The sequence below is a fragment of the Mauremys mutica genome, chromosome 8 (assembly GCF_020497125.1).
Source record: "Mauremys mutica isolate MM-2020 ecotype Southern chromosome 8, ASM2049712v1, whole genome shotgun sequence".
Classification (NCBI taxonomy): Eukaryota; Metazoa; Chordata; order Testudines; family Geoemydidae; genus Mauremys; species Mauremys mutica.
The window spans coordinates 36,059,175-36,203,353 of record NC_059079.1 but is presented as its reverse complement, the minus strand read 5'-3'; the positions used below and the strand labels follow the sequence as shown (position 1 = coordinate 36,203,353).

The following is a 144,179-nucleotide window of genomic DNA, read 5'->3' as shown; positions in this document are numbered from 1 at the left end:
CATTTGGCTGAGAGAACCCAGGGAGAGAAGGCAAGAACGAGCCCCTTGTCCAGTGCTTAGAGATTGGTGCTTGGTAGACAATTGTAGAAGACAATCTAGCACTGCCAGTCGGGATGTCAGAACTGTGTCTTATTCACTCTACAATTTGTTTTAGTTGAATTTGATTTATACGAGCATTGTATTAGTCTGAATTTTAATGCATAAAATATGGAGAGGAGGAAATGGATTTGTTTACCAATTCATTTATGTATTCTACATTATGAGTTTAATTTGTGCATGATTTCTAATGGACAATCACTGTATATTCCCTTGAACATCTGCACTCAGTTGTGGACATTCTTGCCTAACTTAACAGGCCAGCTCCCCCCTTGTGACTGATGTAAGGAGGCAATTGGGAGCACTGGGAAAAAGAGAGGACTGAGAGATCCAGTACCTGGATGAGTGTGTTCCTGTGAGAGAGTCTGTGGTTCACGGAGCTCAGCATATACAACGTATCCCCTATTCCATTAGATAGCACTAGCTTTGGTAAAGCTTGGGCACTTGGATCAGGATGGCATTGACCACGTGTCTAGTGTGACAGTTCAGTGGCAAGAGGATCATGTGTCATCCATTGGTTACCCTCAGCTCCTAAGAGTCAATGGACCAGTTAGAATACAGAATACATAAAGGCTACATCTACACTTGGAGCTGGGAGTGTGAGTTCCAGCTTATGTAGATGTACCCATGGTACCTAGTGTGCTAAAAATATCAGTGTAGCCAAGGTAGCATGGATGGTGGCTCAGGCTAGCCACCCAAGTATTTACCTGCCCAGGCCTCCAGGGTACCTACTCAGGCAACTAGACCAAGCTGCTCCCCATGCTACACTGATATTTTTAGCATACTAGATTGAGCAGAGCGGGCTCGGGTACGTCTACATGAGCTGGGAATCACACCCCTTGCTCCAGCTGTAGAGGTAGCCATGGTAAGAATGGCCAGTGAAAGGACTAGGTTGTGACTTTAATCAAGAAGAGGAAACAAAGGATTTTTGGCAAGAGTGAACAGTGAATTACAAAGAGCAAATACTCAAAGTAACAGTCATGACAGACACTTTGTGAGAAATCCCTGGGTTGAAATCTATCTGCAGAAACATTCTTGCAAAAATTCTGAAGACTGAACACATTTAGTCTTTTCTCAGAACTTGTTCACAGAAAAAGCGTTACATTTGCAGCATAAATTGTGAGCTACAAAAAGTTCATTCCGTTCCATTAAGCAGTATCTTTCCCCACACTGAAAACTATTAGCTCTCGCCTTTAAGGTGCTGAGCACTTCTTAAAGTCAATAGGAGTTGAAGGTCTCAGAACTTTTCAGAAGCACTAAGCCACTGGCAGGAAAGGGGGCAATATGCTTGTATCTGAAAATGTAACCTTATTATTTCTCTAGCTAGTAACCTACAAAAAACACAGATCCAGGTGGAATGTCTTGATTAGTAGGATAGTCTGAAACAGCTGCAGTGTATAAGTATTATGACTGGACCATTTCTACTTGGCAACTACATTAATGATGATGTTGTTACTGGCATCACACAGAACTTGTATATTCATATCCCATGGTGTTTTCTGTTTAAGTAAAACCTCATTGTTGGAAGAGCCTGTAAGAGCCACATTACTATAGTCAGTGGTGCTAAGTGCATTAGGGAAAGCAGCCAACAAAAAGAAATCTTCCTTTGCTTTGTCTTGCTGATGGAAAGTGACTAGAAACTCATGATTTCAATACACATATACAATTCTGGGAGACGTATAGGTGGAGAGCATGCATTTAGGACCAGAGCAGTGGAACCATACTTATTTATTCCAGCTGAGGGTTTGTCCCAAAACCTTGGGGAAAAAGCTTATTTAAATGAGTTTGGGATGACTCACAGAATTAATGAGAGACAGAACAAAGAAAAACCACAGTACAATTAGGATATGCACTGTAATCTTAAATAAGTGAAAGTGTTTGTTCCATTTCCCCCTGTGCTGTGATAAGTGCAATATAGCACTTCTTCAATGATGGATGTTCCAAAGAGTAAGAGTATTTTCACATAGATTTTCCTTTCAGTTGCAGAGGCCATTGCTGTCTTAATGAAAGGAAAATGAGCTGTAAAACCCTGTTTAATTAGTTAAAATAAGAGTGTTGACAAGAAGGTTTGTGTATTTAAAGAAAACCATGAACGATATGCCATTGTGCAGGCAAAAAATATTACATAGTGTAAGAAATTCTGATAGTAACCATGAGCAATTACTCGGCTGTTTAAGTATACATGCATATATTTCCCATTACACTACTCCTTGATTCAATATTATACACTATTTCCTTTCATCTGCATGAAATGCTGTGAATTAGTAACTAGGCCTCTGGCCTTGCAATGAGCTTAGCATGGAAGACTGCTATGTTCTCACAGAGCCTCATTGACTTTGATGGGGCTCCATGCTGACGCAGGGGCCTTCCCATGAACCAGTTACAGGATCACGGTCTTACTGTACATCTCATAAAACAGTTTTTCCTAATTTCCATTTCAAATTCCCCCTTTATTGATTTCCAATGTAAATAGTCCTTTTCCTTCTTTTTTATTGTTTAAATATTTGTATAGTTATCATAACCTTTGACCCCACATGCCAATAAACTGAATAAATTCAGTTTCCATAATCATTCCTTGTAAGTGATATTTTCAAGCCCCTGTAATGTTTTGAATGCTGTTCTGTGAAACATTTTGCTTTCCTTCATATTGTTCTACCAGAAGGTATTGATGGCTTGTCCATAAGGGGTCATTGATGCATTAGCACCCAGGCCCTCATTAAGGAGTTTGTGTAGGTTGAAGAAATCTCCTTTGTCTGGCAGATAAAGCTCTGAGGTTTCTTTGTATTGCAAAAACAGTTGCACAAAAAGAGAGTTGATACCCAGGTTCATCTTTGAAGGCCATGAGACCCCTGAAGAGGAGCTTTGAGCTAGAGGGGATTTTTCCAGCTTAGAAGCTGAGGATGGAAGCAAAAACTATTTGTTAAGATTGGTGATACAGAGATTGATGAGAGAGGGGCCCATGGCAGCTGCACTTTGGGACAAAGGAATGGTGTCTTGCCTGAGGTTTCTGCAAGAGACACTTGGATGTGGTTGCAGCAAAGAATCCTGTGGCACCTTATAGACTAACAGACTTTTGCAGCATGAGCTTTCGTGGGTGAATACCCACTTCGTCGGATGCCTATTCACCCACGAAAGCTCATGCTGCAAAACGTCTGTTAGTCTATAAGGTGCCACAGGATTCTTTGCTGCTTTTACAGATCCAGACTAACACGGCTACCCCTCTGATACTTGGATGTGGTTGGCTACCACTTCTGTTCAAGGAAACAGGACATGTGTACATTACATAAACAATTTGCACTAAGAAAATACCCTGACTCTGTGTGTCCATTTCTGATCCAAACAGGAAACTGACCTGCAAGTTCCCAAAATCTGCTTCTCTTCAGCAAAGGGACAAAAAATATTGTACTTACCAGCATGTATCAGCATTCCAGTTGTAATCTTAACTAAACAGCTGAGAAAAGCATGGACATTTCTTGCAATGGAATCATACTATGAACTCAGTCAGATGATTTACCATTATCCCCAAATCTCTCTCTCTCTCAACTATTTTCTAAATAGTGCTCCCCTAATCTGTAGCTGTTGCCAATTATTCTCTCTTGAATGTACTACCTTGCCCAGCTTCACATTAAACCTCATTTCAGTTTTGTTCAATGTCTCTGAAGCTACCATATCCCCTCCGTGTTTTTAATAAATCATGTTTATTTACTAGTTTTTGGCATTTGTAAATCTGATCAATATCAAATTAACCTTCCCTTCAAGGTCACTCAGGAATGTGCTGAACAATACTATCCCCTGAACTAAGCCCTTAAGAGCCCTACTTAACACAGTCTCACAATTTAATGTACCACCACTGACAATCCTCTTTCCTTTTCAATGATTCATCACTTCTTCTGATAATTCAGACAATACATTCTTCAATACCTCAGTAAGTTTTCTGTGTGTTGACAGAAAAGAAAATCCTACCACATCCAAAATCCATCCATCTGCTTGTTGTGAGAAATGGGCTCAGGTAGTTGTGAAAAAAAACAAACAACAACATGGTCTTATTTTGTTCTCTCTCTAACAAACCCCAACCCAGCACAGCCTCTAGGATTACAAAAGCAGCAAAGAATCCTGTGGCACCTTATAGACTAACAGACGTTTTGCAGCATGAGCTTTCGTGGGTGAATACCCACTTCGTCGGATGCAAGAGTTTTATGCTTTCCACCTCCCCCCCTTTCCATTTGCCACATTATCAAGTAAAACAACAAATCTCTCTGTCTTGTAAATACTTATTGTCTTGCGTCTAGAGTATTTTAGGACAATAAAATAAAAACCACGCCAACCGCCAGTGCAACATTACAAATCTACATGCGGCATCATATCAATTAGCCAGTGTATCGTACAGCATATGCAGGTAGCCAGCCCCAAACATTGCTCACATGCAAGGAGAGCAGGCCACAGCTGGCCCACAACATCCTCTAGTACCTTCCCACACATCTCTTCAGGCTATGCATCCAACTCTCCCCGCTTGCCTTCCTGCCAGGCCCACACTGCTTCAAGCATCCTCCCTCCCTTTTACCTACGTCTCCCTTACTCTCAGCCCACACCACCTGGAATCCTCTGTCCCAGAGTCTGTGCTGGAAGGCAGCCCCCCACCAGCTCAACCTTTTGTGGCAGTTTACAGGTATGGCCCACCTTGTCCCCATCTATAGAGTCTTCTGGCTGGGGATAGAGAGAAAGGGGCACCTTAAAGCACAGCCTGCTGTCCACTCCCTACTGCAGCCATTTAGCTGCAGGGCCTAGAAGCCTAAGTTGCTGCAGGACTTCTACCTTGTGCCCAAGAGCATGCAGTGACATGGAGCGTGTGTAGGGTCACTTATGTGGGAGTGTCTGTGAATGACAAGAAAGCGACACTGGTTGTGAGTGTGCTCTGTGGGGAGAGCAGAAGAAAGCAGCAGAGGGTGGAGGATGGAATAAGCAGCTGGTGGGAGAATTTAAGGATGATTTGATGGAAGTGGCAGTGGGTGGTAACACTGTGAAGGGGTCAACTCATTGCTTGCTGCCTCCTTGTGGCCAGGCCTGGCGTGGCAGCTCTCTCTGTACTGGCTGCTCCACCTCTGTAGTAATCTGCCTCTACCTCTGACTTGGTCCTCTGGCAAGGTCACTTCCAGGCCTCACCTCTTCCAGGGTAGTGCATTCACAAAAAGGCGGAAAAATTAACACAAACAGAGTTAGTATGAAAGAGGGGGGAAATGTCTCCTTCTCAGGGTGTACCAGGATCAGGCCCTCCCTTCCCTCAGGCAGGCACCTTCAGGCAGGCACCTTCAGGCAGTTGTTGGAGAAACTTCTGCCTTCCCTTGGCCCTTTCCTCAGGAGTTGAGGGTTAATGGTCTGTTCTCCTCTCGGGTCTGCCCCCAAGTGAGCTGTTCTGCTCCTTTTTAACTCCCCCTCCAGTCTGTGGCTCTCTTGCAGGTGTGGTGGGACTGAACACAGAGCTGCTCTTTAACCCCTTGTTGTCCAGTGTGAGGTTCGTAAATGCTATCACACAGCCATTACTTTCAGTCGGGAGTTGGGGTGTCTGTTTCAGAGCAGAAAAGTAGGAAAGGTTGTGAGGGAAGGAGAGCAACATTGGTGGCAAGAAGTGGGGTGTCTCAGGGAGGAAAGGGAAGCTGCAACTCATGGGAGCAGATGGGTTCTCTCTTGTGAACGCAGGCAGTAGGTGGAGTTGGGGTGGAGAATAAAAACACATATCAATTAGTTTGAAATGGAAAGGGAACAACTATGGGTAGGGGCTTCTAGGAGTCTCTTGGCAGAGGATGAAGGAAGAGGCAGTAGTTCGAGAGAGGGGTTGGGAAGTTATTCTTGGTTTCAAAGTATACCTATTCCATTTTAAGGACATCTTTATTTGATGCCTCAGCCCTGTAGCCAATAAAAAAGCATGAGATTGGATAAAGGATAGTTTTCAATAATCATGCAAGAGATCATATAACTGTCAAACAAATGTACAGTTCTGTACCATGAATAAAATACTTAGGTGAAATGCTTTAAAAATAAGCTCTGTGCTGTATTTATATGTAGATTTTCTTTATTCTCTTGAAGTGCAGATAATCACCTTACTTGGGGGTGGGGGCTGAAAGGGTCAGCGAAGCAGAGGTGTCTCAGGAGGGAACCAGTATTAGATGAAGTGAAGCAAAGGAAGGTTTCTCATGGATGAGAAGAGGCAAGGCCAGGGCAGGAGCCAGACACAATGAAGAAATAGATGAAAATGGGTTTCCTCCCTCTCCCTCAGCTCAGAGTTTGGAATCTGGGATGGATCCATAGCTGTAAAAGATCACTCTGTATCCTGCCCCTTTCATTTTGGCTGTTCAGATAACTGAGGATGGAACAGGCCCTGTGTATGTCAAAATGTTACTGTTATTATCTCTAAAATGTTGTGTCATAACAATCAGTGATAGATACAGGAAAACGCCACCTAATTCAGCATGCCTGCCCTTACCTCACACACCTTAATTCTTGTCTCCTGCTTTTCCACCAGTCTTTACAATTGCCCTTTGGCTTCTGTTCTCCGCACACTAATCAAGGTGTCTCTAGAAATCATTTGTTCTATTAGTTCCAATTGCTTTCCCTGGTAACTTATTCTAAGTTTATTACCCTTTGCATAAAATAGATCTGCCTGAGTTCAGTTCTTGATCTCCAGCCCCCCTTTAATTTATTTAGTGAATTTCCACTCTACTTCTTCAGATTCAAGATGTTTGTGTGCTTGAATTCCAGTGCGAATAGAATGCAGGGTGTTGGTCTTGGGTCAGTGGTTGAACTGGTAGCACATAAAGGGCTATGATTATATGGCATAATGGTCTTATTCTGTTTGTCACCTTTATTCTCACTTCTGCGGTACATGGAGATATTTTCAATTCCTTTTCTATTTTCATTGATTCTGTGAGAATTTCCATCAATGTAATTCCCTTAATTTGCTCATTTTAAGGAGCTAACTTTGTGGAAAGAGAATATTTTATTTTGCCAAGGCAAATGTGCTCTATTTTTTCTTTTGCTAAATAGCTTACAGCTTATGTTAATATGGATCCCAAATAGGGCAGATATTCTAAAGGCTGGTCTACAGTACAAAGTTAAGTTGATGCGAGTCAGCTTGCATTAACCTAGATGTGCATGTGACTACATCAAAATTTGTCTCCCGCCAACATAAGTGCCCCCATTAGAGTGATGCAATAACACCAACTCCAGGAGCGACACCACAGTCACCGTTTACCTACTTAGGTCAATGCAGTGCAAGCATAGACACTGAATGACTGCGTCAACACTAACAGTCCTTCAGCAGCTGTCCCTCAATGCTCCGTCTCTGTGGTCAGTCCAGTCACAATTTTGAACTTCACTGCCCAAGGCTCAGAGACCTCCTATCCTCCTCCCTTTAAAACACCCTGCATGTTTTGAAATACCTTTTCCTGATTGCCATGCTAGCTCCAAGCACAGGTTTAGATGCACTCCTGCCTGAAGCAAGCAAGATATCTTTGATATACTAGACCTGTGGAGAGAAGAGGCTGTGCAAGAACAACTATGGAAAAGCCATAGAAATATTGACATCTATTTGCAGATTGAGTAGAGGATGCTGAAAGAGTGGCATGACAGGGCTGAGCAGAAGTGCCACATGAAAGCAAAAGAACTTCAGCAGGGATATCAGAAGGTGAGGGAGGGCACCAAGAAATCTGGAGCTGTCCTGAAGACCTGCTGCTTTTACAACAAACTGTCAGTGGCCCTACTAACACCCCACGGACAACTGTGTACATTTTGCAGGAGACTGAGGCAGAGACCACGAATGTGAACAGCAAGGAAGAGGAGAGGGAGACACAGGGGGGAACTCGAACTCGAACCACCAGGAGCAGTTTGAAACTTCACCAGAACGAAGCCAGTTCCTCCAGGTAAGTGCAGATGAGCTGCTGAGGAAGGAGAAGGGAGCTTGGGTAAGTGCATAAATGCATTTTTCCTTATAATCATTTTTTTGTTTTCATTGCCTGAAATCTCATGTCCTTCCCCTTCTCCAACCCCCACAATTCTTCCCCATTTCAAAGTAGTACCTATCCCAGGAAGCGGCGTGGGCTGAGGGACATGCTGGCCTGCAGCCCCCATTGGCCTGGAGCAGCAAAACACGGCCAGCAGGAGCCACGATCAGCCGAACCTGTGGATGCAGCAGGTAAACAAACCGGCCCAGCCTGCCAGGGGCTTTCCCTGAACAAGCGGCAGCCCTAGTTTGAGAACCACTGCATTAGCGCTTGCATAACCATGGGAAATTATATCTTTCTGTTAATTTACTCAGTAGCAAGGTGGACTGACACCAGAATAGGGCTATTCATGCTGTCTATTGCCCCATCACAGTTCAGAAACCCCATTGCTGCAAATCCATCCACTATTTCCTGTACCTTACACAGAGTCACAGTCCACTGTAGTGGGAGATGCTTAATGGACTCATACACTTGGATGACAATAGACCCCATTGTGGTTTTTCCCAGCTCCAAACTGATTACCCACTGATCAAGAGCAACCTGGTATTGTTAGTTTCCAGAGCATGATTGCCACTTGCTTCTCCATTGTCAATGCAGCTTTCATTCTGGTGTCCCTGTACTGGAGATCTGGGATGAGCTCAGTACACAGTTCCAGGGATGCAGCCCTTCACATCCAAAGGGTCTACAGCCACTGCTCATCATCCCAAACCTGCATTACGATATGACCCCACCAATTAGTGTACATTTCTTGGGCCCAGAAGTGGAGCTGCTTCATGAACAACTGCAGCAACCTGACATTTCCCGCCGCCACCCACTGTCTCCAACAGCATCTGGTTATTGTGTTTGAAGATCTATGCATCTTCTTCATAGCCATCCTGATTGTACAAGCATTTGTTCATGTTCTGCAAATACAGGAGAATCTTGTTCTGTACAAGCAATGTTAATGAGAATCGTGTGAGCTGCACAAGGTCCATGCTTATGCCAGAGCGATGGCAGAGACCGAAAAGCAGCACACAGGACTGTGACATTTTCAAAAAGATGTGAAAATTATGGGATGTGGAAAGCATTATTGGATGGAGAAAGAGAGAGGGTGGCAATTTGACCCCTAGGTCCCAGAAATCTCTAGGCTAATTGCTGATATCCCAAGAAACATGGAGCTGACAGCCGTGCAAGATATACTGGGACACCTACTCACAGTGCATCACATATTATATTGACAAAAGCACTTGTAGTGAGTATGTGCAGTGTCAATACAAGTACTCAAGTCTGTGCCTGCCTGGACCATATGCAGAAGTCAGCAGCTGTATGCCAATGTAATTTGCATTGATCAAACTTTGTAGTATAGACATGGCATGATTAGGAATACAATACACACCAGCCAGGTACTTAAGAAAGTGACTTCCCTATACCACCTCAGAGCACTGGTCCGCCCCATCCAGTATTGAATTGATCATATTGATAAAGCAATACATAGAGATAGCATTATACCTTGTAAGCATAATAAAGTTGAAATTAGATGAGTTCAATGTAATGAGAGACTTGGCATGCTGCTGATGAAGGCAGAGTATTAACTGAAATGAGTGGTAGCATTGGGGAATCATGAGATTTAATCATGATTAACTAAATTGAAATTAGTTGTGTTGTATTAGACTAGTTAGCTATTCTGCTCGTTAAATAAATAAATAATAATTGGAGATATACCAATCTCCTAGAACTGGAAGGGACCTTGAAATGTCATTGAGTCCAGCCCCCTGCCTTCACTAGCAGGACCAATTTTTGCCCCAGATCCCTAAGTGGCCCCCTCAAGGATTGAACTCACAACCCTGGGTGTAGCAGGCCAATGCTCAAACCACTGAGCTATCTATCCCCCCCCTCATTCTAGGCCTCCTTGAATTTATTCATAAATAAGGCCTAATGTTAGTAGGATGATGAAAGCTCAGGTGTAAGTTGGTGAGAGCAGTTGAATAGCTCATGGTAGGGTTAGTAGTAGTGCAATTTCTAGATCAAATAAAAGAAATAGGATTGCTACTGAGGAAGAATTGATTGAGAATGGTAGGCAGGAGGATTCCTGATGTGTCAAAGGAAGTAATAAACCCTCCTGAATACCTTTGGCCAACCATGCATCTGAGAAAAATATTCCTTCCTGACCACTGCAGGTGACTGGCTGCAGCCCTTATACATGATATTTGATAACAGTTATTGTCTTAATGCAGAGCTGCAAGTGTTCTGAGCATGCTAAGGGAACTTCAGGCAATCCTGTTTACCCCACGGCCCATGAAGGAAAGAGCTGAAGTGGGGATTCATAGATTGAAAGGACTACCAAGACCATCTAGTTCTAGTCCAAAACTGGATTAAAGCGTATCTTTAAGAAAGGTATCTCATCTTGTTTTAAAGACTCCACACAATGCTAAATCCACCACCTCCCTAGCAAGCTGTTCCAATGTTTAAATTACCCTCACTTCTAGGAAATTATGTCTTATTTCAAGTTCAAATTTGTCATGCTCAGTAGAGCTTGTTAGAAGCTAGCTGCTAAAACTCTCTGAAAATTCCATTGCACTGAGCATGCTCCTCTAAATAGAACTCTGACTATATGGCCAGGTGCACAGAGCATGCTTCCAGACCCCAAATAAGCCTCAGTTATGGTAGGCACAGAGCTCTAAACAGAGACTGCAGCAGCACCAGGAGCTGCAACCCCACCTTCCTGACTTGAGGAAGATGCATTTGTTGGGAGTCAAGAGGAAACTAGGAGTTCTAGTCTGTGCACTTCATAGCCCTTACTATTGAGCAATATGCCATACCTTTGCCTTAGGAGACAAGCAAGTATTATTCACCCATTTTACAGAGGTCACAGACATTGCTCAAAGTCATTTCTGGCAAGGTTGGGGGAAGAATCCAAATCTCTAATATGGGAAGTCTCATTCCCTTCATTACACTTCCTTTCAGACTGAATGTGACAAATCTAAAGCACTTGTTTGTGCTCTCTATTAGGCCACATTCCACTCCACTTCCCTCCCACTGAGCCAGAAACAGAAACCCAGATTTCTGTGCAGATAGGATTCCAAATATCCCTCTGTTCTCTAGTAAAAAGTTGTATAAACCACTGGCAAAATATATACCATGTTCTTATTTAGTGGCTGGTCCATAGAGGATAACAGCTTACTATTGTTACCAGTTACTCCTTTATCTCAAGTGGTAGAGTTCTGTGCTGTGAATTCATCCTGCTGATGACTCATGCAAATGATGAAATATGCTTCTACATTATGGAATGTCTATCTGTTTCTATTTTGCTTTTTAAAAGATGTAGGAAGTAAAATAGAAAAAGCTAAGTTAAAAAAAAAGTTAAGATTGCAAAGACAAGCACTCATAAGTTGAGTAATGCCAGAAGGAGGCAACCTTAATTTGTTCCCCTTGTGTACATCAATGATGATGCAGTCTTTAATTACAATTTTTATGTATTTGTTCAGAAGACAATATTGCATTGGCACTACCTACTTCTATTGCTGGGAGAAGAGCACTGTCTTGCCTAAAATGGCACTCTCCTAATGGAATTCTCCAATATCAAGAGTAGAGGCAGAAATGGGGAATCCACACACAACTGTGAATAACATTTGGAAAATCATGTGTAATCTCTGTGTTATATGGGCAATACACCAAACAGTGTATTCATGTTTGTTTCTTCTTTGTGTTTACCACATTTGCTTTTACTAAATGTAGCAGTTGAGGTTATATTAAAATTTGTATTATAATACCACTATCACATGTTCATAACCTCAGTTCTCCTTTTGGGTTGAATACAACAGCAATTCATGTTCACATGGATGTTCATAAGATCTGTCAACACATACCATGTGGTAAACTGATCTACAGATTAGGCCTAGTCTACACAGTTTTATACCCTATGCTGGTTAGGGTAGAATTTTCTTTTAACCAAAAAAGTTTTTTCAGTATATCCCTTAGTGAGCATGCAGTTATATCAGTATATATATATATGTCTTACAATGGAATAGCTTATTTTACTTTCTGTAGAGGAATAGATATCAGTATAAAGCATCTTTTATACTGTATAACTGCATCAGCATGAGCAGGGTTGTACTTGTAGTAGTATAGTTAAAGTGATACAACTTTTGTGTATAGACAAGTCATCAAATAAACTAATAAGGGGAAAGGACATCAGCTTACAGAGTGGGGTCATTAAATGTTGGATTTATTAGAAATTGAATGCTTGCATTTTGCCTAAGGAAGATAATACTCACTTTCAAGAAACAGGCAGTTATTATGAATTAAAGACACTAAAAATCCAATTATGTAACTAATAACTTGACAAACATTAAGTATATTGCTTCTGACTTCTATTTAGCAATTTGTATAATCGCAGCAGTTTTAGTAGTACCATGCCCATAGAATGGTCATTTTTCAGCATCACTGTACTGATGATAACATACTTGTGATAATAAAACATGGTTATCAAAAAGTACTATATTCAAGGAGGCAGCAGTGTTAGAAATGGCAATCTGCTTTAATAGCAATCCATTATTCTGTTCTCTGCCCCACCCCATGGGTAAATTATGGAGAGAGCTAAAACACTGTTCTAGCTGTAGATATTCCTAATATTTTGATGTATCTTACTGATTTTTCAGGGGGAACCTGAAATTTTCATTGTTGAAAAATTGTAAATGGGGTTAACTTCTGGACAGCTCCGTTAGGCCCTTGCATGTAGGATATTTACCCTTAAGACCATAATCAAATTTGAGACAAAACTGAGATTCAAAATCTTCCAACTTCATGATTATTCCCTTTGTCTCATTGCTTGAAATAATTGTAAAGTCAAGGTTTTGAGGTTGAAAGTTAGCAACTCTTGAGGGCATTTTGATGTTGCAGTGCTTCACAATATAAAGTCCAGGATTAAAAATCCCAAACTGAAGGAAATCAATGAAACTGACACATCATACAAAGCAAGTCATTAACAATATAAACAAAGTAGCAAATCCAAAGAATTAGTACCTATAAAACAAAAAAAATGTTGAGCAACTGGCATTCTGTTATCTGCTGGGAGGTTGGGACAAATAATGTAAAAATGCCATGAGTGCAGGGGATTGGATGAGATGACCTCTCGAGGTCCCTTCCAGTCCTATGATTCTATGCTTATAATAGATTTTATAGATATACATAAATATGTTCAGATTGTGTTAAAAACATGATAGCTTAAATCTCAGAAATGATATTTGAGGCAATTACTAATCAGCAAAAGATTCTAATAAATCAATCAACATAAAGTTTGTTCTTCATCAGCTAAATTCATGGTATCTTAAGTTATTTGCATTTTTAAATGGCTCACCTGGCTTAGCAATGATATTCAGATAATTTCCATAATGTCGCCTGACAAAGGCAACTTATAAATTGCTTATTCAATTTTTGATTTTTAACAGACATAAGGGGGATAAAAAAAAGTTAAGTTAGCTGAAGTTAGGTAGAAAATTCTATGGCCCTAATACTGCTGCCTTCCCACACAATGGTTGGAGAGTTTTACCTTCCAAACCAAGAGCCGTCTCAGGATCTACAGGGAGAGCTCTCAGACGCGAGGGCATCCACAGAGAGTTGGAGTATTTGTGCGGGAATTCAGTGTCTAGACACTACTTCCTCAGCTCCCCTTCTTTGGAAACTGCTCAACACCACCACCTTGATCAACTTTTTGTCTTCCTGCTAGAGTGGTTTTGACATGGCTCTGCAGGTCTCTGTGTAAGATGATGCTGGCAGCGACTCAGCATTCAGTAATAAAGAGATGATACAGCCTACATAATAATCTGGCAAACTTCCTAAGAATATCAAGGGCTCCCACATCCCTAGGAAGCTCATTAGGGTATCAATGAACTTTGCAAAGCACAAATCATTCAGTCTCAGAACAACAGGGAAGATAAAATATTTTTAAACATTGTAATAACCATAAAAATTAGCAGAGGGACTAAGGAACAGGTGTAAGATCTAGACCTACTTTTAAACTTTTTTTTTTAATTTTACTGACAACGGGTAAAAGCATCTAAGTAACCTAATCACCTAAAGCCCATTAAAAAAAAACTAAAGGCACCTAGGAGCCAAAGTCACATTAAAAGTCAATGGGATTTAAGCTCCTAAATCACTTATGAAAATGGCACTTAGCTCTTGAGTCACTTAGGAGCTTTTGAGAATTTTACCTTAGACTTCCAGCTGAGAGTATCTTTAACAACTGTTTTCTTTGTCCCAGATCTTTAGAAATTGCTAATCCAGATAATTTCCAATTTGATCAAAAAATTGTAGAGAGGAATCAGTCATATTACTAACTGAAACAGCTTTGTTTACAAGAATCTTGGGGTACACAACTGGCACTCCTAGGCACTATCATGATATTAATAATAATAATGGTAATAAATAAATGCATTAATAAAATAAAATAATAATAATAATAAACAGTTTAATCTGTATGGGATAGTTACCTATTTGTATTTCTGCTTCTCCAGACCTCATTTGAATATATTCTCGCTCCTTAGGCTTGGTCTACACTGCAGCTTAAGTCAATGTAAGTTATGTCACTCAGGGGTGTGAAAAAATACTCCCACGAGCGACGTAGCTAACATCAACCTAACAGTGTCTATGTCGCGCTACGTCTTACCTTCCAGCTCTTGTGGAGATGGAGTACTGAAGTCCACGGGAGAGGACGCTCCCATCGACTCATCACATCTTCACCAGACCTGCTAAATCGATGCCGCTGCATTGATCACAGCTGCACCAATTTAGCGTGCAGTATAGACAAGCCCTAAGACTCAGCTGCCTAGTACAAAACAGGCCAAAACTTTCTCAGCTGCCACAGACATTTGACCCTTCGAGAGACAGGTCTTCATTATGAGACCAATTGCCAGTCCCTCAGGACCTTATAGAACTCTCTGTTTCAATTCCTTGATGAGAAGGAAGCAGATCTCTGCAAATTCAAAATATAATAAACACAAACAATATATTTATATGGCAGGATGAAGCCATCAAGAAAAAGAAAAAGCACTGGAATATTATTGCCATCCCCCAACTCCGATTAAGAATCCAGTGAAATATCATCTCCTGAGATGGAGAATTACAGGTAAGTAATTATCTCTCTTCTAAAGATCCCATGGGCTGACTGAATTCCTACTTTTGAATAGTAGTCAAATAGTCCTGAAAATGAGAGCAATGTAAGGTGTGTACTGAAAACTAGTTTTGTAAAAAGAAATATATTCTACTGTGTTAGCAGAAATTCAAGCCTTAGAGCAGATGGCAGACTTGACTATAGCAGATATAAAAGCTAAAGGCTAAGGACCAGTTTAAGAGCATTCTCCCCAAGAACATCTAGTTCAGAGGAGGAAAATCCTTCAGGAGGGCAAAAGCCTCTATCTCACATAGATGTAAATGTCTACCCAATTTGACAAATGGAACGTAGGTTCCAATATGAAAATAATTCTCAGTTACTAAATGGGAATGGTGTCAAGAAGGGAATAGCTATAGACCATTTCTTTCAAGTACCACTAAAACATTTGCAGACAAACATCAATATTGTTCTGATTCTGTTGCAAATTAAATGAACTATCAACTATCAGTAAATACCTCCAGTCTTTCTGACAATACTAGTGGGTTATTGTGATACAACTCTTACTGCAAAATCTAAGAAAACAAATCCTCAAATCTTTATAATTCCTGATGGACAGATGTATACTGAGGACTTGCTCAGGGACAGTTATATTACCATAAAATGTGAAAACTAGGTTTCATCCATAGGGCTACACAGAAGGTCCATTACACTCTATCTTTCACTGCAGTTAAGGATAGCATATGCTTGAATTCTCAGAGTTAGATAATACTAATGCAGTAACAGCTTGACAACACTAGCACATTCATATTCAAAGATGAGTCAGGAGTTGAGTTACCCAAGACCAGAAAAGCTCACCTAACATAACCCTCACGTTACCTACGTGACTAAACTCCAAAGGATGTGAAGATGTCTACAGTTCTAAGTGACAGGAGAATTTGAAAGTCATCACTTTCTAGTAATTTCAGCTTGGAAATATGATGCTGGGAGAAACAGCTCATACTTTTTGAAAGCAAGAGAATAGTTTTTTCTCACTGTCTCAGTAGGCTACTAAGCAATAGTGGAAGGTAGCCCATGGGAATCTGCACATCTTCTGTGAGAACAAAGACATAAGCTAAGGACTTCACCTCTGAACATATTTCAGTCATATCTAGAATAGAAGACACGAGACAAGAACATAGAAACAGAATCTCATGATTCATAGAAGATGCCAAAGTGAATGATTTAGATATGAAACTTTTTAAGCACTGAGACCACGAAAACACAGCATGATAAAAGGTGATTCTGATGGCAAAACATTGAGGCTCACATTAACATGCTGAGTACACTAGGGATTGTCAATGCTTGAAGAAAATGATGAGGCCAATGACCCTCATGAGCTGCAGTGGCTATGAATCCCTCCCTGCCTCAAAATAGGACAGCTCACAGATTATTTCATTCATGCAGCTATAAGCATTGAAGGAAACTGGGATTGTGAGAAGCCAAACCAGAGCACTGGAAAACTATAAGGGAAAAGATCAAATCAAACGATACAGAAACACTGTCCAAACTGAAACCAAAATCTGTAGTGGGGAGTGGATGCTGGAACTGGCCTAACTGGATGCAGCTCTGATGGGGAGCAGGTCCTTAGCTCAATGTGGTCAGAAAGGAACTGAAACAATGTTCTAGAGGGCAAGGAGAAACTGGCAGTTGGTCTTAGAATTAGGTTGATCCATCTGAGCCTTTTGTTTTTATTGTTTCTCCTGAAATATCACATACATTTTCTTTTTTAAAAACTTCCAGGAATTAAAAAAAATGTTTTTTAGAAGAGTTATAACAGATGCAGAACTTTTGCAATGATGTACATAGTACTTTGAGCTAAGAAGCTGGTCTGCTTCCAAGCCAACTAGAAGAATTTGGAGAGTATTTGCATCAAATCATATCCTTCCTTATGGAAATATGCATTGGAGCACATTTCTCTGCTTTGTCTGTCTTTGGTAGGGAGAAATAGCTATTGCCAACTTGCTATTATAACAGAAGAGATCCTGGAGACTTTTTAAACAACAGTAAACACAACTTGTTGTTGAGAACTGTACACACAGGTGTTGCTGGATTGTCTGCTTGGCTCCAAGTGCCATAGCAACGTGCTTCTGCTAAGGCTCACTACATAATGATTCCCTTCATACAACACTACTGGTAACTTTGGTTTCCACTCCCAGGTTCCTACTATCATTACATAGGGCATCTAAACTGGGAAGACTAAGAGATTCTGGAAAACAGTCCAGACACTTTCAACGGGGGGGGGGAGAGCAAAGCAGCTGTCTTCTCTCCCCCCGAGGCATGGGCGGCAGGTTATATATTTGTGTGGGGCCCGGGCCCCAGCAATATTCAGGGCTGGGCGCCCTGCTCCAGCAATAGTTGGAGCTGGGTCTCTTCCCGCCCCCCCGGTCCTGCCTGGATTGGCCCCGGCCACCGTAGGTCTCCCCCTGCCGCCGCGACCCTGCCTGGAGCAGGTCCCAGCCCCCGCCTGCCACCCCCCCCTCCGTGTGTTCCCCCCCCCTCCGCCGCGTTGTGTTGCGTCCCTGCCTGACAGAACACAGCGCGCCTCTCCCCTGCCTGCTGCCCGGAGGGCTCCCAGCAGATTTGCTGTCTGCTGCCGCAGGGTCCTAGTGCCTGCCCTTCACCACTACTGGCAAGGCAGGCTGCCCTTACCCTGAGCCTCTCCAACCCCAAACCCTCAGCCCCAGCCAGAGCCCTCATTCCCCCCGCACCCTAATCCTCAGCCCCAGCCCTGAGCACCCCCACATCATGAACCCCTCATCCCCCTGCACCCTAATCCTCAGCCTCAGCCCTGAGCACCCCCACATCATGATGAGCACCTCCACAGCATGAACCCCTCATCCCCTGCACCCTAATCTTCAGCCCCAGCCCTGAGCGCCCCCACATCATGAACCCCTCATCCCCAGCCCCACAGCCCTCACCCCACACTCCAAACCTCTGCCCTAGCCCTGAGCCCCCTCCTGCATCATGAACCCCTCATCCACAGCCCTCACCCCACAGCCCAACCCTCTTCCCTAGCCCTGAGCCCCCCCACATCATGAACCCCTCATCCCCAGCCCCACAGCCCTCACCCCACAGCCCAACCCTCTTCCCTAGCCCTGAGCCCCCCCGCATCATGAACCCCTCATCCACAGCCCTCACCCCACAGCCCACCCCTCTTCCCGAGCGCAGAGCCCCCCTGCATCATGAACCCCTCATCCACAGCCCTCACCCCACAGCCCAACCCTCTTCCCTAGCCCTGAGCCCCCTCCTGCATCATGTACCCCTCATCCTCAGCCCCACAGTCCTCACCCTGCACTCCCTCCTATCCCCAAACTCCCTCCCACTTCCCACACACCCCTTCCCAACCCCAAACTCCATCCCAAAGCCTGCACCCTTCACCTCCTCCTGCACACCCACCCCCTGCCCAGAGCCTGCACCCAGCACCCTTCCTGCACCCTAATCCCCAGCCCAGGATCTGCACCCCAGACCTCCCCCGCCGAGCCCCCTCCCAGAGCCTTAGGCAGGTGGGGGCGGAGTTGGGGGGGCGGAGTTGGGGGCGGGTTCTGGGCCCCACCAAAATTTTTTACAAACTTGCCACCCATGCCCCGAGGACAATGATGGTACATGAAGAAAGCTCAGCTAACAAGGCAAGAAACCTACACAGAAGCAATGGTATACAGCTGAAGGACATTTTTCAAGCATCTTTGTAGAAACAATGCCAAAACTAGTGTACAGTGATCAAGAACAATTCCTACCACCAGGTTCTTTGCATGTATTTAAATGTTTATACAAGATGTATGATTGACATTTATAAAATTTCTAAATATTAACCTAAATATAACAAGTATTCCCTGGATTTTTGAATGGGCCAGTTTAAAACATACTGGTTCTCCTTCAACATATAGTGGGCACTTCAATTTTAATGCTATTTCTGTGTGTGTAGTTTCCTAGGTTTTTAAAAAAAAACAAACTGAAAAAACAAATTCCATAATGTGACAACTCCTAGGTGGATGATGCTGATGGCATCCATCAAGATGTAATGGAAGTGCTTCTCCCTCAGCTTCTTTGTCCTGGTCTTGAAACCATGACAAATGGAGCATCCATCTCTAACATGTTCCTCCTCCAAACACTTGAGAAAGTGCATGATGGTCACTGACAGGCATAAACTTTGGTCAGGCTGCAGAAAGCCTAAAACTTGGGGATCTTGGCACAGGCTCCCCTGATACCAGGCAGGGCCTGTGGCCCTCCTGACTGGAAAAAATGACATAACTAAAATTTGAAATAAAATGAAAAATAAATAAAATTCAGATTTTTAAGAGACAAAAGGAGTACCACTAGGTATAACTGAGTCGATACATAAGAGGGACATTGGATATTTGCAATTCTTTGCGTTCTAAGATGATACCCAGTCTAATTTTAATACTTATTGATATATCTAGGGAATCCATAGTTATTCCTGATCAATTCAAAGTTGTTAAGGATAATAGCAAGTCTAGTACAGAAAAACAACTAACCAACCAAACTGGATTTGAAGTGGAAATGTTCAACCATGCATTATAGTCTCTTGTATAAGCTAATGTTGTACCATTTTTTTAAAAGGTAAACAGACTCATGGTAATCCAGGTAATTATAGGAAAGTTAGCACGACACTGATCCTGGGCAAGATAATCAAGCAGTTGATACAGGACTTGATTAATAAAGAATTAGAGGAGAATAATGTCATTAATTGAAATCAACTTGTGTTTATGGAAAATTGATCCCATCAAATTAACTGGATATCTTTTTTGGATGAGATTACAAGTTTGACGTATAAAAGTAATAGTATTGATACCAACAGAACTCCACTGGCCATCACTACCAGTCCTCAGCTAAAACCTCTCCAACGCATCATCAGTGATCTACAACCCATCCTGGACAACGATCACTCACTTTCACAGGCCTTGGGAGGCAGGACAGTCCTCACCCACAGACAACCCACCAACCTTAAGCATATTCTCACCAGCAACCACACACTGCACCATAGTAAGTCTAACTCAGGAACTAATCCATGCAACAAACCTCGATGCCAACTCTGCCCACATATCTACACCAGCGACACCATCACAGGACCTAACCAGATCAGCCACATCATCACCGGTTCATTCACCTGCACCTCCACCAATGTAATATACACCATCATGTGCCAGCAATGCCCCTCTGCTATGTACATCGGCCAAACTGGACAGTCCCTACGTAAAAGGATAAATGGACACAAGTCAGATATTAGGAATGGCAATATACAAAAACCTGTAGGAGAACACTTCAATCTCCCTGGACACACAATAGCAGATTTAAAGGTAGCCATCCTACAGCAAAAAAAACTTCAGGACCAGACTTCAAAGAGAAACTGCTGAGCTTCAGTTCATTTGCAAATTTGATACCATCAGCTCAGGATTAAACAAAGACTGTGAATGGCTAGCCAACTACAAAAGCAGTTTCTCCTCCCTTGGTGTTCACACCTCAACTGCTAGAAGAGGGCCTCATCCTCCCTGATTGAACTAATCTCGTTATCTCCAGACCGATTCTTGCCTGCATATTTATACCTGCCTCTGAAATTTCCACTACATGCATCTGACGAAGTGAGTATTCACCCATGAAAGCTCATGCTCCAATATGTCTGTTAGTCTATAAGGTGCCACAGGACTCTGTCTCTCTTAGTATTGATCTAATATTCTTAGGCTTCTGTAAGGTGTTTGATTTGGTAATGCATGTCATTTTAATAAAAAATAGAATATAAAATTAACATGGCACACATTAAATGGGTTAAAAACTGGCTGATAGGTCTCAAAATATAATTGTAAATGAGGAATCATTATCAAGCAGATGTGTTGCTAGAGGGGTACTGAAGGGATTGATTCTTGTCCCTATGCTATAATATTTTTATCTTTAATGACCTGGAAGAATACATAAAACCATAATTGATAAAGTTTGCAGAGGATACAAAATTGGAAGAGTGGTAAATAATTAAGGAGACAGGTCACTAAATCTGGCTGGCTTGGTCAACTGGATGCAGCAAACAATGTGTGTTTTAATATGGCTAAATGTAAATATGTATCCCTAGCAACAAATAACGTAGGCCATATTTACAGCATAAGGGACTCTGTCCTGGGAAGCAGTGACGCTGAAAAATATTTGGGAGTCATTAGTGGATCATCAGCTGAACATGAGCTCCCAGTGTGATGCTGTGGACTTAAAAAAAAGATGCTAATATGGTCCTGAGATGCATAAACAGGAGATCTTGATTAGCAGTACAGTGGTTAATTTACCTCTGTATTTGGCATTTGTGCAACCACTGCTGGAATCTTGGGTTCAATTCTGGTGCCCACAATTCAAGAAGGATGTTGATAAACTGGAGAGGGTTCAGAGAAGAGCCCCAGGTATCTTAACAAAGAGGTTAAAGGGTGACTTGATCTCAGTTTATAAGTACCTATATGGGGAATAAATAGTTAACAATGGGCTTTGCAATCTAGCAGAGAAAAGGATAACACAATCCAATGGCCACAAATTGAAGCTAGACAAATTCAGACTGGAAACAAGGCATACATTTTTAATGGTGAGGGTAATTAATGGATTCTCCATCCCTGACCATTTTTAAATCAAGATTGGATTTTTTTTCCTAAAAAGACATATTCTAGAAATTATTTTGGGGAAGTTTTATGGCCTTTATGGTTTTATGGACAGGTCGTCAGAGTCAGACTAAATGATCATGATGGTCCCTTCTGGCCCTGGAATTTATAAACCATCTTGAGTGAACCTGTCCTTCTTGAAAGGTTTAGATTTCAATGCAATTAAAGTGTCAGTGCCCTCCCATAATATTTGGGCTGCCTTCTTGGATGTTTATGATTAACAAGTGCATGACAGATTCAATTATAGCCTTGCGAGCTCCTGTTGTAACTTCTAAAACTTGACATCTCTTTGATCTTGCTATGCGGTTAAATTCTGAGATCTCTCTCTCTCTATATATATATATATGGACATTCTTTAGAGTGTAGTCATATTTGTGCTACGTATTTACAATCCCTCATTTTGCATTTAAGGTTTCCCAATTTCTTGTTCTGCTACTGGTGTTTTAATATTACTGGTTTTATTTAAGTATTACATTGGTACTGGCAAAACCAAAACTGCTAATTTTATTTTTCAAAACCCTCTGTACGCTAATTCAGCCATTTGACATAAGTCATATCATGAGCAGATGGTGAAAAGAAAAAAATTGAGTTTTCATGATATTTCTTAGAGGGAGATGGATGGATAGATGGTTTCTGCTCAGTGCAAAATTTGCTGACTAAAAAGTCTATTAAAAAAAACATAAGGAAATATTCAAATAGCATCAACTCTATTGAAGGAGGAAACAGACTGGAATGCCTGGGCTGGGATGGAGGGACTTGAAGAAAAAAAAAATCAAGAAATTCTCCCATTTCCATCTACAGCAACCTAGCCAGAAGGAATTTTCAATAGTCAGACCAAACTTCAGAATTTAGGGTGGCTACTTGACGGAAAGATAGCAAAGTAAAAATTATTTGCTGGTAATACTTTTTGTTGTGAGATTTCTCTCCTATTTATATAAACCCTAGTCAGTCCTTTCTTTCCCCTCCAATTGAAGAGCTTCCAGGGATACATGCAGAGAGAAAGTTGAGAATAAAGCAAGAAGAGAATAGGCTATTCAGAAGAGAATGGTTTTGCTCTGTGCAGGATGAGTACAGGGGTCAGTGTTGAATGTGGTACTGCAGATTCAGCAGTCTGTTGTGATGACTCTGGTTTTCTCTGCTTGGTACCAGAAAGAGGGAGCAGTGCCAAGAAATAGATATGGAGCTGTGCTCCTTTCCCCCCACAAATAGCAGAGGTAACTGACTGCTCCAAAGGTATCTGAGGTTGCCTTTGAACTCCTAGATGATGAATGAGCTGTCTGACTTCTGAAACCCTGAAGTGATGTCTCTTGTGGATGGAGAATTCAAAGAGCGAGGGTTTGAAGAAGTAGGAATCACTTCCCTTGGGAGAACTTCTGAGGGGGAAATGTAAGATTCAGACTTCTTCATCAGAAACCACTTTAAGTGCACCTCTCCGGCCTTTTGGAAATGATTTACACATTTTGCAGTGCTATGACCTTCTTCTAAACAAAAGAGACAATATGTCCATCATTCAAAAGAATTGCTGCACTGCAAGATGGATCGGTTATAAAATTTGGATTTTTAGTTTAGTCCTGGTACCAGGACTAAGCCTACCTCTAACTATGTGTGTGTGCAGACACTAGCCCATGCACTAAGTTAATTAAAACGTAACAGATAAATTAAAAATAAAGTACTGTAACTACAGCAACTATGTAACACGTAGAGCTTCAGTAACTAAGAGGACACTGAGGTTGCTCCAACTTATTGCCACAGACAATAAGAAGGAACTGAGTGGCAGTTGGGGTTACTCCAACTATATGCCCTGCGGAGAGGGGGGGGGTGCCAGAGAGGGATAGCTCAGTGGTTTGAGCATTGGCCTGCTAAACCCAGGGTTGTGAGTTCAATCCTTGAGGAGGCCACTTAGGAATCTGGGGCAAAAATCGGTCCTGCTAGTGAAGGCAGGGGGCTGGACTCGATGACCTTTCAAGGTCCCTTCCAGTTCTAGGAGATTGGTATAGCTCCAATTATTACCTTATGGAGGATTCCAATGAACACTGCTGATTAAAAGATTCCTTTGAATGCACACCAAGTGTGGAATCCACATGTACAGATAGTCAAAGAAAAATGGCAGCTGCAGAGGATGAGACACTCCAAGTCAGGATTCCTTGTGTGCATGGAAAGGTGCCCACCTTAAGGCATGGATCAATAGTGGAGTTCAGGTCCATTTCCTGCCACCTTCCTCTAAATTAGACTCTGTGGCCTCAAAGAGCACACTGGGAGGGGGACAGAGGAGCTCAGAAGGAAGCCTCTCAAAGCCTGAGGGACCACAGTGGCTAATATCTCATTGATGGAGACTTTAAGCTGCCCTGAGTGAATAAGGTAGAGGGACAACAGAGAACTTCTCAAGGGATAGGAAGCCAACATAATCAGAAGCCATGGTTTACAATCTATCGTTAGAAAGTTTTTCCTTACATCTAACCCAAACCTCTTTTGCTGAAGATTAAGCCTCTTACTTCTTGTTCTATATTCAGTGGACATGGAGAACAATTGATCACTATCCTCTTTATAACAGCCCTTTACATATTTGAAGACTATCAGGTTCCCCAGCCCCCCTCAATCTTCTTTTCTCAAGACTAAACATGACCAGTTTAAGCTTTCCTCACAGGTCACATTTTCTAAACATTTTATCATTTTTGTAGCACTCATCTGGACATTCTCCAATTTGTTCACTTCTTTCCTAAAGTGTGGCTACCAGAACTGGACACAGTACTCATGCTGAGGGTTCACCAGTGACAAGCAGAGCAGAATATTATCCTTTTATGCAACTACATCATATTGTTGTCTCATGTTCAGTTTTTGATCCACTATAATCCTCCGATCCTTTTCAGCAATACTACTGCCTAATCAGCTATTCCCCATTTTGTAGTTTTCCATTTGATTTTTCCTTCCTAAGTGTAATACTTTGCACTTATCTTTATCTCATCTTATTGATTTCAGACCAATCCTCTGATTTAAGTGGTTTTGAATTCTAATACTGTCCTTGAAAGTGTTTGCAACCCCTCCCTGATTGGTGTCATCCACAATTATTATAAGCACATTCTCCAGTCCATTATCCAAGTTGTTAATGAAAATATTTAATAGTACAGGACCCAGGACGGAGCATTGTGGAATACCATTTGATATATCTCCTTATTTGGTAACAGGAACTAGAGCCCAAGTACAGCTTTCTAAATGAAAACAGAGGACAGTTTGGGAATAAAATTTTTCAGGAAATTTGGTGACAGAAAGGCCATGGATGAAGAACTAGTGATGGCATATTAGCTGGCAGGCATCTTATGAGCTGTACAAGTAAGAAACTACCACTGCATCTACTGAGTTAACCATTTGTGGAAAGTTAAGAGATATAACAGTTGACATTCTTATTTCCCTACATAAATTTTGCTCTAGCTAAGACAGTCCCCTCCACATTTAAGAACCCTAACAATGTGGGTGGTAACTAGGGACAGAAAATTCCTCTGCCTGCAAGACTTGGCATGCCTTACCAGTAAGCCTCTGCTCTCAGCACCTGATGCTTGGTTGTCTGTCATAGTGATAGAATGCGCCTACTAGATTCTCCATGTATTGCCTTTCAAATCTTGGATGAAGTGGTTAATTGTATGCTAAACCACTCCAGTTTCTAGAGAGTGGAGTTCCCTCTCTGCTAGTGATCAGTTTCTTGGCTATCCAAAAATTACTTGAGGGCTAGAACAACTATGATACTCTGGACTTACTGAGAGAGAGAGTGTGGGGTAAATACATTTTTTTAAAAGTGAAAACAAATATAATTGAGTAATCCACCACTTCTCGGACTAATTTCTGCCCATTAACTGGCTGGCTTTGAAATCAAAGGCATACTTTTGTTCATGGAAACAAGAGTCAATGTGAAGTTCAGCACCTCTGTGAACTTGTACATCCATGATTGCTGACTGTTAATTTCACCAGGATTGTTGATTATGTCCTCATTATCTGGGCTATATCAGATCTGCTTATGAATCTTTGGGTGATGCAGAAGTGAGTCAGCAATCACCATGTCACTGGCAGTGGCAAATTCCAGCAGTTGGCTGTCCATTCCTGTTCTTCTGCCCAATACCAAACTTCCTGAACATACTCGCCCAGGTGTCATTATCCTTTCCAATCTGTACATTAAACGTGCTCAGGATTAGGACATCTTTTTGGAGTTTCATTAAAGACTGATTGTAGTTGCTGGTAAAAATTATCTGTATCCACATCATTGGCTTTGTTTTTGGTGGGACCATACACTGCAATAATGGTAAGATGCCCACAGCTGGTACAGAATCTTACACTGATAAGTTTCTCATTAACACCAGCCAGCCCTGCAATGCCCATTGGACATTGGGTCAAAGTACAACAGCTACCCCTTGCTGAAGCAATCTGGATGGCCTGAGAACAAAAAAAAATATATAGTCCTCAACTTTCTTCTCATCACTTCCTGGCTAGTCCCACTTTATGTAAAGCATAGATCTCAATATTCAGGCTTTTCATCTGCTTGACAAGGATTGCTTTAGCTATTTCAGACAACATTCAAATATTCCAGACACCAATTTTACATTTGCCACCAATACACAGGATAGAAGAATGGCCTTTTCAGCTACAAGAACAATTGACCAGATTGTCTCAGATGGTGACTTCAGTGTAAACATCCTCATGATGTGAAGAGGTTATTCACCTTGTACAGTATCTTCGAGATGTGTGGCCCTATGGATGCTCCACTATAGGTGTGGCAGTGCTCCCTGTGCCTGGGATCAGAGATCTTCATCAGCAGTGTCTGTTGGGCTGCACTTGTGCACCTCCCCCTTCTCGCAGAACATACATATAGTGCTGTGCAGTATGACCACCCCCCAATTCCTTCTCTACCACCTTTTGTCTGGGATAGAATCTGCAGCAGAGCTCACTTCTCCTTTTCCCTCAGTAGATAGTGACGTACCTGTCAGTTTTAGTGTAGCTAGTACTACTACTACTTTTTCCTCTATAAAAAAGCCCCAACTTTTTTTGCTTTTGCTTTACACCTTTATAGTTATTCTATAGATCACTCGTAGAAAAACATATCGATCCTGGAGGGCAAAAGTGCACCTCCCACTTTGAAGAAAGCCAAAATTAGTATGATTCAATGAAAAACTTTTATTACACCCAAGGTGGCAGTTGTCTTTCTGTTCTGAACTGCTTACGGGCATTGAAGCATTAGAGTCTGATATCTCACTCCCTCTGTCATCTGATGTGGAAAGGTGTTGTTTCAAGTTACCACTGCTGCCAGCTCAGTACTGGAGCATCAATGCTTCAAACATCATCCATGGAACACTGAGGAGATGCTCACAACGGTCAGAGCTAAGAAAAAAGCAAGGCTACAATTTAAGTCTTCAAGGACGTGTTTGTTGAGATCAAAAGCAAAGGCTGACCGGGTTTGACTTCAGAATGTCATCAAGTCATTGTGTAAGCAAGATTACGAATCCTGGTGGTCAAATCAGGCCACCAGTTTAGAATGACTGCTACCAAACACGGTCTCCTTAGCCTCTCTTCAGCTTGGCAGTCTTTAAGGGGAAGGTGGGACCAGCTTGTTTCATAAAGAATCCGGATGGCAATGTCAGCCAAAGTTTGCTAGATCAGTTGCATTAATGAGATCATATCAAGACACTCCTCAACTGTCCACCTCATGAAGTCTCTCTTCCACTTGAAGTATGCCATGAAGTTCCAGTAGAGGCATCTTCCTTCATCCAAGAAGAGATCTGAATCAGAGTCCATAAGCTGAAGTCTAGAAAGGCACCAGAGTTTTCTAACATTACCCCAGAGTTGATGAAAACAAGTGAGTTTTGTTCCATTGCAGCATAGGCTCTTCCAGACCATTTGGCATACTAATATCATCCCTCATTACTGGAAGAAAGGGGTTACTCTGCATCTGTTGAAAAAGGTGATAAAGGCTAGATGTAGCAACTATAGAGGGTATTACACCATTGTCAGTCTCAGAGAAAAAGTCTTCACTTCTGTATTAATGTCTCAAATCAATAATGCCAGGATACTCAGTGTGGCTTTAGACATGGTTGTTTCACTGTCGAGCAGATCTTTACTTTGAGACAACTTTTTGAGAAGATGGCTAAATTTAATAAGCCATGCACAGTGCTTTTTATAAGATTTTGTCAGCCTTTTGATTCAGTATATCAAGTTTGTGGGATCTGATGAGCTGTCTCAGCATCTCTGGGAAGATAATGGCATTGATAAAAAAGCTCCATAATGTGGTATAGCGGTATCTGTAGGGGACTGGCTCTGGCGCCCTCTGGAGTGGCGCCCATATGGCACGGTACAAGGGGTGCTGCTGGTTCTCCCCACCCTCAGTTCTTTCTTGCCAGAAACTCCAACTGTGGGGAAGAAGGGCAAGTCATGGAATGGACATGAGCAACACATCTCAAAGAACACCAGTTACGAAACAGGTAGCTGTCTTTTTTTCTTCGGGTGCTTGCTCATGTCCATTAAATTGTAGGTGACTCTCAAGCAGTGCTACCGAAGGCGGGTAGGAGTTCATGGACGTGTCAATTGCAACACAACTCTGCTGAATCCAGCATCATCTCTGGCCTGCTGGGTGATGGCATAATGCATTGTGAACATGTGTACTGATGATGTGGTGGCCCTGCAGATGTCCTGGATGAGGACGTATGCTAGGAAGGCTGTCAAGGACACCTGTGCTCTGGTTGAGTGAGCCTTTAGTATAGGTGGTGGCTCGATCTGCACCATCTCATAATAGGTCCAGATACACAAGACGATCCAGCTAGAAATCCTCTGCCAGGATACCAATATCCTGTGCGTGGTTGTGATAAAGAGTTGGGTTGACTTGCGGAAGGCCTTTGTATGCTCCAGGTAGAAGGCATGGGTGTGCCAGACATCCAAGGTGTGCAGCCGCCTCTCCTCTGCAATTGAGTGTGGCTTTGGACAGAGAATCAGGAGAAAGATATCCTGGTTAACGTGGAAGTGAGGCACCACGTTGGGCAGAAACGCCGGGTGGGGTCGCAACTGGATCTGATCCTTGTAGAAAACTGTGTAAGGGGGCTCCAAAGTGAGGGCCTTAATATCAGAGACTCACCTTGCCAAGGTAATAGCTACAAGGAAAGCTACCTTCCATGACAGATGTGAAAGGGAGCAGGAGGCCAGTGGCTCAAAGGGAGGTCCCATGAGCCTTGAGAGAATGAGGTTGAGGTTCCATTGCAGAATCGGGTCCCAGACCGAAAAGCTACTCTAGTCTGTTCTGGAACCGGATGGACAGCTGTGAGAACACCGATTTGCCCTGGACCTGCTGGTGGAAAGCTGATATTGCTGCTAAGTGCACCCTGATGGAGGAAAGCGCGAGGCCTTGTTGCTTAAGGTGGAACACGTAATTGAGAATGAACTGCACAGATGACCATGTCGGGAAGATGTCATGCTCCTCTGCCCAGCAAGAGAACCACTTCCACTTTACCAGGTAAGTCATTCTGGTGGAAGGCTTTCTGCTTTCCAAGAGGACCTGCTGTACCTGGCTGGAGCAGGCCCTTTCCTCCGGGTTCAGCCACTCAGCAACCAAGCCATGAGGTGGAGAGAGGGAAGGTTCGGGTGCAGGAGCCGTCCGTGGTCTTGCGAGAGGAGATCCAGACAGCTGGGCAGTGGCCATGGGGCACCACAGCCAGGCTCATGAGCATGCCGAGGCGATCATGATGACCCTTACTTGTCTCTTGACTTTTGCTAGGACTCTGCTGATCAGAGGAATTGGTGGGAATACATACATCAGATCCCCCTTCCACAATAGAAGGAAGGCATTGGAGAGGGAGTCCCTGCCTAAGCCCTGGAGAGGGCAGAAGTGCTGGCACTTCCTGTTCTGCCTGGTGGCAAACAGGTCTGCTCGCGGAGCCCCCCACCTTCGGAAGAGCATCTCAACGGGATATGGATTTCTGCTTGGTACTGGAATCCAAAGAGGAAGGATCACATATGGGAGACCAGGACAGTGCCGATCCCAGCTCTGTCTGAGGGTGATGACTCCACATGCCAAGCTCCCGGAGACCAACGGTGCTTGGTGGATCTGCAACGGTGGTCCAGCGATCGATGCCTCACACTTCTTGAATGGTGCCAGTCCATCAAGCGGGAGCAGGAGCGAGTTGGCCATCGAGGTGAGGAGCACGGACCTGATCGCGGCGACCCATACTTGTGCTCTGGCGGCGAGGCTCTCGGGACCGTTGGCTTGTGTCCCTAGAGCTGTGCCACACACTCGGGGAGTGGCTAGGCTGGCCCTGATATTGAGGCTGCAGGGACGGGCGCATCTCCATAGGCCTGCGCTAAGTCACCAGTGCTCTGCGTGTTGAACCCAGTGAGCGGTGCCCTTAGTCCGGAGACTGGTGAGGGCTCCTTTGGGCTGGCCTCTCTATGTCCAAGGGCTGGCAGCTCCACGCAGGCGACTGCTGGTGGGACTCCCTGAGGAGGAAAGCAGTGCTACATAGATGGCGACTGCTGGAAAGGTTCCATGGCAGGTTTGTCCTTAGAACAGGGCACCGCCGTGGCTGGCACTGATAACAGTAAGATGTCCTGCGCTGCCTGCGGGGCCTTGGGTGTCGATGGCCCGCATCACTGTCCAGGGTGGCAGGTGCGTCTCGGGATGGGCTAACCTACTTGACCTGAGCTGGGGCCTGACTCCCACACAAAGGTGAAGAGCCGCCCTTTGTGGGTCCTTGATCCCCGCTGGCCCTCTTCTTCACTTTACGGGATGTTGGCGATCGTCCCCTCCCAGCCTTTCTTTGCCTCCTGGCTGGTGTCGGGGAAAGGGATTGGCTATAGTCCAAAGATGGCACTGGTGGAGCGCTTCATACCAATGCCGCGGTACTAGGAGCAGAGTCGGACTTGGATGGCTCCAGTGCCGGTGCTAGTGCCGACTCTGTAAGGAGCACCCGAGATGTATGTCTCACTCCTCCTTTGTCCGAGGCTTGAACCTCTTGCAGATCTGATACTTGTCACTGATATGGGTCTCGCCCAGGCACCTCAGACAGCTACTATGAGGATTGCTGATGGGCATCATTTTTTTGCAGCAATCACAGGGTTTGAAGACTGGGGATTGGGGCATGCCTCGTCTCTAGGTTGAGTCCCGTCCAGAACTAACTTTAACTAACTACCTACACTAAGAGAAACTACTAACAACTTTTAACTATTTACAGAAAAAAGTTCATTTCAATGGATTAAGAACGAGAAGGATTGCCAAAGGAAGAGATGTTCCACCACTGTCACTGGCCGTAAGACGGATCTGAGGGTGGGAGAAGCCACTCCAGAGGGTGCCAGAGCCGGTCCTTTACAGATACCACTGAGGGAAAAACTTCTGGCACCAGTTCATGTGGTGAGCACACAAACCTACAATGGAATGGATATGAGAGCAAGCACTCAAAAAAGAACTAGAATATTCTAAGCCGAACACAGGAACTACCAGCCCATCTACACTGCTTCAGTCTTGGTATGGACATTTTATAAATATGGAAAACTAATTCTGAAGCCTATGGGCTTCAGCCAAGGAAAGCTGCTACACACCCAGTAATCACAAGGGCACTAAAAGGTTTGGTGGCTTGACTAAACTGCCAGTGATGGATATAAACTGAATATACAATCAGTGCACCTTCAACATCTTGCCAGAGATCAGCCTGAGTGGTGGTCAATTTGTAAGGTCACGTCCCTTAGTGATTTGTCATGATGATGGTCAGAACTGGTTATCTAAGTAGTCCTGATTGAGCAAGTGAGCCAGAAAATTCTTTGAATCCTTCTAGGCACAAAAAAACCCATCTCCTCTTTCCTCCAGAGTACCATCTTCCAGGTCACCTCTTTAATTGCATTAGCTGGATTGCCTCTTTTAAAATGCTTAACTTCAAAAATGATTTGAATGATCATTGCCACTTCTCCATCAGGCCATATCCATTGAAGAAGAAAACCTTCTGCTTTAGAGCTGATAATAGTCTTAAGGTCAAAAGGTGAAATAAGCACTACTACAAATCTGAAACCACAAAAGGGAGAGGGGAACTGCCCTTCTTAGCACAGGAAAAAACACTCTTGGCAGGAAGAGTTGGGCACCCAGAGACCAGCAGTCTATCCAAATGTTCAGAATCATCTAGGGATGAAGCCATAATAGTCTCTATGTGATAGACAAAAAGGGATAAATAAACTCTCACATAGGGTTTAGGAAGGCTGTTTCATCTCAACATGTACGTGAAGCTATTGAGTGCGCTAGAGTGAAAATTTGGTCCGCAGCAGAATAAGTATGCTGATGAAACACAGCTCTGTCTCATTTTCATTAAAGTCATATGGCTCAATGCCCTTTTTCCCAGTACCTGGACAAGAATAAAGAGAGGTATGCTGGGTTGGGCGAAAGCCCTGAAGGGCAAGACAAAATTAATGGGAGGATAGGGTTCTGTTATTGAGACAATTCACTGCTCTATTATCCAGGAGATTCACCATTTGGGCCTGGATATGTAGCAGCTGTTGAAACTGATGACCAAGAGTACCTTTTTCAAATGGCTGGTTATACATTTGTGACCAGATCTGTACTTTAGCGTGGGATTTGTGACTTTTAGATCCCCATTATTTAAAGAAATTTGTATCTATATGGTTCATTCAGAATAAGAATGAGAAGAACTTTTTCTTTATTTCTTAAACTAGTGTTGGTTTGCAATGTAATATTGCAATGTCTATAGCCAAACAGTTAAATCTTAAGGTTAAGATTTTTAATCTTAAAAAATTATATAGCAGCATAAATTTACATGGCAATTTACAAAACAAGGGAGATCAGTCACTTCCCCTGAAGAGCTAAGGTATGTGTTAGTAGTATACATTTTAAAATCAGAGTAAATACCGTCACTTAAGAATGCTGAAAATCTTTATTTAAAGTGAGTAAGTTTGCCACAATTTTGGGTTGTCCGGATTTTTTTTTTTAAGTTCATACATAAATTCATAGTATTTTCACTACTGGACAAATAAGAAACCTCTTTTGGACCCATCTTTCCACGTCCAATGTTGTTTAGCAAATTAATCTAGGTTCCTCGCCAAATGATGGAGAAATCAACTAATCTACACAGAAAAGTTCTTGAGCTATATGAAATGACTTTTGCATAAAGGAAACATACTACAGCTATTTTAAAGCAGATATTCCAAAGCCAAGATCTCTGTATTTTAAAATATCAAAAATGCCTACGGAACTGGAAAGTTCTAATAAGGTAGCTTATGTGGGTACCACATTATTTGTATGCTGTCTAAAAAGTTATTCAAACCTCTTTATATGTTAAGAATAATTTACATTTGAAAAATATGAATGTTGATTTTTCAAATTATCAACATTTTATATAATTTAGATAATAATGTAAGAAAGATAATGTCAGCTCAGTCTTCCAGCAGTTCTTCCAGCAATTAGGACATTTAATCTATGCATTATCTAAACAAATATCTTTACTTTTCACTCTTTACAGTAAGGCAGTTTTATTTGTTGTTTTTTGCATAATGCAGTAAAGAGTTGTTTTGATGATTATCTTCCCAATTACAGAAATATTAACCATAATATATTTCTATAATTAATAATCTTGCAATTGTCTATGACATCTATTATTAGAGAATTCAAGCTAGTCAAGAACTGAACAGTGATTTTCTTCATTGAGTTTATAGACAACACCTTTATGGCAGTTATAAGACCATCATTTTTTAAATTTAAATGTATATAAACAGAGCCTCATAATGAGTGTTAATGGGTTTATAACAAATAGAATTCAGTATACATTGTTTTCTGCTTGAGTTTTTGTAACAGAACCTAACAACCTGAGCAAATAATTATAGCTACCTATTCTTAGAATAATAGGTTTGGCAACGTTCAATTAAACAAATAAAAACACCCCTAAATTTGTAAACATCTCACCAGATGCACATATTGTAAAGTTACTTCTTCATTATATACACAACTTTCACTGTACAGCTATCTGATACAGATGGTTCAAAGTATAAATAGTTCAGCAAGAGCTGAATACTAGGAATGGTAGCTTTCAATTCATATTTCTCCTCAGATACACATTTTAACATGCATTCATAAGACAAATTTAGTCAAAATCTCATTATTTATTAGTTCTGGATGCTGTCAAACTAATTCATTAAAATTCTGCTTTTAAAAATTCAGGGGATATCATGCTGTTAAAAGTGAAGGACTTTTAGTCTACAACAGGCATGTAATTTAGACTTTGTAATATACAAAGCTTTAAATTGCTTCACAAAGCTTCAGACAGAGTTGAAATGATTTTATTTGTAGTTCAGTCTGGGTGATGATTGCAATACCTGAAGCATAACTTCAGAGCCATACTTAGGGCGTGTTCCTGACCAAGCAGATTTCAATGCAATTCATTTTTATTTAGTACGGTGGAGACTAATGCAAGACCTCTAGGTTATGTGGTAACCTTTAAATATTTGACAGACAGTTATTGATTATACAGCCATCCTAAAGAACAGACACCAGGTCACAAAGTAATCTGACATCAATAAACCTACAGTAGCTGTATTGAAGAAGTGACAAAAAATGTTTTGAACCTTGATAAATTTTACCAATACAGATCTCAGTTATTTTTAACCTAGAGAAATTAACATTTATTATGTGGAGAAAAATCAATTTAAAAGAAATGTGTAGAAACTAACTTGCCAAAAGAATTTTCTTGAATGTTTTTCAGAACAGGTGAAAAAAAAATCAGCATCTATAATATGGTCCATTGTTCTAATATTTGTTTTAACAACATGGTCACTTTGGGGGTTTTTTTGTTTTGTTTTTTAACTCATCAGAATATTTTATGATTAGTAGAAAATCTTTAACAGACACAAAAGATGGAAGATGAAATTGCAGCAAGACAGCATGGCAAACCTGAGAGATCTATTAGTGCATAAATCTACTTAAAAACAGAAAAGAGAGAGGAAAAAGAGCACTAACAAACCACAACAAAAGTTGTCCTTAAAGTATTAGGTTATAACAGGGTGGGAAATGTGTAATATACATGTACTCCTCCAAAGCAGTTACTGTCTTTCTAAATATAAGGAGCTGATGTATTTTCACAGCATCAGATTTACTTATGGTATAAAGCCATACATTTGTAAAATTATTACTATGATTATTCTTTTCCCACCCTGGCAGAGAATAAACATGAATCAGAAGCACAGTGGGAGTGGAAAACAAAGAAGAGAAGAGAGAAAAGGCAGCAGAGAAAGACAGAAAAGGTGAATACAGAGCTACAGAAGTGTTTATTGAGCATGCTACAGAGGTAAGCAGAGTACACACAAAATGAAATTAAACGACTGTCAAACCTCCCAACTTTGTTAGAAAATTAATTTTTAATTGTGCCGCTTTCAAACTATACTGAATTTTACATTTCTAAAGATGTAAAAACTTAACTAATAGAAAATATACATGACCTTTTTCTACATAGATAACAGAATCTATGAATCTTGAAACTAAGTACATCAATTTCAAAAAGTATTGGTCATTTAAACAGAATCAGATTAAACAGTTCAGATTGACAGAAGAACTGTTTTCAAAATAATTTGATCTGTAGATTCTGAGCCATGTTTATAGTAAAGTCAGATCGATTTCTAAATACAAAATATTTTGAAGAGATTTATTAAAACTGAATATTACAATGCAAGGTAAATTAAGACTAAAGGCACATAAACTTTGGTCCCACCTGGTTGTCAGTTTTAAAAAACTGCCACAAAATTAACCTTCCTGCAAGTGTTCACAGTACACTTTCTTCATCTTTGAAAAATACATGCACCAGTTCCTGAACTAGCTAGACCAGTCTGCACATGCTCAGAAATCCACAACCATATTCCAAATCTTAATTACAAACTAAAGATGGCAATATATATTTAAATGCACATAAGTCATGTCAACTTCAAAAACATCTACGAAAAATATTCAACCACAAACAAGACATTACTTAGTGCTGACATTTATATGATACGTCCCACAAGAGTGTGTACAAAAAGGTTAAGATTCTACCCACAATGCTTTCCATATAGGGCTCAAAAACACAGAAATCACTTTTTTCTCCTTTAAGAAATTAATATTCTGTACCTTGTTAATTTTCTCTAATGCCTACATTCATAACTGAATCTAGACCAGAATCATGAAATACAGAAGGCCATTTACAAAAAAAAGTTAAAGTAGCAGAAATAAAATATGCTGTGTTTTAATCTTTCAAAGTAATGTATCTTATCTGATTAAAAAGAAAGGTACGTGACAACCCAATAAGTAATAAAATAATTCCAAGCAGGAGAAACAAAAACCTTAACCTTTTTACACACCCCTGCCTAAATATATTTTAATTCTCATATAACACTGTGCCCCAGCCAACCAAATTCATTTTACTAGCAAATGCAATTCTAGCAACACTAGTTTTCCTTTTTAAGGCACGTATGTCAACTAACTTGAAAAAAATGTGGGCTTAACTTGAAACCCTTTGAAAACAAAATGTTTCCCTAAACAACAGATGAAAAAACAACAGTTAATATCACTGCTTTTATTTTCTTATGAATGTTTCTTTTTTAAAAAAACAACCAAGGAATGATAACAGCATGAAAGACAGAAGTCAAACTCTGGTCCCCACTCTCCTGAACAGTCAATAGGTGACAACACTGAACAATGCGATACGCCTTCATTTTTTATCTCCCATTTTAAATTGTTGATTTGGAGAAAGAAACTCTCAGATGGTGATTTTCTCCAAGATTGTAATTATGCAGATCAATCAAAGCCTGAATAGCTTCTTCCACTGTTGACATCTGAAGAAGTGCCATCTTGTGATCTCTTCTGAAACAAAACAACAACATTAGGAACTCAACCAATTCTAAATAAGGGCCTAAAAACCGTTCTTCCCTCTCCAGAAGAGTAGTTTTTCAAGACGTTCTGTTAAAACATATGAAGTCAATCTTTTGTTTAAAACATAAGGATTCAAGGAAAACTTGCTTACTGAAAAAATTTAAATGCTTTCACAGTGCCTCCAGTGTTAGCAAACAGTGTGCGCAGATCATCTTCTGCCACTGATGGTCTAGAAAAATGAAAAACAAAAAAAAATAAGAATTAATTATTAGTGGATCTAGTATTTTATGGCTTGTGAATCCCGCTGGCATATTGTCATACAATACTTACGGAATATTGGACAAATGAAGTGTTGCAGATGGAGGGAATATATTCTGAAAATTTTTTGAGCCAGGTTTCTTGAAGCGATGCAAGGGTGAATTACCAAAATCTTTAGTGAGCCCTTGGTCATCAAGTCCCTCTCGAGGTAGCTGTACTGTTTGATGCTTGGAAAGGGTAACTCGAATAATCTTCCCATACATTTTTTGTCCATTAAGATGACTCATGGCTGAAAAAGACAAGTTTATTAAATTCAATACTACATTTCAAAACCCTGCAAGGATGACATATACTTTCTCATTAAATCACTGATTTCAGCCAGCATTGCGAAAAATAATTCCATTTCAAAGTTAGTTTGTAAATTTTTCAAAACTGCACTGCTATGTTTAGCCATGTATTCAGTAAAACAAACATGCAAACACAACCCTATTTTATTCTGTTATTTGAATGGTCCAAATAATTTATTCCAGGTGAAAAAGCACACCATGACACTAACCAACATATACACCACTACCTAGTATTATGATCAAACTTCTTTTTTTCTGATTTAACTGTGGTATTTTTGTGTGTGTGCTATTGTGCTGATATGGCCAGTGTAGTAGCAAACTGATGTCCATAGGGTTAAATTAGAATTTGGAGCTAATGTTTAGTTCAAAAAATAAACTAACACCTCTTTCTCCTCCAACACCACTATTATTCTGTTCACATAAAGCAGCACATACACATACGCTTTTTAGAATACAAAATGAGTTGATTAATAAGTTTTCATGTCTCATGGACAGTCTGGGATCTGAGAAAAACTAGAATAAGAGTAGACTGACAAATATGAACATGTTCATTTGAATTTCCAAAACATGATTTCAAATACTTAAATTTACAGATTTAAATGAGGCATAAAGGAATCTAATCTTACCCAGCTGTGACTGGTTCCCATCTGCCATCTGTATAAGAGCACTGTCTTTCTTATTGTATAAAATCTTCACACGCTGCACATCCCCATAAACACCTTTTTTGGAGTCAGAAAGGTAATCCAAAAGAAAAATTAATTTTAAGTCTAATCAACTAAACAGCACATCTTGACATATCAATGAAACATTCAGACATCAACAAGATCACCCACTCAAACTCAACATTCACACAAATGAATAAAGAAGATCAAGATTTTGAATAGTGAATTTTGAAAAGAATAAATTTTTGATAAACCCTCAAAAGCTATGTGAATGATATTAAATTAAAGACCATGCAAAATATATTAGCATGCATTAAAAGAAAATCTTGTGTCTATGGAGAGTTTTTAAACAGCAAAAGAAAAATAGCAAAAGATTTACTATTCAACTTTAAGCCAAAAGTGCTAGCTACAAATAAGAATTAAGGTGAAACAAAAATTAAATCAATAATAAAAGTATAGTGCTAACAATAACATACCGAAGAGGGTAAACAGACTTTGGGGCGTAACCATCTTTAGAAGGAGAGAAGAGCAAGCAGCGTAAGACAAGAAGAGAGAAGAGTCGAGGAAGAGCGGAGATGAACAGATCATCCATAACGAAGGGTGGTTCCCGCAGAATGGTGAGGTGGTCATGGATCATGGTTCAAGGCGGTTAATTGGGGCAAGTTGGTCCGAGGAACACATTTTGTTCAAGCACAGAAGCATGAACATAGGGAATGAAGACAGGGAACGTAGACAAGGATAAGGAAAATAAAGGATAAGACAGGGGAGGGCATGGGAATTTGAGGAAAGACAAGGAAAGGGAAGGTGAACACAAAAGGAGAAGGATGAAATGGGGAAGGGAAACAGCAATGCAGAAGAAAAAAAGGAAGTGGGGAACAAAAAAAAATAAAATATAGGTCAGTACATAGGAAATGCAGGAATTTGGTCAGAAAATGGTTGGTTTATGTACTGTACAAGAAAAAAAACTGAGTAAAATGTAGTCACCCAAGACAAATATGGGTAAAGTACATCCATATCAAAGAATAAATTACAGCATTTCATCTCAACATGAAAAAAAAAGCATGCAATAGAAATTTTAAACTTTGAACTTTAAGTGCATAAGCATGGCTGGGTATGAAATGCAGGCAAAAATCTTTCAAAATGGCACTCTGATCCAAACATTTTAACATGCAAGACTGTGGATGAGAAAATAGTAACAAATGATAAATAAGCTTAATGAATCATATTAACAGAGGCCAGTTAAAAATGAAACAAGTATTCCAACTAGACAAACTGATACATCAAACTTCCCACATTTCATACCAGCTTTCACATCAATTAAAAAAAATTGTACAAGACAGTAAATATGCAAACTAAATAAAACCCCTTAGATTTTAGAGTTAGCAAGAAAGATAACAGTATTAAGGTGAAAAATGTTTTTGGAGACAAATGAATAATAACTGCAAAGAAAAAATTACTAAGAGAGACTGGAAGAGTGCCTCGTCAAGATCTTTGGGAGAACCTTCAAAGAAAAACGTGTTAGAGCAGTTCACATAAATTAAGATTTTAAAAATGCAGTGACATGTAAGCATGAAATGAAGCAGCAAATAATTAGAAAAGAAAAAACACAATTCTACTTTACATAAAATATAATCTACAAATTAGAATACATTTGCTGTTTTTGTGAAAATATTTAAATTACAAATTGAAAGCCAAACATGCAGTATTTACCATATTTTTCTTAGGAAAAATAGGTAGCCAAATATCAAAGGCTATTTTAAGTTGTTAGCTACCTAGGAAAACAAAACTATAATAGAAAAAAATATAAAGTTTATAGTTTCAAAATTAATTTAGACATACAAAAAACAAGAAAAATACTTTGATCTTAAAGTAGGCAAGTGAAAATAGAGGCAAGTGCAAAAAAAAGAAAAACATTTACAAATGAAGTGTGATTAAAAAATAAAGGAAAAAAAAAGAGTTAATAGTTTCACTGACCTCTTCATTTAAATTGCTAACCAGGAGGACTGTATTGCCACCAGCTGAGACTCCAGGCATACCCACTCGGCCAGCAGCAGCAGCGGCTGCAGCAGCAGCGGCATTCGGAATAGCCAAAGGACTCAGCGCTCCTGGAACAGCTGCAACAGGAAGCCCTAATTTTAAAATAAAGCATATTTTACGAAATACAAACAAGTCGTTTAAAAATATCTAAATTATAAGTTCAAATACTGTATTGTTTACACTACAAAAAAATTCGTTCCACGATTCGTATTTTCCAATGCTTAGTGAAATGGATCTGTAATAAATATAAGGAGAAAAACCAAGGTTCTCGCTATTTTCTTGCTTCAAAGCACTTTATATGCTACTTCACTTCTCTAAAGACCATTTTGTTTTCAATCAAATGTAGTTCTTATGAAGCACACATATTGCTCTTTTTTTCTTAGATTATAGCAAAAATCCTCCCTAATAATATCTACAGGTTTAGAAAAAGTTCAGAAAAGAGCAAAAATGATTAGGGTATGTAATCACTTTCATATGAGGAGAGATTAATAAGACTGGGACTTTTCAGCTTGGAAAAGAGACGACTAAAGGGAGATATGATTGAGGTCTATAAAATCATGAGTGATGTTGAGAAAGTGGATAAGGAAAAGTTATTTACTTATTCCCATAATACAAGAACTAGGGGTCACCAAATGAAATTAATAGGCAGCAGGTTTAAAACAAACAAAGGAAGTATTTCTTCACACAACGCACAGCCAACCTGTGAAACTCTTTGCCAGAGGATGTTGTGAAGGCCAAGACTGTAATAGAGTTCAAAAAAACCTAGATAAATTCATGGAGGATAGGTCCATCAATAGTTATTAGGCAGGATGGGCAGGGATGGTGTCCCTAGCCTCTGCTTGCCAGAAGCTGGGAATAAGCGACAGGGAATGGATCACTTGATGATTACCTGTTCTGTTCATTCCCTCTGAGGCACCTGGCATTGGCCACTGTTGGAAGACAGGATACTGGGCTAGATGGACCTTAATTAATCTTGTTGCTGGAATATACCAGTCAAGTCAGTGAAACTAAATATTAATGCAAGTTATCTTCACCATTATATTTCCTTTATATTACCCTTTGGTATTAGTTACTTTCTTCACTTCAACTTGATGCTTTAGGCTAGGTTACAACCTTGCAGAGCAAGGCAAATTGAGTAGCCTACATATTACCCATAGCAATAGGCTCCATAGGGGTAATCCTCCCTAGTCTGTCTGCCTCCTAATAAAGTTAATTCAGGAACTCAGCTGCCATTGGCCACCTGCACTTCAGCTCCTCCCCTCCAAAAAGGCTAAGGCATTGTGCACAGATAGTATTAATTTATGATGGGTTTTCCCAGTAGAATCCCTCGGGTACTTAGTGAGCATACTACCCCCCTAGGATACACTCCTTCCCCACCATCCTGTGAAATTGTGCCCCTGTGCTATGCCTGCACTACCTTTTATAGGTAAATTAGACATATTTGTAAAAGTACATTTTATTTAGTCTCCAACAAATAAAATGATAAGACTAGCACAAAAATCTTAATTGTTCAAATTATTTATTACTTTATTCTATTGTATGCTATTTTCCACTACTGCACTAGGCCTTGCAGATTTCACTCTGTGGTCTTCTGATGCCTGGATGATGATGATAAATGAATATTTAACTCAGGACCATGTAACCTTGACCAGTTGGGCCCACTAACCCATCTAACTAGAAATCTTTAGTTTGCAGATGAGAATTGAGTTTTCTCCCTTCTTTCTCTCAGGAGTTAATTTTGTTTAAAAATAAAAATAAGGGAAAGGCAGAAGAATTCTCCAGTCTCAGATAGTGAGTAAATACTGAGAAGCTAATTGTGACCGTACTCGTCAATAATAAAATAAAATATTCCCAACACTACTAAAAATAGTTATTGCAGCAGGAAGAACAATGGAGAGGTGTAAAATAAGTGTGGTTACAAAGTTTCTTTCACATAAAGTAAGTAAAATTTCTGTGCTTCACCTCATTAATCATGTTTCTTTTACCGGGGGAATTTATGAGAGCTAAATAATTAACACATTGAGATTTTATTGTGCTGGACAAAAGGACTAGCTAAGTATGTAATATTAATTTATTGTGACCGAGTGGGATAGCCAGTAACTGTTATGTAGTAATGGTAAAACAAAACAACGACAAAAACAATGTTAGGGATAGACATTAATTCTGAAAATATTTTATGGCATTACATAAATCAAATTTATATTCTCCTTTCAAAAACATGTTCAGTTCTGGTCATTCCATGTCAAAAACAGATACAGAATGGCTGAAAGAAGGGCAATTAAAATTAATGATGTGAAAGGATTTTCAAAATAGAAGAGTTTTAAAAGATATTAGTTTGTAGCAGTGTTTCCTAAACTTGGGACGCCGCTTGTGTAGTGAAAGCCCCTGGCGGGCTGCTGGGCCGGTTTGTGTCCCTGCCGCGTCCGCAGGTCAAGCCGATTGTGGCTCCCACTGGCCGCGGTTCACTGCTCCAGGCCAATGGGAGCTGCTGGAAGCAGCGCGGGCCGAGGGATGTGCTGGCCGTGGCTTCCTGCAGCCCCTATTGGCCTGGAGCAGCGAACCACAGCCAGTGGGAGCCGTGATCAGCTGAACCAGTGGACACGGCAGGTAAACAAACCGGCCCAGCACGCCAGGGCCTTTCCCTACACAAGCGGCGTCCCAAGTTTGGGAAACACTGGTCTATAGTGTCATAACACAGGTATAAAAAATAATGAATGCTACTGAGGTTAACTAGGCAATCCTATTTAGTCCCCCTTGTAACTCAAGAAAAAGGGGAAGGAGGCATCTAATAAAATTAAAGGGCAACACATTTAAAGACAATAAGAATGCTTTATTTTTTAGCACAATGCATAGAGTTTAGTGGTATTCAACAAGGGATTAGACATTTTTATGGATAACAAGAACATCCAGTTATATTAGAGAGGCTAAATATGTGTACATGGACAATCACGCTTCAGGATATAAGCCAATCACTAACTATCTGGGGTTTAGGAAAAACCTCCCCCCCCCAACACAATATTGTAAAATTGTCCATAATGAGGGTTGTCTATCATCTTCTATTGAAATATAGTACTGGTTGCTGTCAGAGAAAGTATACAGGATTAGATAGACCACTGGTAGTTCTGCATGGCAATTCCTATATTCCTCAAAATCTACTTTTCACTTTTTTTTCCCCACAGTTGATGGCCATGCAAATTTATACTGCTATATACAAATGTACCAATAAATAAGAGAAAAGTAAGTTAGATGTAAAAATGATGTGCCAAAGTTTTCCAAAAGTCATAATTTAAGTTGTGCCCTGAATGTTTCAAATAGTAAAGGGCAGAGAGGCATTCAGCAATTAACTGATTTCCCCTTAACTAGCTATGTTCTGCTGTTGTATCACAGAAGAAATGCACAGATATTAGGCACTGTATTAGAGCAACACAACCAGCCAATAAAGAGGCTGAGATAAGTGAAAAAATGAAAATATATCCAAAATATTGAACACTATTCAATACCTCCAATTTTTCACATATCCCATGGAAGAAGATAAGATGAACCCCCCATCCCTCAAAGCTACAAACCAGAAAGAACATAACTTTCATAAAAGTTTGTAGAGCAGACAGAAAAAAACATTGCTTGCAAGATGAGAAAATGTCTTCTGGAAGTCACATTGAATCCCATAATGCTGTCCCCTCAAAAACAGTATCAAAACTGTATTTTAAAGAAAAAAAGTACTCACAGCCAATTTTTAAATAAATATTATTTCAGAAAAAAGTTTAAATACAATAAAATGTTATTTTTAATGTTAAAAAGACTGATTGTTAAGATCAGTTGTATAAATTGGATGAAGTGTCAGGAGAGACCATTTGTTCATCAAAAACTAAGTACGGTAATTCCTCTAGTATAATCTGGGGCCAGTGATAGATGCATGAGTTAAATTTCTCAAAGCAGCTTTCACCTGTGTTTGTTATTTAATGTTTTACAAGGAAGAAATGACTAATTTGGTCTTTTCTGCAAGTTACACATGTTTTTACACTATCTTGGTCTCCTCTGAGACATTCCCTCTCCAATCCCTTACTTCATAATTGGCAAACGACAACAGATGCACATCAATGTTTAGAGAACAAAATACATTTATCCTATTGTGCAATTTAAATGTGCATTCTATTGTACAACTAATTCAAGACCGAAGTAATTTGGTCATAAAATTTGATATTTGTAATGTAGTTCCAAGGGCTGGAGGGGGTGACAGGGAGGAGAACTATGGGCTTCAAATATGTAATTTGTTTCTAAATGTTTTTACCTCTCCCTGTATTGTGAGAGCCAGAATATTTTTGTGACAGCCATAAAAATGATACATTTACTCTCCTTGCTAACTATATAGTAGTAGTTGATTTAAGTATACTTTTGAAGTATATTAGTATTTCAGATTTTTTGTGATGTAAATAAGAGGAAATAGAGCAATGTATAAAACTTGTTCCCTAGGAAACATATTTTGAAAGAATTTAATTCAGACAAAACAAAATGCAGAAATAGATGTTTATATTGTACATACCCATTTTTCATGTCTGTTTTCGGTAAGCTCAAAAAGTATAGTTAAAGGTCACATATGCATACATTAGCTGCATAGTAAAAATTCAGTAAAGATGCACAAGACAAAGGGGCATAATACTATGTGCCCACTGCACAACTTTTTCCATGTGAAGTGGTAGAAGCCTAGCACAGTTTAAATGTAGGCCATTTTTACCTATGAAAATGCCATGACACTAAAGAATCACTGGAGGAGCGAGAAACAGTAGCTTTGTACCATTAGAAAGCAGAGCTTCCCAATGAGACTTAACACTTACTATTTCAGGACCTTTGAGGACCAGAAGTAACATTTTTAAGCATGGAAAAGCTATTTCAAGCCATTTTTAGAGGTTTTTTAATGGCTCCCTCTGAGCCCTCTACAGCTAGAAACGTAGTAACTGATATTTTACAGGTAAAGGGATAAAAAATAGTCCCAATAATATTTTTTAAAACAGTCCTAAAATATTATTTTTGTATCCCCTGTGCAGACTACACAACGGCTTTCTTCTGAGATGAACTGCATAACTCACCTTATAGATTTGTCATTTGCACAAGGCAACCATTCCTAATTTATGTTGGAAACTCTTTAACACATACCAAAACATATTCCCATACACCCTATATACCCATGTATGCAATTTATAACATATATAATAATATGTAGTTGCATTTATCTTGTCTGGTTTTGTATCTCCTACTACTGCATATCAATCGCTTCATGTCAAAATGCTGTGTTGTGTTATCAATTTGTTGCTGAGGTAATAATTAAAATATCAGTACCTTCAATGGAAGAATAAACAGAAGCAAATTGAAACTACCAATATTCATCTATATGTCCTTACTAATTAAAATTCCTCACCACTACTTAAGGGCCTTTCCCCCTCTTTGAAAAGATATATAACCATGATTCTAATTAGAAATGATGTTTGTGTATTTCCACAAAGCTTTAACCAACCTTAAATATACAGGTTTAATCCTGACTGGGGCTTCTGTGTATTACTACTATATTAAAAATAACAGAAGACTGCATTTTTATAATGTTCTTAACAATTAGCATAGTAAAGCAGAATACAAAGGCACAGCTTACCAGGACCTGAAGTGGAAGTTCTCCAAAGGCTGTATCCTCTAAAGCAGCGTTTCTCAAATGTGTCCACTGGGGCCACATGCGGCCACCAGGGCTTTTCTTGCAGCCACAGCCTCCTGGGCTGTGATGGAATGGGGGACAAAATAGCAGCCCCTCCTCCTCCCTCTTGCTCCAGAATGCACCGCCTTGGTGTTGATTGCTGGGGCCGCCAGTAGGGGTTGGGCCCTGCTCCACCCTCTGAAGACTGCTGGGGCACAACACTGGAGGAGCAGGCAGCAAGTGAATTCCCCACCTTCCCAGGGGTTGCATGGCTCAGGCATTGGCTTCAGCCCTGGGGCAGCGGGACAGCAGGCTCTGGCTGCAGGGCTTCAGGCTCCATCCACCAGCTGCCGAGCTCTGGGTGCAGGGCTACAGGCTCCAGCCCCCTGCTACCTCTCCTGCCCCACATCAATCCTCCTTCATTGCCCCTGGCCCCCCTGCTTCCCCTGACCCCCATTCCAGGGCTTAATTTCTCCCCAGCCTTGACAGGGCTAAGTAAGGCTGCTGTGAAAAGTGATACTTGTATGTTTGTTAATATCGCTTTTCACAACAGACTTACTAGCTAGCAATAAATAAATTACACTGATTTGGACATGTATATGTGCATATTTGTTTTTCCTAAAGCATTTTAGGAAAAATTGTCTGAGCAGCCATCAGCAAGAGTTGGTGGCTGCACTCTGAGGCCATCACAAAAATTTGTCCTGAGAACCTCTGCTCTAAAGATTCACATTCTTAAGTCTTGTGTCTTCACACATGCACCTTCAAGAGCTGACTAGCAAAGCTTATATTATAAAGTTTAGAACCCCTCAGATGGAAACAATTAAAGCATGTGTCTCAGGGGACATGCATAGCACATCATAGCCTCTCAATGATTAATTCTTTTTTCAATTTAAAAAGATCTAGGTTTCTGGGGAATAAAATGGAATTACAACTCAAACAGGGAGTAGGATAAATGAATCAATCTATAGGAGGACATTCCAAATAAAAGCAAGCAAGTTTTTTCTAAAAAGGTGACTATCTTTTAATGATCTCTATAAACGAAGAATGAAATGCTTGAAATTTGTACCTATTAATGATTTAGACCAATCGATAAAAGGAACACCTTATTTTTGCTTTTACTGGGTAAAACTGGCACAAGAATCATAGAATATCAGGGTTGGAAGGGACCTCAGGTCATCTAGTCCAGTGCTTCTCAAACTATCTGATGTGGCGGACCGGCAATTTTTTTTCCAATGTGCCAGGGACTGCTAATCTACGACCGATAATTACACAAAAAATGCCCTCTTTCAAAATGGTTACTATCTACTATTATTCTCAATGGAGTGAGGCGAACAGTTCCCTCTTTCAAAATGGCCACCAACTCCTATTGGGAACAATGTAAATGAAGCCAAACTGCCTTTGTGGAATACGATGGCACCCTATCCAGCCCCTTCTTTGTGGAATTATCTGCAGAACATTATTTTTTAGTTCTTGTTGAAGTACCCAAGTTATGCAGAATGACAGCAAAAATGAAAATTATTTTCAATAACTACTCTCTGCACCATATTGACTTGACAGGAAGGTTAGGAAGGGGAACTCAGGGTGGATGTGAACAGAGAAATGTGAAGGACAATAGTGAGGAGGAAGTGGTGTGTGACTAAGGAAGGGAAATATAGGTGTTAGGGGACAATGGTTGGAATAAAGTTGGAATAAAGTGAAGGTTTATAATATACATCTTCAAATCATTAGAAATATCACATTGTAACATTCTCTTTGGGATTCTTGTTTAGTGTTCATACCTGAACATTTTAATTAAATAAAAAGGAAATTCCCAAATCAGAACTATGCTAAACTGGAGTGAAGGTTGAGCGTACATATCAGTAATTTAATGGTTGAAAACACATTACTGGGATGTTCAGATTATCCCCCAAACAAGCATTACAAACCCAGGATATTTACAGTTAAGGTTACCCTAAAAAGAAACCCCAAAAAGTTGAAGTATGAAAATCAGTTAGGGAACTCTGCCCTTTAGTGATACTAATAACAAAATATATAATGTCTTTAAAAATAGGTTTAACTAACCTGAGACCACAAACACTATTATGCATTAGTTATAACAGTATGGTTATTGCACAGCATCATTACAGGGTGGAGTTAAGGTTGTTTGGATGCCTTTACAGTGTGTCTGAATTTCTTTTAATTTTAACCTTAACTGAATATCCAGAGTTTGTAATACTTATATGGTGGATAATTATAACATCACTATAATACTTTACTATATATCACGGGTAGGCAATCTATGGCATGTGTGCCGAAGGCGGCACGCAAGCTGATTTTCAGTGGCACTCACACTGCCCGGGTCCTGGCCACCGGTCTGGGGAGGGGGGGCCTCTGCATTTTAATTTAATTTTAAATGAAGCTTCTTAAACATTTTTAAAACCTTATTTATTTTACATACAACAATAGTTTAGTTATATATTACAGACCTTCTAAAAATGTTAAAATGTATTACTGGCACACGGAACCTTAAATTAGAGTGAATAAATGAAGACTCGGCACACCACTCCTGAAAGGCTGCCGACCCCTGATATATGCCAGAAGTCTTAACTCCAGTTTGTATCTTGGCATATAGATTACACTGATATTAACTGCTTACATATCAGAACACAGCTAGTGATCTTCCCTATATAGAGGATTTTCCCTATGTGTTTTTTCTTCATATTATGCCACTCCAAAGGAACAACTATTGCTTTTGACAATTCACCTGAAAGCACTCCTTTCTGTCCATTAATGAGTTTTCCTTCTTTCAAAAGATAAAAGGCTCATTAAAAAGACATCCAATTTACAATCTCAAGGATTTCTGATCACCTTGTTATTTCACAGCAGAGAATGCAGTATATGAATGAATAATCATCTGTCAGGGCCAGGATTATCTTTTTGGATGTCAGGTTTTAACTGATTATATAGCACAGAGACCTCATCAGTTAGAAGGTTCAGAGAAATTACACATCCACGGAAAAAAAGTGATCCTTGTTCTGTAGCTATTTACAGCTGGCTATTCTGAATTATCAGGTAAAAATATTTTGATAAAAACCATGATCAATTTGTAGAATGATACACTGGTAATTAATCAACAGAACAGTATACATGATATGGAGCAAATCTTAACATATTTCAACACAGTGACCCTGCATTCATGAATTTGGTCAATAGCTGTATTTAATCTTTCTAGTTTACGGATAACACATTTTGGGGGAGGAGGGTTGTTTTTGTTTTTTGCTGTTAGAGGTGCAATCTTATCAGCTCTTTTTGCTAAAGTATACCTTGGCCCAGCACATCAATGTTTTTTTAAGTGTACATATATGTTGCATGGTGAGCAGTATTTGTAAACTGTAACATTTTTATCAGAGAGCTTAGAATCATTAAACAAATTAAAACCTTATAACATAGAGAAGAAACTCTGTTTATATTAGGCTAAAAAACATAAAAGTAGGGCTAGGCTTGTGGTTAACATACTAGACTAGGACTCAGAAGTTCTGGGTTCAGGTCCCAGACTTTCCACGGACTTCCTTAGTGACCTTCTGCAAACTCAATAACTCTGTTTCAGTTTCCTATGGGTTTGGTCTGCCTTGTATACTTATAGATTTACCTGTTTGGGACAAGGATTATGTCTTAATATGTATTTGTACTATACCTAGCACAGTGGATACTCAATCTCAGTCCTCTAGGCATTAGTGTAATGCAAATAATATAAAACGCATTCCCAAATAAAAAACAGCTTGTCAATGTCCTAGTAAAACCACATGTAAAGTGATATAATGGTTTTCCACTTATATAGTTTTAGATTCTCTACTCCTAGACTTTAATGCTAGTCAGACTGCTAAAACTATATTTAATTCTTGAAGACGTGTCTATTAGGACTCAACCCTTATATTCAACATGTGGTTACGAATTACAACTGCTCTTGTAAAATCAGTAAAGGACAGTTACCTGTTCCGTAACTGGCATTCTTCGAGATGTGTTGCTCCTGTCTATTCCACAGTAGTGAAAGCCTTTTTATACCAGGTGTCCTGATTAGCCTTAATTAATTCTAGTAACTTCCCAATTGGCTACAGGTGTCCTAATTAGCCTGCCTGCCTTAATTAGTTCTAGAAAGTTCCTGAGTGTTCTGGAATAGTCACTGTTATCTTACCCAGCGAAAAGGGACCTGTTTAACCTGGAGCTAGTGTATCTACCTTTGACCACTCTGTTGTAGCCATCTGGCCTGACCCTGTCACAATACTTATATTGTAAGCTCCTCAGGTGGGGACCTTGTATTTGTATATTCTATAAAGCACCTTGCTTATTTGTAATAGGGCTATTGATTAATCAGTTAACTCATGCGATTAACTAAAAAAAAATCACATTAAAAATAATTAATCACAATTAATTGCAGTTTTAATCACACTGTTAAACAGTAGAATACCCATTGAAATGTATTTAAGTATTTTTGGATGTTTTTCTACCTTTTAAAATATTTTGATTTCAATTACAACACAGAATACAAAGTGTACAGTGCTCACTTTACATTATTTTTATTATAAATATTTGCACTGTAAAAATGATAAACAAAAAAATAGTATTTTTCAATTCACCTCATACAAGTACTGTAGTGCAATCTCTTTATCGTGAAAGTGCAGCTTACAAATGTAGATTTTTTTTTGTTACATAACTGAACTCAAAAACAAAAAAAAAATGTAAAACTTTAAGGCCTACAAGTCCACTCAGTCCTACTTCTTGTTCAGCCAATCGCTAAGATAAACAAGTTTGTTTACATTTACAGGAGATAATGCTGTCCACGAAAGCTTATGCTCCAATACTTCTGTTAGTTTATAAGGTGCCACAGGACTCTCTGTCGCTTTTTACATCAATGCCTTATTCAGTGCACAGAATGGACGGTGCTAACAAAGAGTAGTTTCAATATTTTGTTTTCTCCTCATTGTTCATTGTGTGCCCGCATGCCTTCTTTACTGCACACTAATTAAACCCTGCTTTAAAGACAGAATTATCAATTTCCTCATGGGCTTTTCTATGGAGCTCAGTACTACAGTGTCTGAGCGCTTCACATTCATTTTCATTACAGACTGTGAAATGAGGGGTTATTATCCCCATATTACCTAGGGGGAACTGAAGCATAGAGAAATTAAAAATGTTCACTAATTTTGGGTGCTCAATTTGAGACTCCTTGAACCGGATTTTTTCAGAGAATTTAGCATTCTATATCACTTTATATTTTTCAAAGTACAGCTCCCAATGACTTTAATTGCAGGTGTTAGTGCTCAGAACCTATACAAATCAACTTGCCCAGCATCACCTAGGAACTCTGTGGCAGCGGAAGGATATAAACCAATTCTCAAGGCAGCATTCAACTGCTTTAACCATAAGACCCATTCATCCTCTTTGGTCCTGCAATCCCCTCTCTCATTCATTACACACCTTCCAACTTCTGCAATAAATATGGCAATCTCTTTTATTACACAACCCTGATTCTTCCCCAGAGCAGGTCCATCCTGTACACAGAATAAGACAGAAGCCCTGTGGAAAAATGGTATGTGATCATGTAAAGACTATCATATGCATGTTCACAAGAGGGCCAAATTAAGGTTGCACAGATAACCTTAATTCTGCATTTACTAACCTCTGACTTGACTTTGCAACCCTAGTAATGTTCTTTTAGCAGAGTTTTGCATGTGTGTAATTTGCTAGTTTTTAAAATGTACAAACTGAAGATACAGAAATTTGATCACATGACATCCAAACGGGTTATCAGCAGAGTTGGGCAGACCTTTGCCTCTTGAGCAAAAAGAGTAATTTATAGCAGTAGTAGGCTGTCCTTCTCTATATGATATGTGGATTAACATTAGAGGAGAGCGAGAGACACACTCTACTAGTGACAGGTTTCAGAGTAGCAGCCGTGTTAGTCTGTATCCGCAAAAAGAACAGGAGTACTTGTGGCACCTTAGAGACTCATAAATTTATTTCAGGATAAGCTTTCGTGGGCTACAACTCACTTCTTCGGCTGCATAGTGGTTACTAGTGGTTAATCACAGATATTTGCTAACAGCAAAGGAATGGTGAGATTCAGCAGTCTGAGGTTCCATTAGAGGTTCTGGAACAGACTGTGCACTAGTGAGTACAGTCTTCTGCCCATTCCCTGAAGTGAGAATCCTTCTGCTCAATCCTCCCTAATCTGGCCTTGTCCTAGTCCTGTCTCTTCCTTACCCCAGTTCCCCATCCCAGTCCCATTCTCCTCACGTAACCAGTCCGTCTCCACTCATCAAGCTTCCCATTCTAGCCCAGTGGTTCTCAACCTATTTGCCACTACACAGCCCACAATGTGTTATATGGCCGCATCCAATACTACCTACTATATGGTCCTGTGGATGTCATATGGCTGCAGCTGTGTGCTGATTGGGACACAAGTGGTGCACAGGCTGCAGGCTGAGAACCACTGTCCTACCCCGAGTCTTGTTGCCCAGCAAGTCCTTGTGTTATCCTTCCAGTCTGTCTTGGTCCCAGTGTCCCCACACAGCCACTCCCACTTCTCCCACTTCAACCCTCAGCTCTTTGTTCTCAGTCTCCTTCCCCAGTCATTCCAAGCTCCCTGCCTCTCCTCATCCAATCTCTCTCCTCTCGCTCCCCCATTCACATTCTCCACCCCCACTGGTTCCCAGTCCCAATCTCCCTACAACGGCTCTTGTCAAAATTCAGTCTTCTGCACTCTCGCCCGCAGGTTCCTCGTTCCAGTCTATGTTCCTCTCACCCCTCACAGGTCCAGATCTTTTCTCTACTGCATCTGAATCAGGCAGCTTCTCACTTCACACTGCCAGGACCCACGAAGGGAGACACTGACAGCACAGAAGGGACAGGCTTCCTACCTTCTGCTCAGGGGTCCAGACAAGGACCTGACATGGTTTGCAGCAGTCCAGAGCTGCAATTGCAGTGGAAGTCCTGCTCAGCCCCAGGCTGGAGAAAGCCCAGGGTAGGAACACTCAAAAAAATGTTAACTGCTTAAATCTAAGAAGTCTCTGAACATGTGCGAACTGTGATTTTTTTAAGGCTCACGACTTGGCCAAATTTGGGCGGATTTTCACTGTGATGGCAAAAGGCACATCCCTGACACAAAGATCATCCCCTGTCAAATTTCAAGTCCCTGCTCTGAAGTGGGGGTGTGGAGCACTAAAAACTTTCTCAAAGGAAAGGTCACCAGCATTTTTTAACAAGGGGAAAACAAATGTATTTTCCCCATGCCTTGTTCTCAGAAATGGCTGAGCCATTTTGGCTGAATATTAAAAAAAAACCATTCAATATTAGGCAGATATCTGGCATGGAAATTATCAGCCCAAATCACTGAAGTTTGGCTAAGTTATGTACAACTGACAACAGGGTCAGAGCAACTAAAATCAGAAGTGTTGGGCAACCTCAGTAATAGGCGGTGCTGTCAGCTCTGCCTATAATCAAACACTTCAGAAAGCTATTTACTGAGTGTCAAAACAGAATGCAGCACTTTACATGAATGGCTGATCCTTCCTTCTAGCTTCCCAACTCCAAAGGAAACAAACAATAAGTGGGTAAGAAAATAAACACAACACCGTTCATTGGGTCTTGTAAAAAAAATCTCTAAATCCAACCTGAACTTTGCTGACAAAATGAACCCTAAAACTTCAAAATATAAAAGGACATCCAGAACAGGAACTGGTTAAAGCTTACTAGTTTATATAATCATGAAATTTACAGGGTCGATACCAAATTAAAATGATAAAACAAAAACAAGATATAGTGTATTAAAATTTCTTCTCTCTCAAAGCATAAGTACAGTAAGTACTGAATGCACTGCCTCTACCAACAACAAGAAGACTGTTAGATGCCATGAATGTTTATCTATATACTGCTCAGGGAATCTCAGTTGATTCTTCTGATGGGTTCTAATATCTTATCAGCTCTTGAACTTGCATAACAGAGCGCTAGAGATAAGAGTGCTGATCTATATAAAGGAAAAAAATTAGTAATTATGCAAAATAAAATGCTCAGATGGAATTTCTTTGTATACATGGTCTCCTTTTTGTCATCTGTTCTTTTATTTCTTTGGTATTTTTTTTTTTATAGAAAAAGCAAAGCATCTTTCTTAGCTGAAGAAAATGGACACTGCATATAGGAAAGCAAGCCAAGATGTCATGACCTGCATACAATGCCAATAAGGACACAGATCCTGTTCCTGCTGAAGTCAATAGAGAAGCTTACTTGATTTTAACAAGACCAATATCAAGTCCCAAAGATTTCGCCATGAGGTGGCCAGATGAAAGGAAGATACTTTAGGTCACCAACGGTGGAGGAAGTTGACTGACACCAGAACAAAAGGAAGGATGGGTTGGGGAAACTTAAAAAATGTAAGTAACTAAGCAAAAACTTTTGATAATGTCTATATTCTGTCCTATTCTTGTTTCTCTCTCATCTATTTATACAGTAAGCTTGCAGGGGCAGAAACTGTCTGTCTTACTACAATTGCACACCACAACTGAAAACAACCCTAACATATATCTTTGGGCTCTACCATAATATAAACAATTAAATAATTAGTGTGATTAATAATAAAAAAGACTGCATTTGATTAATTGGAAATGGGGAGGGAAGTGTTTTGAAAATTCATAATCATACCTAGAAGTGAAGTCTCCTTTGCAAATGCTGCAGCAATAGCTGGGTCCAATGCTGGTTGCCCATCACCAGATGGAAGATCAGGTCGAGTATAGTCCCTACTTTTATCATTGTTGTACTTCACATTTAAATTCACCAGTTTGGAAAAATCAATCCGTAGGGTACAGCAAGCATTATAAATATTTTGACCATCTAATGCCTGAAAGAGGAAAATTTGATTTAATAATATACAATATAGCTTGGTCACAACTGCTAAAGTCTGATAAAAGTGAGCACACTTTTGTCCATTTAAACTAAAATTATTTAGTTTAAAAACCAATAAAGATTAAACGTATTATGTAGCTCATAAAGGTCATTCCTGGAAGCTTTTGAAATTCCCTTACCTAGAAAAATTTTGCATATCAAAATACCTGGAGATTTATAGTAGCATTTTAGTGCAGTAAAACTTGGGACCTAGTTTGTCAGATCTACTGAATCAACCTGTTTTCCACACTGCTTGGTATTTAACTCAGGTTTAATGCAGATATACTGTAAAGTTGCCAAAAGTTAAAACCACAATAAAGCATTCTTTTTAAAGAGGCATTAGAGAGAGACAGAAGACTAAATAGAAGGCATCAAAATAATATGTAAAAAGAGGTTATGTCGAGGATCACAGTATTTGCAGTGTTCTAGTAGAATGTTTTTTGTTCTACTGTTAAACAAGAGCTGCATCAATATTTAAAAGACAGATAAAAAAGAGATCTATTTTAAGACAATTTTTTAAAACAAACAATTCCTTACTGTGGTTCGAGATGTGATGCAGCAGTATTCCATTTAGGTGTGTGCGTGCCCACCACACCAGAGCTGGAGAATTTTGCCTAGCAGTACTCATTGGTGCTCGCGCCTTGTGGCCACAATGCCTCCCCTGGCTATATGAGATGGTGTTGCTTCGACCCCCCTCCGTTCCTTTGCACAGAAATCCAGAGACTAGACTCCAATGCAGAGGGGACGTAGGATGGGTCGTGGAATGCACGTCTGCATCATATCTTTAACAATTTCTTCTTTTGAGTACATGCAGCCATGTATTCCATTTAGGTGACTCACAAGCAGTACCCAAAAGTGATTGTTAGATGTAAGAGTGTATTCAGGCCAATTTACTTTCTATTAGGATAGATCAAAGTAATTGTTGAATGTATAGTATGTATTCAAATGTTTAAACTTCATAGAAACTAGTGGAAAGTTACTTGTATTGTTTTCACTTATCTATACCTGTCATAATGTAATAGTAAACATTTACATGGTAAATACTCTTGCAACTAAATTACACATCAAAGAAATCTTGTGAAATGCTAATGAAGGACTTAAGGGCTTTAACAGAAAAAGTTAATTTCAAGCAAGTGGCCATTGTGTATATCAGAAATCTTCAATCTGTGCGGTGTGCCCCCTAGGGGGTGCGGAGTAAAGTTAGGGGAAGGGGCAGAGCTGGGGCCCGGACCAGCCCCCACAGCTCCACTCCTGGCCCTGCGCCAGGGGTCCCAGCCACCAGCCCCGCTGCAGGCCTTGGCCGCCAGCGTCAGCCTTGGCCCCCTTATCCGTCTGCACTCCCAGCTCTGTGGGAGGGTGGGGAAGGGGCACAAGATAAAACGTTTGGGGACCACTGATATATGTGGTTGGAGGTAAAAATCTAAGTGCGTTCCTCAACCACTGTCAAAGGAAAGGCGCACATGGGTAGAGCGACTGTCAGCTTGTCTTCTGTGAGAAGATATAAATATGAATTCAAAGAAAGGCTCCTGTATCTCTAGACTGTTTGGATTCTAACACGGCAGAAAAACTGAACGAGAAAACGGAGCTCCCCAGAGTTATTCTGGGTAGCCCTGAAAGACTTTTGGGAAACTGGTGTCTATTACATCACTGCCACCATTTGGAGTTACAAACTGCACCTGTTATATTTTACCTGCCCTAGCCTCTCAATAACTCACTCTTTTTTCTTAGCTAATAAACCTATAGGCAGTTTACTACAGAATTGACTGTGACCATTGTGTTTGGTGAAAGGTCTGGAGTACCATTGATCTAGGGTGAGTAACTGGTCTCTTGGGACTGGGAGAAACTTGATGTGGCGTGATTTTAGGTTTAAATAACCTTTAATCACAAAGTTCAATTCGTCTGGTTGGCAAGATAGGCTGGAGAGGGTAACAGGACTTGTCTGTGACTCCATGGTAACACTGGTATAGTGAGCTAGGAGCTCATATTTGTTACTGGCTTGGTGTAATCTAATTATAGTACAACCAGTTTGGGGTGTCTGCCCTCGTTTTCTGACAGCTAGCCCTGAGATAGTAATTCGCAGTGGTGAGCCACTTCAGACAATGTGACAGGTATAGTTCATAAATTGGTATATGAATGACCATATAGCAGCCCTGCAAATGTCCAATATTGAGACAGCACTGAAGAATGCTATTGACTTTGCTTGTGCTCTCATCAAATGAGCTTGCACCCTCTGAGGAGGCATAGCCAAAGCTTTTTCATAGGCAGTCTTGATATGGGATGTTATCCATTTAGAGAGTGTCTGTGAAGAGACCATTTGCCCCTTCATATGATCTGCACATGACACAAACAGGTGAGGAGAATCAAGAAATGGTTTAGTCCTGTCCAGATAGAAGGCTAGACATCATCTGACATCTAATGTATTGAGATGAATGCAGCTTTGGGAAGAACACAGGTAAAATATACTGACTGGTTCAAATGAAACTGAGAAACCACTTTAGACAAAAATTTCAGGTGTGATAGTAAATCACTTTGTCCATAGAGAATTGTGTATAAGGAGGTCATCAGAGCCCGCAACCCTCCTTATGGATGTTATCACTACCAGGAACCAAGTCTTCTGACACAAAAGCAGAAACAGACAAGATGCCAAGGGGTCAAATGGAAGCCTCATTAAAGCTGCTAGGACCGTGCTAAGATTCCACAGGAAGCAACTCTATGAGTAGGTCTATACTCACCGTCCGGGTCGACGCGGTGAGTTCGACTTCTCGGAGTTCGGACGCGATAGTTCGAACTCCCCGCGCGCTCCGGTCGACTCCGGAACTCCACCACCGCGAACGGCGGTGGCGGAGTCGACCTTGGAGCCACGGAGTTCGACCCCGCCGCGTCTGGACGGGTAAGTCAGTCGAACTAGGGTACTTCGAGTTCAGCTACGCTATTCGCGTAGCTGAACTTGCATACCCTAGTTCGACCCCCCCTCCCTTAGTGTAGACCAGGCCTCAGACTGGAGGATGGAGACAAAGTCCTTTTAAGAATCTTGCTACCCTGGCATTGGAAAAGACTGATCTTCAATGAATAGGAGGATGAAATGCTGATATCACTGCCAGATATACTCTCAATAAGCTAAGCACAAGGCCCAACAGCTGAAGGTGCAGCAAGTACTCCAGCTGGCTTCTATTCAGGTCATCTTGAACTCCACAGGCCAGCGAACACAATGAAAACTGCTTTCATTTTGCCCAACAGGCCATTCTGGTAGAGGGTTTTCTATTGCTGAGTAGGACTTGTTAAACAGCCACCAAACACCACATTTCCTCCTCATTTAGTCATGACGCAATCACATCATGAGATTCGGGAAGCTGAGCATGGGATATAAGAGGCAACCATGATTCTGTGTGAGTAGGTCAGGATGGAGAGAAAGGGATATGAGAGGCTGAACTGACAGAGTGACAAGGTCAGAGAACCAGCACTGCCTCAGCAACACCGGGGTAATGAGAATGAGCGTGGCCCAATTCAACCTCAGCTTGAGCATGACCTGTGGGATGATCAGAATTGGGGGAAAAGCTTACAGGAGAGCCAACTGCCACCTGAGATGGAAAGCATAGGATAAGGATCCCAGACTAAGGTACCCTCAAGATTAGAATAAGTCAATCGCCAGAATGCTCAAAGCTGAGATGACGACATAGAGGACACTTGTCTTCAAAGACCATTCATGACTCAGGAAAAAATTCCTGCTGAGATGGTCCGTAAGATGATTCTAGGTAAGTGCAGAATTACCACAATCTGATTGCCTCCTGGCACAGCATCCTGGAGTGTGCGCCCCCTTGCTTGTTCACTTATACATTGTGGTGGTACTGTCTGTAAGTATGGGAACCACTGAGCCCAATATGGTCCAGAAAAGCATGACATTGTAGATGGCCTGAAGTGCCAGCACACTGATATGCAGTGAGGCCTGCATCTCTGACCTTGACTTTTCAGCAGCCCCATATGTGCTCCACAGCCCATAAGGGAGGCATCGGTGACAACAGACCTGGTTGGTAATGGCCGGACAAAGGGAACACCCTGACAAACATCCTCCGGAAGTGTCCATCACTACGATATGACCAAGACCAGTGGAAGAAGATGGACCAATCTGTCCAAGTGAAGAGTTGGACAGTAAACTGTCCTGAGACACATTTGAAGGGGATAAAGATGCAACCTTGCAAACTGGACCACCTGTGTGCAAACAGAGCTTCAGGCACATCTGGATTCTTGTGAAAGGCTGAGACTGCAGACTGAGTCAAAGGTGGTGAATTGCCTGAAAACTGTCAGTTGACAAAAATGCTCTCAAACTCGTAGAGTCTATAAGAGCAACAATTAACTCAATTTTCTGAATGGGAACCAAAGTTGACTTTCCGATGTTTAGGATGAGACCCAGATGTTTGAGCAAGTGCATGTAGTGTTGACATGGAAAAGGACTTCCTCTCTGGACACTGCCCCTTAGTAAACAGTCATCCAGGAATGGGAAGTTGTGGATTCCTTCCTTCCTGAGGTATGCCATCACCATGACCATGCATTTGGTAAAAACCCAACAGGCTGAAGGGAAGCACCACATACTGGAATTGGTGCTCCGCTATGACAAATCAAAGGAATGTTCTGTGGCTTGGCAAAATTGCCACATGAAAATAGGCATCCTGAAGGTCCAGAGTAGCCAACCAGTCGTTCCGAGACAACGGGGGAGGCTATGTCACATATCTGATAAATCTGTTGAGGCCATGAAGGTCAAGAATCTTAGCCCTCCCTTGAATTTGGGCACCAGAAAGCACCAGAAATAGAAGTTCTGACCCTGGTGTTCCGGCGGAATCCCCTCCACTACTCCCAAAGCCAGCAGAGAGCAATCCTGCTCGAGGAGCAGCATCTCATGAGAGGTGTCCCTGAAGAGGGATGGGGAAGGAGGGAGGAGGAGGATGCAAAGGAACTGGATGGCATAGCCCCACTTGACAATGCTTGGAATCCAGATGTCAATGGTGATCGAGACCCAAGCACTGTGAAAGCAAGCCAGTCTGTTCCCAAATGGAGCAGGAAGGGAGAAGGGAGCCATGACTGGAACACAGCTCTGGTCCAAGGAGTCAAAATGAGTACATGGAGGGCTCTTGGGAAAAGTATGTCGACTGGCCAAACCAGAATGCCTCCTCCTCTGGGACCTATGCCCCTTTCTGGGGTAGTCCTGCTGTCTCAGGGAGGGAAAGACTGCCCAGATGTGGGCTACAGATGCTGCTGCTGCTGATCACTACAGTGACATCTCTGCACTGCCAGCATATACACCCCCAAGGACTGTAGGGTAGCCATAGAGTCCTTGAAGGAGTGCAGAGTCTCGTCTGTTTGGAAAAAAGGACTCAGCCGTTGAAGGGCAAATCCTCTATGGCCTGTTGCACATGGGGAGCAATACCCAGATTCCACAGACAGGAAGCCCTTCTCATGGTCTCCGCTGAGGCCATCACTCTGCGAAGCAACATGGACTGCAACAAAGTCTTAGCCACCAACCAGTCTTTGGTGATAAATGCTTGAAATTCCTCCCTCAGGGCTCCAGGGGATACATCGGGTCCATACATTTAGAGTCCTTATCCTTGGGAGTTGACTTACATCTGCTCTGTTGGGCTCTGTCGTTCACAGCGGTTACAACCAGGAAATCTGGGGCTGGATGTAAGTAAAAACCCTCAAATTGCTGCACTGGAATGAAGTAGCATTTCTCCGTGTGCTTCGCAATAAGCAGTACTGAAGCTGGATTGCTTCAGAGAACTTAGCAGGCTCTCAGAGGTCATTGTTAATAGGGAGGGGGACTAATTGGGGCAGACAGCTGCAGGATATCCAACAATTTATGGGTATTCTCCTGCAGGAACTCTGCTTGAATACCCAGAGAAGCAGCCATGAACTGCAAAAGATCCTGGTATGCCTTGTAATACTCAAATACCAAAGGAGCGGAAGAGCCAGGCACAATGGAATCATCCGGGGATGAAGATAAAATGGTTAACTGTGACAGATGCTACTCCAGGACTGATGGGACAACGCTGGATGCTCTTCAAGGGAAAGGTTCACTGGTGCCTGGGCCTGTGGCAGATTAACTGTCACTAACACAGACCTGGCCAGTGATTTCACCTTAGAGCAAGATGTAGAGTGGAACCTCTGCGATCGAGAAGCAGGGGTCAGAACCAGGGTCAACAGTACAGGATTTCCATCCTTCTTGAATGGTACCAGGGAGTGGTTGACAGGTCCTGCACTTTCCTGCATGCCAGGATTCACACTGTACCGGGCTGCATCTCTTCTGGAAAGACAAGACCCCACTCAACCTGGAGCAACCTTAATCAGTCTCATGTGACCTTTTCCTCGCCACACTCAATGGGGAGGGACTCCTCCAGCTCTTTGGAAAGGTACCAGCTCCAGAGCAGGAAGTGATAAAACTCTCAGAACCTGAGGGAAACCTCTGATCTAACACAGGCACTGGTTCCGATGCAAGCTGCACTGCCTGTCTAAAGCAGCACCTGCTCGAACAAAGTTCACCTGAGTCCATCTTGTGAATGATCTGAAAATCGAACACCGATCCTTGACGTGGGCTTCGCCTAAGCACAGCAAGTACTGTACATGGGGATTGTTGTTGGGAATTGCCCCCTCACATGATGGACAGTGTTTAAACCCTGGCGAAGGCATCACCAAAGAAATGCCGTATGTACTCAATCATAAGCTGGTTTGTTTATAAGCCGAACCTCCCGAAGATGGATAAGTAAAAATGGAATTTTTTTTATGACCCATTCATAAGCCCATATAATTCAGGGGTCGGCAAACTTTGGCTCCTGGGCCATCAGGATAAGCCTCTGTCAGGCCCAGCCGGTTTGTTTACCTCAAGTGTCCGCAGGCACGGAGGTAAATCTAAGTAAACAAAGTGTCACCCGGCCCATCAGCAGCTTGCCCTGACGGGCTGGGACAGCAACTGGTGGGAAAATTTGGGGGGGAGGGGGAGTAAGCCCTGTGACCACCCCCCGTAATGACCCCACCCCTAGTCTGGGACCCCCACATTCTCCCCATCCCATTCCTTCCCACCTTAGCTGGGGCAGGCCAGGGGAGGATGTCTCTGGCCTGGTTGGAGCTGTTCTGGCAGGCTGGGCAGCACGGCCAGGCTGGGCCAGGCCAGGAGGCGTGGCCACAGCCTAAGCCAGCCCGGAGCTGCAGCTGCTTCAGACGCTCAGGGGGAGAGCAGCGTGGCCAGAAGCGGAGAGACTCTGGCTCCGCCTCTTCCCTTCTGGCTGTGCTGCCTCTCCTTGCTCCTTCTATTGGGGAGGAGAGGGGCTGTGTCCCACCTCTCCCTCTCTATACCCGTTCACAAGCCGACCCCCTTCTCTGATGCTTCCCTTTTTTACTAAAAAAATCCGGCTTATGAACAAGTATATACGGTACTTAAACTAAAGCTAACTAAAACTAACACTATACCAAGGGTACTAATTAACTGTATACTACTAGAGAGGTCACTAAGAAATAGAGAGGTTGTGAAGTTAGGAACTACACAGAGCTACAACTCCGGCCATGAGCAGTAAGAAGGAACTGAGGGGGGTTGGGGTGGTGCCGCCTCATACAGCCAGAGGAGGAGCTATGGTCACAAGACACGAGCGCCGCTCCTCTACCGGTACAGCGAGGCAAAATTCTCCAGCTCAGACGTGCTGGGGGTGCACACATCTAAGTGGAATACATGGCCGTATCAACTCAAAGAATTATGTATTTTTCTAATTCCAAATGGAGTTGATGCATGTATCAGGCCCTTTTAGGTTTCTAAAACACTGTACATCTACATATGTGGAATAAATTGCCTAGGGAGGTTGTGGAATCTCCATCTCTGGAGATATGTAAGAGGAGGTTAGATAAATGTCTATCAGGGATGGTCTAGACAGTATCTGGTCCTGCCATGAGGGCAGGGGACTGGACTCGATGACCTCTCGAGGTCCCTTCCAGTCCTAGAGTCTATGAATCTATGAATTTTCAAATTTTATTTGTGTTTAAAGAAAGGCACATCAGTGTTATTTTTCATTGAATGTCAGTGGCTCTTAATAAGAACTATTTTTCTGTACTTCCCAGCAACAAATCTCATGACTAAATAAGCTCTAATTAAAGAGCTTAATACAGGTGAGTAATAGTGGAGGTTTTCACAGCTGATTAAGTTTTATTATTTGTTTGGAAAAAATTGTGCTCATATTAAACCAATATATGATTAATAAGTGATTCTATTAAATACAAATGATAGAATCAGACTTTGAGGATAGCAGGACAGTGGCGTAGCCAGGTTTTCAGGGTAGGGGGTGCAAAAACATAAAAAAGGCACCCCACCCTTGGCTCCCCCCCTCTGGCCATGGCCCTAGACCGGACCCCCCCCTCCCCCCACCTTCCCTCCTGTGCTTCTGCGCCGGCCTGCCCCTGCGCCGGCATGCTCCTGCGGCCATGCAGCGGGCAGCGCGACCGGCAGGCGCGGCTTCCGAGCCGGCCTGCTGCCCCGTAGCTCCTCCGGCTGTGCAGCAGGCCACGCGGCCGGCAGGCGCCGCTTCCGCGCTGGGCTGCCTGAGCAGAAGCAGCTGCTTCCACTGAATCCCACCAGCTACGCTACTGCAGCAGGGACCTTTATGAACGTCTAGTCCGACCTCCTACACAACGCAGGCTAAAGAATCTCACCCACCCACTCCTGTAACAAACCCCTAACCTATGTCTGAGTTATTGAAGTCCTCAAATCATGGTTTAAAGACCTCAAGGTGCAGAGAATCCTCCAGCAAATGACCCGTGCCCCACGCTGCAAAGGAAGGCGAAAAACCTTCAGGGCCTCTGCCAATCTGCTCTGGAGGAAAATTTCTTCCTGACCCCAAATATGGCTATCAGCTAAACCCTGAGCATGTGGGTAAGACTCACCAGCCAGACACGCAGGAAAGAATTCTCTGTAGTAACTCAGATCCCACCCCATCTAACATCCCATCACAGGCCACTGGGCATATTTACCACTAATAGTCAAAGATCAATTAATTGCCAAAATTAGGCTACCCCATCCTACCATACCCTCCATAAACTTATCAAGCTTAGTTTTGAAGCCAGATATGTCTTTTTCCTCCACCGCTCCCCTTGGAAGGCTGTTCCAGAACTACACTCCTCTGATGGTTAGAATACTTCCTCTAATTTCAAGTCTAAACTTCCTGATGGCCAGTTTATATCCATTTGTTCTTGTGTCCACACTGGTACTTAGCTTAAATAATTCCTTTCCCTCCCTGGTATTTATCCCTGACATATTTATAGAGAGCAATCATATCTCCCCCTCAGCCTTCTTTTGGTTAGGCTAAACAAGCCACACTCTTTGAGTCTCCTTTCATATGACAGGTTTTCCATTCCTCGGATCATCCTAGTAACCCTTCTCTATACCTGTTCCAGTTTGAATCCATCCTTCTTAAACATGGGAGACCAGAACTGCACATAGTATTCCAGATGAGGTCTCACTAGTGCCTTTGTATAATGGTACTAAAACCTCCTCATCTCTACTTGAAATACCTCGCCTGATGCATCCCACATTGGCTTTTTTCATGGCCATATCACATTGGCGACTCAGTCATCCTGTGATCAATCAATACTCTGAGGTCCTTCTCCTCCTCTGTTACTTCCAACTGATGCATCCCCAGCTTATAACAAAAATTCTTGTTATTAATCCCTAAATGCATGACCTTGCACTTTTCACTATTAAATTTCATCCTATTACTTTTACTCCAGTTTACAAGGTTATCCAGATCTTCCTGTATGATATCCCGGTCCTTCTCTGTATTAGCAATACCTCCCAGCTTTGTGTCATCCACAAACTTTATTAGCACATTCCCACTTTTTGTGCCAAGGTCAGTAATAAAAAAATTAAATAAGATTGGTCCTAAAACCGATCCCTGAGGAACTCCACTAGTAACCTCCTTCCAGCCTGACAGTTCCCCTTTCAGTACAACCCATTGTAGCCTCCCCTTTAACCAGTTCCTTATCCAACTTTCAATTTTCATATTGATCCCCATCTTTTCCATGTGGAACTGTATCAAATGCCTTAGTGAAATCGAGGTAAATTAGATCCACTGTGTTTCCTTTGTCTAAAAAATCTGTTACCATCTCAAAGAAGATCAGGTTGGTTTGGCATGATCTACCTTTTGTAAAACCATGTTGTATTTTGTCCCAATTACCATTGACCTCAATGTCCTTAACTACTTTCTCCTTCAAATTTTTTCCCAAGACCTTGCATACTACAGATGTCAAACTGACAGGCCTGTAGTTACCCGGATCATTTTTTTTTTCCTTTCTTAAAAATAGGAACTATGTTAGCAATTCTCCAGTCATACAGTACAACCCCTGAGTTTACAGATTCATTAAAAATTCTTGCTAATGGGCTTGCAATTTCATGTGCCAGTTCCTTTAGGATTCTTGGATGAAGATTATCTGGGCCCCCCGATTTAGTCCCATTAAGCTGTTCGAGTTTGGCTTCTACCTCGGATGTGGTAATATCTACCTCCATATCCTCATTCCCATTTGTCATCCTACCATTATCCCTAAGCTCCTCATTAAAGACTGAGGCAAAGTATTTGTTTAGATATTGGGCCATGCCTTAACCTCCACTCCATCCTCAGTGTTTAGCAGTCCCACATCTTCTTTCTTTGTTTTCTTCTTATTTATATGGCTATAGAACCTTTTACTATTGGTTTTAATTCCCTTTGCAAGGTCCAACTCTACATGGCTTTTGGCCTTTCTCACTTTATACCTACATGTTCTGACATCAATAAGGTAGTTTTCCTTGCTGATCCCTCCCATTTCCTACTCTTTGTAAGCTTTCTGCTTTTTCTTAATTACCTTTCTGAGATGCTTGCTCATCCAGCTTGGTCTACAACTCCTGCCTATGATTTTTTCCCCCCTTTCTCGGGATGCAGGCTTCTGATAGTTTCTGCAACTTTGACTTGAAGTAATTCCAGGCCTCCTCTGCCTTTAGATCCACAAGTTCTTCAGTCCAATCCACTTCCCTAACTAATTTTCTTAATTTTTTAAAGATAGCCCTTTTAAAATAAAAAACCCTAGTCACAGATCTATTTTTGTTTCTCCTTCCATTTAGTTTGAACTGAATTAGCGCATGATCGCTCGAACCAAGGTTGTCCCCTACAATCATTTCTTCTATGAGGTCCTCACTACTCACCAAATACAAATACAGAAGGCCACATTCAAATACTGTTTTGAAATCTATGTCACATGATAGTCCAGTTGACTGATGCCTGTTTCCTTAATTACCCTTATTTTTTTAGGAAATTCTTGGCAAGTTTCATTTTTTATAACTAGTTGAAACAATTATGCATTGAAATTTTCCTAAAAGCAAAGAATGAGATCATTTCAAATTATCATTTAGATTGTTAATATCCATTGTGCTATCAATGAAAAATTATTCACCTGGAATTCTTCTTTTTTTAAACTATTATTTCACAGAATTCTTACCCTTGGGTCTTCTGCTCCCAGCACAAGACAGGGCAGAATTTCCCAAAGTTCAAAGCTTTTGAGTGCTCAAAGGCTGCAGTACTAGCAGCAGGTCTATCCACCTAAGCCCTTCTCACTGATCATGGTCCAACAAACTGCCATTACCTCATTTCCTAGAACCTTCTAGTCATCTTTCTAATTGTGGAGGATAAATCAAGACCTCTCAAACTAGTCACAGGTGTAAAAAATTAACCACAAAAAAAATGCTAAAAAAATGTTCTTTGGGGAAAAAAACCCCCAATTAGACACACACATTCTCTCTCTCACTCTGTCTCTCCTTTACAAAGGCATTACCCCTATAGGATTCTCACTCTGACTCAATGGATGTCTCAAAATAAAAGAATTAATACTATAACAGGCACCACACAAAAATAGACAAATGACCAATATTCTAACTTTCAAAAACTGGCCAATTCAAATGTGAGACGCCTGAAGAGAAACAAAACTAATAGAGGATGAGAGTGTGTGGGCATTGGCTCAACAGCACTGAGGGACGGAAACTCCATCCACTGTAGTTGAATCTAGGCAACAACGCTTTGTATGCTGGTTGCTGCCATGTGGCTGCTTTGCATATGTCAAATTAAACAGACTCAGGCTGGTATCAGAAACTGTCTTGCCTCACACTGTACAAACTGTGCAAGGGTGGGCTGCAGGCGTGACAGGTGATAGCAATAGGAAATACAGTCTGCCAGCCATTTAGATATGGTACCTGTGATATAAATTTTGTCTGCTACACGTAGAATCCCAAAAGCCTTCTAATGTGGCTTGTGAAGACCTCACTAAAAGAGACATGCAAATACAGAAAAAGTGCCACGAGAATGATTGGCTCAACAGGGAGGAATTCAGTTACCATCTTTGGAAGAAATATTTGATGAATTAGCAATACCAACCGTATCTCTTGATATTTGGTATAAGGTAGATCCAGTTATTACAGCTGAAAGCTTACCCACTTAGCAAGCTAATGCCACTGCCACCAGGAAAGTTACCTTCCACATAAAAAATAAAAATCTTGAGCTCACAGGCAGAGAAATAGCTCAAAATCAGCTATCATTAGCTATGTCCAAAACACAGTAACATGCCACAAAATTGGGGATGGGGGGGAGAGAAAGGAGTGTCAAATGTGTGAAGCCTCACATTAATCTGATGACAATGGGTTGCAGGTAGATTTACCTTCAACTGCTTTACAATGGGCAGAAAGAGTTGTCAAATTCAGAGAAATGCAAATGGACTTTAATCCAGAAAGACAAAGGTAGTCAGGCATGTATGGAGGGCATTTAAAAGCATCCATATGTGCCTGTTTGTATTTTCAATTTAGAACTGTAATTCCTTCTGTCACCGCCTAAAAGCGTAAGAACAACTTGAAGCACATAACTCAAGAACACTGAACCTCAGGAGTTCCTTCTTGCCAGGAGTAAGGCAAAGAGAACAAGATGACCTCTTGCAGCAGACATGAAAACTGTAACTGCTTGGGACAGTGTGGGGCACCTTCAAGAATACTGAAACCTTATCTCTTCTGAGGTTGGCCAGAATCTTTGCAAGTACTGGTGGAGAGCAGAGGTACTGATGGATAAGCATATAGGACACTCCACATTGGCAGTATGGACACGGGATCCTGACAAATATGGTCATCTACTGGTATCATATGGAGAAATCCTTGATCCAGAGACCACTTGTAGCATATGTTCTTCTCCAGGAAAATTGGAAATCCAAGACAAAGCCTGTTTTTGCATCTACTATGCTTCCTGCCACAAGAGCTGCACTCCAGAGGTCCCTGCTTGCTTATACAGAAATAATAGCCTATTTAAAAAAGATCACCTTTAGGATTCTGAATGTCTGAAAATCCTTAGTCCATTCCAAGGTGACTACATCTCTTACACATTACAAAATTACATTAGTTAAAACTGGAAATCTAGTCCTAGCAGAAGAACATCCATAGCCTATCATCAGGGCAGAGTTGCCCTGAAGTTATCATTCAGATGGGATGGGAAAGTCCCTCTGGAACTTGCTTCCACTATGATTTAGGTTTTAATGAGGTTATCCAAATGGAGATATGTCACAAGTACTATGTATATAGTTAGGGGCAACCATAACACTCATAAGTATGGTTCAAAATGACCAGCTGTGACAAATCTTCTTACTAGACGTATGATGTCCTCAAATGGTCTCTGAGGGACATCCTGGAACTTAAGAATTCAGATTGGGATGCCAGAACCATGGTGTTGACAAACTATTTTGGGGGCTCCTACATGGCAGTATCCTTGAATTAGCCCATCATCCGGAAAGGGAGACATATGTACTCCAGCCTGGCTCCAGGTAGGCCCCAACTACTATCATTAAAGTACTCAAATACTCATACAAGTCCCAATGTCAATACAGAGAACTGGCAATGCTTTTCCTCTATAAATCTTAGGGTATGTCTACACTGCAATCAGATACCCATAGCTGGCCTGTGCCAGCTGATTTGTGCTCAGGCTAAGACATTTGGGCTTGGCTGGAGCCCAAGCTCTGGGTCCCTGCCCGCTCACAAGGTCCCAGAGCCCAGGCTACTGCCTGAGCCCAAACATCTACATTGCAATTAAGCAGCCCCTTAGCCCAAGTCCCATGAGCCTGAATCAGCTAGCATGGGCCAGCCTTGGGTGTCAAACTGCAGTGTAGATGTCCCCTAAGACAATGTTTGTGACTGAAAAGTATCACTTTGTGCATGTCAGCATCTGCAAGGTCCAGAAGCCTTCCTCTAAAAGAGACATGATAGCTTAGAGTACACCAGAGTCTTGTCTCAGTGTTTTTTCACTTCACTTCAGTTGCAGATATCATGATCCAATCCAGAGGTGGTGATAAAAACATGGATCAGCATGTCCAGAATCTACTCCAAGAGGAAATGACATTTTCCTGGAAAACAAGTGGTAGAGGAATGCATTTTTCACTATTTATGCTATCTGAATGAGTGAAGTTCCATAGGGCCAGAGGCTTCTTAGCACACACCCTTGTCAATATCTCACTATTTTCTTCACAACACTCAGATAAATACCATCTTTTCCAAGTACTTACATCACTTGAGTTTTTCAAATTGCTCTTTAACTTCCTTACTAAGTCTTCAATTTCTGTTAAGGTCACATTCTCATTTCCTTTGAAGTGTGCCACTGGAAAATTAATTTCCCATTATCTTCTATAGTAAGAATGATGAAAAAAATCATTTAACAACTTCACTATCTCATCATGCTTTTCAACTGACCCCCAGGCAGCCCACTAGTTTTTTAGAAGGCCTAGTCACACAGTCTTCTTACTTCTAATGTACTTCAAGTGTATTTAAATAAAGGCAAGTCATTTCTTGTTCTCTTTTGTCTCCTTTCCAGTCAATTTTCAATTTAGCTGGCACAGTCTGTGTTGCTCAAGACAGATTTTGGCTTTTTAAAGGATTTTTTTTTTTAACCCAACACTAACACTAAAAACTCTACTCAATCATTTTACTTACACAGTGAGGTCCTGATATCTGATTGGACCCTATAGGTACTACCACAACACACAAAACAACAATTATTAGAGTAAACATTATTTCTGTATGAAAAAGATTACTCTCTTTAAAAAGCAGTGGAAGAGTTTAGGACATTACTAAAATTAGCAATGTCTTACACTAACACATTTTTCAAATATCTCTTGTAAGCAACACAGGATAAATATGAAATTAAAGAATCAGGGTTAGCTCAAGTTTGGTTAAGGAATACATGTGCAGTAAAGAAAAGCCCTGACAAGCAAGTTGAAGGCAGGCCTTGAAAATACTAAATTATAAGGCCAGAAGGAATGAAGTAGAGAGGATGTCTGGTTCAAAGAATAACTAATAAGATAAGGGGAAGTTTCTAAAAAGAAGGCCTCTGATGTTTAGGGGGGGACTGCAGACGGTTTTAAATAAGTCAAAAGGAATCTGTCTTAAAAGAAGCCAGCATAAGCCTTCCCCTGCATACAGGTGTTAAAGCCTACGTGAACCAAGATGCAATGGAAAAACTGCTCGTCAGCAAGAAGGAGGGGAGGAAAGGACTTGGGAAGAAAGGCGGTTGTAAATCTTATGTGGATTAAGACTAGAACTAAGGATGAATTGTCTCAAACTGTTTTTTTATCTGAAGTTAGTAATTGGAAATGACTTTACATGTTTGTTGAAGGGTATAAAAAAATAAATTCTTAAAGGGTTCATTGCTAAATAACCATGTTGGAACCAATATGGATGTAAGCATCCTGGGGTTTAGCCCATTTGTAAATTTCTTGCTCAAATGCTTATAAATGTTTTGTTACTGTTTGGATGTAGTAAACTGCTTATTATTTATGCTTTTTAGGCAAGTTTAGAGCAATTGTATAAATACCATTTGGCCTTCAGATTTAATAAAGGAATGTATGGTTAAATCAGTGTCATAGTAATACCCTGCACAAATAATAATAATTCTATCACCACAGGATATCACTAGCCCAAAAGTAATTTTGTACTTACCAATTTTGCTTGCTGTGCATTTACTGGATCACCATATTGCAGTAAAGCTTGAAATTGGTTATTCTTTGTGAATGTGATTATCTTCAATACAGCACCAAATTTAGAGAATATCTGTCAAAAATAACAAGATTGTATGTACAGAAATGTATTACGAAACATATAAACTAAAGTTACAGAGACAACTAGCTTACTTGGTGAAGAACATCCAGGGTTACAGGGTAGTACATGTTGTCAATAATTATTCTAAGTACTGGACTCTGAGCTGGAGTCACGGCACTTTCACTAACAGTAGTTCCACTAATGGGAGTATTTGTTGTCTGTACTGCTGTCACTGCCTGAAGAACAGCTTGAGCCCGCTAAATAAAAAGAAAAAAAATATGTATTATAAACAAAGTATTTAAAGAAAAAAGGTTCAGAAGCTTATAGATATATTCATATTGTTACTACCAATATATATTCAGTTACCTTTGACACAATGAAAATTCACCTCTTTAAAAATATACCTACTGATGTAACAATAGAATGTTAAACATATTAGATATTCCTTTAGTGGTATGGCAGCAAAACTAAACTATCTACTAGATCTAGACAATAAAGTGCAATGCCAAATTAGGGAAGTGTAATGGAAACCACCATAATCTACCACCAGGGGAGAAGGCAGTAACGCTGAAAATAATGATTTGTTTCTTACTGAAAAACAGGAAGTGGCTTCAAATGAAGCCAATATCTGGCCTTTCTAGCAGCAAGTATAGTGCTAGTAGGACAAAAGTGACCTTTTGGGAGATTTCAGAAGAATATTTCCACAGGTTACAATGAGGAGTAAAACAACAAAAAACAAAACTACAGAATCATAATGTGATTTACTGAATAACTGAAGTTTCTTTTTTAATATTTCCAATATTCATATTAGAGTTAATCAAAACAATAGTGAAATATTAAGCAAAAGGTTCTGATAGGAAAAGATAATGCAAATATGGTACTTTAAAAATATTCCAATTTGTGTTTTAATGAAACAATACACAGTAACTGAGTCAGAATGAAGTGGTCACAGATAAGCAAACTACTTGCAGTCTGTATTATCCAACCTCTTTAAAAAACAAAAATCCCAAAAGTTTCTTAGAGCAACAAGTACAGTTTTAAAAATTCATAGGATAATCACATAGTAACAACACATGAGCACACATCTACATAACTACTTCTATTGCCAATTGATCAAATTTTAAAAGGGTTAGGTGATTTTCTGATGAAAAAACAGAAAAGAGGATTTTCATTTCATATGTTTTATTACAGTACCTTTAAGAAGTAAAACAATACACAACAGAAAAGACAAAAGTGTGCATGCCAGGAAAAATCAAATCCATCATCAACATATGAATGCATACTGAATATTCTAAAGGTATACCAGAGACAATACACAACTGCAGATCCCACAACTTACATGATATTCCTCACACTGAAACGAATTAAGGAATAAGGAAAGTAAGAAAAAAAGACCTGGTGAACACTACTTGGGACAGAAAGTTTACTGTATCATGTCAAGCGTTAGTTAATGCTACTCTGACAAAAGTATTTTGAAGACACTGTTAATTTATTTTTAAAAACACATAAAACACACATCATTTTTAAGCAACTCAAACATTTGATTGAGTTACTTCATTGTTTCAGTCTTCTTCTAATTTTTAAGCAAATAGTAATGTGTCAATTAAAATGTATGTCTGGGAAGAAGTTTTTGCAAGTTCTGGTCCTTAGGTTGTACAGCAAACTCTTACTCATACTAGTAAGCTCAATCAGAACTATTCAAGTAAATAAGGATGTGTCTGATCTGGCTTTCTACATGAGAGCCTGAAAACACACTTTCTTCAGTGTGTGCTTATTCCTTACACTTAATTCCACTAAGGTCAACTGGACTGCATACCAAAGCAAGCATGATTGTTGGAATAAGCGTTTGCAGTGTAGGGTCTACAGCTTAGAAATAACGAGAACAATGGATTGTTTTGGAGGCGGAAAAAAATTCAGTTTAATTTTTAATAGTTGTATAGAAACCCTACTTTTGAAGGTGTCTGAGAAAATGTAATGTTGGAATAGGCAAAATCAGCTGCATATTTAACTTATGAAGTATTACATAAAATTGATTTTTTTTTAAGTTTCATAATATTCTACCACATTTGACTATTTCACCTTTGATCCTAAGAACATCATAATACATAAGCTTATAAAAATACAAAGTCTATATTAAAACATTTCATTCTGACAAACTGACAATCAAGGAGATTCACAGTTACGGCAGTCATTCTGTTCTTAACTCACCTACTTGTGCCTAGGTACTGCAGCACAAGGTAAAAAATGTTTGTTTTAAATCTGAACTTTAATGTTATTTTGTTGTTCTGTTTACATGTCTTTTAGGACAAAATATCTTTACAAAATTATTAAAATGACATGAAACATTCAAATGACTTTTACATCTGTTTTTTTTTTTTAAGTCAGGCATAAACCTATTGTGATTAGACTTTTTCCATAAATAACCATGTTGCTGACAACCAATCATGGGAAATTAATAGAGTCATAAATGCAACTTGTTTTTACTTTCAGAGTTCAAAAACTTGGCTGTTTAAGGTACCCCATCTTTTCTAATTACAGATCCCTCTCTCATCCCTTTAGCTTAACCGTTTGTACTTTTCACCTTTTTCATATTTCATCTTTGTAATGAATCTACTGACCCTCATTTTCTTTGCATTTCTCTGTCTCAAATGTAAGGAAAGGACCATTTTAAAAATGAAACTGCCTAGCTTTCAAATGTAACCTTCAAATTTTGGTAACAAAATTATGTGATGAATGCCCCACCAGACCAGATTTAATGGGATATTCTGTACATGGCCTGCCAATAACTCCTTTTTAGTCTTCCCAGCAGGTTACTACACTGCCCATACCCATCTAGCCAACTGGCTCCTGCTCTGTATATTTCTCCATCATGCTGGTGATGGCACAGAATATTTATAGCACTGTACTGTCAATTAATTTATTATAAATAAAAAAAGGTTAAAATAAGGGTGCTTGCAAGACTGAGCCAACTTAGTGCTAAAACAAAAGTGTTATGAAAGCAAGGATATTGCCAAAAGGCTGACAGCATCACATCAGAGCAGAAGATGGTTAACTGAAGCAGGCAGGACATTGCCACAGGATCCCAAAGAAAATGAAAGGCAAATACGTGACTGATAGTGTTCCTGTTGTTTAAAGTTGTACATGAATCCACCACTTTTTGCCCATGCTGGCGTCATGTTTTATCATTCCCTTTACAAATTTCATTCCATTTACCTTTAAATACCCATTTCTTACAGCTGGCACTTTAAAAACGGACAATCTAAAGTATTTCTTTAATGGATAGGAGAATACTCAGTGCTCCAAAAGATCTAGTATGTTTGTAGTGACAGGTAGGGAAATTAATACTGAACTTAATTTTAGCAAAAAGAAAAAACAACAACCAGGGGTTTCCAGAAAACTTCTCTTAAAGACATAATAAAAAAATAATTTGTCATTAACACACTATTATACTAGAAATGACTTAAGTATGACAAGAGACTAATAGAAACTGTAGATTGTCACAACAGACAGCATTAGTCTGATCGAAAAGGGAACACAAGAAATGAACATGAAGATATTGGCATTTGAACAGTGAGGGGTCAATGCTTCTTTCCCCTATTCTTTGTAGGATACAGCAACCTCAAATACTACCAAGAACTTTACTGCCCCTGCTATGTTATCGATGAAACAGTTCCGTGTTCTATTAAAAAAATGTATTACAACTGTTTTGAAAGAATAACCGGTTCTACACACATCCAAGATCAAACAACAAAATTCTCAGTTACTGAATACATTTTTCCCAGGGTGATCATCAATGCATTTTTCTTCAGGAACTGTCCAGTGGGAAGAGCAGACCAAACAAACTGAGGTTATCAATACTATCGAATTTACGATTCAAAACACTGGGAGTAGGACTCTGCATTAGTGATGGGGCAATTCCATATGGTACTGAACTCTCAAATGCCAGAACCAAGAAACTTGAAGTTTTAGTCATGTAACTTCTAAACCAAGAGTCAATATTAAGACTTATTTTATGAAAATATTCAAAATTTAATTAGAACAATTAACCATGAAATACATTAATAAAATTCTAACATGTAATTGCAACATGTACAATTTTATGTCTTTTATATATTACAATAAACTGCAGCTATTAGAAATAAAGTTTGGTTTATACAAAAATATATTCACGGCTACATAGTGTATAGTTGAATGTATGCTAAGCTTAATTTGCTATTGTATGCATTTGTTATACTCCATAACAGTAAATATACCTGGTTTAGTGTATTATCAGTCTTTAGCTCTTTATGATTAGAATACTGAATATAGATGGGTTGGTTACGAAGATGAGGTGTCACAGCGGAATAGTAATTAACCATAGTGATAGCTGCTTCTTCTGTTGCCAGCTCCAAAAAAGCCTATAATGTAAGAATTAAAAAAAATAATAATATAGTATTTACACACTATTTACACTTTGTATTGCTAGAATAAAACACATTCACATAATGAAGGGATTTGATAAGATTTCATGTTTTACCCCAAAAAACGCCAAACAAACAAATAAACAAAAACAAAAAACAAAAAACCAAAACCAAGCTCTCTGTAGTTGGCAAATAAACCCCATATCTTTTTAAACTGGGGTTTGTGCACATAAAATGATATCTTTGAAGAGGTTAGCCTAAATGGTTAGCCTGAAAGCCATATTTTTTTTGAGTGTCATCTGCTCTGAACTATTAGCCCTTCACTGCTTTCTAATATAAAATAGACTAGAAATAGTATGAAGCACATGAAAGAGGAATGCAAACTGAAAGAATGCAAGGCTTTTCATTTTAATTATTTACCATTACATTTGGATTAATCTTAGTAAGCTTTTACCAGTATATTTGGAATTAGAAAATACTTAATCATTGTACTATAAATGGAACTCTGAAACAAGAATACCTGATTTTTTCCTTTTAGCATCAGGATGTTGGTTACCTTACCAAAAGGTAAGCCTAAAGCAATAACTTCTGTTTCTGTCACTTCACCAGGCAATTTCCTGATATGAAGAACACGAGAAGGAGCCCCATCCATTTTATCCTCTGCTTTGAATTTCTTGTTGTCATTACCATTGGCTGAAAGACATTTTTAAACTCCATTTCATATTTACAAGTCAGTAATATTTTAGAAAATATCTACATAAGCAAACTTTTCAAATAAGACGCACTTTGTACTTGATACTAAATATTCAAGTCACCATGTGAGCTATGCACCCTTCCATTCATGTCAGCAAAGCCATTTAACATTTACCTACAATTTCTAAAGAAACTAACAAGCAGATGAAAATGTGAAACTGTCAGAGGTCATATGACAAAGTTTGTGGAGAACAAATGTGATGCCAGAGGACCAGAGACAAACCTATGTAATTGATAAACAAGTCCATAGAATAAATCGATAGGCAGGCACTTATGTAAAAAAATCCTCTCAGAGCCCAGCCTGAGTAATAAGAGTTGCTGTCGGAGAATTCCACGAAGGGAAGAGAATGGAGAAGTCCACCATCTTCAACTCTTCAGAGCAGTGAGGGTAGCCTCTCAGTCATAACTACAGCATTATATTCATATATTAAAGTCAGAGGGAATCATTAGGCTTTCTAGTCTGCCCCCATTTATAAAATGGCCATAAAATTTCACACATTTACCCCCGTACTGAGCCCAATAACTCGTATTTGATTAAAGCATAAAGGCATCCAGTCTCGATTTATAAACATCAAAAGCTGGAGAATCCTACACTTTATTTGGTAATTTGTCCCACTGAACCTCCACTGTTAAAAATCTGTATCTTATTTCTAATTTGTATTTGTTTAGCTTTAACTTCCAGTCATTCGTTCTTGTTATACCTTTCTCTACTACGTTAAAGAACCCTGTAGTGCTTTATAGTCTCCCTGTGAAAATACTTATACACTAATCATAGACTTTAAGGTCAGAAGGGACCATCATGATCAGAGTCTGACCTTTGGCACAAAAACTTACTCACCTACACCTCATATCACCTCTCATTTTCTTTATGATAAATTAACCAGATTGAGCTTAAGTCTCTCACAGTAAGGCACTTTTCCAGGCCTCAAATAGTTTCTCTCTCTTCTCTGCGCCCTCTTCAATTTTCAACATCCCTTTTAAAATGTAAACAGCAGAACTGGATGCAGTATTCCAGTAGTGGGACCCCCACTGATGGAGTGGGAAGGGAGAATCTACACAGTAGCAGATGCTTTGCCCCTGACCTCATAGGGTATGTCTACACAGCAAAGAAAATCTCATGCCTGGCCCGGAGCAGCTGATCCGGGCTCACAGGGCTTGGGCTGTGGGGCTGTTTCACTGCTGTGGAGACTTCCGAGCTTGGGTTATCGCCCGAGCTCTGGAATCCTTCCACCCTTCAACTGGGGCCTGGAGCTATCCTGGTGTCTATACAGAGAATTATTCACTAATAGGACAAGCAGTAATACCAGAGCTAAGAAAAATATTTGTAGGTTTTTTTCCCCTCCAATGAATAAAAATTAAACTGGCAAAACTCCTAAAATCAAGCAAGTTTAAAAAAAAAATTATGATTACTCTATGAAAATTTAGCGTAAAAGACATTTTCTAATAAAATGCAAAAAAATCAAGTTACATTGTTTCATTATGACTGATTATGACTATGTACTATTGAGTCCAGTTTCCTGACTGTGTTAACAAAAGCTATTCTGACACATTGACAGATGGGGTTTATGCATCACGGGTGGACTCTATGCCAGCCCATAAAGAGGCTCTCTCAGTGTGAACAGCAGGGAGTTGCTGCTACACTTGTTGTAATGTGGGTTTCTAAGGGCCCAAAATCTTTTAAGGAAAGCGTTAAGTATCACTTCACGCATAGTAATTCCAGGGAGCATTATTTGACTTCATATGTGTTATGTGCCAAGTTATCATATTTATGCAGAAATATGCAAATTGTTGATCTATATTAATACACGGCATTTGTCAAACTTCTGAAAACTTCAGGAAAATGAAAACTACTGTGCTCCTTTCAGTCCTACCATGTGTTAAAGATATACTCATAATTTAATTTTTTTATTAAATTAAGCTACATCTTAAAATACATCTTTACAGTTTTAATTAAAGAATAAAGTATATTCAATATGGGATGTTAAGAAATGTTTGCATAAAATATTTATTTTTTAAAGTGGAAGAAGATTTTCAAGTTTCCAATAGTTTTACTTACTAGTGATTGTTTTATATTTGTTACCTCTAAGTGGAAATTTTTTCTTTATACCAAACAACCCAATGTACACCTCTACCCTGATATAACGCTGTCCTCGGGAGCCAAAAAATCTTACCGCATTATATTGAACTTGCTTTGATTCGCCGGACTGCGCAGCCCTGCCCCGCCCCCCTGGAGCGCTGCTTTACTGCGTTATATCCGAATTCGTGTCATATCGGGTTGCGTTATATCGGGGTAGAGGTGTACCTTTAAATTAGTTAGCAGTAGGATGAAAGACCTTGTTGTTTAGCAAGCACTCAGATTTTCATACATAGTTTTCTCCTTTCTTACATGTTTTAATAAGCAGTAACATTATTAACAATGCTGACATTTAAACTACTATTACTGGCACCTGAGTTAGCACTGATAGAAAAGAATACGGCAGTTCACATCTCAAAGTTTCATTTAAGGATCTCTGCAAACTCAGGCAGAGATCCCTTCATTTGTTACAAAAATGTCTCATTTTGAAGGCTTTCTTAGCAACCGGAACAGCCAGAAACTAACTTTATTTGTTTTTAAGGAATACGAAATCAGGGACTGAAAATGAAATATGGGACTCAGGAGTACAAATGAGAGGTCAGTCCATACTCCCTTATCTCCAACTAGTACTTCACAAATCTACAAGGCTACATGCAAAACACTTTGAAACACTGTATTAAAGGAAATATTATAATTTTATTTTAACATTAATTTTGTGCATATTTTAATTATTTTTTATTGATCTTGTAGAAATGGAAGGGTAAATTTAAGATTAGATTTCAAACCCAATATACAAACTTTTAGCCTTTCAAATGATTGATTGCTCTCCCCACACTTTGAAGTTGCTTGATATTACAGTTATATCTAGAGTCTTAAGTATAATAATGAACTTTTGTAATGGTCATTTTATCTTTGCATAGATACTCTGTGAGAAATTCCAGGTTGCTGATTGTTTAAAATGAAAACATACAGAGATTCCCTTTAACTTGTGGCTCAGAGTGAGAAATGGATGCTTGTCTCCATCTCGGCTCATCAAATGATGAGAGTGTTGCATGTAACAACAGAAAGCAGTTTACCCAACATCTCATGGAAAAGGATGGAGTTCCAACAGATAATAAAACATGCAGTTTCTCAAAAATTCTAGTTTCACCTGCTAACAGAAAGCAGTGATGTCTTGATTCTTCCCTCTCTTTGCCAGCTAGCGGAAATCAATGTGTTTTATATGAGTCATGGATTGAATAACACTGCCCTTTGTAAATTTTTACAAGGTATGTATTAAAGTGAACTTTCAAAATAAAAATATTGAGTTTGAAAATATGAAATTCATTCAGTTTTCAAAACTATTATTAGAAGCATTTGGCACTGAAGAAAACCTCTCCACCTTACTCTGTGTGGTCTCTCACTTACCATTTTAAATGATACTTTTCAACAGGAGATAAAGTTTAATGATATATTGTGGGGGGAAAAGGAATGATGATCCCATTTTAATACACGAAAAAACAGAAGTTCAAAGCCACTGGAAGGTGAACTCAATTATTGTTAGAAAATGTTCAGTCATTTTAACAATGGTATACCTATGTAATCAACCACTGAATGGCTGTAGCAATTATGTACTGTGGCTCATCTCAATCACAGACAGATTAAGGAAACAACAGACAAGCCTAAAAGGTCTTCCTTGATGCAACAGGCTAAGAAGTAAATAGGGGCAAGCCAGGAGACATGTCAGTGTTTCAATTCTGCCAAAAATTACAATTACAGTATTTGGCACTTTAAATAGCTGATCGCCCACAGGCCTGTATTATCATGAAATTTAACTTTTACCAGATCTGAAAAACCTAATCAGTTTAACCTCCTCCCCCACTGCTATTTTCTGGACAAGATAAAAATTAACGTTCACAAGGAAAAATATCTGCCACTCACTGTGGAAAAGCATCATTCAAAAGGATCATCCAAATGATCATTGTTACTAAACTGAATTATTTGTTTAGTATTATCCCTGTTGCGAACTCCAAACAAGTCCCATCTTCAAAAGACAGCTACATGATGGGAAAATCCCAAAGCTCTCTCTGAGTAAAATGTACTCAATATTCAGTTACATACCATTTAGTAGTCTGTTAGTTAAAAGTAATCTCTACAATAGACATCAAAATTATCACTTGGAATTTCACTTAAGAAAATAAACACACACATACACCCCTTCTCAAAAGTACTGTCATCGTTTTTCCAAATCTATACACAGAACTCCATGATGCTGAATAACCAGCAACAATTTAAGAGACTGATGGCTGTGCTATATATATGCTACTATTTTAAGTCTATTAGATGCATAAGATTCCTTGGGGCTTAACCCCTCCCAAAGATTAGAAACACTATTTATTTAGCATTAACTGAGTTCTTGAAGTTGCCTGTTTAAGAATAGTCAGGACCTTTCACTCCTTAGCAAGGTATTGATAATTCCTATAAAGGGCAAAAAAACACTTAGCTTTCTTTTAAGCAACCAAGAGGGTAATAATAATTGGAGATATACCAATCTCCTAGAACTGGAAGGGAACTTGAAAGGTCATTGAGTCCAGCCCCCTACCTTCACTAGCAGGACCAGTTTTTTGCCCCAGATCCCCAAGTGGCCTCCTCAAGGATTGAACTCACAACCCTGGGTTTAGCAGGCCAATGCCATGGATCAGATCCAAAGAACAGAAAAATCATACACATCCTCAATAAAGCCATGTTAAATGCAACCAATAGATGACAGATCATCCGGAACATGTGGCTCTCAATCATACAGGCTGCAGAAACCATCCTGGAGCCAACTCAGAAGTCAGAGCTGCTTTAGAAAGAAAACAGCTAATCCCAAAGCCCAGAATAATACCAACCAATGAACAATGGGCCAACTTCATGTTGGAAATAGCTAAATTTGAAAAAAAATTACTAGCATGAATTGTCACTTCTTTTTTGTTGAAGCATTAAAAAAATGCAATTTTGTAAGTGTTCTGAGGTCAGAGCAATCTATGTTAGACAAAAATGTAATCCATCAGTAAAACTTTCTTATGGAAACTTAATTTAACGTTACTGTGAAAAACTGAGATTAATTGAAAATTTAATCTGAAAATTAAATTTAAATTTAATTAATTTAAAAAAATTAAATTTAAAAAATTAGACATCTCCTTGCTAAGCTGTGATACAAATGACCCACTGTAACAAACATTTTCTCTTTCTTCCTCCTACAGTGAATGCCCTACAGTTCCCTTACCCATATTTGCTCAGTCTCCATTACCTAGGTCCATAGCAAATTCTGTGTAGTTTGGGCAAGGTTTATGCCCTGGAAGAATAACCTATTAAAAAAACTTTACTTTCACCTATTGTTTCTCTTGAGGAGTTACAATTTACCAACTATAATTCTCTTGTAAATATGCACAAATATAACAGTTGATATTAGTTCATTGCTAAAATCTGATAGATACAACTGGTGAACTCAAATAACCTCAATTTCTTCTAACTGAACTCCTCACACAGAAAGGACAAAAGAGTCAAATTTTGGATTTTTCCCCCCTGTATTCAGCAGTCTGAATAAATCAAGATTCACATTTTCAGCTGAATGGAAACATGAACATTAATTTTGTTAGGCACTACGTTACAAACATCTGTATTATACTGGCTGTGTAATTAAATGACCCTGTTAAGATTGTAAATTAACTATTCCAGCATATTTCTTAATATGGATAATTAATTTTAATAGGTCTGATAAAGAGCCTGAAACTGGGAATAGGATCTCTCCCATGTACAAATAGGTTCCCAGAATGAGGCAACTGTGGAAATAAGTTGTTATATTAATACTGCACACAGAAGTCTTCAAAAGATATCCTAAAGAGTTAGCTATTCTTTAGATGAAAACTGAATTTTTACTGCTTGACATTAAGATATAGAAAAAAATAGTCACTAGTGAAAATGCATTAAGTATAACTAAAATAACTGACCATGATTAATACCATAACATTTATTACAAGTTTTCAATCTGAAACTAAACAATGCAAATATCTAATAGTTACATAAAATTAGTGTGACCTACTATACCTTGGGGGTGCATCTTGTTAACCCCCATATTCCTCATCTGTATATAATTGTGATATTGCATATAAAGCATGCCATGTGAAATATCAGGAGAAAGGTTAGAACAGTGTCTTTCAACGGATCATATCTAAATACACCTCTACCTCGATATAACGGAGTCCTCGGGAGACAAAAAAAATCTCACAGTGTTATAGGTGAGACCGCATTATATCAAACTTGCTTTGGCCCTTGTTGGTTCCTTGTTCCCTGACCGCTCCCTCCAGAGACCCCCATCCCCAATCACCCCCAGGACCTAACCCCCTACCCAACCCCCGTCCCCTGACTGCTCTGACCCCTATCTACCCTCCTCCCCGCCCCGTGACAGGCACTCACTGGCATCGTCTGGAAGCGGAGCAGCCCGACCCCAGCCCGCTCCACTCCGCCACCTCCCAGCCGTGGTACTCCACTTCCCACTGGCGGTGAGCACGAGGCAGTTGGGGAAAGAATGCCCTCCTCCCTGCACTCACCGGCATCGGGAAGCGGAGCGCCGCGGCTGGGAGGTGGCAGACTGGAGTGGGCTGGGGCCGCGTCGCTCCGCTTCCTGCCACAGGTGAGTGCGGGGGGGCATCCTCCCCAACTTGCACTCCCCAACCTCCCCGCACTCACCGGTGGCGGGAAGCGGAGCGACGCGGCCCCAGCCCACTCCAGTCTGCCACCTCCCAGCTGTGGCGCTCCACTTCTCGCCAGGCAGGTGAGTGCAGGACCTTTCCCCAGCCGCCCCCCAGCCACACGGCTGGGACCAGGGCAAGGAAAGTGGAGCGTGCTGGTGAGTGCGGAGAGGTTGGGGAAAGGACGCCCCCCTATACTCACCAGCGGCGGGAAGCAGAGCGCTGCGGCTGAGAGCTGGCAGAGTGGAGCGGGCTGGGGCCAGGCTGCTCTGCTTCCGCCGCTGCAGTGAGTGCGGGGGGCAGGGGGTCCTTTCCCCCAAGCCCCCTTCCTTAAGTGACACGGCTGGGGCCGGGGCGAGGGAAGCAGAGCAGGCTGCTCTCGGCCCGCCGCTAATCCCCCAGGCCACTCTCGGACTGCGGGGCCCCCAAAAGTGCCCTCCCACAGACCCTGGGGGGAAGCCCCTGACCACTCCCGAGACCCTCTGCCCCTTCTCAAACCCCTCAGCCCGGGCCTGGTCCAGCATCCTTAACACGCTGCTCAGAGCAGCGCGTCAGAGCTTTACTGCCTTGTATGCGAACCCGCCTTATATCGGGGTAGAGGAGTATGTGTATCGCCAATGCATTTGAAATTATAAAAATTGTGTTGTGTGGTTTTCACTAAAATATGCTGGGGGTTTGGGAGGCACCCAGATTGACAAGGGAGGTAACCAACAGCAAGGTGGGTGCTGTTGAACAGTCATCACCAGCCATTGTCCAGCAAGGGAGCTACAACGCAATAACTCACCTGCATGAGGCCATAACAGGGAAATTGCTCAACCTTGCCTGGAGACTCAGCAATGCCCATGAGACATGCCTGTACTTGTGTTTTACAAGCACATGGACTAAGGGTATAAAACAGAAGACAGTGGCCACATGCTTGGCTTCCCCTGACCCTACCTATGCTGCAAGCAACAAGCACATTGAAAAGACTTAAGACTCCAACAGAGGAGACTGACCCCGGTTTCAACGGTGAAATCTGTGTACAATGAATTGCAATATCCAGTAGGGTGAGAAAAACTGCTTAATCTAGATGTTGCCCAATCTAATAGAACTGAGAGTTTAACCTGCTTGCTTATATTTTATTTTATTTTGGTAACTAACTCTGACTTTTTGCCTATCACTTAAAATCCATCTTTTGTAGTCAAACTGATTTTACTGTTTATCTTTACCAGTGAGTTTGCCTGAAGTGTGTGGCAAATGTGCTCAGGTTTGCAAAGGCTGGTGTATATCCACTTTCCACTGATGAAGTGGTAAACCAATTAATAAATTTGTACGGATCATCTTGAGCAATGCAAGATGATATACCCTTGAGGCAGTGCTGGGAGCTGGGGGGATTCGGCTGGTGCCTTTCTCTGTGTGATTCATGAGTGGCTCAGGGAGGATTCATGCAACCTAGCCGGTGTGGGGGAGCTCTACATGCAGTTGTGCTGAGTGATCATAGCACCTGGAGGGGCTTGCTGCTTGTCACTAGCAAGGCATTGAGAGGCAGCCCAGACTGGAAAGAGTTAAGGGGGCACAGCAGTCCCACGGTCCCTGGGTGCACCTCGAGGATCTCGTCATAATTAGTTTATATCTAAAAGAGATACATGGACCTGAAGTTTTAAGTGTCACATCCAAGACACTTATCCTGTTTAGAGCAATGTTTCCCAACTGGTGTGCCGTCATGTCCGAACAGCTGTGCTGTGGAACTTTTTGAAAAACTGCAAGTGAGAACAAGGGGGGAGGGGAAAGGGGAAGCTGCCTCACTGCACCACCTCCTCCATGGGCAGAGCAATTAGAGCTCAATCTCCCTCTCTTCCCCCCTCCCCTCCTGTGTGAGCAACAGGTCGCCTCCTCTGCCCCTCCCCTATCCACTGCCAGCTGCCAGCCAGAATGAGGATGAGCCCGTGGAGCTCAAGGTGTGCCATGGCAGAGAAAAGGTTGGGAACCACTGACTTAGAGGAAACGGAAAAGGAGCTGAGACTTCAAGTTTAAATTTCAAAAAGAAAATAATTTTTGATTGTTAACTTGAGCTAGTGAACAGATTTACTTTTAACTTTCCTGAAAATTCATTCTTAAGTCTAGGAAGGGGTGTTGACACCAAGCTCAGTAGTGAAATGCCGAACATATAAGAAAATTGATTTAATCTCCCCTACCATTTCAAATCTCATTGCAGACTTCATTATGGAGTCACTACAGTCACCTTTTTAAATGTACAAACACTTTTTAGAGCCACTTGACATTTCGGGTTGCCAGATTTTGGGGAAAATGTTAGGGACACTTAGTCATGGTCACACAAACACTTCATGTAAATCAGTCCATTAAATAATGTGTATATTTACCAATATTGTGCATATAACTATAAACTTCATCTTAAAAAATGTATATAGATTAGCACTACTACAAGTTTCCAGCCCTGGTAAATGAAGTCCTCTGCTTATCTATAGCACAGTGGCAGGGTAAGCTTCTCATATACATTGCCCTGCTAACATGTCTCAATCTGATCTGGAGCTATTTTCTTTACAGGTAAATAGCTGCCCATGCAGTTTCTGGCTTATCTGAATCAGTCAGTAAAAAGCACAATGATAAGTTTATGATTTAGGAGTTGGAACACAGAGTCACACAACATTCATTATACGGTAACTTTAAGTCCCTACAGAGCCAGGCTGGAGTCAAACTGGTGATCTTCACAGACCATTAGCAATATGTCAAGGCATCCACTTGTAATCACAACACAGCCTATATAACTACTGTACCAACAACTGGGATTTTTTTTTTAAACAAGACTTTTTTACAGTTATAGTTTTACCTTTCACTCAGATTTTTGAATAAAAAATGCTGTCTAAAATTAAACTGACAGCAGCAACTGTGAAATAAGGAAGGTCCAGTATGTATGAAGAATAATTTTAATTCTAACTTTTAAACTCAATTTTGCACTGGAGTTATTTTTGAAAATTTTAAGCTACGTTATGAGAAATGGTGACCTTGTTGACAGAGAATCTAAAGTCAACTTTCCTAAGTTGATGGACTCTACCTGCATGCATCACAAAATACTTTTTTGTTCTGTAGAATGACTGTCTGCCCATTTATTTCCAAAATAAAATAAAAACTAATTGTGGGACTTTCCAAAAGTTCTTCATTTGCATAAAATTGACCCAATCAATCCCCACTGGTGATGTCAGTGACTTCACAGTGACAGTGCCACATTCTGACTTGCCAAAGAACTTCCAAGGATAGGTTTTTGTGAGGAGGAACCAGCCAGGCTGTCATCTTCAAGACCTGGAGGAAAAGGAGACTATATTGCTTCTGGCTATATGATGCCAGTCCATGCTGGCCAAGAAGGCCTATGTTTTCTCCATTCCCTGCCTGGCAACCAACCAAGGGGCAGGAGTCCAATAACTTGTAAAATCTAAGACATGATAGCCACGAGGAATCAGCTTCTAATATTTCCATCAACATTAACAAGCCGTGTTGAAAATGTTACCGGCTAATCATTATTAGCTTCCTGAAGATGCATGAAACCATAACAATGTAAATCATCTTCTATAAGTATCAGATGTGTTCCGATTTTATTTTTTCCATCAGGACAACACTCCTAGAAGGTCTGGTGTTCTCTTCTTATTAGGCACAGTAAAGTAAGAGTAAGTGTGTGTGATTATTTGCAAACCCACATAGGGACAACTCCTAGAGTCACCCACAGAAACAAAAATTAAATTAAGTACCTTTTCTAATTTAAAAAAAAACCAACTAATCTCACATGTAAATTTTATGGATTAAGATTATGTGCTTAAATCCTGATGAACTGTTCTCTTTACCTTAATTGTTTTATGTTTAACATGGAAGTGAATTGATCTTCACGGTGTGAGTCTTTTGACAAACATAAAATCATATAAATTGGGACAGAGTGGAAATGTCCTCCTACTTTGTGACTGACAGCTAAACACAAAGACTGCCATTTTACCAGATTAAAAGAGCTACAAGCAATTGTTATCTTATTTGGTATTGTTTAATTAACCTGATAATTAGATTTATTTAATATTACATAATGAACTAAAATGAATACTCACAATTAATAAACTATGTATGATAGGAAAATTGTGTCTGATTGAGCAATTTACCAGATGTCAAGATAACAAGAACAGAGAAATCCAAGGCACAGATAATCCACCTAGTTGTGATGCACAGAACCTATCCCTTCCACTGTTTCCAAATAAATGCTAATCAGAGGGGATCCCCTGGATATACTTCAAAACACAAAATATGTTAAGAATATTAAGATTGCAAAGTCAGGCACTCAAAGGTGGGAAATGCCAAAATTAAGGTTACCGATATAACCTTAATTCTGCTCTCTTGAGAATATGCATTATGATAGTATGCAATCAAATAATTAGAGACTATTTTTTCCAGCATGTATCACAAACAGGTGACATCTAGTGACGCCACACCTTCAGATTCATAGGATAGGTTTCTACCAATGGCTCTAAAGAAATAACTGGCAGTGGGTTTGTAGACCAGCTTCTAGAAGACACAAACAGCCAGCAATTTATACAATTGTTTATTAGGCAGGAGTGGAATGTTGGGTGTATCAGAATTCCTGGCTCAAGGAGGTAAATGTCTACCAGTTAAGCCAAGAACACAGATTTTACACACACATTGACATAAAAGCTGTAAGTCTATATTTTTATCTCTGTTTTGTGTAGTACCAAGTGGGTAGGGATTTTGGTAGTGAGTAACAGTGGGTATGTTACAGTGAATCGGCAATGGATCCTCTAAATACGATATAGTACTATTAATATAGGAATTTTGAACTTTAAATATATTTTTACAATGTTATGGATCAAAATTAAGGTTGAGTGTGCAATATAAGTTAGGTGGGATAAAGAGGAGTTACGTAGCATTATAAAGCAGTAAATCCCTTAACTATTCATTTCCAGATTTACTGTTTAGGTTTTTGTCTTCTGCAGTTACATAAGGTTTCATAAACAAAGTTACAATTCTTGATGTTTTAGCTAGACTCCACTGAAAACACACTTTCAAGCATAAAGCTTATTTTTAAACTGTTTTTGCTTGTGAGCTTAATGTATGCATATATATGCACAAGCCCATCGGTATGATAATCATAAATGTCAATTTACATTATTACATAATGATAAACTGGCCAATATAATCACCAAAACTTAGGATGGGTAGTAATTTTTTAAAACTTCCAGCAGATACTATTAAAAATTACTAGTTGTGAACTTAGTTACTCAAGTATCTGTATTTATAACATTTTATTGTTAACCACTGTCAGTTTAGCTATGGCTTTATAAAAACAGGACATATAAATTCATTCATCAATGTATAACAATGCACCTCTTCTTATAAAGGATGTCAAATTAGCATTGTTAAACCATATTTTAAAATATACATGATCACTTGTATGTCACATTGTTAACTGTTTTGTGAACGCAATTAAATATCTATCAAAGCATATTTCTAATGAGACAGAGTTAAAAGCTACCACAGACACTGGATTTTTAATTCCCCAAATTTTAGTGGGTTTTATATCAATACATTTTTTCAGATGTTTTGCACTGATGGAGTTTTCTACACTGGATTATAGGAGCAGCAGCAGCCACTGCTACAGTTAAAGTTGGGTAACTGTTTCCATTCCAATCCCTTGTTTCCAGTCACTCAACTTTCAGGAACTTTAACCCCCTCAGGCTGAAATTTTCCATTCTTTGTGTCTGCCCACTGATTTTTTTTTTTTTGGCACGGGGGGGGGGAAGAGAGAGTGAGAAAAGGAGGTAAGATTTGGCAGATTTCAGGAAATACAGTTTGGCTGTTTCCATGTACAAGGAACTAGAAAACAGATATACTTTTCCATACATAAAAATATTCCTGCAATTTTTATTGAGCAGCCCTACAGTTGAAAGGAATAAAGTTTCAGAAGATTAAATTTGGCACAGAAATAGCACACCACAGAGGAGATGCATGTTTCCTTGTTCTATAGAAAATAAATGTGTTTTATAGTTAAACCTTAGAATGAGTAAGAGCAATTTTTTTCACCATATGCGAAGTACATAGTTAAGAAAGTATTTATGGGGCATGCAACATCTGCATTCTTAGTTGCCTAGTGAAAAGCATAGGGAAGCATATTGTTAAAGACACCAGTTTAAGACAAGTCAGTGCAGGACTTATGACCTAGACGACATTGGTGCCCTGCAGAATATCCAGAACTGAGGTAAAATTCTAATACACCACTACCTCGATATAACGCCACCCGATATAACACAAATTTGGAACAGTAGCTACTCCATAACACACTCAATAAATGGCTCTACCTCCCTCTTTTGCACTGCGCACTCCAGTGGATCAAAGCAAGTTCAATATAACACTGTTTCACCTATAACGCGGTAAGATTTTTTGGCTCCTAAGAACAGCATTATATCGAGGTAGAGGTGTATTTCCTTGTTTCCATTCTGATCCATTTCAAAGAGTATCATAGATTCCCATTTAATCTCTCTTTGCTTGGAATACTTTTCAGTGAGTCAATATCTGCCATACATCAATATAAAAAGGATGATTTCATAAACACTGGAAGGAGGCTCAGGCTCTCAAAAGACTTCTGACCCTAACTAGTTTATAATAGGAAACAAGAATGGAATTTTACATCAGCTTCAGAAATGATGAAGGACAACATTTACTCCGATAGTTTTTATCTGTGCTTTTGACGGTGCAGCTCTCAGCTGTAGGTGTAAATGATGTCATCAACTATTGCTAGAAAAACTCTGAGCCCTGACCTTTAATCTTAAGCAAAGACAAAACTGCTTTCCAGAATACATAGTGGTTGTTAGTTCTTGTCTTCACCTTTAAAACAATCTATTCAAGCATCTAGGATTTTCTTCTCAAATGTTATTTATGGACTTTTCATGCAAAGGAGTCACAAATCACTCATAAAAACTAATTTTGATATAAATATATATAGCTTAAGTGAAATACAAACACTTCTGGGGTTGACGACTGCACCCTAACACCACATAGCTTTGAGGAAATGCAAGGGTGTAAAAGTATTGATACCAGAAATAACATGGAATAAAGAGATCTGGACCCATGGACAACTGAAGATGAATTCCTTTCTAAAAGGAACATAAATTAGAATGTTTGATTTGAAGTCTATTTTGGTAAAGGTCTGTGTACTTTGGAAGCCAAGTACTCCAAATCCTTTTGTATGTTCTGACTGCAGAATGTTTACCAATGTTTAACAGAGTTGTTTCCAGCTCCGTTCTCTTAGATTCTAAACTATTAGTTTCAACCTGCCAAGGTCAGAATGAAATGTTGAAGTTTTCCCACAAACATGTCTTCATGATCGTGGATGACGATGTCCTGTGAGGCCAATAATGATGCAATAAGAATTACAGATTCTTTACCTCGTTTTATTTTGCAAGTCACCCAGACAATATGAAAAAATGGGAGAAAAGGTTAACGTACAGAAATCCTTAAAGGAAAGAGAAGGTGTCTATCTTTCGTATCATTCACCATCTATTTGAAGAGAATTATGAATGAAATTTTCAAAAGAGACTAGGGGAATTTGGTGCTCAAGTCTCACTGAATTAAATGGGAGCTGGATGCCTAATTCCCTTGGGTTCTTTTGAAAATCCCAATCTAAAATCTTAGACAAGTTTAAGTGAAAAAAAAAATCTGATCTCTTGCTTCTTGTTGTGCAATTATTTTTTATTTTTACAAAAATGTTTTTAAGTGCTTTACAAGATATAGGACCAGAGAGGGAAGAAAGGAGAGAGAAGGCTTTAAAAAACAAACAAACAAAAAGTCTTCATTATGAATCACTGTTGGGGTAGCACTAGTGGTAGGTAGACTCTTTGGGCTGTGTGAAGGTAAGTTGTTTTCAGATGCATTTTCACCAAACAGGTCATATCCTGGTTACTGAAATGTAAATTGCCCTCTTCCTTCTTTTCTTCTATGAAGACAACAGCTTAGACAGTATTATGGAATCTGATAACAGAAGTGACAAGGTCACAAATACACCTTGTTTCCCAGGAATAGTAGAAAATGAAGACCAGGACAAATCAGAAAGAGAAGTTCTTGAGAACTACACAGTGCAAAAGAGGGAAGTAGAGCCATTTCTCGAGTGTGTTATGGAGTAGCTACTGTTCCAAATCATGCTTCCTTTACAAACAGAGTGATCAAGGATTATATCTTCTCTTTATAAGGGCTTCACAGTCATGATGCTTTGAGTGTGATAGCAGAACTCTGACATGTCAATACTGTTACATATATATAAATTCAATGGCAGAGAGGCCAGAAGAAAGATTAGAGGTGAAACCTATTAGTCTATTGACCTATAATACATTTTTAAATGACATTTCGAACCTATTTGCCTTAAGAAGACCTGGTCAAGAATCTGAATAAGAAAAATGCTTGGTTTCCCTTTTAGGCTTAATTACACCTTAGTTGATCATTTACATTATGAGTGGTTGAAGAAGAATCTGTACTGACCTCTCGCTTGCAAAGCTGGAAAAATATTCCCTGGCTCTGGATACAGCTGGAAGGATTGTCCATTAGATCTCACCAGACAAGATGTGGGAGTTAATCAATATTTTCTGTTCAGAGGCTTATGTCTCATAAGAGAGCTGGACTGAGGAAACAGGTTATGTTTTGATGAATTCCTGAAAGTTTTATCCAAGGATATTTTCAAGACTCCCCGTTGAAAATGACAATTATATTACTGCATTCAGGAGCATCTTTGTTAGGGATTCTTATATTTCTTTTAGAGTTCCCTCCTCTTTTTCCAATATTTATTACCATTAGAAAGGGCAACGGATCTGGGCATGATAGAAGAGCTCAGGTTAAGATTATTCAGTTCATTGAAACTTGTGGCTAGTTTGACTGTAAAATAAAAGTATGGGCTAAGATTTTTCAAAAGTGACTAATGATTCTGAATAGCTACCTTGAGACACCTTGAAAGGCTCTGATTTTCTCGAAGTACCAAACCCCATTTCTCAGAAAACTGAGCCCTATTAGGTGTTTTAAGTTAGATACTCATATCACATTTTAAAATCTTGACCATAGTTTTTTAAAGCCCAATAGTATGGTAAATCAATATTTTTCAACAAAACTCTTGAGTGCATTTGTTCCATTTGAGTATAATGAAGTCTTTCACAACCAACTGGTGGCCCCTGTAAGAGCCTGGGAAGAAGGATCAATTTGAGAAGAAAGAAACATTTCCATTTTGCAGTCAGTTTAAACTAATTTAGTTCTCTCAAATTTGTGTTTTAATATTGGCTCATTTGAAAAAAATCACATTAACTGTAATGTAGCAGTAAAACTTGACAGTAATATAGCTTTTTTGTTTAGAATCTTCTTTGATTAAATAAGATGGATTTAGTCCTGATGCATAGAAAGCTTGGGAGCAGGGGAGAAGAAATCATAGTTTTTCCCAGAAGTTGGAAAAGACTGTAAAGAAAAGATGGCAAGGAGGACACTTTCTAACTCAAGCATACTATTATTGTGTCCAAAGATGCCTAGAAATGAAATAGGGATATCCTCCAGAAGCAAAAAGGAAACTAGGAGAGCTGGGTAAAGCACTGGTGTTCAGAAACCTTCCTTTAATATAAAAATAATTTATAGGCTTTCTGTAGTGGTTTTAAAGCTATGCCACAGTCATTAGCACTCAGGGAGGAAAGTGCCACCTTTTACTGCAGGATTACTGCTGATATGGTCCACTGGTAGCAGGAGTTACTAGACCACACTGCTGTGGAGAATTCACCTACCACAGTAAGTGGTGAGCTAAGTCTTCTGATTACAACTATTTAGATTACCCACTAACAGACTAGAGGTATGAACTAAAGCACTCTGCCACCAGAATGAAAGACCTAAGTGGTAGATGTGCCAAAACAGCAGGCTGAGCAAAGCTCCTTTGACAGATACAACTATTTCAGAGTGTAAGGAAGTTATAAAAGAAAGAGGAACAGGTTTCAATTACTGAAAAGCCAATTTATTTGGAGTCCCCAGCAGTTTGACAAAGGAACACTAACACATGCTGCACTGAAGTGCTGCTGTGAGCCTAAAGCTGCTTCCGTACTAAGGCAGTGAACTAGGATCAGAGTCTAGTGCTGTGGCAGTCTAGCTGAGGAGTTATTAGAATTTTAATTATTCATAAAGTTACTCCACTAGTGTGAAATGAGCAGGCTAATCCAGCAGGGATGCCCAGACATGTGGATGCCTACACATGACAAAGTTAAATTCCTATAGCAGTTCCTGTTAGTCTTTGTTTGCTCTGTATCACTCCTTAGTTTGAAGAGAATTGTATAACCCATTCCATATTAAAAAGTTTAATTTCTTTCATGTCCCATCCAGTTCCCCAGCCCTAAGAATTGTTTCATCATCTGTAAATTTCCATTAATTTAATTGGTTTACTCGTTCAAATATTTTTTTGAGTGTTTCAATGTAGATACAGGGTTGTTAAAGTCTGGTGCATGCCAACAATTTATTCTTGTACAACAGGATGGAATCTACTTTTATTACTTTTAATTTTACTATTTTCCCCTTGTAAACAGGAAAAGATTCTGAGATATAATGTTAGATTTCTCCTTTGGAACACTTACCAGTAACTACCATGCTGCTCATGTTAGAGTTCGGACTATTGAGTACACTGCCTGAAAGAAGTTCGTCAGATCCTCTCTAAAAAGAAAAAGACAGTAAGAGTTTTTTTTCCCTTCTATTTTTGTCATCTTTAATGTTGATATTAAAAGTATCAGTTTGACAGGGCAAATCCCTTCAGAGAGCTTTAAATGAACATTACATAGGATTTGGCAGATTCTCCCTTTTCAGAAAGTGACAGTAAATAAAAAAATTAAAATCTAGATAATACAGTATATTTACATAGCATCCCTCAATTAAAATTCCATACACAAAATCACTTCATCCACAGCTGAAATGCAATCTCCAGGGACCACAAGAGCTGTCCAACAGTACACAACTTACGAAATATTTTACAATAAGAAGTTAATATCCACTGAAACTAAATGGGGAATTCAGGCAAATACTGAAATTAGAATTTGACCAAAGTGCTAGGGCTAGCACTCCTATTAGAAAAAGTTCAAAGCAGACTGTTGTGTTTTGCACTTCTTTATAATATATAAAGGAACGCTGAAAACAATTTTTTTGTTTGTTGGAGGATGGATTTCTTTTTGGTTTAAGCTTCATAAAAATATGAAGAACATCAAGTCTGTTCTTTCTTAGTCTTCTTTTTGGATGATTTCAATGTGGAATGCAGATACCAGAGGAGATTTGGTGTTGAATCCTTAAAGAGGGATCCTTTTCCCCCCAAGCGTTTGAGTTAAATAGGTGTTAAAAATAAGTCTGAAACAGTCTAAATACACTTCTACCACAATATAACACGGTCCTCAGGAGCCAAAAAATCTTACCACATTATAGGTGAAACCGCATTATATCAAACTTGCTTTGATCCACAGGAGTGCGCAGCACCCCACCCGCCCCCCGGGGCACTGCTTTACCGCGTTATATCCGAATTCGTGTTATATCGGGTCGCGTTATATTGAGGTAGAGGTGTACTTAAAAAAATATACTTCCCCTCTCAGTGATCAGGTTTCATTTCCTTCCAGGATAGAAAAAACACTCAGATGCCTAATGTAAAACAAGTAGGATTTTTTGTTTGTGTGTTTTTTTAAATCTTTCAGGCCTTCCTCATAAGTCAAAATGAATTAAAAAGGGCATAAACCTCCCCTCCTTTGCATGTCATCATTAATAGGCTACTGGATTTTTTATATCCAAAAGAGGTTAGGGCCTCAGTTTTGTGTCTTAATTCAAAGGTATCTCCAATAGCACCAATGCCCTCAGCACTAACCCAGGCCATTGGGTCATTACTGAAAAGGGTGAGTGCCAGTTACTGAATCACCAAATATTACTTTGCATGGAATCTATGTTTCCATTCTGAGTACTGACCACAAACTGCTTTACTTACGAAATCTTTATTATAATCAAGATGTTTCAGACTGTGCTGTCCTTGAGGCAGGTATTATCTATCTCCATTTGAAAAGCATCCTGTATATTTTGGATAGTTCTTCATTCTAAATAATAAATACATACTAAACTAATCTGAGGATATCACAATACTAAGTGGTATGCTTATTCCAGGATGCATATAATCAAGCCCAAACTGTAATATTAGTGTATATATTATATATACACACACGCATAGGAATATGAAGAGGAATATTAGAATATATAACACATTTTGAAGTATCCCATATCTAAAATCCACAACATACTAGACAACACACCAAGCTATTACAGTCACTAAGCTTATTCAGTTTTGAGCACTAGTTCTCAAAGTTATTTAAACAGACTATTTCTGAATAATTTTAGTTTGCTTCACGCCCTTGTTGATTCTAGATTCTGCTCTACACATTTTGGGGTTCAAATCGGCAACATGATTTGACTTTAAATTTAATAAAAGAAAACAGCAATGAGTCTTGTCACTATCAGAGGAAACCATTTTTAATTAGATCAAAAGAATGAACTTAAAACAGGCAAAATTGAAAGCCAATTCAGAGACGCTATGGAACCTTTCCATTATTCACTCTATATGACTGTTCTCAAGTACAAAGATGACTGAAATGTAGCAGATGGAACTCATTGAAATGTTCTTTCTTTCTCTTTGAAGATCTAAATTACTACCCCAATATTTGCTAAGGAGAGGATATTATAGTTTGACATCAAAATTATGGAAGTAAAATCATGGAAGACAAGATGGTTGAATTTAAAAAATACCTGCATTTGAGGGCAATTTCCTGCTTATTCTCAGGCCTGAGCATAGATGACACACAGGCCACATCTCTACCAGTGCTGGATCTAGGCACATGCAATTTTGAGTCTAGAAGGCTTTCAAGTCCCTTGATTCTCATAATTTTTTTCTTTTTGTTTTGGAAAGATGGATGCTATTTCAGTCTTGGCAAAGCAACAACTCTTAAAATCATGTAATCCTGATCTGTCTTAAGTAAAAGCCAGAACACTAACCCTATGTATTTACCCTACGAAGGGAAGACTCTGTACATAACAACCAAACTACTTGATGAACTCCCTAATTTACAACTTAAACATGGAGGATATTAGACCCAGCCTCTTTTAAATAATCCTCGCTCATGCCGACAAATTCTGTTTTGTCCTTCCTATCTCATCCTGTCCCCCTCAATGCAGCCTTTCACCAGAAGTGTGAAGAAAAATATTTAAAGTGTGGTTCTATCGTGACACTGTGAGATTCCTCACACAGGACCAAATTTTCAAAAAGAGATTTGACTGTCAACTTAAGCCTTCAATATGCGACTCCCAAAAGCAGTTTACAAACTTCAGAAGCATAAATTGCTTCATGTACTGTAAATCTGAAATATAAAAATTAAAAGAAGTGGAATGTAGGGAATGTTTAACTGTGTATAATACCATTGCACAACAAATACAATCAAATCTTTTAGTTTTCAAAAATTATAGGACAAAACTATAGAAAAGGAGGAAGAAAGTGCAATGACTAGCCACAGTGTCTAGATCTTTGCTTTAAATGTTGCAACTAATTTAGTATCCATATTATAATTAGTTTCAAAATGGTTTGTCCCAACACGCATTACTTTGAAAATGTGTCTAATCTGAATGCCACAGGTTATGTTACACACCCTCCTAGTTTTATCAGGCCATTACAGTCATCAAAATCCCCTGAAGTCTAACCATGAAACCATTCAGGATGGCAAAAAATTTATTGTCAACTATTTTTCCCACATCTCCAGAATAATATATTTTAACTCTAGTAGAAATCTCTTTCCACATTTAAGAAGCAAAGAGTAGAAATAAGCAGCCAATTCGTAAACATTTTTAAAATCTATTACTGGATTGAAAACTTGGCAGCTACCAAGTTTAATTGCCTCGTGAGGACCTGTCAAAAAATTTCTGAAAAAGTCTAAAAATATATATATCCAAAAGTTGTCTGCCCAATATTTTATTAACTCCTAAGTAGAGAAAAACTTTTCGGAAGTCAATTCTTGTACCTAACGTAACAGATCTGTTTGGGTTAAAGAAGGCTTATTAAAAGCATCACTCAAATTTGTAGTCTCCTCTGACAATGGAAATAAACAAAACACGAAGTGAATGGTGTTACTAAAAACAGTCAACAAATGAACAAAACTATCCCTCTATTTCAAACATAGTAGTAAGAGCCAGCATTATCATCTACTCTATTGTGATACAATTAATATCTAAACAGTTTTTAATTACAACTGGTGGAGGGAATATAATAATTAAAAAAGAAATGCTGTTAACTCTTGCGAGAGATTCTGATTTACCGATGATACATGCACCTCTACCCCGATATAACATGAATTCGGATATAACACGGTAAAGCAGCGCTCCGGTGGATCAAAGCAAGTTCGATATAACACGGTTTCACCTATAACTTGTTAAGATTTTTTGGCTCCCAAGGACAGCGTTATATCGGGGTAGAGAATAGGACACTTTTTCTGTGATGAAAGAAAGCAGAAAAAATGTTAAATGGTAGTTTTAGTTACATTGTATATTTACCACAGTTAGTCTCAGCCTAGGGACATATGTCAAGCCATGAGCATAACACCACTGCGAAACACTCAGAGTATGTTTACAATTGCAATAGAAGACCCACAGCAGAGCTACAGCTGGCCTGAGTCAATTGACCAGGCTCTGAGACTTAGTGCCACAGGTTTATTATTGAAGTGTAGATGTACCCTTAGCTTCTAACAGCATCTGCAGGCAACTGAAAACTAGCAGTATGATGGAGGAGTAGCAGCATTCAAAAAAAAAGTGTTCGAAATAATCAGTGACTACCATTCCAGTAGCTTGAGTTATTCTTCTTCAGGGTAAATTACTTGCAAATCCAAAATATAAAGTGTCTTCAGGCATTTAAAAAAAAACATTGTCTCCAGGGATGAAAATACTAAGAGTCTGAGGTAGTATATTGGGGGGAAGGAGAGGGCACAGAACAATAAGCACTCATTTACAGATTTCAATTTGCATGATAGACACATATGAATTTAATTAATATTCTGTTGTCACATGATGAATTTTTAGTGAAATACAGCATGCATATATTTGGTTTATGCTTATTTAGTGAAGAGGAAGTGCATTTATGTATAGACATCTTACCTTACACACTGACCTCAAACAGCAATATCCCCAATCTGCTCCAAAAATAACTAACAGAAACCAACTCACTTTGTACAGAAACATAGTATCACTAGACTCCCCAAGGCCAGGGCCCCAAGAATATGAGTTACATCTGCACACATTCTCGTCCTACCTACAGTCCAAAAGAAATTCCATGCAGATTCACTGGTATGCTACAAAAATCCCCAGTTTCATCCCTGCCACATCACCATATAGACAAAAGACTTGTCTAAACAGTTTTTTACTGATTTAAATACAATTTAGTTAAATCAGGACAAGAACTGTGCGTAGACCAGCCCAACAACTCTGTATTCCACCAACAAGTGGTAACTCATTGCTGTAATTTGTTTTTAAGTTCACTTGTCTTTCTCTAACTAACTAGACATTACATGCATACGTGTCCTCATTTCTCCTAAAAGTCCTCTCCCTCTTCCTCACTTCTTACCTAAGTTCCCTGTAAGCTGCGCGGCCACGCAGCAGCTTATTTAGTGCTGCGCAGGTGCTCAAGGAACCTGCTTGGGGACCGGTCGCGGCCAGTGGAGGGGTGTCCCTTCCCCAGCCCCCACCTAGCCTGGCCCACAAACTGGTGCAGGGCGCCCCTCCTCTGGCCCCAACTCTACTGTGGCACAGCCCGGGCCAGCCTCAAGCATGACCAGAGTGGCCCAGACCCAGCCATGGCTGGGAAGCCCAAACCGGCACAGCCAGAGCGGTCAGGCCAGCCCGGACCTGCTGGGACCAGGGAAGGGGCGCCTATCCTGCAGCCCCAACCCCAGAGCTGCTGTGGCAGGGAGAGGCACCTCCCCCGCCAGCCCAGGTGCTGCTGGTGCTGCTGCGAGGAGAGAGAGTTGGGTGGGGTCCTCTCTCCCCGCTGTAGCCCCTGAGCACCCTCCTGCACCCCAAACCCCTCATCCCCAGTCCCACCCCAGAGCCCTCAGCCCCTGTACTCCAATCCTTTCCCAGCCCTGAGCCCCTCATCCCTGACCTCACCCCAGAGCCCTCAGCCCCTGTACCCCAATCCTTTCCCAGTCCTGAGCCCCTCATCCCTGACCTCACCCCAGAGCACACCCCTCCAGCCAGAGCCCTCACACCCCTGCACCACAACCCTCTGCCCCAGCCCTGAGCCCATCTCCGGACCCACACCAGAGCCTGCACCCACAGCCGGAGCCCTCAGACCCCTGCATTCAAACCCTCTGTCCCAGCCTGAGCCCCCTCCCACACTCCGAACCCCTCGGCCCCACCTCATATGAATTTTGTTATGTGCACTGATACGAAGGTGATGTGTTTTCTGCTAATTGCTCTTCAAATTCTTTTTTGTCCTGCCTCATTCTACATTTCCACTTGACTTGCTAGTTTATGTTTATGTTTTCCTCAGTAGGATTTGATTATGAATTTTTTTAAGTATGTCTTTTTGCATCTAACCACCTCTTTGTTGTTTAGCCTTGGTCCTCTTACTGTATTTTTTTTTTTTAATTTGGGATATACATTTAGTCTGGGCCTCTGCTATGGTGTTTTAAATAGTTTCCATGCAAGCATTTCACTCATAACTGTTCCTTTTAATTTCAATTTAACTAGCTCTCTCATTTTTGTGTAGTTCCCCTTTTTTTAACTTAAATTGCTACTGTGGTGGGTTTCTTTGGTATTTTCCCCCATACAAGGATGTGAAATTTAATTATATTATGGTAACTATTACTGAGCAGTTTGGCTATATTGACCGGTTGGACCAGATCCTGTGTTCCACTTAGGACTAAATCACAAACTGCCCCTCTCCTTGTGGGTTCCCAGAAGTAGCTGCCCCAAGAAACAGTCATTAATGGGGACCAGAAATTTCTCTGCATTCCATCCTGAGGTGACATTTACCCAGTCAGTATGAGCATAGCTGAAATCCTCCATTATTACTGGGTTTTCTGTTTTTGTAACTGCTAATCTCCCTGAGCATTTCACAATCACCATCACCATCCTGATCAAGCGGTATTACTATTGCTATACTGTTATTCAAGAACGGAAATTCTACCCATACATATTCTATGGTACTGTCTTGAATGAATGAAACTTTTACTTTATTCGATTCTATGCTTTCTTTCACATACAGTACCACCTCTCCCCTCCTTTTCTTCCCCCCCCCCCTCCCCAGTGCAACCTACTCTGTCATTCCTATATATTTTGTACCCTGGTATTACTCTGTGCCATTGTTTATCATCATCTCACAAAGTTTCTGTGATTCCTATTATACCAGTATCTTCATTTAACACCAGGCACTCAAGTTCACGCATCTAAGTATTTAGATTTCTAGCATTTGTATACAAGCACTTATAAAATTTGCTAACATTTAGTTGTCTGCCTTCATGTGATGCAACTAAAGGGAACTCATTTTCATTTGACTGTTTCTCTTCAGTTCCTACCTGTACTTTATCAGCTGCTACCCCCTACTCTTTACTAGGATATAGAGTATCCCCTTTAATAAATACTCCCTCTATGGGATGTCTCTTTCTGAAATGTGTGCTTCTACACACCCGTCAGCTTTCCCCCAGCTCTTAGTTTCTAAACTCCTCTACGACCTTTTTAATTTTACATGCCAGCAATCTGGTTCCCTTTTGGGTTAGGTGGAGCCCATTCTGCCAGGATAAGCTCCTCCTTTCGCAAAAAGTTCCCCAGTTCCTAATAAACCTAAACCCTCCTTCAAACACCAACATTTCATCCACACACTGAGATCCTGCAGTTCTGCCCGTCTAACTGGTCCTGCACATGGAGCTGGAAGCATATCAGAAAATGCCACCATGAAGGTCTTGTATTTTAATCTCTTACCAAGTAGCCCAAATTTGGCTTCCACGACCTCTTTCCTACTTTTTCCTGTGTCACTGGTACTTGCATGTACCATGATCACCGGTTCTTCCCCAGCACATCATAAAAATCCACCTAAATTGCCTCATGAGGTCCGCAGCCTTCTCTCTGCAGACAATCCACCATTCGGACTCCCAATCATCACAAACCCAACTATCTATATTTCTAATAATCAGATCTACTACTACTACTATTACCTGTCTCTTCCTAATAACTGGGGTTCCCTCCCCCAGAACGGAATCCTCAGTGTGAGCGAATACATCATCATCATCTACAAGTAGAGTCCCAATGGTGGGCTCATTTCCCTCCGCTCCAGCTTGATGTTTTCCCCAAGACTTTCATTGTCCTTAACAGCATAGAGGTTGTCAGTCTATCTTTTAATTAGTTCAATTAGGGCCCTAACTCTCCCACCCAGCACTCACTGCTGCTCAGGTAGGTAAAAGTCATCATTTGTGTACAGAAGACAATACCTTAAATCCATGGTTTTGGGCAGGCTGAATTTTTATATATTTGATTAGTCAAGATTTTACAGTTCAGAGAAATGGAAAGTTTGTAATGAGAAGACTGCAGTATTTTCTCAGGTATGAAATATATAGTAGTTAAGCCATCTGAATTTTGGTTATAAAGAAGCCAGGTAAAATACAAATTTCTGATTTATCCATTTTTAAAATACTTATACTTGAGGAATTAGATGCATAGGTTATATATAAATATACAATTTATATAGACTTCATAATTTCTTCAAGGAGCTAAAATTAAAATATTTGGTTGATCTACCTGCAGGAGTAAGATATCAGCTAAAACAGGGGTGTGCAAACTACGGCCCGTCAGCTATTTTAATCTGGCCTTCGAGCTCCCATTGGCAAGTGGGGTCTGGGGCTTGCCCTGCTCCGCTCATGTTGTGGCTCTGCGCAGTTCCTGGAAGCAGCAGCGTGTCCTCCCTCCGGCTTCTACATGTAGGGGCAGCCAGGGGGCTCCGCACTGCCCCCGCCCCAAACGCCTCCCCCACAGCTCCCACTGGCCGGAACCACGGCCAGTGGGAACTGCAGGGAGGGCACCTGTGGATGGGGCAGCGTGCAGAGCTGCCTGGCTATGCCTTCACATAGGAGCTGGAAGGAGGACATGTCGCTACTTACGGGAGCAGCCTGAGGTAAGTGCCGCCCGGAGCCTGCACCCCTGATCCCCCTCCTGCACCCCAGCCCCCTCATCCCCAGTCCCACCCTAGAGTCTGCATCCCCAGCTGGAGTCTTCACCCCCACCCCAATTTTGTGAGCATTCATGGCCCACCATACAATTTCCATACCCAGATGTGGCCCTCAGGCCAAAATGTTTGCCCACTCCTGATCTAAAGCCACTCCTGCCTGTGGAAAACAGTACCAGTATTCAGTGTCATTACACTATACTTTTAGATTCATGCAACCGAATAATTCTTTCCTCATTTCCCCAAACTCCAGCACGGGGTGGGGGCACTACTCACCAGGACTGGTGCTGTGACTGGCATGGTGCACAAACAACCCCAAGCAGAACTGAGAATATAGTGCCTAAAACTTTAGGGGAGCAAAGGGAGTGAGTTCTGCATCTTAAATGTCGCTTTCCATCATGACTACACAGACAATAGTACATCCATATGTTTTATCTGCAGCTGCTGCCACTGCAGCCTTCAGGGTCTCCTCCTACACACCCACGGAGCATCTGAGCCAGATAAGCAGGAGACAGAAGAGAACTCAGGATGAGCAGCAAACAGGGAAATTGTCTGGGAACCATCCAAGAGGAACTATGGTCAGTGCTTTTGAGGTAGATGCTGCATTAGTGGGGCTGTGTTGTGAGCTGGTGGGGTGAATATTTGAGTGTCTGTCTGCTGTGACCATTTGTTTGGCTATGTTTGACTGCTGCTAACTGCAGGGACTGCTTGACTACATGCTTGTTTGAAAAGTGTGACTTGGAGAACTTTGTTCCTGATGAGTCCTGAGTGGTTGACTGGAGTGTGAACCAGGTGAGGCTTCAAACCTGGGTAACTTGTTTTGAGTCAGCAGCCTTATAAAATGGCAGCCAGTGAGCAGTGAACAGAGGAGAAGCAAACAGAGGAGTTTGCCTAGGAGTTCACCTAGGGGGAGAGCCCACAGAGTTTTTGCCTTTCAGGCTTCTGGGAACAGTAAATACGAGGGTGGATAAAAATCAATTATTTTTAAAAAAAAAAAAGGATTTTTTTAAATTTAAAATTGGATTTTTGATAGGTTTTTCCCCCTCAAAAAGCATCTTATCTAAAGACAGTTTTAATTAAGATACCTTTGAGCTATAATGTATCTCCTTATGGAATAGGGATTATAAATTCTAATTCTATATATATAGACAATATATTAGAATATATAGTATGAGACAATATATTCATGTAATGTTTAAGAAAAGTTTTGTAAATGAGTTCCAACAGTTCATGGATTAGGGACCCAATTTTATGGAGTTCCAGGGGCTTCTGTATAGATTATTTAGGTTCATCTTTCTATCTACCCAATGGGACTCAGTGCTCAGTCTAGAACAGTGCTTCTCAAGCTATCTGATGTGGGGGACCAGCAATTTTTTTTTCCAATGTGCCAGGGACAGGTGCCATGTTATTATCCTATTCGATGCTCTTATGAGGAAACTCGCTGCGGACCGGCAGCTGATGGCTCGTGGACCGGCACCGGTCCACGGACCACCACTTTGAGAAGCACTGGTCTAGAAGACACCATCAGAGATGCTTAGTTTTGCTGTTCTCAAACTGGATTTGTGTTTCCAGAGATAACACACTTGTTAACAACAAAGATATTTTAAATAAATAAATAATATATAGAGGTGAGAAATAACAGACCTCAACCCTATTGTCCCTCTGCAAATTTGTGTACACAGAGTCAATCCCTTTCCTCTCTCTAAACGTGCAAAGTTTCAAAAAGTTCAATGTCGGGGGCAGAATAGATCTAGACAAGGGGGAAGAAGTCTGGAGATAAATGTGAGAAGTGAGGGACAGGCAGTAGAAACAAGAGTGAAACTGTTTGAGCAGCATATTCCAGAAGTTTTTAGGTCTTTCTGAGTGTAGCCTTCATTGATTTGAGATCTACTATACCATTCTCTCACTAGAAGGGAAAACCTATAATGGCAGCAGGCTGTAAAAGAAACCCAGTTTGGAAATATTTTAATGAAGTTCCTCTTCTTGTGAGTAAGACAGGCATATGTGCAAAATGCAAACAGGGCAACAAAGAAATGCAAAGCCTGATTACCCAAATGAAACAACATCATGAGAAATGTTCCTTCTCAGGAGAAAGTTGTGTTAAAGATGATGAAAGGAACATGTCTGAACATGCAGAATCTTCAGGTTGGTAAATTTTTTTATTTCATAGTTCTTTCTTAAGGACTGCTTGTCTTCCTTCTGGACTATTCTTGAATTCTCATGTTTGAGAAAAAAATATAGTTGTTATTCTATGGCAGTGTTTCCCAAAATTGGGACGCCGCTTGTGTAGGGAAAGCCCCTGGTGGGCAGGGCTGGTTTGTTTACCTGCTGCGTCCGCAGGTTCAGCTTATCGCAGCTCCCACTGGCCGCGGTCTGCTGCTCCAGGCCAATGCGGGCTGCTGGAAGCGGCGCGGACCGAGGGACGTACTGGCCACCGCTTCCAGCAGCTCCCATTGGCCTGGAGCAGTGAACCGCGGCCATAGAGAGTAAAATTGTTAACCTGAGTCTTGATGGGTGGAGCAATGTCCACAATGATCCTGTTGTATGTGCTTGTGTGATAATGGAAGAAGGGAATGTTTCCTTGTAGAAACAATTGATACATCAGGAAATGCACATAGAGCAGAATACTTACAAGTAGCAGTAAAAGCTATAACAAACTTGGAAAAAAATTCAAATGTCTAGTACGCAGCTTGGGCACAGACAATGCTGAAAATGTAGCCAAGATGAGAAGAAATTATTTAGAAGAGAGTCCCAAGCTAATAACATACCATTGCAGTGCTCATTTGATGCGCCTCCTAGCCAAAGACTTCAGTGTTGCAGAAATAAAGGTTAATGTTGTTGAAATTGCAAAATATTTCCGTAACAACCACTTTGCAGCAGCCGCTCTGAAAAAAGTGGGAGGAACCAAGCTAACTCTCCCACAAGATGTGCGAGGGAACTCAGTAGTGGACTGTTTTGAGCACTATATCAAGAACTGGCCTAATCTGATGACAGTTAGTGCCATCTACTTTTTTCACGATTTTGTTCACAGTCACAGCCAAAGTTCTCAACATTTCTCTTAAGCCCAATGTTGAACACATGCTGAGTACTCTGAAGCCTATTTCTGTCGCCTTGAACAAAATGCATGGAAATAGCTGTTTTATTGCTGATGCTGTTGAAATTTGGAAGGAACTGAGTGAGATCTTAAAAAGAGAAATATGGAATGACAGAGTTAAATCTCAAACAGCACTATCTCCAGCTCATTTTCTTGCAAACATTCTCAATACTCGGTACCAGGGTCAAACCTTAACTGCTGAAGAAGAGGTGTTAGCTATCACATGGACATCCAGCAATCATCCCTCCATAATACCAACTAATAAACTTCAGAGCTAAGGGTCAACCATTCAAGAAATATACGTTTGCTGATGATGTTTTAAAGAAAGTCACTTTCACCGCTGAGGGTCACTTAAGCACTTGGATTCAGAGACTGTTGAAGTGATAATCTCACTTTAAACAGCAGTAGCTTCTTCTGTCGGTGTAGAAAGAATATTTTCTTCCTTTGGACTAATTCATTCCAAATTGAGAAATTGTTTTGGATTTGAAAAAGCAGGAAAGCTTGTTTTTCTTTTCCAGATTATGAACAAACAGGAAAATTAAGGTGAAGACGACTGAGTTAGCTGCAGAAGCCAATATTTTAAGTTTCTCATGTTGACCTGGCTGACACAGTCTATTTAATTTTTTTTTAATTCATTTAACTACTTTAGTTAAAACAATTTTAACAAAAACAAATCTGATTTTAAAAAACTTGAATGTTTAACTAAATTCAAAATTTCATATGATTATTTTGTTAAAATATTATGCTGCTTGTTGTTTTAGTTAAATAAAACAATTTAAATGTCTGGTGACGTTCTCCTCATAATAGAGCATGGCAAGAAAATCCTCTAAGTATTAATGATTAACCTGTTGAATTTGAGATAGTTTACCTCCCAATGGCGAAGGTGAGTTGACAATGGTCTATTCCTACATGTACAGTAATCACCACACAATTCCTACCAGGCCACAAAAGAGCGGGGACAGATAGAGCATACTACACCACCACACATTACTCCACTCACTGTTAAAATTGCCTTTCAAAGACTACCTGAGCTGTATAGCTCCATGTTCACCTCTTCTAATAGCCCTGTTCAAATTCAGCAGGCAGCCACTCCACCTCTGTCCTCCATCCTGGAAGAAACTTTTCTTCTTTTGCTTCACAGATATTAGGCAGGACACAGCAGTCAGCTGTGGGATATAAACATTGGGATATTTTTCTCTGTGAGGTCCAATCTTGTGAGTAGGCAACGCCAGTGACCCTTCAAATGACCAAATGCACATTCAACTGTCACTCAATACCTGCTGAGCCAGTATTGAATCATTCCTTGGTGCTGTCAAGGTGACCAATCTATGGCTTCATGAGCCAGGGGAGCAAGGGATTGGCATTTCAATATTGACAGTGGCAATCCACCAGTAGGGAAAGAGTCCATGCTTGTAGCTTTCTGAAAGGTCCTGTGTTCTTAAAGATGTGAGTGACACGTACCTTCCTGGACCCGACATTGATGTCAGTGAAGCATCCCCAGTGATCCATCTATGCTTGCATAATCATAGAAAAGAGCCCTTTCCACCGATGTACGCAGTGGCAACATGTTCTGGTGCCAAAATAGGGATATCCATGCCATCTATTGCTCCACCACAGTTCAGGAACCCCATAGCTGCAAAGCCATCCAGTATGTCCTGCACATTGCAGTCACAATCCTGCACAGCATGAGGCATTTAAAGGCTCTGTACACTCACATGAAAACAGCCATGGATTTCCTGACCCCAAATTGATTTCAGACAGGTAACAATCCGGTGTTCCACTTGTGAGCGCCACTCACTTCTCCACTGTCAGTGCAGCTCTCATTTTGGTGTCTTGTGCTGAAGGGCTGGAGAAAGCTCCCTACACAGATCCAGGCACATGGCCTTGTACATCCGAAAGTTCCTCAGCCACTGGTCATCTTCCCAAACTTACATTACGATGCAATCCCACCAGTCAGTCAGTGCTTGTTTCTCAGGTCCAGAAGTGGTGCTCCAACATCTTCATCTGTTCCATGCACACTGCCAACAATATTCAATTGATTCTTGCTATGTCCCCTGACAATCTGTCCTCCAAAGAATCATTATGCCCCCCGCACCCACCCATTCAGGTCTTCTTGTAGCTCTGCAACTACTACAGGATTGTGAACCCTGTGCTTGCAATGCTCCTGACAATAGTGCAGAACTGTGCAGGCTTCATGCTTCTGTCTGAGATGGTGGAGAGCAAGGAGGGACACGTGGGTTTGTGGGATTTTGAAAAAAAGACACAAAAGTTATGGGATACAGATACAATTATGGGATGGAGACAGTTGCAAACTGGGACGTTGACCCATGCTCCAAGTCATCCCAAGTGACTCGTTATGGCCCCCATCATGCATTGCCAAAACTCCCCAAAAACTAGCGAGCTGGATAGTGTCAAGTTGCACAGTGAGACTGCCTACCCATCATACACTGCACTCTGCAATGACACAAGCACTCCTATTGAATACACCCACTGCCAGCACAAGGAGCCAAGTATGCACATGCACAAGCGATATACTAATTGTCGCAGCTGTATACTGATGTAACTTGAGTCAACATACATTTTTAGAGTAAACATAGCCTTAGTCTGGCTCACTTATTAGAACGGCCATACTGGATCAGACCAATTGTCTATCTAGCCCGGTATCCTGTTGTCATCCAGTGCCAGTTTATGGCAGTCAGAAGCTTAGGGACACCCAGAGAATGGGGTTGTGTCTTGGCTAATAGCCTTTGACGGGTCCATCCTCCATGAACTTATCTAATTCTTTTTTTAAGCCAGTTATACTTTTGGCCTTCACAACATCCCCTAGCAACAAATTCCAAAGGCTGACTGTGTGTTGTTTGTTTTAAATCTGCTGCCTATTAATTTCATTGGGTGACCCCTGGTTCTTGTGTTATGTGAAGGGGTAAATAACATTTCCTTATTCACTTTCTCTACACCATTCATGATTTTATAGACCTTAGTTGCCTCTTTTTTAAGACTAACAGTGCAATCTTAATCTCTCCTCAGAAGGAAGCTGTTCCATACCCCAATCATTTTTGTTGCCCTTCTCTGTCTTTTCCATTTCTAAGATACATTTTTCAAGATGGAGCAACCAGAACTGTACACAATAGCTATGGGCACTCCATGGATTTATATAGTGGCATTATATTTACTGTCTTATTATCTATCCCTTTCATACTGGTTTCTAAAGTTTTTAACTGCCATTGAACATGCAGCTGATGTTTTCAGGGGAAAAAAAATCACAATGACTCCAAGAGCTCTTTCTTGAATGGTAACAGCTAATTATAGACCCCATCATTTTGTATGTACAGTTGAGATTATATTTTCCAATATCTATTACTTTGCATCTATCAACACTGAATTTCATTGGCCATTTTGTTGTCCAATCTCCCAGTTTTGTGAGATCCCTTTGTAACTCTTCGCAATCTGTTTTGGATTTAACTATTTTAAGTAATTTTATATCATCTGCAAACTTTTCCACCTCACTGTTTACCCCTTTTTCCAGATCATTTACAAATACCTTGACTAGCACTGGTCCCAGTACAGATCTCTCAGGGACACCAATATTTACCTCTCTCCATTCGGAAAACTGACCATTTATTCCTCCCTTTGTTTCCCATCTTTCAGCCAGTTACTGATTCATGAGAGGACCTTCCCTCTTATCCAATGACTACTTAGCTTGTTTAAGAGCCTTTAGTGAGAGACCTTGTCAAAGACTTTCTGAAAGTCCAAGTACACTATCCCACTGGTTCACCCTTGTCCACATGCTTGTTGACACCCCCCCCCGCCCCTCCCAAGAATTCTAATACGTTGTTGAGGCACGATTTCCCTTTACAAAAGCCAGGTTAACTCTTCCCCAACATATCATGTTCAGCTATATTTCTGATAATTCTGTTCTTTACTATAGTTTCAACCAATTTGCCAGAAGTTAGGCTTAATGGCTTGTAATTGCTTTCTTCAAAGACTAGCTCTTATTCTGTACTTTCCCTATCTGTGCAAATAGATGCTTTTTCCCTTTAAAAACACATACCACAAAGTCTATCTTCAAGAAAAAATGGTGAGGTGCATGACTCTTTAACACTATCAAGTACCCATGACTATTTCCCAGTCTATATATTACTCTAGATTTCTGACCTAATTTTTGAGGCTTGTTCTCTAAAGGCTCCTCCCTTTATGATTGCTGTAGTTTGCCAATCGTGCTTAAACTCATGCCACTATATCTTCCACAATCAGATAAACAAAATAAATATCTCCACTGAAATGTTTACATTTCATAGGCAGGTGGAGAACAGGGAATTTCACATTTATTTTATAAAACACTTCAGATAATGGCCTCAATTTGCTCTGAACAAGTCACATCAACACTTACACTTATCAACATGAACAACAACTTAGAATTCTAAGAATGTGATGGTCTTACAGTGAAGGAAAGTGTTGCCTTTAAGTACCCAGGATGTAAAACAAAGGATCTCTAACAGAATTTCCACAATCCTTTCAAACAAGACATGATTTAACAGGAATTATTTCATTACACATGATTCAGGGCATTCCCTAAGAGACTGATACTGACAGGGGTTAAAGTGCTGAAATTGTGCAATTTAGTTGTTTCTAGTACAGCTGGAACTTTATTATATGGGGTGCTACTTTGAAGAGTCTACTTCATAATGAAAGAATTTTGCTGTGTTCACTTCCATAATCCCAAATATGCTCTTCAACAAGTAATATACACACACTAGAAAACTCTCTCATCTGTTCATAAATTGTGCACCTGTGGCAACATATTTGTCTGTATAGTTCAAGGCTAGCCCTGTGCCATTGTTCCCTTCATGCTAACTATATTTTTGTTGCATCCAGCTCCAATGAAGTATTGATCTGATCTTCAAATGCAACATTCATTTCAAGAGTGAAAGAATCAGAGGGCTAACTGAAATTAACTATATGGTACAATCCTTATAACTGGAGAACTTTCAGTGAAGAAATGTGAGGGGGGGGGACGGACAAAAAAAACAAAAAAACAGCAAACCTCTGCTCTCAGATCTGCAGGTCAAAACTTCATTCCCATATTCTGCTCCAATTATAGGTATCCAATTCTTGTTGACCTCATTTGGAGTTTTTTGCAGGTAGGGAGAGGGGGAAAAATCAGCTTTTAAGGCCATCATGCAGCACTGAGAACAGAATGTTGCCCAAACATTATTTCTGAGAGACTAATCTTTAGAATAAGTTTATATCACTATATTAATCTGCCATCCAAGTGACTGGTTTTGATAACAGATTCTTCCATTTCTAGTCACTTTCCAACTTAAAGTTTTCTGTTTATTAAAGCATATCTCGATGACAAAATGTCAGCTGACAATCACTTAATAAAATCTTACAGCTCACTTCAACTCCACAAATTAACATATATATCATATTAACAGGTTGCCAGTTTATCATCAGCTAGCTTCACATCCTACCTTCACGCCAACTGCAACATCAGTGACAATGCTGTAAAGAAAACAAGAAACCTGATTTAATAGTAAGAAAAATGTCTGAGTTTTCAGTCCACAGATTGACTCAAAATAAATATGATTTCCCCATAAAACTGAACTCTTAATATATTTTAATTAACTTTAGTATTTAGAAATTAAAATAGCAAAGACCACCCCCTCAAAAGAGGAGAGGAGTCAAAAAGAAACAAAACAGGATGGGAGTAGGCTCAAAGGTTCAATAGAAGACATCCAGGAGACACACTTAACAAAGAATCCCTGAGAGTACCCACAGCTACAAAAGGTGTCCATGATGTCAGCGAACACTTCCCAAAGAAGCTCTGTCTGGACACAGGACTTAAGAAGTGAGAGGAATTAGGTCAGAGAACCCACCCCATCCAGCCTCCTCCTTACAGAGTCTGATAGATATCCATTTTGGCCAGTGCCAGGAAGTCTGAAGAGGAAGTTTCTGGACTTTGTGGGACAATGGATAGGGTGAGAATAAGAGGATTTAAGGACAGGTGTAGTACATAAGATAACCTTTCTGTTCATTCTTTAACAGTGATCCTTACAGAACAGTTCAGGGCAGAAAGTGATTAATACTATTTCTGAATTGAAAAAGATGACCACACTGAACGCTAGATCCTACAAATGGCACCCTACATCCATGTGGAACAACAGCACAGACATGCTCTTATGTAGATCTATTTGCAGGATCTAGCACTGGTTAGGCAGAATATAACAACCCAAAACAGAATATAGCCAGGATACCCTAATTAACACAAATATCATAAAATATTAAAAACAAAATGTGATAAGTAAAGCATGCCACTTCCATGGGTATCAATTTGTGAGTAGCACAAAGGATTGACTTTTTAGACAGGGTTTGTAACACCAACATTAGGCTGACAAGCAACCATAAAAAGACTTTAAAATCACATTACCAATAGGTTATACATTTATCACACAAACACAAGAGATTGTTTAATTGGTCTCAAAAGAGGGAGGCAAGTTAAATGGGGGCAGTAAGATGCTGCACACGTACAAGGGTTTGTGCTGACAGTAGCTATAAACACCAGCAGCGGCTCCCAGCCCCAATGAAAAGAGGGCCTTGTGTATAACTACCCACCCAAGCTCCCTGCCAGGAATGAAGGCCCTTGGCTGTCCCATATGGTTGATGCCTGCAAACCCTTCCCTACTTGGGCTTTTACTGCCTGTCTCCAGTATACACAAAGGCATCTTTCTACCTTAAATTTAAAAAAAAGCCAGGGGGCTATTAAGCAGCTATTGAAAACAAAAGAGCTTGACATCTGCCTGCTCCACCTCCTCCTCTCTGGCCAGCACCAAAACAAGCAGGGGTCTTGCTCACAGCGTTTCCCCTCACCCCACGAATGAGGGGGAGAGAATAAGAGGGCGGGAATGGGGGCACCCCCCACACCCACCCACCATTGAGAGGGCCACAGAATGAACAGGGCGCTAAGGGCTCACGCAGCCCTAGGTGAGTCAGTAACGGACCCTCCCCAGCGCCGCATCTGAGCCCGCGTTATGCAGAAGCTCCCCCCACCGCCCCCATCCTCACTGGGCCCCAGGCGGTCTCCAGCTGCCCCACAGGGAGGCTGCGGGAGCTAATCCCCGTTATTCAGTGGGGTGTGCTGGGCACCCTGCTCCTCCCAGACACCCCTGGGGGGGAGAGCGAGCCCCGCTCTGCCCAGCCCCCGACGGGAAGGCAACAATAACCCGGCGGGCGCGGCAGCGGCCCCCGCTCCCCCACCGCCCCGGTACTCACCCGTCCATCGCCGAACAAGACAAAGCGCTGGCGAGCAGGGCAGGGAGCCGCGCGGGCAGCGAGCGGAGAGAGGCAACGAGAAAATGGCGGCCGGGCCCCCACGGAAACCGCCGAAGGTTGCCGAGTGCCAGGCTCTGCTCCCCATCAGATTGGGCTCCCTCAGTTGTCACTGAGCATGCCCGTGCGCTGTGCGCATGCTCAGTAGCAGCCGCTACTGGCGCTTCTGCGATGCCCCTCGTTACCTGCCTGTCTGAGGCAAACTAGTCCCCCCGCGGGGGGCAAAGCAGGCAAGACAAGCAGGGCGGTTTCCGAGCCTTGCTGCCCACTAGGCCCACTCCTAGGCCCATCTCCCACGTCACATTCATCTCCCAGCCCTGCTGACTGAAGGCCCGCTTTTTGGAGGGAAATTCTTTGACTGTTTCCCTCAAAGTCTGGCTCCTTTAGCTGGAGAAAGACTCCTCAGCCCTGCTGCCAGGCCGAGCCTGAGAAGAGAAACTTGCCAGATCTGATGCACAGCGTCTTGGATTGGATTCCCCAGGCTCCAGCCCTGGTGCCAGGCTTCACTTGTTGCAGGAAGAAACTGTCCAAACTTGGTGCCACGTCTCCTTTATTTCTGGGGCCAGAGAGTAGTTAAAGCCTTTCTCCTCTTGTAATGGAAAATTTTGGAGAGGAATTGCCATCAATAGTCCATCTTCTGTAGTATCCTGCCTCTCCAATTGGCCACTGCAGGGTCCTTCAAAGGAAATTATTACCTCTCAGAATGCACCTAATTGTGCAACAGCATTCCAAAGGAGAGGAAAGAAATTCTTCCTGTTTTAAATTGAGAACCATAGCTTATGCCCTGAAACATGAGCAATGAAAAGCTAGACATGTTATTGCACACAATATAATAATCACAGCTAGTGCAGTTAGCCCTAGATATCAACCACTCTTAAGACCCCTGACGAACAAAAAAAACAAAACCATCAAGCATGTTATAGTACAGGGGTCAGCAACCTTTCAGAAGTGGTGTGCCGAGTCTTCATTTATTCACTTTAATTTAAGGTTTTGCGTGTCAGTAATACATTTCAACATTTTTAGAAGGTCTCTTTCTATAAGTCTATAATATATAACTAAATCATTGTTGTATGTAAAGTAAATAAGGTTTTAAAAATGTTTAAGAGGCTTCATTTAAAATTAAATTAAAATGCAGAGCCCCCCCAGACCGGTGGCCAGGATCTGGGCAGCGTGAGTGCTACTGAAAATCAGCTTGTGTGCCACCTTCGGCACGTGTGCCATAGGTTGCCTACCCCTGCTATAGTATGTTCCCCCCCTCCCTCCAAACAATTAAAGATTGCACACAATGGCTCACACTTCCATTGGGGTTAGGGTTTCCCCTTCAAAGCTGATAACAAATATACTTTAGTTGGTATTAAGATGACCATATAATTTAAGGTCTAAATCCTGTATTGTACAATATGCATGGATTAGTCCATGTTGTGCAATACATAAGAGTCATTAGCCTTATTGGTCAATGATCCTTCTGAAGTCATTGGGACTCCTCATGGCTACAACAGTCCTGAAATGTTGTACATTGCAGGATTTGGGCCTAAATCTAAACTAGGTATATTTACACTACAAGGCCATTTAATAGCATGTTTGGTTTCACAATGTTGCAAACTCTCTCTGTTTTAGGGTGAGTCTTGCAATATTTGATATTTTACTTATATCCAAGTCTCCTGGAGATGGCTGATCATGGGAAAATCTCAGCTTTCATTTTTTTGAAGAAAAAAAAAATTGTATGGAGAAAAGCTTAAAAAAATGTGAACCAAAAGGTAATATAAGGGCTCAAAAACCAGCAGGGAAATAAAGAGAACTCAACATACATTTTGTTAAAAAAAAATATTCTCATGATTTTTAAGCCAATCTCATGATTTCCTGGGTCCCACCTCATGGTTTTGGCAGGGACGTGCTGGTCACCACTTCCCACAGCTCCCATTGGCCGGGAATGGCAGACCACGGACACTGGGAGCCGCAGCCAGTCAATGTAAACAAACAGTCTCACGGCCCATAGGTTGCCCACCCTTGGTCTACACTACAAAGTTACGTTGACATAAATTGCCTTGCATCAACCTACTGATGCATGTGTCTACATTCAAATTTGTCTGTGACCAGCATAAATATCCTGTTATGGTGATAGAGTAAAAATAACTTCCCCAAACAGCATAGAGCCTTGTTCAACCTACTTTAATAAATGTAGTGTAAGTGTAGACACTGCATGACCAGTGTCAAACCAAACAGTTCTCCAGCCACTTCCTACAATGCCCCTATCCCCACAACAGTGACCGCTCTGCTCATGATTTAAAACTCCACATTTGAGGGGTCACATCTGATGCTGCCCCACAGACCCGCCACTTTTACAATGAACTGTGTGCCATACTTGGTGGTGACCCCACCAGCACTCCACGGACCACTATGGATACCTCAGAGGAGCCCAAGATGGAGACCACTGGCTTGAACAACAAGGAGGAGCAGGAGTAGGGAAATGCAGTGGGGGACTCCTACCATGCCATGAGCCAAGACCTGTTTGAAACACCACAGAACTCTAGCCAGTCTTGTCAAGTGAGCTCAGATGAGCCCACTGATGAAGGGGAAGGGAGCTTAGGTAAGCGTGTGCAGGCAATTTTCCTTACATATTATTTTATTTACTTTTCCTTCCTCTTCCCCCTTCCCCATGCCATTTGAAGATGACACCCATCCCATCCCCATATTATAAAACAAAGGGACTGTTTTTTCACCATCTTATCTTGTCAGAGTAAAAAGTAAATTCAAGCGAAATTCTCAAACAATACTATATGCAGAGTTGGTGTAGCCATGTCAATCCCAAAATACCAGAGAGACAAGGTAAGTGAGGTAATATCTTGTATTGGACCAACTTCTGTTGGTGAGAGAGAGCTTACATAGAGCTAGTCTTCAGGTCCCTGAAGAAGAGCTCTGTGTAAGCTCAAAAGCTTGTCTCACTCACCAACAGAAGTTGGTCCAATAAACGATATTACCTCACTTACCTTCTTTCTGAACAGTACTATGGCAGTTGGATTACATAAATCACATTGATTCAGTGTCCTGTGCTCATTTTGAGGTAGAACAAACAGAAATATAGCCAGCATCTGCTGAGAAATCTTGATAAAAGTTTCATGGAGATATTCTGCAGTCCTCTCCGGAAGGTTTCTAGGGATGTCGGCCTTATTTCTTTCTCCACGATAGGACACTTTCCCATACCACTCTGCGATGAATGTGGCTGGCACCATCTCAGCCAACAGGCTAGTGGCATATGGGCCCTGGGAGCTTCAGGGTTCCAGTACCAGTTGTGTTTGCTGTGCTTTGTGACCCTCAGGAGTGAGATAGCCAAAATCACCATTGCCTGTGAAAATAGTGCCAATATTCATTGCCATTGCCCTGTACTTATACCCATAGAACAGCGGCCAGAATTTTATAGCTTCATGCAAAAGAAAATCCACCACACCACCCCTGGTAGGCCGTACTCACCATGGTTGGTGCTAGAGATAGTGCTGTGCCAAGGCACTCCAAAGCGGAAGTGTCAATAAGCATTTCTTATTAAAAGTATTAATGGGAATAAGGGAAGGGAGTTTTGAAACTTATCTTTCCCTTTTAATTGTGACTGTAAATCTAATGTGTGTGTCTGTTTTTATCAGCAGCTTCTGGTGTGGCGTCCTTAAAGGTGCCCCCTCCACACCTGCAGAATGCCTGACCCTGATGAGGATGAGAAAGAAGAGGTAGGACATAATCTGCAAGATCCTACAAGCCAGTGCTGCATCAGACCATGAATAAAGGGCTTGGAGGGTAAATATGACTGAGAGCATGGAGAAGGACAGGGAGGACAAGCAAAAGGCCCAGGAGTCTCAGCACCAGGACAAGGGAGCAGAAATTGCACAAGGGTATAATGGGTCTACTCAGACAGCAAACCAAATGCTGCAGTACTTCGTTTACCTATGAGGCCAAGAATCCTGGACTCAGCCTTTGAACTCCTTGGAGAACTTCATGGTCGCTGCTCCCTACACCCCCACCGCCACCCCCAACATACCACGTGGCATTATGAAACGCATCCTAACCCCTCCCACTCCATGCTGGGGTACAATAAGGAAAACCACAGCTTCACATACACTGACCTGTGAAAAATCACAAATCAGTGTATTTGTAGCCACAACAGACTAAGCTGAATTTTAAAAGTTTCACCCCATTAAGTTATATTAAAAGTTTGTATAACATTATGTGTGATTGTTTGCACTCTGATTTTGTGCACTCACTTGTTGCACCTAATACTTTATTTTCCTGAAAATATAAACAATCATGATAGGGGGAAAAGGCATATGTGCACGTTTCCCTTCCTCAGGCCTGGAGATTGATTTGACTTTTTGTCACAAACATTACACACTGATGACTAGGCCTGACAAGAGGAGGGGAAAGGGAGAACAATTTACCAGGGCCCCAAGCTCAGGGGGTGGGGTGTGTTTCACCAAACATCTGTAGCTGGGGAAATCGACCACATACATATTTTAATCCACACCGTTTCTTTTGTCCCTGTCAGAAGAAACTTAATGTCTCAGCAGATTGGTAGTGGAATAGATCTTGCAGCTGTGCTTGAAATCTAGCCTAGGTTGGTTTCTACAGTGTGTTATGTTCTATCATGATAAAGAGGAGACAGGAGTCCATTGTACTGAACGCAAAATTGATCCTTTATTGAATCTATAGGACACAGAGTCAAGTCCCTTCCTTTTTCTCCATTTCCTAAACTAACGCAGTCTGTAAAACCTCCTTTCTCCATATGATGTCTCCTTAAGTGCTAGCCTGCGTTTAGCATTAAATTAACTCTACAAAAGGCAGCTAATATGTAGTGACATCAAAACAAGCATGACAAAGACTATCTACACAGTTGTAAGGACTGGATTTCTCACTTAGTTATAGCCAAACTGAGTTTAAATATAAACTAGCCTGAAGGGCGGAGGTGAAGGGGGTGGGGGAGGAGAAATTGTATTGGAAATTGTTTTGTTTTAAATTATCTGGTTTGTATCCCTACCTAATGTAGAGCATGGATGTTCCATTGTGGTTTGACTGGTCAAATAGCAATGGAACTCCTGTTAGTCATACGTTTAATTGATCTTAAATTATGTTTGTGATGTTATTGACATAATCTGGGACCATCTAGAACATGGTTGCAACCAAAGTCCTGTAGTGGCACCAAATCTTATTTAAAGGAGGTCAAATGAGGTGTCTAAGACCAGGTTATAGGTTGCTGGTTATGATTATGCTGTCTGTATGCATGTATCATTTGTCTAGTTGAAGTTATGAATATTGGCTCTGTACTGTCTGTACTTCAAACTTATCCTCTGCTTCTGGGTGACATCCCAGAAAAGTTGGTGTTAGCTCTGCCTAGCTTGCTTGATGGCCTATTAAGGACCATCAGCTATACAATTGACCCATTGAGAGAAGGCAGATACACCTTATAACTCAGCAAAGTCTGCAGGAACTTGCCAATGTGACTCCAGACTCCATTTTGCTGTAATTTTCCACAGTAAGAACAAAGGTGTTCTTACACCTGGAAAATACTATAAAAGGCTGATGCTTCATCTCCATCTTGTCTTCAATCCTGCTTCTTACCTCTGGAAGGACTTTGCTACAAATGGAAGCTCTACACAAAGGACTGAATGACCCATTCCTGCTGGGGATGTACTCCAGAGACTTGATTTGAACCTGCAGTTTATTCTATCACTGCTACAAGCCTGAACCAAGAACTTTGCCATTACTGTATGTAATTGATTCCATTTAACCAATTCTACCTCTCATCTGTATCTTTTTCCTTTTATGAATAAACCTTTAGATTTTAGATTCTAAAGGATTGACAACAGCGTGATTTGTGGGTAAGATCTGATTTGTATATTGACCTGGGTCTGGGGCTTGATTCTTTGGGATCAAGAGAACCTTTTTCTTTTATTGGGGTGTTGGTTTTCATAACCATTCATCCCCATGACAAGTGGCACTGGAGGTGATACTGGGAAACTGGAGTGTCTAAGGGAATTGCTTGTGTGACTTGTGGTTAGCCAGTGGGGTGAGACCAAAGTCCTCTTTGTCTGGCTGGTTTGGTTTGCCTTAGAGGTGAAAAAACCCCAGCCTTGGGCCATAACTGCCCCGTTTAAGAAATGTGTCCTGAATTGGCACTCTCAGTTGGGTCCCGCCAGAACCAGCATCGTTACAACCTACCTAATATAGAGCATGGATGCTCCATTGTGTTTTGACTGATCAAATAGCAATGGAACTCCTGTTAGCCATACGTTTAATTGATCTTAAATTATGTTTAAGCATAGTTCTTAGTCTTGTTTATTTAGTCATTGTAAATGTATCCTAGCATTGCAAAAATGACTGTCTTTCACTATTAGAGGCAGAGCTAGTCAGTATTACTGCAGTTTGTCACCTCGCATTAAAGTAACATGGCTCCTTAACTTGCTGGACTCCTATACAACTGAACCCAAGGAAGAAGTACCCCACATACCAATATAAAGGGGATCACAATCTGACCCCAGAATGGGTTAAGTCACTCAGGTTGGAAGTCACTCTTACATTGGATGTCTAATGCAGGTGTTTTTAATGGTGATTCTGCATTTAGTGCCCACAAAGCATGCCCTTGAGAGTGAAAGGAGCATTTTGTCTTTTTTAAATTTTAATACAGTGGTCTTATTTTCAAAAATCAGATTGTTTGCTGTCAAAGCACTATTTTCATGGATGTTGCATTCTTATTGTGACAGGTTTGGTCACAGAGACCTCCCTGGGACTGCCACCTGATGTGCTGAGACTGCCTCTGAGCACGTTTTCCCTGCCAGCTTGGGACTTCAAAACCTTGTATTGTTGATCCAGACACACTAGCCTGCTGAAAACACAGCCCCAGTCTGAGCCACATCCCCCAAAGCTACAGACTTAATTGAAAACAGCTTAAGAAGTGTTCCTGTCTCCAGCACTCAGATACCCAGTTCCCAATGGGGGCCAAACCGAAAATAAATTCGTTTTACTCTTATAAATTTACTCTTATAAATCTTATAAACCCATAAATTGTCCGCCCTCTATAACACTGATAGAGAGATATGCACAGCTGTTTGCTCCCCCAGGTACTAATTACTTATTCTGGGTTCAATAATAAACAAAAGTGATTTTATTAAGTATAAAAAGTAGGATTTAAGTGGTTCCAAGCAATAACAGGCAGAACAAAGTAAGTTACTAAGCAAAATGAAACAAACCACACAAGTCTAAGCCTAATACATTAAGAAACTGCATACAGGTAAATCTCACCCTTAGAGATGTTCCAATAAGCTTCTTTCACTGACAGGATTCCTTCCTAGTCTGGGTCCAGCAATCACTCACACCCCCATAGTTACTGTCCTTTGTTCCAGTTTCTTTCAGGCATCTCGGGGGGGGGGGGGGGCATATCTTAAGCCAGCTGAAGAAAAAATGGAGGGGTTTCCAGGGCCTTTTATATTCTCTCTCGTGGGTGGAAACTCCCTTGTTCTCCTGTGCCAAATCACAGCAAGAAGATGGAGTTTGTAGCCACCTGGGCAAGTCACATGTCCATGAATGATTCAGCTTTTTGCAGGCCGATGCCATTGTTTACGCGTTAGTTTGAATGTTCCCAGGAAAGCTCAGATGTGGATTGGTATCTCCCAAAGTCCATTGTCAATTAAGTGTTTCTTGATTGGGCACTTAATGAAAATAGTCCTTTCTTAAGAAGCTGACCAAATGATTCTCTGAGGCTACTTAGAGTCAAACACCTTGAGATACAAGTACATAGCCAGTAATCATATCTTCATATACAAAAATCATACACACATACAGACAGCACAATCATAACCAGCAAACTACAACCTTTCCATAGACACCCCACTTGCCCGCCTCTGCACAAGACCTGGTGCAACCATAGGACCCTGATTGCAACAATGATCTATACGGTCACAGTTCATATCAACAATGTCACACTTACATTGTAATAGGAAAGTGCACAGTGATAATTTTTTCTCCCACAGGTTTATCCATGGGAAAGGGTGATATAGCTACCTTATACCAACAACAGACACCAGCACCTATAGCTTGATTGCCTTACATTTTCCATTATAATGTCCTGTTTTCAGTTGCTCATAATTTTTTTCAAACTTAACCATTTTCCATCCAGGGTGTATGTCTCAAGCTGATTTTTTTTTCTTCCAGTAAAAGCAGTTCAGCAGTTTCATTGAATAAGGTCAGGAAAAATACATTATTTTGCCCATGTTAAAAAATTCTTATAACTGTTTGAGATTCCATAGTGCTTCCATGTTTTGGAGCAGGGTCTTGAAATTTGGGGAGGGGGAGGGAAGCCATGCTGGTGTCAGGCTCAGGGATATGCCTTTTTCCATCTCTGTGGAAATACTCACCAAGCTATGAGACACTAAAAAAAAAAAAAAACCTGTTTGCACATTGTCAGCAGAGACTTGTTAGAGTTTGGCTTCTAAATTCTTTGAAGATATTATCTGCACTGACCAGGGCGTAGCCAGAGCTGACAGGGCTGGCAGCATTTCCCTACAATTGCTCCTTCCCACAAATGGGGCTGCTGTGATGCAGGTCACAAGAAATGATGGCAGAAAAACTCTCTCTTGTGCTCTGTGTCCCCTGCTAGCACTCAGGCAGCAAGGGGGAGCAGACTGAGCTGACTCATTGCTGGAGATTAAAGAGCTTGACCTAGAGGGAGTTTTGCCACTGATTTAAATGGGAACAGGATCAGACTCTTCTTTGTACATAATCTTGATTCTTTCCCTGAGCACCATCCATCTTGTGCACTGAATGACACTGGGGTGCTGTAGAAAAAGAGTGTGAGATCATGTAATTAAAGACTATCATAATGAATATGTACAAGGAGGCTGAATGAAGGTGACACAAGCAACCTTAATTCTGGAATTTCCTAACTTTTGATTGCTTAACTTTAAAAAAAATGAATTGTTTTTGTATGTATGTATATTAAATGTAGCTTTGGTAGATACACACTTGGTTTACCTTCTAATGATTTAAAACACTGCAGAAGTTTAGTACTCTACTGTCTGGGATTTAAGGAGCTAGGCTGCACCACAGGTACTGAAGTGGGGGTCTAGAATGGGGTCCTTAAACTGCATGGGAAAGGGAAAAAATACAAGAAAACTTGTGGGTATGAGTTAAATAGACAAAAAGCAGCTAATGGTCAGAAACAAAAATACTTAGAAGGTGAAAATAGGGCAGAAGTGTTTATTATTTATAATTCTTATTAATCTAGCACTGCTGAGGTTCCAGTCAAGATCAGGGCCTTATTGTGCTAGGCTCGGTTCAAAACATAGCGGTAGTCTCTCCCTGACGATCTTACAATTTAAACACAACAACATGATAGAAAAAGCATGGGAGGGGATACAAAGGCACATAGAGTTGCAGTGGTTTGCCCAGGGTCACATAGCAAGTTAGTAATAGAACTGAGCCTGGAATCCAGATCTCCTGACTCCAAGTCCAGCGCCTTATCAACCAGACTATAATGCCTCACGCTGATGTGCTGAGGGCAAGCACTCTCAGCCATTTTAAGATGCATATTACCTTCATTTGTATCTCTTCTCAAGCCTCATTTTCTTGAGTACATCTTCCTTGTCCCTGACACCACTAGTTCTTTTTCAGATTTCTTGCAATCTTCTGCACACAGAGCTATTATCATAACCCTCAAGTACCATCTAGAGTGATGTGACACACCAGCCTTTAAAAATGTTTGATACCTGTTTTATGGTGTGTGTGTGCGCATCATACTCCTGTACTCTTCTTTAAATGCATGTATTATTTCATCCTGCATACACAATTCTTAATTTTAAACTGTCAAATTCATTACCAATTAACAAAGTAAAGCAAATGTATGAATTTTTAATATAAAAGCTTCATTACTTAAAGCTATATACAAGTGGTTGAGGAAGTCATTCTTGCCAAAAAAGGCAGCTTGACAGTACTATACTGTTGTACTTGCTTTGAGAGATCCAGTTTGAAGACAAGTGTTCCTTATTTTAAGTAGCAGTAAATTTCTTTTCTGGGTCAAGCAATTCTTTGGGATGTTGCACATCAAAATACAGCTTTTGTTCGTTCATCCTAATAGGTAACAAAGCGTTCTGAGTTTTTAGGTTCAGAGACTGATGTAGTCTTGCTTTGACCTTTCTCAACATGCTAAATGCCCTGAAGTGCTCTGCACTGGAGTGTGGCAGTCACAGCAGAATTCTCATCAATCTCCCAAAGAGAGGCAGTACATCTGTTCTACAGCACAGTTTAAGAATGCTGCTTCAATAACTCAAAATATGAGGTTGCCGTCCATTTGCCGGGTGGGTGGTGTACATCAGTATCTGCAGTTTGGCACACTGAATATTCAGCAAGCAACTGATCCTTGTCTTCCCCAGTATCACAAATTCCCAGTTTACCAGTGATACCATTGATATATTTTAATCAAGTGGAAATCCATTGTAACCATATGTCTTAACAAAATATCAACAGAAAACGTAAGTATCTTTTCTGTTTGGATCCTTTGCTGCTCCCGGATTCTGAAGTGACAACTGTGGCATGAAGTGTCTTTTTCCAACGACGGTTGACTCGGATGCTGCGATGCAGATCTTGCCACAGTAATCCATGCCTTTGAACTTCAAGCCTATAGCTACCCACAACATTCTCTACCTGGGATTAAGCTAGAATAGGAATTGAAAAGATTAGTTAAGGCTGAATGCCAAATTTCCATAATTAATAATACTTAGCTTTGGTGTAGTACTTTTCATCTGTAGATCTCAAGGCACTTTAGAAAGGAATGGCAGTATCATTATTCCCGTTTTACAGATGAGGAAGCTGAGAAACTGAAGTGGTTAGCCCCAGGTCACACAACTGGTCAGTGGAAGAGTATATTATTACTTGTATGCTCTGGGGTTCCCCAGTTCAGAATCACCACAACCCATGGGGTCAAAAATATGAACTAATATTATAGGAGATCTTTAAGACACAGCTGAGGCTATGGACAGACAGACAGACCTTGTTATCTATTTGGCTGGTATTTTGGAGGCACAACAGGCCTTGGATCAGATGGGAGAGAACATACCATATCCAAAGCCATCTGAATGTGAACAAGTTTAACAGAATCTGCCCCTAAATTGGAGGGCAAATAAATGTAAAAAATTCCAAGTATTGATTACTGTCTAAAATACCGCAGTAGACTAGTGTCATTATGTTAACGATTGCTTGCAACCTGCTGTCCCAGTTACCTTTTTGATTTACACACAATATGAATCAGGTTTTGACTTGATTCATCTGGTGTGCATGATGTCCTCAGGTATCACTGGTTAAACATTCTTCAGGGTTATAATTTTAAAAGGCAGGATACTCAACTACAACCAAAAATGCAGAAAATGTAGGCAAAGGTATCATAAAGCTCACTTTTGCAGTCTCCTGATCCTGCAGGATCCACAGTTCCTCTGTGCCATGGCTGCCCAAGAGCAGCAAGCCATAAGGTGTCCTGGTCACACTATTCATCCATCTTTAGAGCCAGGCTATTCTGGTTCTGCAATACAAAAACAGCCAGACCACAAGCATAGAATCTGTCCCTAAGTATTCAAGACAATATAAATTGCAATATAAAGTACCCCATGCTTACCACTTCAATGCCATACAAGACTACTTTGATGGAAACTAAAATTAATTTTTCTGATAGTGTTTATAATGTATCATTTGTAAGTTAGTTAAAATTACACCTCAAGCATTTCTACAGAACTTAATTCAATATTCCAACCCATTTAAAAAAAATCTTATTATAGAAACCACTTACAGGCTTTATAAACACATTTTCATATGATTAGTGAAGGATCTTACTAAAGAGCAATTTCCATGCTGAAAAATGCACATATACCGTAAGTTGTTTATAATAAAACCAACTAAATGGCATTTGCTTCCAGCAAAACTTAACTATTTTCTTCATTTTGGTTAGAAAATTTATTCCTCTGTGGTACCTTTCTGTGCACTTGGTTGAATAGTAAATTCTTTAGATGTTAATTTTCTTTTTTTTAATGGAAGTATTTTACAGTAGTATCCAGGTGAAATTATACTTATAGAAACAGCAATACAAACAAAGGCCCTGATCCTGCAAAGCCTAACAATCAATGTGCATCATAGCACTGAGTGGTCATCATCATCTTCTAGCGTTTGCAGTGCTTGCTATACCACCTGACAGCAGCTTCATCAGTAGAATGAAGGGCCCTAAGGCCATGTAGCAGGGTGCTGGTGCAAAGGCACCTAATTAGCCCCTGCTCAGCCAGTCCCAATCAGAGGAAATAGATTGGGGCTGGGGAGAAGCCTGGTGCCTGGCTTTTAGAATTGGCTGCACCTGTGGGCCTGAGGATTCAAGGGCTATAAAGGCTTGCTGGCAGCCAGAAGAAGGGGGCATGGCCAGGGGAAGGTCACACTGGTGGTGAGATAACATTGTGTAAATAAAGCCACAGGTGCTGCATAACTAGAAGCCTCTCTGAGCTTTATTGGGGCAACCAGTGGGCCCCAGGAAGAGGGGCGGGCAGAGGACTTGTCACAGGCCACCATGAAGTCTGGTTAGTGGACACACATTGACAGCATGTGCCATTGACTGATCGAGACCACACTGACAAAGTGGGTTATTGCATAGACCTCATGTGAAGAGGTTGTCTGCTCATATTCCTTGTCCAGTTTGGAACCTATTCAGCAGAGTCCAAAGGTGACATGGCAGGTCAAATCCCAGTGGTCGAACAGTCAGATCAGTGACAAGGAAGGAAGCCATTCCAAACGTCTCTAGCTGAACACTTATCGTTCCATAGAGTTGCTTCTGACAGATTCCAATCTGGCAATTAAGACCACACTGGACACCTCAATGTAAATTGTGCTCTGGAGTGACTGAAGATGTCCATGTACAGTGGGAGACCTGGATTGGCACGTAGTTTTTCCACCCGTCTGGCTGTAGACTCTCTGCAACAAATGCGTGGAGGAGTTATGTTGCTCAGATCTGTTAGCCGTGAAATAAAAGAGGGGCGCAGGGTGCCTGTAATAATTCATATGGTTGAGTTCAATTTGATGTTGACCAATTTAGTGTAAGGCAAATGATATCACACAGGGGCACAGTATTCCGCTGAGCAACAGCACAGAGCCAGAGCCAATGTGAGAAGTGTCTGTGCCCCTGCACCCCATGTCGAACTGGCTAATTTGCTGATTAGATTATTCCTGGTCCTGACTTTGGCAGCAGTCTTTTTTAGATGGTTAGGGTAAGTCAAAGAGTGGTCCAGTGTGACACCAAGATAGACTGGTTTTTGCCTCATGTTCCATTTGTTCTCTGCAGAGGAAGACATCTCACAATACACTCACTAAACTCTCGCATGTTTAGTGAGTGTATTGTAGAGGTAGAAGACACTCAAAACCATCTTGGTCACACTTGGTTGGAGGCACCAACCACTACAATCTGTCAGCTTGGCCAGGGTGGCATTCCAGATGTTCACTAATTCAGTGAAAGAGCATGACTGGGTACTGCAGCAGATGTCATCTGTATAGATAAACATGTGTGACCGAGTCAATCGTCAGTCATTTGTGTAAAAGTTGAACAGGGTGGTCGCAAACATGGAGCCTTGGGGTAAGCCATTGGATTTTGCACTTGTTTTATGTCCCATGTGTACCCAAAAATGCCTCTCATGAAGTAGAAATTCAACACTGTCCACACCCATGTTGAGAGAGCTCTTGCCAGTTTTACCAGAAGATCAGTGTGCCACACTGTATCGTAGCTGCTGTCAAGTCTAAGACAACAGCTCCCATCATCAAATTCTGTTGAAACTCATTTTTATATATGTAATGAGGGCTACGACTTGATCGTATGTGCTTCAACCCTTCCGGAAGCCAGCTTGGTTGACACTGAGCGTTGCCTCCACATCTGGAGGTATATGCTGGAGGATAGGACTTTGAAGACAACAAATAGCAGAGAGATGGGTCAGTAGCTTGCTGCATTGTATGGGTCCTTTCCGGGTTTTAGAAGGGCAATCACTTGACATTTTTGAGATCCTTGGCAAGTTACCCTCATTAACAAACTTATTGAGCTTACTGAGTGGACATGTGCATCCAACATACTCACATGCCCAGAGGTTGGAATTTTGCATTTGGATATGGATAACTGATAGATATGTTTTATAAGAGAAAGAAAGAAAGAAAGAAAGAAAGAAAGAAAGAAAGAAAGAAAGAAAGAGCTGAATCCTTACAGGGCCATCTCAATTATTTTCTGAGAGCCCAAGCTTTGACCAACTTAAATAGTGATCATTGCATATTGGGTATTAATCAATGCTTTATTTTTATCTATCATTATTATTAGTTTAGTGCTGACATCGTGCAGCAAAGTACCCACATTATTCATTATTTGCTAAGCACTGTGTGCATATTTTAAGTAAATAAATAATTGTTAAACATGCAATGTACTAACAGTAATTAGTGAATAATTTGATGTATCATTAAAATAGAAAACAGTAACATTTCACAATGTTATCTGCATTCTATACTGACAGTATTATAGTTGCTCTTCATGGACAGTAAATTTTTATTCTTCCTGGAATTTGTGTTTTAACTGTATGAAGGATATTTATCCTTGTGATTTTAATTTTGTACACTGCTTAGGGATCAGGTAGGTGTTATATTAAAATATTAACTAACAAAATTTGATATTTGGACTAATACCAAAAAAATGTTAATCTGAAGTTCCCTATTAGTCATTTATTATGGTGAACAAAATTAATGCAAAAAGTCAACTAAGTCTCATAACTTCCTCATGACTTTGGATTGATCACAAAATTAATTTTATCTCTCCTCTGAAACTGTATGCAATAAAAAAGACTAGTATAAATTCTGCTCATTAACACTTCATGCCAGGTAGAAGAGGGTATTGGCAAGAGCTAAGCAGTACAAGACACTATAATTGATCCTACATGTAATCAGATTTAATTTTTTTTATAAACACCTAATTCTCCAGCTGATGTGCAACTTAAATTAATATCAGTGGGAGTTAAGCAAACTGAGGTCCATTGTAGGGATCCTTAATCCATGAAATAATCCTCCAGAAAATTTAGATGAACAAGAACTAGTTTAGCCAGACCCAGCTCAGGCTCCTTTTTCCTCTGTTTCCCACCACTTCCATCTCCATTTGCCAAATCTTCCCCCACCACCTCAAATCTTCAAGAAGCAAATCAGATAACTGAAATCACACAGGGCTCCCTGCCCATTGACTCCTCCCTTTTATTCTGTATGCAAATTCTCCCTTACCAGCCACTATGGTGATCATTACAGCTCACTGAGGACCAATCCCAGTCCCACATATAGGGCAAATAGCTGAGCTAGGTACTGGGGAACTGTGCTGGGGGAGGAATTTTTTACCCCAAGCTGTGGATCTGTTCTGTAGAGTACTCCACCCTCAGCTGCATGGGCAGTGATAGATGCAAGCCCTGCTGACCCCAAGAGACAAGGAACAGGATTTGCTCCTCAGACAATAAAACCCCAAATACTGTGTTTAATAATCACTGTTGCTTTTAACAAACTTTCTGAAGCAGGATTGTATGCTTATTTTAGTGCTATGTCCCCTAGTGCATTAGCTCATGCCCCTTTCCTTTACCACAGCAATAACTCTCACATTTACAAGCATGGAAGACTTAAAAAGAACTTTACCCTTTTTGTTCTTTTTAATATCAATTCCATTGATGCTATCCTTATGGGTTTTCTATTGCCTTACTTCACTGCCAATGCAAATGACATTATCAGATCAAAACAAACTTTAAGACTATCTAAAGGACTACCTAACAAAGTAGCTTTGCTTGCCTTTAGCAATTTAACATAGTTTCTGCAGAGAACTTTGCTCAGATGTGGATGAAGACACTTCCACACATCTGTATGCAGTCCTGAGCTGACTCTCCTCTGGGCCCATGCGCTGATCCAAATGAAAAGTTCCTGGTCATCTTTTAAGTACATAGCCAAAGTTCAAGTACAATTGATGTTTTGTGATCACATCTTTGCTCAAGACAAAAATGGAAGTAGCAGTGCCTTTACTAATTCTGGTTTTGTACAATGTCTGTTAGCAATGGGAATTTGAAGACACATGGTACAAAAATTCAGAAGTGAGTTTCTTTCCTGTGATCACATCTATTCTCCTGTGTCTCTGTAAATGCCTGGTATTTAATAAAGGTAACAAACATTCATTCCCAGTACCTGAATTTAATACTATGCACCAAAAGAAGACTGAAAAAGCCAAGACATTTAAATCACCAAAACTACATTATCTCAGGAAAATCACAAGGTTCTGAAGCAGAATGTTTAATTCTTCTAGAGAATCAGATATGCTATCAAATAGATCATCAAGTGCCTGCTTCCTACTGTGACGTGCCAATAAAACTAATTATATTACTTCTAAGAGTTCCATAACAGGATGCTATATGCTGCTAATGTGCTTTGGTTCACATAAATGCAGAAAGAAAATATGCAATATCACCATGTTATTGTAAGCCAAGTACATCCTTTATCTTATTTATTGCTATAGGAGCTCCACAACTGATCAAGAGTTGTGAGAATGACTCAAATCCAGAGAGGAAAAAAAAAGTATTTCCATTATTCTGTGTACAGGTCATCCACCAAAAATCGGGATATGATTTAGATGATGGGTGAGGGTTTAGGATATTTTTATTTACAGTCCACCCATCCCTAATAATGCTATGATAGTGATACAACTAGATATGTTAGAGCAGCTGTTTTAATGGTAAATTTAAAGATACGGGGCAATCACAATCTGGTGTACCATGGACATAGCACTATAGAAGTCAGTGGTTTGGAATCAGTGTCATTTAATTTGATCATTTAAATGACTAATCATTTTCTAAAGTGGTTCATTTTACAGCTACCACATCTTTACAGGCTGAAGAGGTCTCTTTTCTTTCTTTACATTTGAATGGGAGATATTTGGAGTCAGATTTTATTTTCTATACTCACTTTCTGTAATCTAATCAAATGGGCCCACCTAGATGCTCTCAAAGCAAAAGTAAATCTTGTGGGTTTATCTACATTTAAAACGCTATTCTGGCACAGTTGCACTGCTGTAGCACGTCTATGCTGATAGGAAGGATTCTCCTGTCAGCGTGGTAATCTACCTCTGAGAGGCAGTAGGTAGGTTGATGGAAGAATTCTTCCATCAACCAAGAGCTGCCTACATAGGGACTTAGTGTAAGGGGACTGTTGGAAAATCATAGTGCTAATGAAGCCTTTTTGTATTAGGCCTGAGTGAACCAAAGTTATGCTATGCTTGCCCAAACCGTGTTGGAAAGCTTACAGAACTTATTAGACTGAAGGCCGTGTATCTACCTAAGTCAGCTATTTTGCTTATCAGTTTTATTTGGCTCCCCAGTAAATGCAGCTGTGTTCCCATGAATGTTTCCAAAGTATATAGCACAAAGGGTCGACGGGTGTATCTTGTTTCCCCTTCAGAAAGACAAATGTATCCTCAACAGCTGTATGTATCTTGTAGCCCCCACAAAATGATATATGTATCCTGCATATCCAATTATTCCCTAACAGATGCATGTACAGGTTCTACAGGTCAACCAAATGACGTAGACAAACGTAGGCTAAGTTGTTTGTTTCGGGGTATAAAGGTAGGCCCATCTGGCCATGTAAGGGGTGTCTCTTTCTCTGGCACTAGCCGAGAGGAACACCCGCTCAGCTGACCGATCAATAAAGGGTGTGGTACTCGTCTTCCTGTCTCCGTGCCTCCTTGGTGTAATTAGGTAAGCTCCAGGGGGAAACGAGCCCTTTTGGCTAACAAATGGCGACCACGAAGGGACTTCTCTCCCTGTTGGGGGCGCTGACCGGCGGCCGAGGACGGCTCAGGAGAGTGGCCACCTTGAGCTATTGGTTTGCTCGAGCTCCGGGTCGCCGCAATCGGCCGGGACGGCTACGCCCCCTCCATAGAGAACTCCAAACGACACGGAGGCAAGACAGTACCAGAAGAGGGGAGTCCACCTGCCAGACGTGGCCACTCCGGGCGTGGTAAGTGCGTTACCTCCTGGGTTTGAGGATTAACGCCCCCGAAGTGCGGGTTGGGACCTTGGGCCCCTAATGGTAAAGGAACCCACAAATAGGAAGGTGTGTGGGTAAAAGCTTTCTGGTTAAGGTACCTAGGTTCAGACACGGCTAATTAATAATTCCATTAACTCCACGAGTCCGTGGGCCGTGCTGAACAATTACTGGGACTTAGAGCAGCCCCAGGGCTGGCTTTTCTTTTTGGTAGGGGTACTTTTGTTTCTTGTTCTATTGGTATGCTGGAAGCCAAAACTGTAACCGGGTCTAGGAGCGTGTGAACCCATCTTCTCTCCCCCCCTCCTTCTTTTCCGTGTGGGTAAGGGACAGTCTAAACATTCCACCTCACCCCCTAAGGGTACCCCAGCATATTATATGTACGTACATTATGGTTCTAAAACCTGCAGGTATTTAGAGAATTGGAATCTTTATACGCGTGAAGATCCATCTAAACAATGCCCATTAAAAGGTACCTTTAATCTAGATAGGATCATATATCTCAGAGGAGCTTTTAATCACCAAAGAAAAGCCTCTGACACAGTGTGAGCAATTTGTCTAGAAACGGGTTAATTTAAAACTCAGCTTCGCCCAGAGATAAAAAGAGAAAGTTGTTTTATGCTCAAGGTCAAGCAAACCAAAGGCAGTACAAGTTACAGAACTGAGATTACATTTGCAAAGCTTAACTGTTTGGTGAGATCCAACAGTCTGACTTTGTGACGGATGCCGGTGTTGGTGTGGCTTGGTGACACTGGAGAAGCCACAGGTAGCTGACCTGGACTAGAATCTCTGAAAGAGACACCGCAGGAGATTCCAGGGTGTAAAAGAACAGCCTTCCCAAGAGCGAAAGCATGTTGGAAATTCTGAACAAGCTATATACAGGATAATCTCCCGTCCACCTATTCCCCTTTTCTGAATGTTATATACAGACGTGGCCAGTCTGGATATGTGTAAGTATGGGGCATTTATATCTTTCTTGAGTGATGTGGGAGCATTCCCAACACTCTCCATTGTTGTTTTATCATTTTAATGAAGCTTTAAAATTTGGTTATATGGTGTATTTTCTCTATCCTCCTGCAACGTCCTGCAGTGTCAGTTTGATCACCTGACATGAGGCATAAATTGGTAACAGAAATTTGTCACAGTTTGGTGAGCAATAGAGAATGGGGGAACCCTGTACAATTTACACCATCTATTTGTTTTACCCTTGTTGTTTTATGTTTGTTTTATTTGGTTCTGTTGGTGTTATATGTTGAGGATTGCATAATTAAAGATGTGCCCATTCTCAGCTGCAGTAAGTCTGAGAACTGGAGACGGGTTTAGCATTCCTCTCTCCACCCTGGTTGACCAGGAAGGGTGGCAGGTGAAAGGATCTACCCCCAGTCGTAGCAGGACTGGGCAATAGAGTAGTTGGAGAAAAGGAAGCCCTGGCTAAGCAAGTACCAGTCCTTCAGGGACTTGTTAAAATGTAACCATTCGTGCTCAGCATATGCCGTAACAGCAGTGTGTTTGCTACAAGAGGCAATTAAATAGTTAACGCCAGTGGGCCATGCGTTTTGCCCAGGTGGCAAGCCTCACGAGGGAGGACTCGGGTCGTCTTGTGAATAAAATGTTTTGGGAAAAAACCAGAAGGGTGGGGGCAGAAGCCCATGAAAGAAACGGTTCAGTGCAAAAAAAAAAAAAAAAAAAAAAAAAAAAAAGGATCGGGCCCAGGCGGGCGGGCAACAGACAGAGAGCTTGGAGAACAGGTTGGAAACTTTTCAGGGTCTCGTGGAAGGAAGAAGTAAGTGAGTATAAGCATGGGGATTTCAAATACTCAGGAGGATATTTGGAATGGCGATTTGAATTGGTAAGTGGCTGTTGAAAGACAAAGCAAGTGATATAAGGAAAGAGCAAGTGATTTGAAGGAGAGTGAAGAGTTAACTCTGTAGTTGCTGGAAGGAGTAGTAGTTGAACTTTGTAAAAATGCTAAAGAGAAAAGTTCTTGGTGTTTTTTTTAAATGTTTGTAAATAAATTCAGGCAAAGAAATTATTAGATTGCAATCATTTGGCTATGAACAATTTTGTTGAATTAGCTAAAGAATGTATACAGTGCTGTGTAAATGAAAATTTATTAGGCTCTAAGGCACTATCAGTGGTGATGTTTTCTTTCAGTGTTTAAAAGCAGGAGTTAAAAGTAAAAAGCAAGCCAGAAAGCATCTGTATTAATGCAAATTATCTAACTGATAAGGTAAAAGCCACTGAAACCTGGGCTGCCTATAAAACATATACAAGAAAATATGGGGTAATTCCCCTGTTTTGCCTAAAATCAACAAGGGTATTTGTATATTTTAAGCAATAATTGACTGCCCAAAAGGGGTAGACCTCTGTTTTTGTCTTTCAGATAATCAAAGAAAACTAATGCCAGCTAAACAGCATACAACATACCATGATTTACTGGCAGAGTAAAAATTATGTTTTGTGTTCTATGTTCTGTCTTGTGGTGTCTGTCTCAAGTGGCCAGAATGTGTTTAATATTTTCATGGGATGGTCTGGTTTGAAATAAAGCAGAAGGCTTGAATTGAAATGCAGATATTTGTTTTGTTCAACTTAAAATACAAAGTGTTTGAATACATCAGAAAAATGTAATATACTAAAGTCTTATGTATTTTCTTAAGTAAAAGAAAAAAAACTGCATTGGCCAAATTGCATACTAACAGTCTTTGGAAGCAAGGACATAAAAAGTTAACCCACTCCCCATATTGTACATGGGATCCTTCTGGCTACCTCAGATTTCTAGCCAGAGGGCTGGGGATGGTGGGAAGCTATTGAACTAGAGCTTGTATTAAATGAACTCATCAAAGTGGGTGTGCTTATCCTGGCTTGTTGTTCCAAAGCTCTGTAATAAGGTTATTTTAGTAGAAGGATACATGTGGCATACATTAAATAATAAGACTAATGTACTGTATAACAGCAATGTGTATGTGTTCATTGTTAACAAAAGGTGTATAAGTAAAAAGTAAAAGTTTCCTTTGTAGGTTAAAAAAGGAAGCCAAAAAGGGGAAAAGGAAAAAGAACGAGTTAAATGAGAAAAACTAACTAGCAAGCTCAGTCCAAAAAAAAAAAAAAATACACTGACTTCGTTCAAGGACACTTGGCTAACAACCAGAAAAGGGGGGCTGTACAATCTGCAAAGACACTAATGCAATGTGTTAGGTTTCCTTTTTACACAGGTAAAGACGCACTACCCGAAGACCCTAGCAGCCCTGCCACTCCATGGAACCTGGAGACCGGATCAATGTACAGGTCCACCAACAAAAGACTGCTTTGGCTCCACGCTGGAAAGGCCCTTATTGAGTCCTGCTGATTACCAACACCGCTGTGAAGTGCCAAAGACTGACTGCTTGGACCCATGATTCTCACTGCAAAAAGACCCGTCCACATAAGGAGAACTCTCCTATATGATTAGCCTATTCCTTCTTCTAGCTCCACTGTGCCTTCTGGACAGCAGGGAAAAAGGACAAGGTGACGTGCTAGCTAACCTCTCCCTTGTCCGCTGACAGACCTACTGTGCCTTTGAACTTTTCTAGAAGAATCAAAAACCATTACAGGGTGATGTGCTGATAATCTCTCCCCTGTAGAATGCTAAACTACAATTGTTTTGGGAAAGGAGAAGGAACGCTCACTCCACTGACATTGCCAAAGTCCAGGAATTCCTGACTAAAAAGGACATTGAGAACTGACCCTGGTAAAGAAACAAAAATTCTACACTGGCAGGAAGAAACTTGTGGGATCCTGTTTGGAAATGTGGTATTAATTGAATTTTGGGGTTTATTCTACAGGCTGCGCCCTGTGTTTTGGATAAATCCTTTAGTATGTATTGCCCTCCCTAATTGGATTTTAAATGACATTGCCTTTATCCAGTTTTCAGATCACTTTTACATACCCAGATTGCTCACAAGGGGCTGCCATTAGATTAGCACAACAAAGAGCCTGGGTTATTTCCTCTGGAAAAAGAAGAAATTGGGCAGATCCCTGTGGGCTGGGGCTAACAGTGTAACAGCCATTTGGAATATTCTTAAAGGCCAAGAACATAATAAGAAATTGGGCCGACTAGAAAGGGCCACTAGCCTTATTTTTTTAAGCTCAGCTATCTTAAGTACAGGCTGGAGCAGTTGAGTTACATGTCATTTCCACCCTTAGTTCTATGACCCAGAAGTTACTGACAGAAATGGTGTTAAATATCACTAAGACTGGGAAGGCATTGCAGTGGGATCTAGTATGTTTAGAAATTCAGGATTTCCTGAATGACCAGCTGATGGCCATTTGAAGTGATCTTGAGCACCAGACTTGACCCACTGCCCTTACAGACATATCAGGAGTACCATCTGATCTGTGGTCATGAAGACATACTTGGACACTTTCTGGGTGGAAGTGTGTACATTCACAGTGCTCCTTCCAAGCATATGGACCGGTTAGGGTGGATGTGGGCTCCCACATACCGAATCCTGCCGGGTCCATGGGGAGGATGCATATGGGACTAAATTATTCACCGAGGCATCTGGGAAATTAAACCATTAGGTATACCTACCTGAGTTATAGTCAGTGCCCCAATCCCTTAGTTGTTCAATGAACAAGGTTCCACTCTTTTGTCCATGCATTCATTCCTGGGTTGGGGGTGACTAAGCTTAAAAGAGCAGTTGTAAATATTTCTGCAGAGCTTCATTGCTTTTTGGCCTCAAAGTGTGAGAAAACTCAGCCAAAAGGTTTGGTGAGTATTCTTGGAAAATCATAGTGCTAATGAAGCCTTTAATTAGGTAAGCTCCAGGGGGAAACGAGCCCTTTTGGCTAACAGGACTGTTGCCCCCTTACTAACATTCAGTGGGGGTGTTTTGGTTGCTAGTTCCCAGCACTAAAAGGGAAGGGGTCGATGGGAAATCAGGACCCTGAGATACTCCCCAGGAACAATGGCAAGATGCCAATGCTCCAGGTCAGCCTGATTGACAGGGCTGGCAGGCTAATCAAGAAGACAGAAGGCCAGGGTGGGTCCCGTCCTCCGTGTGAGCTGGAATTGCCTGGGTCAGACAGAGTGGGGCCTAGCTAAGGAGAAAGCAGAGGCTCAAACTGAGCTGGAGAGCAGAACCATGCCAGATCCAGAGGGGCCAGAGCTGCAGCCATAGAGCCAGAGACACAGCATAGGGAGAGCAGATCCTGTGCTGGGAACAGAGCTGCAGCCATAGAGCCAGAGGCACAGCCCAGGGAGAGCAGATCCTGTGCTGGGAACAGAGCTGCAGCCACAGAGCCAGAGGCACAGCCCAGGGAGAGCAGATCCTGTGCTGGGAGCAGAGCTGCAGCCACAGAGCCAGAGACACTGCCCAGGGAGAGCAGATCCTGTGCTGGGAGCAGAGCTGCAGCCATAGAGCCAGGTGTGGTGAGCAACTGGGGCCAGCCAAGGGGGGGACCTTGGGCAAAGTGCAGAAAGACACCTCCAGCCAAGGTGGGGACCTTGGGCAAAGTGCAGAAAGACACCCCCAGCCAAGGGTCCTTGCAGGCCAGGCTGGGAGGGGGTTCTTAACCTGACGGGGGGCTGATGCTGGGAAGAAGAGTCCCACCACCCAAAACTCGGAGGTGTGTGGCCACCACCATTGCAAGTGTCCAACCCGCAGCATCCCTGCAGCACAGCCAGGGCCTGAGACAGAGGCCTGGGACCTACAAGGAACAGACTGTGAACTGCCTTGATGTCCAGAGACACAGTTTGTAATGTTCCCTGCCACGGAGCGGGATGATGTGTTTTCCTGTAACCTTTCCCATTTTTCCTTATTCTTTTTAAAAATTAATTGTTAATTAAACAACTTGTATTTGCTTTAAACTGTATGGAATAATCAGTGGGTCAGGGACGTGCCCAGTGTAGAGAGGGTACCCCAGAGTGGGGACACCCTAGCCCCTGTCTTAGGTGACCACAGCAGGGTTGGGGGGTCGAGACCCCAGGAATCCTGGGCCCAGCCTTGTTGGGGTTATGAGAACTCTGCCAGACAGGAAAGTGGAAGGGGAGTCCTCAAGGGCAGGGAGGCCTCTGGGTAAAGGAAGTGGGAGCGAGGACTCAGATCCTTTCGCTAGCCCACTTCACTGGGGTAGCGCAGAAGCCAGGAAAGTTCCCCACAATAGCAGGACCATTCCCCCGCTTACATTAGGTTGGTTTAACTATGCTGCTCAGCTGGGTATGGATTTTTCACACCCCAATCAACATAGTTCAAACAGACCTACCTGTAATTTTCTAGTGTATACCTGGCCTGAAATGTATAACTAGTGATTCCCAAGTTTCATATATTCCAAATAGTCTTTAATACCAGATCAGCCTCTCTTTCATATCAGAGCTGATGGATTAAACTGTTTGACCAAATAACAGTACAATAATGAATAACTACTACTACTATTGCTTTGCACTTCTCTAGTTCCTTTCATCCAAAGAGCTCAAAGAAATTCCTAAAACACAAATTAAGCCTCACCATATCTCTGTGAGGCAGGTAAAGATGATTTCCCCCCCATTTTACAGACAGAGAAAATGTAGTACAGGGAAATGGAAGCAAATACTGCTCTCAACTGCATGGCCACAGAAAGTCCTTTCATAGCACGTACAGTGGAATCGTGCTGATCAAGTTGAAAGAGGAATTGGGAGAGACAAGCTGGCAATATACAATTCCTGCATAGCATAGAACCATGCTCTCAGCATAGCACCACACAGGGAACAGACAGGAGAAGGGTGGAGGGATAATAGGATGTTTTTTAAAATATAGGATGGGCTTAGGAATGATCTTTAAAGATTTCACCTTTTTCCTCAGTGTAGGTTACTTTGTCTGTGTTGACGTTTTGAGAGATGGACCAGTTCAGTGTAACTTTATAAATGTATTAAAAGATTAAGTGTCAACAGTTCAATGTTTCTGGCCCTCCAGTTACTACAATTGGAAATTAAATCATATGACAAACAAGTTATACAATTAACAAAGTTATTTAAGTATTTAGCTGAAAGTCTGCTAGAGGCAGAGGCTATTCCTTGCCTTGGTTTTGAGAAAGTACAGCTCTTAGAAGGATTTCTTGGTAGCATCATCCTTTGACTGCTCTGTCCCTGAAACAAAAGTTTGATGCAATTTATGTGTACAGTGAAGCTTATCTAATCTATTTCCCTACCCCATTTAAATACGCCTGCATCTTTCTCGCAGTTTTGCACTGATTTAAAATGATTTATAGAATCCCAAGTTATAACAACTTTAGAATGTTCATTTAACTTAGAGATTGTACTGTTCAGACAAGAGATTTAAGAGTTCAGTGTTTGTGACAATCTGCTGGGGGCCCCAGAACTGTGAGCCACTCTGTTACCCCTCTCAGCCTGAGCAAGTGAGAGCTTTGTTGTTGCTAAGCTACGTGCCAGGAAGCTAACACACTAGCTTGTTTGACTTGTCAACAAACTCTTCTGGACTCTGCCAGTCCAAACCTTGCCCACCAGGGAACTGTGAACCCCAATTCCTGAGTTCCTCAGAGATTTCTTTCTCTGCAGTGCTTAGCCCCTCTTGGCACTCTCAAAACCTTATCAAGTTTGCTGCTCCTTTAAAGAGACAGTAGCATGTTAGCTTAACTGGGGTTGATACACCATCTACTTCAATCAAAGCACTGAGTTGGTTTATGGTAAAAGTAAAACAAGTTTATTAACAAAAAGGACGTAGATTTAAGTGACAGTAAGTATAAGGAGTAAGGTTAGAAACAGTTACTAACAAAAGTAAAAATATGTTTCTGAAACTAAAACTTGACAAACTAGAGCCCTTTGTTCAAAGTAGTTTCTCACCATAGTCTTGCAACATGGTTGGCAAGACCTTTAGCCAGGACCCAACACATGAAGCCCAGTGCTTTGGGCTCCTTCAAGTGAAGGACAACTTAGGGTTCTCTCCCCTTCTATTAGGTCCAGTAAACCTTTGAGATTTTTTTTGAGAATTAAGCCCAGACAAAAAGTCTCTCTCCTGCTATCTTTTCCCTGGCTTGTTAGCTTTGTTTATCTTATAATACATTTCTCTTCATTATCTCCGCCTGATTGCCAGGCTGGTCAGATACACCAGTACACATTCTTTGGCTAGGGCAGACTCGACTTATGCATTGTTTTCCAGACACATTCAGAACATAATTCTAGCACATATTTATAACTTTGTCCACACCCCATATATACACCACACAATCATTTGCGGGACCAATATGGATACCTTACTTTACACATTTTAGATACAGATTATGACAACAATGTGTTAGGTGCAGTGAGTATGTCAAAAGCCTAACAAGCATTGCAGATACAGAGTAATGAACCACCAATAAGCTTCTGTGTCAGTGTCTACTTTGGGGAACAGTTAGGGACAGACAGTGCGTAAGGATGTCTGTCTAAAATAGGGTGACCATATTTCCTAAAGGGAAACCGGGACATTGAGTGGAGCTAGCCTAAGCCCCCGACCCACCGCTGCACAGGCTGGCCCAAGTCACTTGCCTCTCCCCCGCCCTGTGCAGGGCTGGCCCAATTCGCTCGCCCGAGCCCCCACTCTTCCCCCAAATGGAGCTGGCCTGAGCTGCTCGCTCCCTTACACAAGGCTAGGGCTGGTGTCGCTACTACCCAAGCCCTGCCTCCCTCATCCCGACCTGGGGTGGGAATCACCACGTGCCCACCCTGCAGGGCACCCCACTTTGACAAAAGTGGGCATTTGTCCCATTTGCTCGTGCCAATCACGTCAGCAAGAGCAAACAGGACAAATGCCCACTTTTGCCACAAAAAAAAAATCGGGATGGCCAGGACAGAGCTTAAAAAAGGGACTGTCCAGGTGAAAATGGGACATATGGTCACCCTAGTCTAATAGGTGTCCTCAAATTGCTCTACAAAAGGGTTTTCACCTCTTTTCCTCAACATCTTAGCTCACATACTTGATTTTAATTTGGAATTAAATCGATATTTACCAGTATTTCTATCAATGATAGGATGCACTTTAAAGCTTTACAACTCAGAGAAGAAACCAAGCTTCTCTCCTGCATGTGAAGACTTCAGGCTTGGCTTAGCCAGTGATTGGAGTCTTTCACCTCTCCTTCTTTGGATGGCTGGTCAAGGGCAGATGGCAGGATACAACTTTGAGTGTTATCATCAATGCAAGACACATCAATTCCATAGTTAGAGTCTTTGTAGGGATCAGTTTCCTCTTACTCCTCCTTGGGGGATATCCTGGTATCTTCAAAGACCTATTAGGTGTTACAGCCTGATAGCTGTAATTTGAGGGAGCCACTTCTTAGCATATGCACAACATGCCTCAGGTGGCATGTGACCAGAGTTCATCACCAAATTTGGTCTGTTGGGTGGATCATTAGCTTCCACGGCCCAGGACAGGCACTGATGGGGAGCATGACATGTACACTGATCCATGCCCGCCCTTGAAGTCACATTGAAGATTCCAGATTAGCTTTATGTGTCTTGTAACAATTAATTGATAACAGCAAACAGTTGTGTCTCAACAAAAGGATAGAAGAACTATCATGTGATAAGGCGCTGGTAGGCATACGGATATCTTGAGGTATCTCCATTGTTTAAATAGAATTAAATAATTAATGACTCAGCACCATTTGCACATCCGCTCATTCCCGCACTTCCTCATGACAATGAGTTAATGATGACAGTAGGAAAGCAACTCTGAGAAATGGGGGCAGAGCTCCGGGCAAGCGGATGACCATACCCTAATATCCATTGGCCTACAAGCCAGAAAGCTGCTTCAAACATCTTTTAATACTAACTTTCATTAAACATTTGGCCAACTAAAGTTACTGAAGCTTAAATCCAAATACGGCCTATGTTCCCTACAAAAGTAAGGGATGAGGATCTGCAAAGCAGCAGATCCTCTATACTGCTGTGTGGGGCTAGGAAGGGGCATTCATACCTGTTCCTGCTACATGGCTGAAGTATCTTCCTTGGAGCAGTTGTGTGGTTTAAGGGCCAAGATGCCTCTTGCTGCCCCTTCATATATCTTACAAGTTCAGCCTCATGGCCGGGGGGGGCTTCACGTGGATATTTGGCCATAAGTGACTTGCAGCCTCACATTTCCAAATTGCAGAAGTCATAGAATCATAGAATCTCAGGGTTGGAAGGGACCTCAGGAGGTCATCTAGTCCAACCCCCTGCTCAAAGCAGGACCAAACCCAACTAAATCATCCCAGCCAGGTCTTTGTCAAGCCTGACCTTAAAAACCTCTAAGGAAGGAGATTCCACCACCTCCCTAGGTAACCTATTCCAGTGCTTCACCACCCTACTAGTGAAAAAGTTTTTCCTAATGTCCAACCTAAACCTCCCCTTCTGCAACTTGAGACCATTACTCCTTGTTCTGTCATCTGCCACCACTGAGAACAGTCTAGATCCATCCTCTTTGGAACCCCCTTTCAGGTAGTTAAAAGCAGCTATCAAATCCCCCCTCATTCTTCTCTTCTGCAGGCTAAACAATCTCAGTTCCCTCAGCCTCTCCTCGTAAGTCATGTGCTCCAGCCCCCTAATCATTTTTGTGGCCCTCCGCTGGACTCTTTCAAATTTATCCACATCCTTCTTGTAGTGTGGGGCCCAAAACTGGACACAGTACTCCAAATGAGGCCTCACCAGTGCTGAATAGAGGGGAATGATCACATCCCTCGATCTGCTGGAAATGCCCCTACTTATATAACCCAAAATGCCATTAGCCTTCTTGGCAACAAGGGCACACTGTTGACTCATATTCAGCTTTTTGTCCACTGTAACCCCTAGGTCCCTTTCTGCAGAACTGCTGCCCAGCCATTCGGTCCCTAGTCTATAGCAGTGCATGGGATTCTTCCGTCCTAAATGCAGGACTCTGCACTTTTCCTTGTTGAACCTCATCATATTTCTTTTGGCCTAATCCTCTAATTTGTCTAGGTCCCCCTGTATCCTATCCCTACCCTCCAGCGTATCAACCACGCCTCCCAGTTTAGTGTCATCTGCAAACTTGCTAAGGGTGCAGTCCACACCACCATCCTCCAGATCGTTAATGAAGATATTGAACAAAACCGGCCCCAGCACCGACCCTTGGGGCACTCCACTTGATACTGGCTGCCAACTAGACATGGAACCATTGATCACTACCCGTTGAGCCCTACCATCTAGCCAGTTTTCTATCCACCTTACTGTCCATTCATCCAGCCCAGACTTCTTTAACTTGCTGGCAAGAATACTGTGGGAGACTGTATCAAAAGCTTTGCTAAAGTCCAGAAATAGCACATCCACTGCTTTCCCCTCATCCACAGAGCCGGTTATCTCATCATAGAAGGCAATTAGGTTAGTCAGGCATGACTTGCCCTTGGTGAATCCATGCTGACTGTTCCTGATCACTTTCCCCTCCTTTAAGTGGTTCAGAATTGATTCCTTGAGGACCTGTTCCATGATTTTTCCAGGGACTGAGGTGAGACTGACTGGCCTGTAGTTCCCTGGATCTTCCTTCTTCCCTTTTTTAAACATGGGCACTACATTAGCTTTTTTCCAGTCATCCGGGACCTCCCCCGATCGCCATGATTTTTCAAAGATAATGGCCAATGGCTCTGCAATCTCATCGGCCAACTCCTTTAGCACCCTCGGATGCAGTGCATCCGGCCCCATGGACTTGTGCTCGTCCAGCTTTTCTAAATAGTCCCGAACTACTTCTTTCTCCACAGAGAGCTGGTCACCTCCTCCCCATACCGTGCTGCAGAGTGCAGCTGTCTGGGAGCTGACCTTGTCTGTGAAGACAGAGGCAAAAAAAGCATTGAGTACACTAGTTTTCTCCACATCCTCTGTCACTAGGTTCCCTCCCTCATTCAGCAAGGGGCCCACACTTTCCTTGACTTTTTTCTTGTTGCTAACATACCTGAAGAAACCCTTCTTGTTACTCCTAACATCTCCGGCTAGCTGCAACTCCAAGTGTGATTTGGCCTTCCTAATTTCACTCCTGCATGCCTGAGCAATACTTTTATACTCCTCCCTGGTTATTTGTCCAATCTTCCACTTCTTGTAAGCTGTTTTTTTGTGTTTAAGACAAGCAAGGATTTCACTGTTAAGCCAAGCTGGTCGCCTGCCATATTTACTTTTCTTCCTACACATCGGGATGGTTTGTTCCTGCAACCTCAATAAGGATTCTTTAAAAGACAGCCAGCTTTCCTCGACTCCTTTCTCCGTCATGTTATTCTCCCAGGGGACCTTGCCCATCAGTTCCCTGAGGGAGTCGAAGTCTGCTTTTCTGAAGTCCAGGGTCTCTGTTCTACTGCTCTCCTTTCTTCTTTGTATCAGGATCCTGAACTCGACCATCTGATGGTCACTGCCTCCCAGGTTCTCATCCACTATTGCTTCCTCTACTATTTCTTCCCTGTTTGTGAGCAGCAGGTCAAGAAGAGCTTTTCCCCTAGTTGGTTCCTCCAGCACATGCACCAGGAAATTGTCCCCTACACTTTCCAGAAACTTCCTGGATTGTCTGTGCACTGCTGTATTGCTCTCCCAGCAGATATCAGGGTGATTAAAGTCACCCATGAGAACCAGGGCCTGTGATCTAGCAACTTCTGTTAGTTGCTGAAAGAAAGCCTCGTCCACCTCATCCCCCTGGTCTGGTGGTCTGTAGCAGACTCCCACCACGACATCACCCTTGTTGTTCATACTTCTAAATTTAATCCAGAGACTCTCAGGTTTTTCTGCAGTTTCATACTGGAGCTCTGAGCAATCATACTGCTCTCTTACATACAACGCAACTCCCCCACCTTTTCTGCCCTGCCTATCCTTCCTGAACAGTTTATATCCATCCATGACAGTACTCCAATCATGTGAGTTATCCCACCAAGTCTCTGTTATTCCAATTACATCATAATTCCTTGACTGTGCCAGGACTTCTAGTTCTCCCTGCTTGTTCCCCAGGCTTCTTGCATTTGTGTATAGGCATGTAAGATAACTCACTGATCGTCCTGGTGTCCCAGTATGGGGCTGGAGCCCTCCCCTCTTGTACTCACCTACTTGTGCTTTCTCCCGATATCCCACTTCCCCACTTACCTCGGGGCTTTGGTCTCCTTCCCCCGGTGAACCTAGTTTAAAGCCCTCATCACTAGGTTAGCCAGCCTGCTTGCAAAGATGCTCTTCCCTCTCTTCGTGAGGTGGAGCCCGTCTCTGCCTAGCAATCCTTCTTCTTGGAAGACCATCCCATGGTCAAAGAATCCAAACCCTTCTCTCCGACACCATCTGCGTAGCCATTCGTTGATTTCCACGATTCAGGAAATCCCCATCCCTAGGACGGTGCATCTCATGCCTTCCAATCAGTGGAGTCTCCTTCTGCTCTGTTCCCTCAGATGTATCATCCACTCCACCCTCTGCACTAGTACCTAGATTCGACGGTCTCTACCCTGGCCTTTTCCTGCCACAGGGAGAATAGACGAGAACACCACTTGCGCCTCAAACTCCTTTATCCTTCTTCCCAGAGCCACGTAGTCTGCAGTGATATGCTCAAGGTCATTCTTGGCAGTATCATTGGTGCCCACGTGGAGAAGCAGGAAGGGGTAGCGATCTGAGGGCTTGATGAGTCTCGGCAGTCTCTCCGTCACATCGTGAATCCTACCCCCTGGCAAGCAGCACACCTCTCGGTTTTCCCGGTCAGGGTGGCAGATAGATGACTCAGTCCCCCTGAGGAGAGAGTCCCCAACCACCACCACCCTCTTCCTCCTCCTCTTGGGAGTGGTGGTCGTGGAACCCCCATCCCTAGGACGG

At 41.0% G+C, this 144,179-nt stretch overlaps 1 protein-coding gene and 1 long non-coding RNA gene across 5 annotated transcripts; one reads left to right on the top strand and one right to left on the bottom strand.

Moving 5' to 3' along the window:
• Positions 1-32,750: 32,750 nt before the first annotated feature.
• Positions 32,751-112,440, bottom strand: PTBP2 (polypyrimidine tract binding protein 2). 4 transcript variants are annotated; one of them, XM_045027365.1, is made up of 14 exons: positions 112,277-112,440; positions 110,479-110,509; positions 93,275-93,350; positions 75,631-75,803; positions 74,964-75,107; positions 70,803-70,967; positions 70,612-70,722; positions 54,366-54,561; positions 39,953-40,107; positions 38,455-38,488; positions 37,943-38,035; positions 37,042-37,258; positions 36,863-36,940; positions 32,751-36,702 (listed from the first exon to the last, which is right to left on the bottom strand). In XM_045027365.1, the coding sequence occupies exons 1-14, from the start codon at positions 112,282-112,284 to the stop codon at positions 36,570-36,572; spliced, it is 1,614 nt and encodes a 537-aa protein (XP_044883300.1). In that variant the 5' UTR covers positions 112,285-112,440; the 3' UTR covers positions 32,751-36,569. The 4 variants fall into 4 exon arrangements, with proteins under 4 accessions (XP_044883300.1, XP_044883296.1, XP_044883298.1 ...); XM_045027361.1 differs by having other exon boundaries at positions 32,751-36,699; positions 112,277-112,409; XM_045027363.1 differs by having other exon boundaries at positions 39,953-40,092; positions 112,277-112,409.
• On the top strand, positions 87,264-110,496 carry LOC123375929. The gene is made up of 5 exons (XR_006581629.1): positions 87,264-87,334; positions 93,227-93,367; positions 102,352-102,488; positions 103,999-104,055; positions 110,443-110,496. It is a non-coding gene; the product is annotated as an uncharacterized LOC123375929 (long non-coding RNA).
• Positions 112,441-144,179: the final 31,739 nt, after the last annotated feature.

What these genes read in the sequence shown, in the direction of transcription:
- PTBP2 (XM_045027365.1), bottom strand. An exon ending in AAGTCTGTTTACCCTCTTCG is followed by an intron (nt 38,036 to 38,454) that starts GTATGTTATTGT and finishes ACTCCAAAAAAG; the next exon opens with GTGTTTATGGGGATGTGCAG. An exon ending in CTTCATTTGTCCAATATTCC is followed by an intron (nt 36,941 to 37,041) that starts GTAAGTATTGTA and finishes TCATTTTTCTAG; the next exon opens with ACCATCAGTGGCAGAAGATG.